The sequence below is a fragment of the Macaca fascicularis genome, chromosome 16 (genome assembly GCF_037993035.2).
Source record: "Macaca fascicularis isolate 582-1 chromosome 16, T2T-MFA8v1.1".
Taxonomy (NCBI): Eukaryota; Metazoa; Chordata; class Mammalia; order Primates; family Cercopithecidae; genus Macaca; species Macaca fascicularis.
The window spans coordinates 71,572,543-71,716,303 of NC_088390.1; the positions used below are offsets into that span (position 1 = coordinate 71,572,543).

At 46.8% G+C, this 143,761-nt stretch overlaps 1 protein-coding gene across 13 annotated transcripts; it reads left to right on the plus strand.

Moving 5' to 3' along the window:
* Positions 1-4,667: 4,667 nt before the first annotated feature.
* RGS9 (regulator of G protein signaling 9) lies at positions 4,668-105,527 on the plus strand. Of its 13 annotated transcripts, XM_065531864.2 has the most exons (21): positions 4,668-6,078; positions 7,898-8,010; positions 9,666-9,742; positions 29,477-29,573; positions 34,120-34,170; positions 35,587-35,693; positions 35,904-35,955; positions 36,219-36,277; positions 38,369-38,445; positions 43,587-43,668; positions 53,302-53,373; positions 65,798-65,827; positions 66,652-66,713; positions 70,409-70,522; positions 73,986-74,101; positions 78,845-78,932; positions 81,032-81,170; positions 85,826-85,911; positions 88,700-88,817; positions 102,789-103,273; positions 105,103-105,527. In XM_065531864.2, the coding sequence occupies exons 4-21, from the start codon at positions 29,498-29,500 to the stop codon at positions 105,233-105,235; spliced, it is 1,947 nt and encodes a 648-aa protein (XP_065387936.1). In that variant the 5' UTR covers positions 4,668-6,078; positions 7,898-8,010; positions 9,666-9,742; positions 29,477-29,497; the 3' UTR covers positions 105,236-105,527. The 13 variants fall into 13 exon arrangements, 11 of the variants coding, with proteins under 11 accessions (XP_065387936.1, XP_045230504.1, XP_073876243.1 ...); XM_045374569.3 differs by lacking the exon at positions 7,898-8,010 and having other exon boundaries at positions 5,704-6,078; XR_012426029.1 differs by lacking the exons at positions 4,668-6,078; positions 7,898-8,010; positions 9,666-9,742 and adding exons at positions 12,082-12,292; positions 92,280-92,607.
* The last annotated feature ends 38,234 nt before the right edge of the window (positions 105,528-143,761 follow it).

The window sequence follows — 143,761 nt, forward strand, 5'->3', positions numbered from 1 at the left end:
TGAGCCGAGATCGCGCCACTGCACTCCAGCCTGGGCGACAGAGCGAGACTCCGTCTCAAAAAAAAAAAAAAAAAAAAAAAAAAAAAAAAAAAAAAAGCAAAGTGTAGAGGAAGCTTAAGATACAGTCAACAAGGCCGGGCATGGTGGCTCACAACTGTAATCCCAGCATTTTGGAAGGCCAAGGCCGGAGGATCCTTTGAGCCCAGGAGTTTGACACCAGCCTGTGCGACATAGCAAGACCCCATCTCAACAAAGATACAGTAAGACACCAGGGAAGGGGCAGGCTTCATTAGGTGCCTGGAGCAGATGTGTCAGGCCGGCCTGGAAACCCTTGAAAACCCTTTCTTTCTTTCTTTCTTTTTTTTTTTTTGAGACGGAGTCTCACTCTGTCCCCCAGGCTGGAGTGCAGTGGCCGGATCTCAGCTCACTGCAAGCTCCGCCTCCCAGGTTCATGCCATTCTCCTGCCTCAGCCTCCCGAGTAGCTGGGACTACAGGCGCCTGCCACCTTGCCCGGCTAGTTTTTTGTATTTTTTAGTAGGGACAGGGTTTAACCGTGTTAGCCAGGATGGTCTCAATCTCCTGACCTCGTGATCCGCCCGTCTCGGCCTCCCAAAGTGCTGGGATTACAGGCTTGAGCCACGAAAACCCTTTCTAATGAGTGATTGCTCATCTTTTGATGGTGATACTGAATGAGTGATACCAGCATCAATTTCTCTGCCGTACAAGACTCTCCTGGAATCCATCTGAGACTCAGAAATTCTCAGAGTTGACAGAGATAGATAGGAGCATAGTTTACCATTGAGTATAGAGTAGATCTCATCTACAACTTTGGACCATGGCCACTGACGCTGGGAACACTCCAAAGACACCCAGTTCCCTGGTCTGTGAGATCATCTGCTTAAAGAACAAAATTAGTTGTTAGAAAGTTTTTCCATGAAGTCCTAATTGGTATTAATGTAATGGTGTCCTAATTCAGGTACTGGTAACCCTTAGCAGCCTTCGGTGAGGCAGCCGGAACCTAACAGATAGAGGACTTCTTGACTTAACTAGCTTCTCCTACCACCAGATTCTGCAATTTAGCAAACATTTTCACTTTTTTTTTTTTTTGAGATGGGGTCTCACTCTGTTGCCCAGGCTGGAGTGCATTGTCATGATCTCGGCTCACTGCAACCTCTGCCTCCCAGGTTCAAGTGATTCTCCTGCCTCAGCCTCCCAAGTAGCTGGGATTACAGGTGTGTGCCACCACACCCAGCTAATTTTTGTATTTTTAGTAAAGATGGAGTTTCATCATGTTGGCCAGGCTGGTCTCAAACTCCTTACCTCAGGTGATCCGCCTGCTTTGGCCTCCCAAAGTGCTGGGATTATAGGCGTGAGTCACCATGCCTGGCCTAAACATTTTCACTTACAATATTAATTATAATTTGTTAAGAATAATTTGATTTTCTCATAGCAAACAAATGAATTATTAGAAAGTGGAGGCTTTGCCCAGGGGCACGCATGTTGGTAAGCAGCCAAACCAAGACTCAGCCATGGTTTATTTTGTTCCAAATTCTGCTCTTTCCATGACTGCAGTGCTCAGCCTCCCTGAACTGGTAGATAACAGTGACCTAAATTCAGTGAAATAAATTCTGCTGTGTCGGCCAGGCACGGTGGCTCATGCCTGTAATCCCAGCACTTTGGGAGGCCAAGGCGGGCAGATCACTTGGGGTCACGAGTTTGAGGCCAGCCTGGCCAACTTGGTGAAAGCCCAACTCTACTAAACAAACAAATGAACAGAAAACAAAACAAAACAAAAAACCAAAAATCAGCCGGGCATGGTGGCATGAGCCTGTAGTCCCAGCTACTCAGGAGGCTGAGGCAGGAGAATTGCTTGAACTTGGGAGGTGGAGGCTGCAGTGAGCCAAGATTGCACCACTGCACTACAGCCTGGGCAACAGAACGAGACTCCGTCTCAAAATAAATAAATAAATAAATAATAAATTCTGGCTGTGTCTACCTGGGTATGGGATTGATTGATCCATGACTGGGAAATTTTGGACAAGTCTGTTAGAGAGAAGGTGAGGGGCTCTTCTTGAGAGGCTCTTAAGAAGGTAGTAGGCCAGGTGCAGTGGCTTGCGCCTGTAATCTCAGCACTTCGGGAGGTCGAGGTGGGTGGATCACTTGAGCTCAGGAGTTCAAACCTGGGTAACATGGCAAAACTCCATCTTCACCAAAACTACAAAAAAAATTTAGCCGGGCATGGTGGCACGCGCCTGTAGTCCCAGCTACTCAGGAGGCTGAGGGCAGAGGATCACTGGAGCCCGGGAGGTTGAGGCCGTGTGAGCCGAGATCACGCCATTGCACTCCAGCCTGGGTGGCAGTAAGACCCCTGGGCGTAGAGAAAAATAAAAAGAAATGAAGATAGCAAATGGGGCAGACTTAAGCTCAGAGGAGGGAAGACCTAACTCATGAGGGATGGGACACTTGGAGCAAACAGAAGGTCCTGGGACCTAGAGGTTTCACGATGATGAACAACAGGTAAGTGAACCCTGAGCAGGACTGAATGCTGGACTTAGAGGACAAATATGCAAGTTCAAGACTTTCCCAAGATGACTCAGCTCAAAGTTAAGATTGGGATATGGCCATGGAAGTGGTTAGCTGAAGTGAAGCAGAAGCAAAGATCGCTGGAACGGAGGAGGTTGAGGGTAAGAAAGTTGGGAGTTCATCCACTGGGACTCTGAAATCACCCGGGATGGACAAGAGGAGGATGTGGGTAAGGTGCTCAAGTTCTGTGGGGGAAAATCTGGAGAAAGACAAGAGTACTAGGAGGAGTAGGGTGGTGGAGATGGGTGTGTACGCCTCAGAGGAGGAAGGGTTTAGCACCAAAGTGGAAGAACGATGGTTCAGAAGTAGCAGTGGGAAGCTTGGGGAACTCCTAATACCAGCCTGGAAATAGGGTGATGACAGAGGAGCAAAGCAACCTCCCCTGTAATGGGTATGACACCCCGGGGGACAAGCCCAGTTGCCCTTAGGATGAAGATCTAGTAGAATATTCTAGGAGGACAGAATGCTCCTTCTATTATCATTATTTTTTTTAGAGACAGGGTCTTGCTCTGTCACCCAGGCTGAGGTGCAGTGGTGCAGTCATAGCTTACTGCAGCCTCACACTGCTGGGCTCAAGTGATCTTCCTCCCTTAGCCTCCTAAATAGCTGTGATTACAGGTACATGCCACTGTACCTGGCTTATGTATTTTTTAAAAATTGAGATATAATTCACATACCATAAAATTTACCCTATTAAAGTATACAACTCAGTAGTTTTGGCATATTCACAGGTTGAATCTCTACTACAAATTCCAGAACATTTTCATGAAGAAACACTATACTCATTAGCAGTCGTTTCTCATTCCCTCCACCCCTAAGGATTTGTATATATATATATTTTTTTGAGATGAAGTCTCACTCTGTTGCCCAAGCTGGGGTGCAGTGGCACAATCTTGGCTCACTGCAATCTCTGCATCCCAGGTCCAAGCGATTCTCCTACCTCAGCCTCCCAAGTAGCTGGGATTAATGGGCATGTGCCACCATGCTCGGCTAATTTTTGTATTTTTTAGTGGAGACTGGGTTTTGCCATACTGGCCAGGCTGGTCACAAACTCCTGACCTCAAGTGATCTGCCCACCATGGCCTCCCAAAGTGCTGAGATTACAGGTGTGAACCACTGTGCCCGGTCAGAATTTGTACTTTTTAATACCTCATTTGCTGTCAGCAGGGTGGTTTAAATTTTGAACCCAGAAGGGCTGTCTACTAAAGATAAAGAAAGATGAGAAAAAAAGCACAATTAGCTTTTCCAAGGTTCAGGTGATGTAACAAGACATAGAGATGAAGATGGATGGATGGATGGATGGATGGATGGATGGATGGATGGATGGATGGATGGTTAGATAGACAGACTGATTCACAGATAGAGAAAGCGATTATTAGGTTCACACATCAAAACAAAGAGAAATGAGCCTAGGGAAGGTGGATCTTTAGAAGCAACACCTGAACCGGATTAAAAATGCATTCTTGCAGGAGTTAATGTTTTTATTTTCTTTGTGTCTCCTGTATCAATCATCTTCCTGTGCCCTTCCAGACATTTCCATTTCTGGGAAAACCAAGGGTAAAACGGGCAGGAGTTTTGGAAAATCCCTTGCTTTGGAAAACCATAAGACAGATGCTTGTTCCCTACCACCATCTCAGCTCCTTACAAAGAGTGGTGGTGGCTGGTGGAAGCTGAAGGAGGAGGTGGGATCCCCCCCGATCCACACAGCTGTGGTACCGTAGCCATCCTGTCACAGTCAGGGCAAGGGGGGAACCTGGGCAGTTGGCAGAAACACTGAGGGAGGCACAAGCCTCTAGGTGGATCTTGGGGGCCAGTGTCAGTAGAGGACCCTCCGTTGGCGTGCATTCTGTGTAAGCATCCTTTGCAGGGTGGGAGTGTTTGGCCAAAGAAAGGGGCTTCAGTAAGATTAATACAAATGGAGTGCAGCGATTAGTAATTTTCCTGAGGTCTCTTTTCTAAAGTAGGTTCCTCTTGCCCCATCCCTGATCTCTGTGTGACAACTTGTGGGGAATGTTGTTGGTAGCCCTCAGCTCTTTTGAATGTCTGCCACATGGAGTCCCATTTTGGGGTGGTCGGTCTAAGTTCAGAAGGGCCTTGACTTAGGGGGAGCACTGTTCCCATTCTGCTACACCTCAGGGCTGATTGAGCTTTTTACTCTCCTCAGAATACTGACCTCATAGGATTTCCAAATTTGAGGGGAGTTTTGAATTCACGTCTGTTTCTTTTTGAAATTACATATTACTAGTGAGAAACCAGAGAATCAGAGAGGTTAGGTAACTTGATCAAAGTCACCCATCCTCACTGGGTGTGGTGGCACACATCTGTAATCCCAGTTACTTGGGAGGCTGAGGCTGGAGAATCGTTTAAGCCCAGGATTTGGAGTCCAGCATATGCAACACAGCGAGACCTTGTCTCTACAAAACATAAAAGAATTGGCCTGGCATGGTGGTGCATGCCTGTAGTCTCAGTTACTCAGGAGCCTGAGGCGGGAAGTTTGCCTGAGCCCAGGAGTTGGAGGTTGCAGTGAGCTATGATCGTGCCACTGCACTCCAGCCTGGGCAACAGAGCTAAAAAATAAAATAAATAAATAAATAAAAAAAATAAAACAAAGTCACCCATCCAACTAATCCATAGTGACAGAAAGCAGGTCAGTGGTTATGTGGGGACAGTGTAGGGGAGGAGGCGAAGGTCAGAGGTGGTGCAAAGAAATTTTGGGGGATGATGGATAATTTCCCTATCTTGATTGTGTGTACAGTTTCATGGGTATATATATATGCCAAAACGTATCAAATTGCACACTTTAAATATGTGCAGTTTATTGTATGCCAATTATACTCCATGAAGCTGTGAACAAAAGGCTCCTATCTGGTCAGAGGCAGCGGAGGGACAAGGGCACACATCTTGTGCTTCATGGTCTTCACACCCTGCTAATCCCAGCACTGTCTTAAAACCAAAGCTTATTATAAGTCATAAAAGTACCTTTTCCCATACTGTCATTTTTTAAAACTCTGTATTTCTAAATTTTCTATAATAAAACATAATAATACCCTTAAAACAAGTAGCAAATGCCCTTCAGCAGTTCCAATCTGACCTGGTCCTTAGATGGAAGTGTACCCTACAGAATTGGGAAGGGGTGGGGAACAGAGAAAGGTGTGATTTGTTCTTTTTTTGCTATGTTCATCTCGAGCAATGCATGTGAAAAATATCTTTTCTGGATGCATCCAGTGAATTTAATTTAGGATAAAAAAAATTGAGAGGAACCAGGTTTCTATGATAGGACTGTGGTTTGTGGTGGTAGCTGGTGGTCCCCACTAGGTTGAAATAGTTTCTGAACAACCCCCAGATGAGGAAGAGGCAGGAAGCCGTCTAGGAAGTACCAACTCTTCTTTTTCTCCTTCTTTCCCTGATCAAACACCCCGGGCCACCAGGTTTGGCCAGCTTCCAGAGGTCCAACATGGCTTCTTTGTGGAGAATATGAAAGTGCAGAGATAAAGGTGGGTGTGTCCAACCGTCACTTCCCTTTATTGTTGAACTTGGGCTGACCCATGAGGTGCATAGAGACTCTGCCCAGCTGGCTTGATATGCTCAGCGTGGAAAATAATGCCCTTTGGTTTCCTACCAGAGTATGTCTTCATGCTGTATTGGCTACAAGGACCTAAGAAGAAACATTCATGCATCTGAAGGTTTTTCTCTCTGTATGATTTTTTTTAGAATTGCAAATGTAGTATACACTTACAGTACTTTCACACAAGACAATTAGATGAAACGTAAGCAAGGGTAGAGGATGGGCAGTGACTCCGGGAGTCAGATGAACCCGACACCATTTCTGTCCAGGTCAGGGCAGGTGTGGGAGGTGCTGTACCTGAGTTGTCCAAAGTGCTTGGGGACAGAGGATGAACTCTGAGACTGAGATCTGGGCGTGCACACTACCACCGACATTTAACCCATGTGCTGCCTCTTCACAGTGTGACTCCCCTGTGTCCTTTCCAGCCCCCAGAATTTTTGCCCTTCTCTGCCTCTGCGCTGCAGGAGGCTAACTCTAAAAGACTGCAGACCCATTGCCCTCTGGATTTGGGTCAAGACTGAACACTGGGAGGAAACAGGAGATGGAGGGCAGGAGGAGAGAGAGCCGGGGTATGTATTCTCTCAGGCTTTCTCTCTCCAAGATGACAGCCCCCCCTCCCAGCAGGGCTCTGGTTTTCCATCCTTAAATGCCTAGATAATGGATAACAGCTTCCCATGGTCACTATTATATTACCTGGGATCTTTAACATCCCTTAGTGGCTCCTTTAACCCTGCCACACTTCTAAGAAGTCCCTTCATGGAAGTCTTGGCCTGGCAGCGATCTGAAACATCCATCATGTCCAAATGAACTGTTTAAATTTATGTTTCTTTTCCCAGACTCTGAGAGGGGCACAAAGGCAGGCAACATGTCCTTTTAAGCTTTAGTGCAGCGCTTGGACTGAACTAAATTGTTGGGTTGACTAGAGGTGTTGCGATATTTTATTGAGATGATCTTAGACCTGGACATTAAAGGGCACTGCTGCTTGCGTGTTCTGTCTGGATGAACACATGATTGTACTGGGATGAGGTTTTAGCCTACAGGGAACAAGGTCCAGGACAATGTAGATCACGTTGTACAATACCCAGGGCAGCATGACTCTGCTTAGGGTCTGAATCACACTCTTTTGTTGATAATGATGCAGAGGATGCTAGTCACAAAACTGATGATGATGTTGATGTTGATGATAATGGAACGTCCATTTACTGACTCAGTCAGAGTCACAGGAGGATTTAATTTTAGTACTGGTTTATTGCAAGGTACTATTTGCTTTTTTTGGTCAATTTTTTTTTTTTTTTTGAGATGGAGTCTCACTCTGTCACCCAGGCTGGAGTGCAGTGGCATGATTTCGGCTCACTGCAACCTCTGCCTCCCGGGTTCAAGTGATTCTCCTGCCTCAGCCTCCTAGGTAGCTGACATTATAGGCATCTGCCCCAATGCCCAGCTAATGTTTGTATTTTTAGTAGAGCTGGGGTTTTACCATGTTGGCCAGGCTGGTCTTGAACTCCTGACCTCAAGTGATCCACCTGCCTCAGCCTCCCAAAGTGCTGGGATTACAGGCGTCAGCCACTGTGCCTGGCCTGTTTTTTTTTGTTTTTGTTTTTTTTTGAGGCAGGGTCTCACTCTGTCACCCAGGCTGGAGTACAGTAGTGATCCTGAGCTCAAGTGATCCTCCTGCCTCAGCCTCCCCAGCAGCTGGGACTACAGGTACGCACCACCATGCCTGGCTAATTTTTAAAACTTTTTTGTAGAGACAGCATCTCACTATGTTATCCAGGTTGGGTCTCAAACTCCTGGCCTCAAGTGATCCACCCAACTCAACCTCCCAAAGCATTGAGATGACAAGGCCAACCTTTTACTTGAGGTAAAGTTTACATTCGAGGTACAGTTTACATATAATTACATGCCCTAATTTTAAGAATAGTTGATGAGTTTTGGCAAACTTATTTCCCTGTTTAACCAGCACTCCCATCAAGATATAAAACATTTTTTATGTCCCTTTCCATTTAATCCCTGACCCAAACCCTCTAAATTTTTCTTTTCTTTTTTTACTTTTTTTTTTTTTTTTTTTGAGATAGAGTCTCTCTCTGTCACCCAGGCTGGAGTGCAGTGGTGCGATCTTGGCTTACCTTGGCCTCCTGGGTTCAAGTGATTCTCCTGCCTCATTCAGCCTCCCAAGTAGCTGAGATTACAGGTGCCTGCCACCACACCCAGCTAATTTTTGTATTTTTGGTAGAGACAGGGGTTTCACCATGTTGGCCAGGCTGGTCTTGAACCCCTGACCTCAGGTGATTCTCCCGTCTCGGCCTCCCAAAGTGCTGGGATTACAAGCGTAAGTCACCATGCCTGACCCCTCCAAACTTCCTGACCTTGTGTCCAACAAACTCCTAGTCATCACCCTCAAATTATGTTAATCCTTGCCTCTGCACCTTTTGTTGTGCTGTTCTCTGTGAGGAAACTTTGTTTGCCCCTACACCTGGTTAACTTCCTATCTTCTTTAAGACTCCTCTTCCAGGAAGCCTTCCTGGTCTTCTCTTCCGTTCGGGCTGGGTGAGGTGCCTTTCCACAAAACCCTGTACTGCATTGGCTACATCTTCATTACACATAGATTTTATTTTATAACTTTTTTTTAAATATTCTTTTTCCACTTTAAACTCTGAGCTCCTTGAGACAGGAACTGGATCACATTCTTTTTTTCCTTTTTTATATTTGTATTTTTCTGGTCTTATTCTCATAGAAAGGACTGAGTCATATTCTGCTTTGAATTCCAGACTCTACCACAATGGCTGGCAAACAATATGTTTGTTGATTAAATAAATCGATGAATTAAATCAATTTTTTTCCCCCAGGACACGGGCATGAAACTTTGAATACCATGTTACATGACAGGCTCTTTCCGTTGCAAGAAACAAAGACTCAGATAATGTGGGAGGATTCCCGAAGACACCCTCGCCCTTGGGAAGGCACTGACCCAGCTTAATCTGAGGGGCTTGTCTGTGTCATGGCCCCTCCCGCTGCTCTCCGTTCAGCTTGTTTGCTTCCCTTTTTTTCTTTTCTTTTATATGTATATTTTTTTGAGACAGAGTCTCCCTCTGTTGCCCAAGCTGGAGTGCAAATCTCGGCTCACTGCAACCTCCACCTCCCAGGTTCAAGCGATTCTCCTGCCTCAGCCTCCCGAGGAGCTGGGATTACAGGCATGCACCACCATGCCCAGCTCATTTTTTTTGTATTTTTAGTAGAGATGGGGTTTTGCCATGTTGACCATGCTGGTCTCGAACTCCTGACCTCAGGTGATCCACCAGCTTCAGCCCCCCAAAGTGCTGGGATTACAGGCGTGAGCCTCTGCGCCCAGCCTGGTTGCCTCCCTTTTCTGATCGGCTGCTTCTGCTCACCTTTCATTTTGCCTTCCTCATAACTTCAGCTTGCGTTTGGTCTCAGCTTCCTGTGGCCCTGACTTTATCTGACTCTAGCTGACATTTGTGAAGGTAATAATCTAACAAGCTCCTCTCCGTTTTTCAGATCCACATCATGGTCCTGTCGTGTGGGGAACTGGCCTCTGGGTCCCATGCCCCGCAGCTCTGGTCCAGTGAGCAAAGGTGGGTCCCACAAAACGTAGTTGCTTGGAGAGCAGGGCCTGATAGAAGGGATGGGGAGGAGAGTGGCAGGCACTGAGGCCTCTCCTATCCTATTAGTGAGCAAAGCGCTTTGTATTCTTGCCTCTCTTTGCTCCTGAATAATTTTTCCCATCCTTCATTTTAGGAAAGCCACTTATCTTCTCGATGCTTAGGGTTTCTAGAGATAAGGGATGCTGAAGTTGGAAGGAACTTCATAGCTCATCTTCTTGGTCAGATCCCAGCATGTGCTCTGCATGACAATAGGCTCAAAAGATGCTTTAGGAGAAAAAAATCAAGATATTCCAGCATTTTCTTAGGATTTCAGCTCACACCAGGAGCATACTTCTCAGTGGTTCCATTTGCTTGGCAGAATCTCTGGTCTTCCGCATGGATGGATCGCTGCAGCGTCCGGGGTCCTCTAAATTGGAGGCTCTGAATCAGGGATTCCTAAAAAGGCACAGGAGGGCCCAGGCATGAACCTCTTGAAATTGTTTGCAAACTTCAGTCAGTGTTGTGTGAATGTGTGTGTATGTGTGTGTATGTGTGTGTGTGTTCCTGAGTGTCCATAGTTTTCATCAGATTCTTACAGGTAAATATCACCTGTGAGAATGGATAAGAACCACTGCTTTTTTTTTGAGACAGAGTCTGACTCTGTCACCCAGGCTGGAGTACAGTGGCTCAGTCTTGGCTCACTGCAGCCTCTGGGTTCAAGTGATTCTTGCGCCTCAGCCTCCTGAGTAGCTGGGATTACAGGTTGCGCCACTAGGCTGATTGATTTCTGTATTTTTAATAGAGATAGGGTTTTGCCATGTTGGCCAGCCTGGTCTCAAACTCCTGACCTCAAGTGATTCGCCCGCCTGGGCCTCCCAAAGTGCTGGAATTATAGGCGTGAGCCACCACAGCCAGCCAAGAACCACTGCTTTAAAGGGACATTGGTTGACTGTGCCTTTCTAAGGTAAACGCTTTCTTGTTTTCTTCCAACTTAAACATTTTATCTGCTACACTCAATAACCATCGAGTATGTTTAAGAGAAAGTGCTTTATGATAGTAACTTAGAGGCTTCATCCTTGCATTTTTCTCATGATGAAAATGCTGACATAATGTGGTGTCAGTGTAGGTTCATCAATTGTAACAAATGGGCCACTCCAGTGGAGGATGTTGATCATGGAGGAGGCTGTGCTTGTGTGGGGAGAGGGGATATATGACATGTCCCTATACCTTCTGCTCAGTTGTGCTGTGAACCTAAAACTGCTCTAAAAAATAAAGTCTATTAAAATAAGCAAACCAGCCAGCTGCAGTGGCTCACTCCTGTAATCCCAGCACTTTGGGAGGCCGAGGTGGGCAGATCGATTGAGCCCAGGAGTTTGAAACCAGCCTTGGCAACATAGTGAAACCCTCTCCACAAACGGTTTTTGTAAAAATTAGCTGGGGGTGGTGGCGCATGCCTGTAGCCCCAGCTACTGGGGAGGCTGAGGTGGCAGGATTGTTTGAGCCTGGGAGGTTGTGGCTGCAACGAACCGTGATCACACCACTGCACTCCAGCCTGGGTGACAGAGCAAGACCCTGTCTCAAAAAAAAGTTAAACAACAACAACAACAGCAAACCCCAATCAACCAACCAACTAACCGAAACACTAAGAACCAGAGAAGTAAAACATAATTCGCTCAATGCCAGACAGCTAGCCCGGTGAGCACTATAACCTTCCCCTCTTCCTTCTTCACTTCTTTGCTCTCTCTTTTTAAACCCACATCTTAGCAATTCCTGTGCTATTGGGTCAATAAATCGCCACCTCTAATTTTTTTTTTTTCTAAGCATTTATTGAGGGCCAAGCACTGTGTTACACATCTCCTCATTAAAATGGTATAGCAACCTTTTCTATATGATCCTCTTCTATATAGCAGCCTCATCTATTATGATCCCATTTTCCAATTTTTACTTTTGAGTGAAGGACATTGACACTTAGAGATTGTAAGGAACTTACCCAGGGCTGCCGGCTTGTTAATGGCAGAGCTGAAATAGGAAAGTCCATATTTTCCACCGCGCTGCATTAGTGAGGGCTCTTTGTGTCACTTCTCTGCATAACTCCGCCCCAAGTTAAATGTCTCGCTCATCCCACCAGGTCCCCCTCCTCCTCCTGCTCCTCCTCCCGGGGCCCTGCCCTGCGGGTCTCACCTACTGCTCCGCGGGGTCCCGGCGAGGGGCGGACAGCGCCCCCTGGCGGCAGGTGGGCGCCCGTGCAGCGCATGCTAATGAGCCCGCGGCACCGCTCGCGGATTGGCTGGCGCGGATTCCAGCTGCTTTCCAAGTCAGCGGCGCCTAGTGAGAGTCAGGGGGGCCCGGCCCGCGCCCTCCCCGCCCAGCCGCCTCCCCGTCGACGCCCAGGGCTGGGGCGAGCCAGGCTGCCTTTCGAACTTGGGGGGCTTCTCCTCTTGTCTCCCACTGGTGCTCTGGCTGTGAATCCCTCCAGGGGCCAAGATGACAATCCGACACCAAGGCCAGCAGTACAGGCCGAGGATGGCATTTCTCCAAAAGGTAACCCTGGCCCCTTACCTGGGCCCTGGGAGGCGGGCGGGGGACCGCGTCTGCGAGGCGTCCGAGGACACGTGGGGCAGGAGTGGAGGGCACCCCTTTGGGTCGATTTGTGCTGCTCGATTTTATTAAGTGACTTCTTTGCTGTGTGTGTCGATATTGATGACTATAATAATTAGGTTTTCGTGTGCCCTGCCTGTAGTGGAGAATCTGAAGCCAGCGCGGATGGTCTGCGGGAGGTGAAAACAACCTGTTACTCGGGAGAGGCAGGTTCAGTTCAGGCTGTGGCAGATTTGAGACAGCCTGCTGATATTGTTGTAAGACGACCAGATGTGACATTACCATTTTTGCCTTTTTTTTCTGATTCAAAACTGCACTATTTTAAAGTGTGTGTGTGTGTGTGTGTACACATAGCCCATGAAAACGGGGTGATTTGTAGGATAAAGGGCCACCTTAAAGAGCCCTCATTTGAGTGTGTCTATCTGTGCATCTCTCTGTCTGCGCTGGCGGCAGAAGTCCCAACCTTTTCGCTTCCCTTGTGAATGCTTTCCCAGACAAAGTGTCCGGGCACAGGGTGTGCACACAGGATGGACATGTGGGAGGTGGAATGCACCTGTGGGGTGATGTGTGTGGGGACAAAGTGGTTCATTTAGTTCTGAGCTTCTGAGATAATCACTGTCAGAAGAGATCTATGGAGGATTCGGTCCCGGGTCACGTCTTTGTCCTTCCTCCCACCCATAGCCACTTTTCACAGCGTAGTGTCCATCTTCTTAGGCTTATCTTGTTAAGTAGAATTAGTTGAATGTTTTGTGACGAGCTGGGCTCTCCCTGAGCCCCTGGAGCTCAGCAAATTGGTATAGTCGGTGACCACTGTCCTGATTTGCCCAGGACTTTCAGTGCTAAAACCGGGACAGTCCTGGGGACCCCGGGACAGTTGGTTGCATTTGGTCCACCTACTTCAAGATGCTCGTGCTCATCTCCTGGGTAGTAGAGGTGTGGGTATCATCCATAAAGCAGACAGGCTGGATGTTGTTTCCCTCAGAAAGAACCCTGAGAGCCTGTATTGCAGATACCAGTTACTAAAAGCAGAAGAAACTGCCTAAGTCGGCTATCTCAAAGCCACACATCATCTTCCAGGATTTACTCTAGGACTGCCTCCTCCCAGGCAGGACAGCTCTGGCTTGGGGGCTCAGAGAGTAATTGTCTGGAGATATTCAATTTGTTTATTGAATCTCTGGCATTCTTTTCCATCACGACTCTTCTCTAGTAGATTCTCCTCTCTTTACCTTGGTCTTCTAACTAGTGTCTTGGTCTCTAGTCTCTCCTCCACCCCAGGCTGCCCTCCTCCTCCCCAGCCACCCCTCCTCCACCCCAGCATCCTCTCTTCCACCCTAGCCTCCCCTCCTCCACCCAAACTCCCTCTCCTCCACCCTAGCCTCCCCTCCTCCACCCAAACTCCCCATCCTCCACCCCAGCATCCCCTCCTCCACCCCAACATCCCCTCCTCCACCCCAGCATCTCCTCCTCCACCCTGGCCTCCCCTCTTCCACCCAAACTCTTCCTCCTCCACCCCAGTCTCCCTTCCTCCACCCTAACCTCTCCCTCCTACATTTCAGCTCCCCCTCCTCCACCCCAGCTCTCCCCCCTCCACCCACCTTTCCCTTCTCCACCCCAGCTCCTCTTCCTCCACCCTGTCTTCCCCTTCCTCTACCCCATTGTCCTCCTCCTCCCCAGCCTTCTCCTCCTCCATCCTAACTTACCCCTCCTCTACCCTAACCTCCCCTCCTGCATCCCAGCTCCCCCTCTTCCACCCCGCCTCCCCTCCTCCATGACATCTTTCCTACACACAGTTTTTTTCCCCCAAATCAATGGTGACCTCCTTGACCTGAAACCCTCCACTGGCTTCCCACATTCCCAGGATAAAGTCCAACCTTCCCCTGAGCACCCTGGCTACCCAGGATCCCGCTCCCACCATCTTCCTGGCTTTGCCTCCTGCCTGCCTGCCTTCCACACCTGCCCTCTGGGAAACAACAAAGCAGCCACAGGCACCCCTGGGCTCCTGCCTCAAAGACTTCCTTCCTTTTTAGGAACCTGTGCCCTTTCATGCCTCAGGGTCCGTCTGCTGGGAAAGTCCTTTCTCCCCCTCTCGCTTGCCAAGCTCCACTTCTCTTCCCATGCCCAGCTCAGCTACCCCTCGTCCGTGAAGGCTGGTTCTCCTAATGCCCCTGGGCAGGACAGCTCCCTTCTCTGTGCCCTACAGACCCTGCCGCACCTCCAGCATTGCTCTTTCCCTAGACCTTGTGCTGGTAAGGGCCTGTCTATTATCCTGTATATCTGTGTATGTATTGGTCATGTCACAGAGCTCCTTGGAGCAGGGGACAGAATAAAGTTCTGCAGAACAGGCCTCAAGAGCCTGTGCCAGGCGATCCTTAATGAAGACCCAGCTGCATTCTATGTCCAGCTTTCTGGAGAAGGGCCTGGAACTAAAAAGTGTGGACCTGGGTGTAACTGTCACTCACCACTCATTCTGTGCATGTGATGAAGTACGCTGTCTGTGTCCATGATGGGGTGGGGAGGGGCGTTAATGTGCATTATCTCATCTATTTCATAAGCTGGAGGTTATGGTCACCATTTCACAAAGAAGAAAGCTGAGGTTCAGAGAGTCTAAGCGGCTTGCCAGTCACGCAGCACTAGATGGTGAAACCAGGAAGAAATACAGGAGTGGTCGTTGTCTGTCACAAGTGGTGATGCAATGCCAGGAGCTTTCCCATGATGTAAGGCAGAGTGTGGAGGCTGTGGGAAAGCCCGGCTCAATGTGCTTAGGGACACAGAGCGGAGACCTGAAGGATACACAGGGGTTTCCAGGCAGAAACGGAAAGATGTTTCAGGCAGAGGGACCAGTGCAGGCACAGAGGCGTGCGAAAGCTAGGGGGGTGGGGCCGTGTTCTGTAATGGATGGATTTTGAAGTGCAAGGGGAGTGGGAAGCTGGAAAGGAAGGCGGAGGTAGCAGGTGCATATGGGCCTTCAAGACCTGTGAAAGGTTTGGTTTTATCTCGTCCAGAGCCACTACAGAAATTGGAATGGGCAAGTGATATGGCAGATTTGCAAATTAAGAAGACCACTGGTGGGCCAGATGCAGTGGGTCATGTCTGTAATCCCAGCATTTTGGGAGGCTGAGGTCAGCCTGGCCAACATGGCAAAACTCTGTGACTACTAAAAATATAAAAATTAGCGGGGCGTGGTGGTGGGCACCTGTAATCCCAGCTACTTGGGAGGCTGAGGCAGGAGAATCGCTTGAACCCGGGAGGTGGAAGTTGCAGTGACTTGAGTTCACGAGTTCATGCCACTACCCTCCAGCCTGGGTGACACAGAGATTCTGTCAAAAAAAAAAAAAAAAAAAAAAAAAGGCCACTGGTGTGAGCCAGAGGAATGGGTGGGATGCCTTCTCCCTGAACTAAGAGAGTTCACTCAGTATCCTCTGTGCCCCTGCAGCTCCAGCCTTGAGAAATGACAGCTGTCATGGGGCCAGGGAGAGCCATGCTGGTCAGAAAGGTCCTTGTGCGATTCCTGAGGTTCTCACACCCATGCCTCCATCTCAATCTCAATGTAACCATGGGTCAGCATGCCCACCAGCCATGCTGCTGCCCACCTCTGATGCCTGGGCTCGTTTAAGATGTGGTAGAAAGAGGCAGAGGCTTTGCTGGGGAATTAGCTGATGGCACACAGTGGACAGATGAACGCAGGTAGGTGGCCTCCTGTGGTTCCGGCACCCATGGACTCTTGTTCTGGGGATGGCCCATTCCCCTTTGCAATTACCAGATCACCCTCCAAGCCAGTACCACCACCGCCCTTGGGATTCACCATAGGATGGACTTTCTTGGGGAAGCCTTCTGGTAGACAGCTTTGTTTTCCTGTGTGGCTTCTGGCAGCTCTTTTTGCCTGAGAAAGGAATGCAGAAGCAGAAATATTGAGGATATTCAGGCAGAGTTTGGTATCTCTTGCTTGTAATGTTCTTTCATTCAATACAGACACGTAATTGGGCACTTATGGGCTAGATGCCAGGTCCTGGGAGCACCAAGGAGCTTAGAGTCTAGTGGGGAAAGACAGATATGTAAACAAGGAGACAAGAATTGTTCCATAGGCTGTGACAGACATTGGTAGAGGATACATGTAACACCAAGCAGGGGGTGGTCAGTTCTATCTGGGGTCACGGGGGATCAGGACAGATTTCACAAGGGGGCTTGCAATGGAGTCGAATGATAAGAAGTCAGTAGTTTTTGGCCAGGAGGTTGGGGAAATGAGTGACATTTTAGGCAATACAAAACATGGACATGTAAAGTAGCAGGGTGGTTTGGGAGATTGCCTGGGGGTCGGGAGAGCTGGCTCCAAGTGTGCAGGAAGTGAGCTTGGCATTGATGGAGGGGAAGGCTGGTAGGTAAGAACTCCCCAGAACTGCCTGTGCGGTGGCTCACACCTGTAATCCCAGTACTTTGGGAGGCCGAGGCAGGCTGATCACTAGGTCAGGAGTTCAAGACCAGCCTGGCTAATGTGGTAAAACCCTGTCTCTACTAAAAATACAAAAATCAGCTGGGCGTGGTGGCATGTGCCTGTATTCCCAGCTACTCAGGAGGCTGAGGCAGGAGAATCGCTTGAACTCAGGAGTCAGAGGCTGCAGTGAGCTGAGATTGCGCCACTGCACTGCAGCCTGGGTGACAGAGCGAGACTCAGTCTCAAAACAAACAAACAAAACAAAACAAACACAAAAAACCAAACAAACTAAAAGAAAAGCCCAGAACTGGAGGGCTTCCTAGGTCATGCTACAGAGTTTAATGACTTCTGTGTTTAATGAGAAGCTGTTTGACGTTTGAAAATCAGGGATGAATAAGATGAGTTGGTTTATAAGCTAGAAAGATGATTCTGGTGAGAGGGAATGAGTAATTCTCAACCTGGACTGCACTTTAAAAAACGTTAATATCAACTCACCGTACTTTGAGTTTCTGATTACTTGGCCTGGAAGTGAGGCTTAAGCATTGGTCTTTTTATGCCACTGGTTTTCTTCCTTCCTTTTTTTTTTTTCTTTTTTTTTTTTGAGACTTGAGTCTGTCTCTGTTGCTTAGGCTAGAGAGCAGTGGTGAGATCTCGGCTCACTGTAACCTCTGCCTCCGGGGTTCAAGTGATTCTCCTGCCTCAGCCTCCGAAGTAGCTGGGATTACAGGGACCTGCCACCATGCCTGGCTAATTTTTGTGTTTTCAGTAGAGACCCGCGTCTCTACAACACATTCACCATGTTGGTCAGGCTGGTCTCAAACTCCTGACCTCAGGTGATCCACCTGCCCTGGCCTCCTAAAGTGCTGGGATTGCAGGTGTAAGCCACCATGCCCGGCCTGGTTTTCTTTTCTTTTTTTTTTTTTTTTTTGAGACGGAGTCTTGCTCTGTCACCCAGGCTGCAGTGCAGTGGCCGGATCTCAGCTCACTGCAAGCTCCGCCTCCCGGGTTCACGCCATTCTCCTGCCTCAGCCTCCCGAGTAGCTGGGACTACAGGCCCCCGCCACCTCGCCCGGCTAGTTTTTTGTATTTTTTAGTAGAGACGGGGTTTCACCGTGTTAGCCAGGATGGTCTCGATCTCCTGACGTCGTGATCCGCCCGTCTCGGCCTCCCAAAGTGCTGGGATTACAGGCTTGAGCCACCGCGCCCGGCCTGGTTTTCTTTTTTTTAAACAATTTCTTTTTTTAGAGGTGGGGTTTCACTATATTGCCCAGGCTGGACTCAAACTCCTGGGCTCAAGGGATCCTCTCACCTTGGCCTCCTGAGTAATTTCACTTACAGGTGCCTGCCGTCATGCCAGGCTTAACCATTGCCCTTTTTGAAAAGTTTTCCAGGGGGTTTGAATGTGCAGTCAGGATGAAAGCCCCCAGGGACATTTGGCAATGTCTAAATACATTTTAGGTTGTCATACCTGGGGGTGCTCCTGGCATCTAGTAGGTGGAGGACATGGATGCTGCTAAACATCCTACAACACTCAGGACAGCCGCCCCCACCAACCCCCAAAGAATGATCCAGCTCCAAGCGTCGATGGGGCCATGGTTGAGAGCCCTGAGCGAAGGAGCACCCCGGAGGCTGGAGACAGATGCCACAGCTGGAAGGCAGAACCTGATAGTTCGGGAGACGGGTTAGAAGAAGTTCCACGGAGGCAGGATTGAGTGGGCAGGTAAGAGATGTGTTGAAAACAAAAGCAGTCAGACTGGGCAACGTACCAAGACCCATCTCTACAAAAAAATTTAAAAAATAGCTGGGGGCCAGGAGCCATGGCTCACGCCTTTATCCCTGCACTTTGGGAGGCCAAGGTGGGTGGATCACTTGAGCCTAGGTATTTGAGACTAGCCTGGGCAACATGGTGAAACCCTGTGTCTACCAAAAATACAAACACACACGCACACACACACAAATGAGCTGGGCGTGCTGGCAAGCATCTCTAGTCCCAGCTCCTCGGGAGGTTGAGGTATGAGAATCACCTGAACCCAGGAGGCAGAGGTTGCAGTGAGCTGGGATTGTGCCACTGCACTCCAGCCTGGGTGACAGAGCCAGAACCTGTCTCAAAAAAAAAAAAAAAAAAAAAAAAAATTAGCTGGGCAGGGTGGCACTTGCCTGTAGTCTTAGCTATGGGACGCTAAAGTGGGAGGATCACTTGTGCCCAGGAGTTTGAGGCCACAGTGAGTTATGATCGTGCCACTGCACTCCAGCCTGAAAAAAAAAAGGGATAAAAAAGCCCATTCAACAGAAGTTGGCCACATCTTGGCTGGGGTCGCCTGGAACAATTCCCAGGCTTTTGACCAGGGTGGGAAGAGCAGATTTTGGTGAAAGACTACGAAGCACTGGTTAGGGCATAGTGCTTGTGTCTGAGCGTCTGGGAGACATTGGGCGAGACAGCGGGAGGGTGGCTGGACTCTGTGTGGCCAGGCTTATTAGCAGGAACACATCCTCCTCTGTTAGAAAAACAGCTCTGCAGTTCTGGGTCACTTTTCCCATCTCTGTATAGAAAAGTACCGATTGTTATTGTTCCCCCGGGTGCCTTCTCCAGCTTAAAGGAAAATTCCAGCCCCAGAGATCTTCCGCCATGAGTGACAGCTCCTTAATGTGAGGAGCAGCGTGGGCGTGGTGGGTGGGATGTCAGATCCATCAAAGCCCTCATTCCTGATCCCTCTGTGATGTCGGGGTTCCCTGGCACGCCCACTGTCATGCCTCAGCACGTTGGCATCTGAGAGGGGAAAGGTGCAGCTGACACCCTGACACCCTTCTCCCCAACACGGGGTCAGACAGGGTCCCGCGGTGGCCTGGTTGTGCAGCACTGACATGTTGCCTGGGAACGAAGCGGGGCTGATGCTTTGTCTTGGGAGGAGCTGGGAAGCAGAGTGCGTTTGGGAATGAGAGTGTTGGCCTTTGAGGGTGAGGATGCCCCCGAGGACACAAGGAGGAGAGTGCAAGGTCTGCTGAAGTTTGCAGCAGAATAGCAAGGGCATCTCACTCCCTGGAGAACTCAGGAAACAGTTCAGATTCTCCCCTCTTTGTGCAGGGGAAGGGATGTTTCTGATTGAATATAGGACACAGAGTCTGTATGAGTTTGTAGGACCGTTGTCACAAAGAACCATAGACTGAGTGGCTTAAGCAACAGATACTTCTTTGCTGACAGTTCTGGAGGCTGGAAGTCTGAGATCAAAGTGTGGCGCGGTTGGCTTCTCCTGAAGCTTCTCTCTTTGGCTCGCAGATGGCTGCTCTCTCTCTGTCCTCGCATCATCTTCCCTCTGTGTCTCTCTGTGTCCTAATCTGTTCTCATAAAGACACTGGTCATAGGGGATTAGGGTCCACTCTGTGACCTCATTTCACCGCTTTTATTTTTTTATTTTTATTGAGACTGAGTCTCACTCTGTCACCCAGGCTGGAGTACAATGGCGAGGTCTCGGCTCACCGCAACCTCCGCCTCCTGGGTTCAAGAGATTCTTCTGCCTCAGCCTCTCGAGTAGCTGGGACTACAGGTGCCCGCCACCATGCCTGGCTAATTTTTTTGTATTTTTAGTAGAGACGGGGTTTCACCATATCGGCCAGGCTGGTCCTGAACTCCTGACCTCTTGATCCGCCCGCCTCGGCCTCCCAAAGTACAGGGATTACAGGCATGAGCCATATGCCCAGCCTCATTTTTACTTTTTTGAGACTGAGTCTCGTTCCGTGACCAGGCTGGAGTGCAGTGGCTCGATCTCGGCTCACTGCAACCTCTGCCTGCCGGGTTCAAGCGATTCTTCTGCCTCAGCTCCTGAGTAGCTGGGATTGTAGGTGCCTGCCACCACTCCTGGCTTTTATTTATTTATTTATTTATTTATTTATTTATTTATTTATTTTTTGTATTTTTAATAGAGATGAGGTTTTGCCGTGTTGGCCAGGCTGGTCTCAAACTCCTGACCTCAAATGATCCACCCATCTCAGCCTCCCAAATTGCTGGGATTACAGGCGTGAGCCACTGCACCTGGCCTCATTTTACCTCTTTAAAGATTTTATCTCCAAAAGCAGTCACGTTCTGAGGTACTGGGGTTAGGACTTCAATGTACGAATTTATAGGGGGACGCAGTTCAGCCCATAGCTAGAGTTCTGTGGTTTCCTGGGGTGACTGAGGAGACGCCTCAGAGGAATTTGTACGGGGAAAGGTCTGAGGAGAAAGGATCGGGATCCCAATGGGCCGAACTCCCTCAAAATGTTCCTGAGGTTCACGTGACATTCCCTCCTCCCACCCAGCCCTTCTTTCTGTGAAGGGTGACACACCTGCTAGAAAGAAATCTGACTCCCCTCATTGTGTTTTAAAAATAACTCTCATTATTCCTCCTCTGAAGATTATTTTCAAAGTCTTTATAACTCGATTTTTTTTTTAAATGCAAAGACAAGGAATCAAATCTGCCAACTTTCTATCGGAGAAACTCAGGTTTCTAACTTTTTTTTTTTTTTTTTTTTTTTTTTTTGAGACGGAGTCTCGCTCTGTCACCCAGGCTGGAGTGCAGTGGCCGGATCTCAGCTCACTGCAAGCTCCGCCTCCCAGGTTTACGCCATGCTCCTGCCTCAGCCTCCCGAGTAGCTGGGACTACAGGCGCCCGCCACCTCGCCCGGCTAGTTTTTTGTATTTTTTTAGTAGAGACGGGGTTTCACGGTGTTTGCCAGGATGGTCTCGATCTCCTGACCTCATGATCCGCCCGTCTCGGCCTCCCAAAGTGCTGGGATTACAGGCTTGAGCCACCGCGCCCGGCCAGGTTTCTAACTTTTAAAGTGGAATTATATGTCTTCTCCAATATATGGACTCCCTGTTTTTATAACATGCTGTTGTTACATCTAATAAAAACCATTTTGAATGAAGGCAGCCTTTCATCCAGCAGCTGATGTGGGAAAAAGGAGTCTTGGGCCCTCATATTAGAAAACCTTGGCCGGGCATGGTGGCTCACACCTGTAATCCCAGCACTTTGGGAGACCAAGGCGGGCGGATCACGAGGTCAAGAGATTGAGACCATCCTGGCAAACATGGTGAAACCCCGTCTCTACTAAAAGGACAAAAATTAGCTGGGTTTGGTGGTGTGCACCTGTAGTCCCAGCTACTTGGGAGGCTGAGGCAGGAGAATCGCTTGAACCCGGGAGGCGGAGGTTGTAGTGAGCCAAGATCCGCCACTGCACTCCAGCTTGGCAACAGAACGAGACTCCGTCTCAAAAAAAAAAAAAAAGAAAAAAAAGAAAATCTTGGCCAGGCGTGGTGGCTCACACCTGTAATCTCAGCACTTTGGGAGGCTGAGGCGGGCAGATCACAGGAGTTTGAGACCAGCCTGGGCAACATGGTGAAACCTCGTCTCTACTAAAATACAAAAAATTAGCGTGGGGTGCGTGCCTGTAGTCCTGGCTACTTGGGAGGCTGAGGCATGAGAATCGCTTGAGCCTGGGAAGTGGAGGTTACAGTGAGCCAAGATCACGCCACTACACTCCAGCTTAGGCTATGGAGTGAGTATCCGTCTCAAAAACAAACAAACAAACAAAAGAAAATCAGGCACTTCTTGGGTACCATGGAGACCTGAGGTCACAGTTAGTGGAGAACTCCAGAAGGAGTCACTCCCGCAACCTGTCGGCTCCTTCGTTCCCTGGGCCACTCCCAGGAGCAGCAGCTCTACCTCCCAGCGCCCCGCAAACACCCTCCTGGGGTTGTCCCTTTGCTCCCCTCATTGCTGCTGGACCTACAGCTGACCCAGTGACCTCAGATGCCGCCAAGTCCTGACACTGCAGATGGCCGAGGACTATGGCTCTGAGTCCTTGTTCCAAAGACAATTCCGTGAGCCGAGAATGTATCCGTGCAGAGGAAGCTGACAGTCAGTTTTGCACTGGGAGTCCCTGGAGCTGCCTGGGTTCTGCACGCTGGCTGGCTCTGTGCTCAGAGTGGCCTCAGCTGTGTACCTGCCCTTGGCCCATTTCTCAAAATCATGGTTCAGCTGCAAATGCTGGTTTAGCAACAAAGATTGAAGTAGGGAATCTCACCCCTCAGCATCAAATTAGGACATGGTCCCACGCTCCTTGGGAAGGTGGGAGCCTTCCAGCTTCAGGCTGCCTGAGTGACAGGCGGCAGGTAGCGTTTTTCCACTTCAGGACTCCCTTGAATGACCCGTCACCTTGAATGCACCTGGATCATTCTCTCTCTCTTTTAAAAACTTTTTTTTTTTTTTTTGAGACAGAGTCTCACTGTGTTACTCAGGCTGGAGTGCGGTGGCGTGATCTCAGTTCACTGCAACCTCCACCTCCCGGGTTCAAGTGATTCTACTGCCTCAGCCTCCTGAGTAGCTGGGATTACAGGCATGTGCCATCACACCCGGCTAATTTTTGTGTTTTTTTGTAGAGATGGGGTTTCACCTTGTTGGCCAGGCTGGTGTCGAACTCCCGCCCTCAAATGATCTGTCTGCTTCACCCTCAAAGTGCAGGGATTACAGGCGTGAGCCACTGTGCCCGGCCTCTCTTTAAAAATTTTTTATTTTATTGCGGTAAGAACATTTAACATGAGATCTACCCTTTCAAAACTAAGTGCATAATACAATATTGTTGACTTGAGGTACAATGTTGTACAGTACATGTCTAGAATGTATTAATCTCATTTAACTGAAAGTTCTTTATGTCTGTTGAGTAGCAACTCCCCGTTTTCCATTCTCCCTGACCCCTGGCAACCACCATTCTGATATTTGATCTATGAATTCGTCTATTCTAGGTACTTCATGTAAGTGGAATCATGTGGTATTTGTCCTTCTGTGACTGACCTATTTCACTTAGCATAATTAACCCCAGGTTCATCCATTTGCTTGCATATTGCAGAATTTCCTTCTTTTCAAAAGCCAAACAATGTTCTTTTGTATGCATAGAACACATTTTCTTTGTTCATCTGATAGTGGACACTTAGGTTATTTCCACATTTTGGCTAACGTGAATAGTGCTGCAGTGAACATGGGGGTGCAGGTATCTTTTGCAGAGCCTGATTTCAATTCTTTTGGATACATACCCAGAAGTGGTATTGTTGGATGCTGTGGTAGTTCTATTTTTAATTTTTCTGATGAACCTCCATACTGTTTTCCACAGCAGCTGCACCATTTTGCATTTCTACCAACAGTGCTCAGGGTTCCCATTTCAATCTCTTTCCATTTCTGAATTAAGAAACCTAAGTCCTTCTTATACCACCCCTCCCTTGGAGTGCAGCCGGGTCCTCACCATCTATGGAGATTCTGTTGGCCCTCTCTGCACTCTTTTTATGATCATCTCAGCCACTCTGCAGTTGCTATTTTTTGGGGGGGTGGGCAGGGGGAGGAGGACAAGGGCTCCCTGTGTTTCCCGGGCTGGTTTTGAACTCCTGGGCTCAAGTGATCTTCCTGCCTCAGCCTTCCGGGTAGCTGGGATTATAGGCATGAGCCACCATGTCTGACTTGCAATTGCTGTTTCATAAATACTTTGTGCACAGAATGATATGAAATACTTTGTATGCTTAATCTCATTTAGTCTTCACAATATCCCTATGATGAATGGTTTTGGTGTTTTTTTGTTTTTGTTTTTGTTTTGAGACAAGGTCTCACTGTTGTGCAGACTGGAGTGCAGTGATGTGATCTCGGCTCACTGCAACCTCTGCCTCCTGGGTTCAAGGGATTCTCCCACCTCAGCCTCCCAAGTGGCTGGGACTATAGGCACCTGCCACCACACCTGGGTAATTTTTGTATTTTTGTCAGATATGGTGTTTCACCATGTTGACCAGGCTGGTCTTGGACTCCTGACCTCAAGTGATCCACCCACCTTGGCCTCCCAAAATGCTGAGATTACAGGCATGAGCCATCACACCGGGCCTGATACTATTGTAAGCTCTGTTTTACAGATAAATGAGTCCTAGTGAAATTTAGCAATTTACCTAAAGCCTCTAGCTTCTAAATTGGAGCAGAGATGTGAACTGAGCTTTCTCTGCATTCAGACTCCTAGCTTTCATATTAGTTAACTTTTTATTTTCATGTAACTGTCTGCTCAACTCTCTGAAGACTGGGTATATGTCTTTTACCTTGTATCCTTGCAGTACAGGGTTCTTAATACATGCTCCATAAATACCTATACTTATTTGCTTTGTTGACCTGGGTTTCTATTCCTGGGCACCTAAACACAACCCTGCATGCAAAGTTTCAAAATGTATTAGTATGAATGCTACTAATATTAGTAATTCGAACCATAGCAATGAACATACGTCTCTCCTGACACAGCATATACCATTATGCATACATAACATATATCTCTCCTTATAGAGCATTTTACATAATTCTAAGGGATTATAAAGCCACAAATTAATTAAATTCTAAGGTATTATAGAATCATTTAGTAGTCCACATACTATCATGGTGCCCATGTTATGGCAGAGAAAGGAGATTCAGAGAGGTTAAGTGAGTTGCCCAAGATCCTACAGTAAAGAGAGAAGGGAAATCCCACAGAGCCTGAGTGCTTTTTCTTTGGACCGCAAGCAAGTACCTTCAGATCACAAAAGGATTTTGTAAATTTTAATGAGCCAGTGTTGGGAGATGTTGTTTAATTCAATGCCAAGAGACTGATGATGGTGTAAGCAAGGTGGCTAAATGAAGGGGAGAGGGGAAACAGGTAAATGGATGAAATGTTTTACTTCGGGTAATGGTGGGAATGTGGACAGACTGGGTGTGAGAGCAGCCTTCCACGTGGATGTCCAGCTGCACGCAGCAGCCCAGACCTCAGGAGAGAGCCCTGGGCATGAAGGCAGGAAAGGGCTTTGTTCCCCGCTGCTGGTTCACGTTCTGTGCTTCTGCTCCTGTGGCCCTTCCGCCTGGAACACCCTCACCCATGCTCCTTTTCTCTTTCTGCTTCCTAATACTTGCTAAACTTTGTAAAATTCAACCTAGGAAGCTGGGCGCAGTGGCTCATGCCTGTACTCCCGGTACTTTGGGAGGCCGAAGTGGGTGGATCATTTGAGATCAGGAGTTTGAGACCAGCCTGGCCAACACGGTAAAACCCTGTTTCTACTAAAAATACAAAAATTAGCTGGGCGTGATGGTGGGCACCTGTAATCCCAGCTACTCGAGAGGCTGAGGCAAGAGAATCGCTTGAACTCAGGAGGTGGAGATTGCAGTGAGCTGAGATCGCGCCACTGTACTCCAGCCTGAGCAACAGAGCAAGACTCAGTCTAAAAAAAAAAGAAAGAAAAATCAATCTAGGAGGAGTCCTTCCCTCCTGCCCAGCCCTAGGCACTGCTGTGTTCACATGACACCATAGACTCACCCTTGTCATTGCACATTGTGCATTATCCTGGAATATGCTTGCACTGGTCAGTGAGATCTTTGGGCTCAGGGACCACAGCTGCTTCTCTCTGGTTTCCTAGAGTCCATCATGACTGTGCCTGGATGTCGAATGACCAACTGACCATTGGCAAGTACATCTGGGACATGGGGAGTAGACAGCTTTCCCGTTAGTGGGGGCTTTTCTAGGGGAACATGAAGTTTGAAACCTCTGCACATGAAGCTTTGTCAGGGTCAGTAGCAAACACCGAATAACAAGAGAAACACCTGGGTTTTCTCTAGTCATCTTTGTTGACTAGTGTCAAACATCCAGTTTGTTTTAAAAAAAAATCCTTCAGGCTGGATGAGGTGGCTCACGACTATAATCTCAGCGCTTTGGGAGGCTGAGGCGGGTGGATCACTTGAGGTCAGGAGTTCAAGACCAGCCTGGCCAACATGGCGAAGCCCCGTCTCTACTAAAAATACAAAAATTGGCCGGGCGTGGTGCCATGTGTCTGTAATCCCAGCCACTCGGGAGACTGAGGCAAGACAGTTGCTTGAGCCCAGGAAGTGACAGTTTCAGTGAGCCAAGTTCGTGCCACTGTGCTCCAGCCTGGGCGACAGAGGGACACCTGCCTCAAAAAATAAAATAAAAATAAATCCTTCAGTTGATATTATTTCCATTTGATTTTTTCTTTTCTTTTTTTTTTTTTTTTTTTGAGACGGAGTCTAGCTCTGTTGCCCAGGCTGGAGTGCAATGGCCGGATCTCAGCTCACTGCAAGCCCCGCCTCCCGGGTTCACGCCATTCTCCTGCCTCAGCCTCCCGAGTAGCTGGGACTACAGGCGCCCGCCACCTCGCCCGGCTAGTTTTTTTTGTATTTTTTTTTTAGTAGAGACGGGGTTTCACCGTGTTAGCCAGGATGGTCTCGATCTCCTGAACTCGTGATCCGCCCGTCTCGGCCTCCCAAAGTGCTGGGATTACAGGCTTGAGCCACCGCGCCCGGCCTGATTTTTTCAAGTGGGAAATAATTTTTAGTAATAAAAATGAATAAAAACAACTCTAAAGATAGTCAGGGCTGTCGTTGTGGCTGCCTTCCTGCAGTTCAGGCTTCCTCGGACAGTTTCTTGATTCTCTTTAGCTTCAACTCTCCCTGACATTCATGGCTCTAATTCATGCCTCTGACCCTGTCTCTTCTGAACCCGGGGCAGTCGTTTCCAATCACCTCCCAGACGTTGTGGGAATCTCAGCAGCCACTTGCAGTCGACCTGCCAAGGCAGATGCCTTTGCTTTCAGAAGTGGCTTCTTCTTTTGCATTTTCTAGTTTGGTCACTGGTAACTCTGGTCGCATAAGTTCCAAACCTTGGCATTATTCTGTGTCGCCCTCAGTGAACCACTCAGTCACTTGCAAATACAGTTTATTTTTGCTCTTCTAGGGCTCTGAAAGTCATGCCTCCTTACCATCTTCCTGGCCACTGCCTCATTTATTTATTAATTCACACATCACCTGCTTACTGGGTACTACCTCTGTGCCAGGCACGCTTCCTGACACTTGACATCCGGCCGCAAACAACAACAGACAAAGACCCCTAGGAAGAGCTTACTTTCCAGGAGCAAAGGGAGATGCACCATCAACAATGTAATAACTAGGTCAATTATTTTGTATGTTTGAAGAACACGCATGCTCTTGAGAAATGGAGCAGGGGGTCAGGAATGCCAAGGGTGGAGTTCAGGGTTGCAGCGTTAGGAATGGTCAGGGTGGGCCTCCTGAGACCGTCAGAAGGGGAAGGAGGTGAGGAGGGAGCCAAATTGGTCTCTTGGGAAGACTGGCCCAGGTAGAGGGAACAGCCAGAGCATGGGACCCACCCAAGGCTGGCCAGGAGTGTCCTTGGTATGACTGGGGGAAGGAAGGTGGCCAGTGTGGCTGGATCAGAGGGAGCTGGTGGGGAGTGGTAGGAAAGAAGTCAGAGAGGAAGGAGGTCCCGAACATGTAGACCAGTAGGGAAACTTTATCATTTACTCGGTGTCGAGTGGCCCTTGCAGTGGAACAGTCACGCAGAAGAGTGACATATTCTAAAATAATGGAAAGCCCATCTGCCTGCTCTGCTGAGAGTACGAAGAGTGGGAGTGCTAAGGGTTGAAGCGCTGTCATTTCTTTTCTTTTTGTAAAAAGAGACAGGGTCTGGCTCTGTCACCCAGGCTGAGTGCAGTGGTGCGATCATAGCTCACTGTAGCCTGGAATTCCTGGGCTCAAGTGATCCTCCTGCCTCAGTCTCCCAAGTAGCTGGGAACTACAGGCATGTGCCACCATGCCCAGATAATTTTTAAGTTTTTTGTAGAGGCAAGACCTCACTATGTTGCCCGGGCAGGTCAGAAACTCCTGGACTCAAGCGATCCTCCCACCTCTGCCTCCCAGAATTTGGGATTACAGGCGTGAGCCACTGTGCCTGGTCACTGTTGTTTCTTACCTGGGCTGTATGCAATAGCTTTGAAGAGGTCACTGCACTTTTCTCTACCTCTGCAAACTTCTTCGTACTTCTTACTTCATGTTCTTCTCTCTGTCATGGGCCACGTTTCCAAAATGCTCTCCAGGAACAGTCACTGGAACAAAATCCACACTGCAGGGGTGGCTTTGAGGTCCATGTGATCTGGCCTCTACTGGCTATTCCAGCCGCAACTCCTGCTGTTTTCTGTTCCACTAACCCTGGGAGCTGTCATCCTTCCACGCCTTTGCCCATGGTGTTCTATCACTTTCTGTCCAGCAAAATCCTTTCTTTTTTTTTTTTTTTTTTTGAGACAGAGTCTTGCTTTGTTGCCCAGGCTGGAGTGCAGTGGCACGATCTCGGCTCACTGCAAGCTCCGCCTCCTGGGTTCACGCCATTCTCCTGCCTCAGCCTCCAGAGTAGCTGGGACTACAGGTGCCCGCCACCACGTCTGGCTAATTTTTTTGTCTTTTTTGGTAGAGACAGGGTTTCACCATGTTAGCCAGGATGGTCTCGATCTCCTGACCTCGTGATCCGCCCGCCTTGGCCTCCCAAAGTGCTGGGATTACAGGCGTGAGCCACTGCGCCCGGCCCAGCAAAATCCTTTCTCGTTAAGCTCCATCTTTCCTTAAAGCCACCCCAGAATCTCCCAGTCAGGATGAATGTGCGAGTCTTCACACGCAGGGATGGGATCTGTGGCTGTGGAGCACACCTTAGTCCTGGCTGCATTAGAGTCACTCAGTGCCCACCTGGCTCCTGTACCAGATGGGGAACCCCGGTGTCTGCCTTTGCGTTTTGAGATCCCTCTCAGTGCAGTGGAAATGGCCCTGCACAACTTTCAAAATTGTTCTCATCAGTCGGCTTTTTCCCCTTCTGTCTTACAGATTGAAGCGCTCGTGAAGGACATGCAGAACCCAGAGACAGGGGTCCGAATGCAGAACCAGAGGGTCCTGGTCACCAGCGTTCCTCATGCCATGACAGGTGATGTAGCTTGCACTTTAGCCTTGGCCTGGAATAGACCCCAGAGGCCCAATACGGCCCACCTCCTGTATTTGTAAAAAACTTTATTTCTAAATAAAGTTTTATTGGAACATATCCATGTTCACTCATTTACATATTATCTATGGCTGCTCTTACACTACAATGGCAGAGTTAAAATATATAGTTGTGGACAGGCACAGTGGCTCACATCTATAATCCCAGCACTTTGGGAGGCCAAGGCAGGTGGATCACCTGAGGTCAGGAGTTCGAGACCAGCCTGACCAATATGGGGAAACCCCATCTCTACTAAAAATACAGAAATTAGCCAGGCGTGGTGGTGCATGCCTGTCATCCCAGCTACTTGGGAGGCTGAGGCATGAGAATCGCTTGAACCTGGGAGGCGGAGGTTGCAGTGAGCCAAGATCGCACCACTGCACTCCAGCCTGGATGACAGAACAAGACTCCCACAAAGCTGAAATGTTTATTTACTATCTAGCGCTCTGCAGAGTACATTTGCTGACTCCTGGACTAAAGTCTTCCTCTGAGGAAGGGGTCAGGAGGGAGAAAAGGACTCAACAGGTCATTTCCTGAAGCCATTCCTCCCAGAAGTTCATTTTAGAAACCTTCACTGTCATTTTTTGTTTGTTGTTTTGTTTGCTTTGTTTTAATGAAACCAAGTAGCAGAAAAAAAAAAAAAATACTATTTAGCAGAAAAAAGTTGGCCTTTGTTTTGCTCCACCTTCTACCTTCTAATTCATTTCAGGCCCTTCTCAACTGCCCTTTCGGGGTGATGCCACTGTCTCCTCTCTGTGTGTGTGTGGGGGGGGGGGGGGGAGGGTGACATGCCTGCAGAGCATCATTTGGGGATATTGGCAAGAGGGGCTGGACACCAAACGAGGAGAGCATTTTGGTTAATGTGTTACCTGTTTTCTGATCTTGATTTTGCAGTAAAGACAATGTTTCATACTTAGGTGTATTGCCTGCAGAAGCAGACGGCTTCTCATAGCCCAAGCCAGGGTCTCACCACTGCTGTGCCTCCCTCTATGCCACCCCTGACTTGACTATTTTTTTTTTCACTCAAGGTGCCCTAGTCTTTGCAGAGACAAGCTGGCTCACAGCCTCCCCTTTCCCTTTCTGACTGCTTAGAAGAAAGGATGCCCCCACCAGCAATGTGTCACTCAGGTTTCCTTGCGTGCAAGCAACAGAAGACCCATTCTTTTGTTGGAGCAAAAGGGGAATTAATTGAAACGCTATAGAGCAGCTCATGGAGGGAAAGGAAACATTGACAAGCCAGACTTTGGAAAGGCTAAGAACCAGAGTAGCTCTGGGCACCCACAGAGTGGAAACAGTGGGCAGACTTTTCAGGGTGCCTTTGCATCCCCCATCACCTCACATGCAGCTGGGACAATTCTTCCTGAAGGCATCCCTGACCCTGTCCCCCTCCCTGCCTCTGATTGTCATTAATTTTGGCCTGAATTCTCCACTGGACTGGGGCCCTTCGAGGGAAAGTATCTTGTCTTGCTCATCTGGGTAACCCCAATGCTTAGCAGAGCTGTGTTTGTAACAGATGGTTAGTAAAAGTTTATCGAATGCGTGAGTCACTTCTTGTCTGTCATTGTGTGGAGAGTGCAGGATTAAATCCTTCAGGTGTCTTTTCTAGCTATAGCCCTGGTCTCAGTTTACTCTCTCCATTGTTTTGTTTGTTTGTTTGTTTGTTTTGAGACAGGGTCTCATGCTGCCTTCCAGGCTGGAGTGCAGTAATGCAATTGTGGCTCACTGCAGGCTTGACCTGCTGGGCTCAAGTGATCCTCCTGCCTCGGTTTTCCAAAGTGCTGGGATTGCCAGCTCAAGTCTCCACAGCTGGCCAGTTTTCTCATTTTTAATGCAAGAATAGCAATCCCTCCCTAAGGGAACGAGTGCAGGAAGGAAGTGAGAGACTGATGTGCAGGTGCTGGGTGTGCAGTGGGTGCTGGATGGTGGTGGTAGCTAGTGCTTGCCCATGCGTTGTCTGTTAACACCCACAATAAAGTTAAGGGTAGATATGACTGCCCACTTTTTGCACATGGGGCTGTGGAGACCAAAGAGTTTCAGCAACTTGCCTTCATGTCCTTAAGCTCATTTCATGAGTGAGCTTGAATTTCAGCCCAGCAATGTGACTCCAGAGTCCATATATATGTATATATTTGTTTATTTATTTTTAATTTTTACTTTTATTTATTTATTTTGTTTGAGACAGGCTCTTGCTCTGTTGCTCAGGCTGGAGTGCAGTGGTGCTATCTTGGCTCATTGCAGCTTCTGCCTCCTGGGTTCTAGTGATTCTCGTGCCCCAGCTCTGAAGTAGCTAGGATTATAGGCGCCCACCACACACCCAGCTAATTTTTGTATTTTTAGTAGAGATGGGGTTTCACCATGTTGGTCAGGCTGATCTCGAACTCCTGACCTCAGGTGATCTGCCCGCTTTGACCTCCCAAAGCGCTGGGATTACAGGCATGAGCCACCACGCCCAGCCCAGAGTCCATATTCTTATCCACTGTCAGTGTGCACCAGCTGCTTTCCTTCCTTGTGCACGGGGCACACTTGGTTCCTGGATTTGGGCAAGGTTGCCCATCCTGCCATGTTTTTCCTTGTTCCTCCTGCACAGGTGAATTCCAGCTGCTGTAGAAACAACACAGGGAGAAGCCCTGGTCCTGCAACATCAGCACCGATAAAAAATTATTTAACTTCTTGGACGGCAGGCGTCCCAGGGCTTCCTCGGGACAAAGGTGACTGATGGGGGAGCCTGAGCAGTCTGCCATGCTGTCAGCACAGACTGTGTGGTACAGAGGCTGGTGGCACCATAATCTCATTTGATCTATTTCGGGAGGCAGTCAAGTGGATGAGAAAGCCCTCAGCTCCTCAGTGGAGAGAGCTAATCAGTCTGATGTCTGCCTGGGTCTGTCTCTCTGCCTGCGCAACACTGTGTAGCATTTAAAGAGAGAGACTTGGTGTGGAAAGTCTAAACACCTAGTCCTAGTATTTTAAGTAGGAGTTTAGATGAAGGATTTTGCTTTTGAACAGCCAACCAGGAGTGAATGATGCTAAGAACAACAGAAGTAGAACCATGGAAAGCCACGATGGTGTGCATGCGGACACTGACAGAGATCATGGCTGGACATTTGTGTCCTAGTGTGTGGGCATGAAGGGAAGAACTGCAGGTTGTCTATACCCACTCATGATCATAGGCAGGCAATTATGCCCAGAGAGTGTGTATGTGGGTCATAAGAAGAAATGTCCCTGCACCACCTCCGAGGAGGGAAGTATCACTGGCAATTATCCAGACATAAAAACACAGGCAGTGGGGTCTCAATCCTGGCCCTCTTCTTTGGTGTGTTTTGTGGGCCTGTTCCCATGCAGACAGGTTTCCAGCTTAGCCTTTGGAAAGCAGGCTAAGATTGCTGGAAATGTGACCACTGGCGTCTGCATGACGGCCTCTGTGATGGGGTGCTTCGTTCCAGGGCACCTTGTCTATCTTCTGAGATGCTCTTACCTTGTGCCTAGAAGGCGTACCTTCTGCTTGTGAGGCCAGAGGGCCCAGGCTGAGGAAAGGGGCTCAGAGCTTCTGTGGGGGTGTATGGCACCTCTAGGCTTGTTGATGGAACTTGGCTTGCCTTGACCCTTAGACAGATCTGAATCCTTGAGGGGAGTGGGTGGGTGGGACAGGTGCATGGGTGCACATTCTCTCCTGCCTCCAAGCCTGTATCTCCTGCTGACATTCTCTCCTGGCCTCCAAGCCTGCATCTCCTGCTGTTTTTCATGCCAGTTTTTCACGTTCTTTTTTTTTTGGCGTGTGTGTGTTGTTCCCAAGCCAGCCCCTAAGATATGCCAGGCCTGGGGCGAGGGTACACATGGAGCCTTCATTCCGTCATCTAAAGTTATAAATCAACTAGGATAGGTCCCATCTTCCTACCCTGACAAAAGTACCTTCACAACGTCATGGAAGGCCAGGTTCAAGTTTAGAATTTTCTGACTCGTCGGAGTTCTGCCTGGGAACTTGGGGAGATGGAGAGCCAGCCCCAGCCCCCAGCCTGTCCTCTTCCCATCCCTGGGTCTGTTTTACTCCCATGAGTCCTAGCTTGGTCCAGAGCCCTGCAAACGACTTGCCTCGGGTCTGCTTTGTGTGTGTATGTGTGTGTATGTGTGTGTGTGTGTGTATTTAGACTTAGTCTATTTACTATCTAGTTAGTGAATAATAGTCCATGCACAAGTTACTGTCAAGTAAAAGGTCAATACGATAAGAGACGATAAAGATGAAGTGTGTGTGGGTGGGGGCCGGGCCAGGCGGTGCGGTGTTAAGTTGCACATCTGCTGGAGTGAGATCATGGATAGCCTTGAATTACAGGCTGCAGAGTTGGGACTGAACATGATGGGGTGGGGGTTTCTGAAGGTTCTGAGCAAAGAGGAATGAAATTGCAGCTGAACAGGAAGGAGACCGGTCAGGCAACAGCGTGGAGGAGCAGGGATATGTCAGGAGGCTATGACGATAACCGCAAACGTCTCTGTTTTGCAGGAAGTGATGTTCTGCAATGGATCGTCCAGCGGCTTTGGATCTCCAATCTGGGTGAGAGCTCATCTGGCAGTCAGTTATCCAGGACAGCTGTGTGTACAGCACCATGGGAGAAACTAAATAGAGACTTAGCCTGTGTTTCTGAGAAATTTGCATTTTAATTGGAGGGTCATGACCTTTGAGTGTAAAACTGCCAGAATCAAAAGCAAAGGCAGGATAATTTGGGGACAAAAGAGTTATTTTATACCAAATATTTAGAGCATAAATAACAGGGATAAGTGGGGAGGACTCAGTCAAGAAAGTCCTGGAGGGGGTGCTGTGTGTAGCTGGTCTTGAAAGAAGTGATGCTTGTGAAGTGGTGAAGAGGAGCTCTGAGGGTCTTCCTATAAAGGGACACTAGCAAGAACAATGGTGTAGAAATGGAACGAGCGGAAAGTGGAGGCGCGACAAGAGAGATTGAGAGTCATGGCTCCAGATGGCTATGGAGGGTGGCAGAGGGGTGGAAGAGCACCTGAAGATCTGGGAGATAGGCAATAGGTAGCCACAGACAATTTTCCAGCATGGCAGTGTGCATGATACTCGTATTTCAACTAGGGTGCCTGGCAGCAATTTAGAAGATGGATTGGAGCAGAAAGAAACCGGAGGGGATTTCACACTAGAAAATAGGCTGTTGGTACAATGAGGCATACAACTTTAGGACTCGGTCTTTGACGGAGGGAGCGAGACCTGGAGAGGGAGGGTTGGGGAGGAGGTCTTCCCACACCTTGGAGGCTGGGCTATGGGATGGGGAGATGGGTTGAGTCCTTGGCTGGGGGTTCCTGCAGGAATGGAGGGATGGAATCCCCTCCAGAGGATGGAAAGACATCTGCTTTCATTGGTGCTTTGGAGAAAGAACCAAAGAAGTTTGTCCTTTAATTGATATAATTGATAAACAAGGCTGTGCTTCCAAATAAACTGGAGCAGGGTAGGAATTAAAGTGAAATGGGAAGGAGAGGACCTGGGATCAGGTAGAGGTGAGCTTGGGATAGAAGTTGGCAATAAACATGGTGCTCCTCGCTCATTCTTTGAGTGACAAAGTGTCCGTTGGTCCAACAGAGACATTTTCTTCCCAGTCCTGTGACCTTTCCCAGACCCAATGGGCCTACAGAGGCTTTTCTAGGCCTTCCTTAACCATCACCCGCTGCAGCAGACCACCTGTGGGTTCTGTTAACATCCAGGTTTCCTAGTTCCCGTCCAGACTTACTGAGTTGTCATTCCTTAGGATAGGACCTGGGAGGTCCTCCTTTTAGCGTGCAACCCAGCTGATGCTTGTCCACAGCCAAGTTCAGGAACCAGTGTCCTCACTGCTCATGAGATGCAGTGCTGCTAGGAGGGGGTACCTGTCCTGGAGTTTGGGGTGCCGTGGAGGCCGGCAATGAGCTCCTGTCTCAGCCCTGCTCTTAACATCCGTGTCTGAACTGCTTTTCCCAGAGGCACAGAACTTGGGCAACTTTATTGTCAGGTATGGCTACATTTACCCCCTGCAAGACCCCAAGAATCTCGTTCTCAAGCCTGATGGCAGCCTCTACCGATTTCAGGTGAGTCTTGGCCTTGACCTTGGCTGTTCATATAGGGTTGATCTCATTTGAAAAGATCTCATTTGTAAAGGTCGGGTTCATAGTTTCACAGATCAGGACTTCAGAAACGGTGGAGGGGGCTAAGGTGGTTCGATTTCTTTAGTCACAGGGTTGGGGTCCATTGAGTCACAATCCAGTTTTAAAGTGTGGTTTCCCTGGTTTCTTTTGCAGACACCGTATTTCTGGCCCACCCAGCAGTGGCCAGCTGAAGATACCGATTACGGTAAATACTTCAGTCCCAGCTATGCCTTTGGTAGTGCTTAACATGCTGCTTATTTACTTGCAGCATTTTGGTGACATTTGTCTTGCTGTCATCATGACCTTTATGTCAGTCCGCATCTGCACTGGGCATGTCCCCAGGGGCAAGGGACTGGGTGTGCTGAGCGTTCTCTCCCCCACTCTGAGCACAGCAGCCTCAGGCTTAGGGAGGCTGCAGATGGGGTTCTGAAAGATGATGATGGAAAATGTCATTGCTTTCTTTTCCAGCCATCTATCTGGCCAAGCGAAATATCAAGAAGAAAGGAATTTTGGAAGAATATGAAAAGGTATGGAGGTGCTTTTAAGTAGAGGTTATTATAATTGAGTGGAATATAGTTTTGAGCTGTACTTTCCTCATTCTCACATCACTACATTCATATGCGCCCTCATGATCCATCCAGCCAGCCAGCTAGCCATCCTTTTACTAATTAGAAGCAGCTAACTGAAGTAAATTCTTTCCCATGTCTAACTTTAGTTTCTCTTGCTGTAATTTAAACCCTTGCCTCAGTGGCTACTGGGCACACGGTGGCTCCCCCCTTCCTTTTGCCATCCCAAAACAATGTGACATAATTAATATGTACTCTAATGGACAACCCTGGGTTAACAGATTTGAACTTGAATTTTTTTTTTTTTTTTTTTTTTTAAGACAAAGTCTTGCTCTGTTGCCCAGGCTAAAGTACAGTGGCATGATCTCAGCTCACTGCAACCTCCACCTCCCGGGTTCAAGCGATTCTCCTGCCTTAGCCTCCCGAGTAGCTAGGATTACAGGCATGTGCCACCATGCCTGGCTAATTTTTGTATTTTTAATAGAGATGTGGTTTCACCATGTTGGCCAGGCTAGTCTCGAACTTCTGACCTCAAGTGATCTGCCTGCCTCAGCCTCTCAAAGTGCTGGGATTACAGGCGTGAGCCATCGTGCCTGGCCCGAACTTCAATTTATGATGGGAAAACAATCTGTATAGACTGTTGTACTGTATAGACTTTTGTTTTAGGCTGGGTGAGTCCAATTTCCCAAAGAACATATGCTAGCCCTCAAAAGGCTAGAATTTCTGGGCAGAGGGTGAAAATCTTGCTGTGTTCTTTTACTTATTTGTTTATTTATTTATTTTTGTGACAACATCTTGCTCCATAACCCAGGCTGTAGTGCAGTGGTGCAGTCTCGGCTCACTGCAACTTCTGTCTCCTGGGCTCAAGCCTCAGCCTCCGTAGCAGCTGGGACTACAGGGGCACACCGCCACACCCAGCTAATTTTCGTATTTTTTTGTAGAGACAGGGGGCCCAGGCTAGTCTCAAATTCCTGGGCTCAAGTGATCCGCCTACCTCAGCCTCCCAAAGTGCTGGGATTACAGGAGTGAGCCACCATGTTAGGCCATGTGTTTTTATTCTTACAGGCATGTTTTCAGAAAGGCTGGCTTATCTTTGGTTTATCTTAGGGTTTATTTTTGTGAATTTGTGATGCTCTGTTGCTGAATAGTGAGTTTCCAGGTTAGGTGCGGTGGCTCACGCCTGTAATCCCAGCATTTTGGGAGGCCAAGATGGGAGGATCACTTGAGGCCAGGAGTTCAAGACCAGCCTGGCAACATAGTGAGACCCTATCTCTACGAAAGGTTAAAAAATTAGCCAGGTGTGGTTGCATGTACAGGTAGTCCTAGCTACTGAGGCAGGAGAATGGCTTGAGCCCAGCACTTTGAGGTTGCAGTGAGCTATGATTGTGTCACTGTACTCCAGCCTGGGCAACAGAGTGAGACCCTGTCTCAGAAAAAAAAAAAAAAAGATTTTCAAATTCTTTTTCTTCTTTGATTCTTTCTTCCTAATCAGATTTGGGATATATTTATTTATTTATTTATTTGAGACAGAGTCTCGCTCTGTCCCCCAGGCTGGAGTCCAGTGGCGCGATCTCGGCTCACTGCAAGCTCTGCCTCCCTGGTTCACGCCATTCTCCTGCCTCAGCCTCCCGAGTAGCTGGGACTACAGGTGCCCGCCACTACGCCCGGATAATTTTTTGTATTCTTTTTAGTAGAGACCGGGTTTCACCATGTTAGCCAGGTTGGTCTCAATCTCCTGACCTTGTGATCTGCCTACCTTGGCCTCCCAAAGTGCTGGGATTACAGGCGTGAGCCACCGCGCCCGGCCGGGATACATTTATTTTTACAAAAGCAAAAAAGAGCAATAAAAGTGAGGCTTCTTATGAAAGCGTTTTGAGAATTCAGCTGCTCTTTGAGTGAACACCGGGGTAAAACCAGCTCAGACACCATCAGGCTGGGTCCATGGTTGCCATGAGCCAGGGGTGTGCCCTTGGTTAACTTAGAGTTTGTTGCCCTGTGGCACATGGCATATGTCTTGGGGCTTACTGTTCTCATTTTGTTTTTCTTCTCCAGGAAAATTACAATTTCTTGAACCAAAAAATGAACTATAAGTGGGACTTTGTCATTATGCAGGCCAAAGAGCAGTACAGGTGAGTGAAAGGAGACCATGCTTGTCCTCTTGGTGTCTTTCCTCCCTCTCTTCCTTCTTTGTTTCTTTTTATTTATTTTATTTTATTTTTTATTTATTTATTTTTTGAGACAGAATCTTGCTCTGTTGCCCAGCCTAGAGTGCAGTGGCGTGATCTTGGCTCACTGCAACCTCCACCTCCTGGGTTCAAGTGGTTCTTCTCCCTTGCCTCCCAAGTAGCTGAGATTACAGGCGCCCACCACCATGCCCAGCTAATTTTTGTTTATTATTATTATTATTATTATTATTATTATTATTATTTGTATTTTTAGTAGAGATGGGGTTTCACCACGTTGGCTAGGCTGGTCTCGAAGTCCTGACCTCATGATCGGCCTGCCTCAGACTCCCGAAGTGCTGGGATTACAGGCGTGAACCGCTGCACCTGGACTCTTTCCTTTTATTAAAATAAACTTGTTTTTGAGCATTTGTGTGCCTAACACTGGGCTGGGCAGGGGGAATAAAAAGACACAGTCTCTCAGGTCAGGCAGATGAAGGAATAGGCTATGGTGCTGCTGCGAGATGAGGACCACCTGGCTGGGGTTTTCAGAAGGAGTCGTAGAAATGACATTGAACCCGGGGAATGCATAGGAGGGGTCCAGGTGAAGGGTGGCAGTTGTAGAGGAAGAGGAGAGGTGTGGTGGCAGGAAGGGGCTCCCAGCAGGCAGAACCAGAGCCTGGAGGCAGGAGTGTGCCCACTGCAAGCAGTTCCTTGCAGGTGCATCTGAGAGTGCAAAGTGTGAAACTGGCAGAAGTTAGCAGGATGTGAACTAGAGATGTTAGCAAGAGCGGATCGTGAGAGGGCTTTGTGCTGAGGGCCACAGGGAGCCATAGAATGATGTTTAAGCAGGGGAGGGATACACAGTGATCAGATTCGCGTGTCAGAACCACGCCTTGCTCACTTGCATTTGCCTGTTGCCATATCAGAACTGGAACTGGAAGTCCCCTCCAGGGCTCTGCCTTAACGAGAGCCGGATGCAGATATTGGGGACAGGGAGTGGTAGGGAGAGGGTGTCTGTCATGACAAGGTTAGACTATCATAACAAACAGCCCCCGACTCTCAGGGGCTGGAAACCATAAGGTCCATTTCTTGCTGGTGCTCCCCATCCACTGTGGGGCAGCTGGGACCCTGACATGCTTTCCCCACCTCCAGGTCCCATGCAGAAGAAGCAGCACCATCTGGGCTTTGTGCGTTGCTTAGCAGGGACAGGGATTTCCTGTGTGTATCAGAGCAGCACTGTCATCCTGCTCATGAGTCACAAGGCAAAGCAGGTCAACTTCAAAGGTTGGTGGGTGGGGACATAGAATCCTACCAGGTGCCTGAGAAGAGGGACAGCTGGGAACATCTGGTGACCCGCACCGGTGATTACCAAAAGCGATGATCCCCCGGTCCGACCTCACTCACTGTGACAGTCCTGGATCCAGGAAGGTCTAGACTTGCTGGTGCTTAGCTGGGCTGGATGGGGAAGACCTGATTCTCACCCAGCAGCCTAGGTATTGGAATAGTGATGAACACTATTTACGGGACAGCTGGTCCGGGAAAAATAGATTCTTATGGCAGAATAGCTTTATTGCCCTGCATGGTGGAAATTATGTTCTTAGGGTTTAGAACCAGGTAGAACATCAGTGAGAGAGCCGCCACTACTTGTTAGCCACAAACATGTTTTTACCTGGGCACGTTTGAGGCGAAACAACATGGCTTATCTTTAATCACTTACATTTGTTCATAAAGCTTCATGTGGTGAGTTTTTGGGTACTGTCTCACTTTATGTTGGTGTGGGGAAATACCATAGTAATTATTGTCACCCTGCATTTCTACAAATGGGGAAACTGAGGCTTAGGGAGGTGAAAATTACTTAGCTGAGGTCACTTGCTGAGATAATGGTAGAACTTGGGCTGATATTACTTAATTCCATTTGTTGCACCAGTTTTGAGTTTCTGATGGGTTCCAGCACTAGGCTGGGCTCCAGGGACACAGAGATGGGTAAGATGTGCCCCTCTCCCTCAGCCCGTCCATCCCCTCCTCCTCCTGTCTGCTCTGAGCAGGACGATCCCAGCAACCCACAGGACTGTGAACCCTGATATCTGCTTTCCTGGGCACTCTGGGTGCTCTTGCAGCTCAGAGCTGTTCTCAGTGATCCCTGCAGGTCCACCACCAAGGCCTTGGCCTCAGCTGGGATAAAGCTCTGTGCTGCCCAGATCCTGGGACATTCCCCTCTTCCATTCTTCCAGGTGCCTTGGAATGAGCGATTCCTGAAAGGCTTGCTCCACTTGAGATGGCTTTTTCCTGCTAATTTTATGGCTTAAAGGCTCCTCTGATTTCAGATTTAGGGTCTCAGCACAAAACGAGGTTGACCGTGTAGCTTGGCCCATGAAGTAGTCATTTTGTTATGCTGAGTCCCATCTTCCAAGTTCCACACTCAGCATCCAGCTACTTACTCAAGATCTCACATTGCTATCAAACCTCAGACTTACCTTGTCCATATTCGAATATGTCTTTCCCTCACTCTCCAAACCTCTTCCTCCAGTATCACCCATATCAGGACCTCTACTGCCCCTACCCTGGTTGAACCAACCTCACCATCACCTGAACCATGGCAACATCCTCCCGACTGGCCTCTCTGCTCCCAATTTGCCCCCGTGTTTGAAACACAAATAAGATCACCTCACTCCATCTTCTCTAGCTATCAGGGAGAACACTCACTTCCAATGTAACTTCCACAAAGAGGCTTTTCTGATTAGCTGCATTCAGATCATCCTAAAGTCAGTGGCTCAAAACAACAATTATTTTATTATGTGTCCTGATTTCTATAGGTTAGGGATTTGGGAATGTCTTGGCTGATCAATTCTGACTCAGAGTCTCTTGAGTGGTTGCTGGCAGATGGCTGGAGCTGGCGTCCTGGAGCAACTGGGGGCTGGCTGGCATTTCCTGCTCTCTTCTTGTAGCATCTCTTTGTAATCTAGCTTGAGCTCCCTCACAACATGGCTGCATCAGGGAGGGTTGTTAGATAGCTTACAGGTGTTTGGGGACTTCAAGACCACATATTCTAGTAAGGAGGGTGACAGCTGTCCCACCTTTTATGTCCCAGCCTCAGAAATTACAGTGCCATGCCTGACATCCCATGTTGGCAGAAACCACCACAAAATCCCACCTGGCTTCAAGGGGAGGAGACATAGACCCACATCTGTCAATGGAAAGAGTGTCAAAGAATTATAGACATATTTAAAAATCACCACAGAGGCCATCCCTGATGTTCCATGATGGTACCCTGAATGTTTCCTTATGGCACATAATGCAATTTGCAATTCTGTATTGATTCTTTGACTGTGTATGTGATGTTTAGTTCAAAAGCTACTCAAGGGCAGGGACTATGTTTGGTTCACCAGTAGACGCCCCATGCTTGGAACTTAGGGGAAGATCAATGAATACGTGAATGAACGAACGAACGAATGAATGAATAATTAAGCAGATGCTGTTGCTGAAAAAAATCACAATATGACAAACGAAAGTAATTCCTAGGTTACTAACTCTCTTGCATTCTGTTTATCACAACTCTCCTCTAATAACATCTGTCACAGAAAAGCAGAAGAGCAAAGTCGGAAAGGACCCATGGGGTAAATCAGAGAGTGACTCTATTTGCCAAGCTTTCCAGCATTGTGGAAACTCTGTAATGCCTCAGGCCAGTTGTGGCCCATGCTCCTGAGGTCAGGGGCTAGTTAACCTGGTAGAAAATCCAGTTAGGCTGTCAAGGGGAAGTTTGAAGACAGTGTTTATATTTAATTTCCAGAGGAGCCTGACAGAACGCCCAAATGAAATGGCGCTGTTCACCCATCTGGCTCCCTAAGTGTTATGATGTTTTTCACAGTATGTTAATGGGGAGATGAATCCGCCGACTCTGTCTAGCAGAGGGCATGTGCGTCATCCCACGTTGCCTGGGAAAACAAGCATTAACAAGTGTGAGCACGGGTCGCCGTGGAAATGGTACAGAAGGGGGCCCACGGCAGGATCATTAGTGTTACTTTGCCCCTGGAGGAAGAAGGCCCTGCATCATTTCCCATCCAGAGTGGGAAAGGGAGAGAGACTGAGAGATAAAAAGGAAAATAAACAGCTTTTTTTTTTTTTTTTTTTTTTTTTTTTGAGACAGAGTTTTGCTCTTGTCGCCGAGGCTGGAGTGCAGTGGTACAATCTTGGCTCATTGCAACCTCTGCCTCCCAGGTTCAAATGATTCTCCTGCCTCAGCCTCCTGAGTAGCTGGGATTACAGGTGCATGCCACCATGCCTGGCACGTTTTTGTATTTTCAGTAGAGACAGGGTTTCACCATGTTGGTCAGGCTGGTCTCGAACTCCTGACCTCAAGTGATCTGCCCGCCTCGGCCTCCGAAAGTGCTGTGATTACAGGCATGAGCCACAGCTCTGGGCCATAAATAGCCTTTTATAGCAATAAGGTGTGCTCAGAAAAATCCCTGATATGGCATGAACTCTTTGCAGCGGCAGAGTAGAAGTCACAGGCAGGGAGGAGAGAGGACTCCCCAGGCCAGCATCTTCCTTGTCACCATCCCACAGGTGGGATGTCCAGATGCTGACTATGTTGTTCGCCCAAACAGGGAAAAGTTAAGAAGCCAGGAGGTCAAATGCCAGAGGGTCACACGTGTGCACTGTGCTCCAATGTTGACGTTGGTAGAGTTGGTTTGATTTAGGGCTCGTGGCGGCAGTGTGATCTCAGTGCAGCACTGTGCTGTCCAGGGGAGTTAGACCCTGGCCATACTCCCACGTGCAAGTGCCACTTCTGCCAGTTGTGGCAGTGTGACCCTGGTGGGCTGGTGGGGCATTCACCCCCTCTTTGTTTCAGTGCCCTGAACTTTGAAGTGAGAAAAGGCCACTGGGAGGATTAAGTGGGATTAAAAGAGTTAATATGTGTCAAAGTGGTTAGAAGAGTGCTAGTACTTAAGTGTGATGTCAGTGCTTGCTGTGTTCATTACTATTACAGTATACATGAATTACTTGGGCAGGTTGGGAGAGGGGTCTAGGTCATCAGGAATCGGCGGCATCACTAAGCAAAAGATACAAAGTCTTCCTGGCCTTAAACGTGGCTTTTGGCTTTTCAGGGCTGGAAAGGAGAGGAACAAAGCAGACAGATATGCCCTGGACTGCCAGGAGAAGGCATACTGGCTGGTGCACCGATGCCCGGTGAGTATCCTCCTGCCTGGTGTCCTCTGTCTCCTCCTGTGCCACCCACCTCCATCCTGTGCTCTCCATGCCTGTTTCCAAGTCCTCTTTCTCCAGGGTGAGAATTGGATCAGCAGGAGGAGCTGCTCAGTGTCGGGTTAGCATCCCAGGGCCTCTTGACCAGAAAAGGAAGTTCTCTGTCTGGATGGGGTCTGCTTATGGCCCATGTGTTGGTGTTAGGTAGGGAGGGACCTGAATGAATTTGTCTTTTATGGGGGCTGGGACTTTTTTTTTTTTTTTTTTTTTTTTTTGCTAGGATATCATACCTTGGGAAAGGAATATAAGGAGAAAAAATTAGAATGTAGGCCCCAATGGAGGCTCCAATGCAGAAAAATAGAGTCCCGTGAGAATGGAAACTGCATGGCCAAAGTTCTCCTTGGTGTCTCCTGCTCCCTCGCCTTTTGCTCTCCTAGATCCAGTTCCCAGCAGCTGAGATGGGAGGAGGAGAAAGAATACGTCTGTGTCGAGCTGCTTCTTGCTTGCAGCACACTGAATCTCTGGCTTTGGGACTTTCAGTGGCCTAGAGAGACAAGCTGTACAGAGCTGGTGTAACTTGCCCCAGATCATCACTGGGAAATGGTAGCCTCATCCTGCAGCACACGGAAGTGGGCTCTGACTGCCACATACTGGGATGAACTCTGCTGCCTCAGTTTCCTCCTGTCTCAGCCCCCTGTGCTGCCTGTGGGTCAGGGGAGGTAGGAGATGTGAATGAGATTCCGGAAACCAAAGAGTTAAAAAGAAATGTTCTTCCTCCTCTTCCTTTAGCTTCCTTGCCTGCCAGGTATCAGACATTCTCAGAACCAGAAAGAGAACTGAGTGAGGCCTGGTGTCAGAGTTTATGGATTTTTGAACTTCAAGCCCATCTGATTTTGGTTGTTTTGCTTATTTTATTTATATACTCAAAACAGATTCTCCTAAGGTGTTCCACCCTATAGGGGCATGGCTTTGGATGCTGTGTTGCTGAGGTTGAGGTTCTGAGGTTGATCCCCAAGCAGCTTGTTTGATTTTTTCTTGGCTTCAGGGTTTCTCCTCTAGGGAAACCAGTTTACAGATGTCTGACACAAGTATCTGGGGGCTGGGTGACAGAGAACAGGGTCCTGGAGACAAGCACCCCTTCTGGTTGGTAGCATAGAAGCTCTTTGTATGAGAAGGAGCCTCACATTGCTCGTGTGTTCCAGAAGCACTCTGTGGTGAGGATAAGGAGACATGGTGGATATGCCACATTTGGCAAGACACCTTGGTGCCCAGTGGCACCATGCCTGAGGGAACTCTGGTTCTTTCAAGGTAAAGAATGGCTTCTATATTATATGCAGAGACTCGTCACTGTGGGATTGCCAATGTGACTACATTCCTTGCAAAGTGACATGGACTATGACATAGCTATGCAGTAAAATGAAAAACTGATCAGCCAGGTTCTTCTCAGTTCTCCTGGGGTAAGCTCTCACCCCTCACCAGGCTAGTGGCTGAGTGGCTCTTCACAGCATGATGCAGAATCACATAAATATGACAACATGTCTCTATGACCACCACCTCCCCACCGCCCATCTCCGCCACCATGACCGTCATCCCACCTCCCACTCCCTCACCTCCCTTATCTCCTTGACCTCTACCACATCTCTTATTTCCCCCACTTCCCACTTTCACCACCACCTCCACCACCCTTATTGTCATCGTCATTGTGGTCATTGTCACCATCACCATCACAGTAGGTGTGAACTGAGAACTCCCAGTGTGCTGAGCACTGTGCTAAGCCTTCTGCATTCTTTTTTTTTTTTTTTGAGATGGAGCCTTGCTCTGTCGCCAAGACTGGAGTGCAGTGGCATGATCTCGGCTTGCTGCAACTTCCACCTCCTGGGTTCAAGCGATTCTACTGCCTCAGCCTCCTGAGTAGCTAGGATTACAGGCGCGCACCACCATGCCCAGCTAATTTTGGTATTTTTAGTAGAGATGGGGTTTCACCATGTTGGTCAGGCTGGTCTCGAACTCCTCACCTCGTGATCCGCCCGCCTCGGCCTCCTAAAGTGCTGGGATTGCAGGCGTGAGCCACCGCGCCCGGCTGCCTTTTGCATTCTTATTGAACCTTTGCAGCGCTGTATGGAAGGGCTTATCATTATTCTCATTTTACTGATAAGCAAGTGAAAGCTCAAGGATGTTACTAATTTGCCGGAAGTTACACAGCTAGTAAGTGCCAGAGGGTCTGAACCTACATACCGCTGACTGTGGAACCCCTGCACTGACTTAGCCCTATGCACTTCTGCCTCTCAGGCAATGTCATGGGATGTCTTGGTGCAGTTCAGTCCTTTGGTAACCTCCTGGGTCATTAGAACGTTGCCTGGGTCACTGCTGCTCTAAGAAGCTGAATGCCTGGGTCCACACGTGCCTGGGCCCTCTTTGACAGCACTGGGGACCCAAGTTCAGCTTGAGGCTTTGATGGACTCAGAGTGGTCCTAGAACTTCCAGGACATAAAACTGCTCCACACATCTAACCTCTTTCATGACTGCTCCCTAAGCGAAAACCAGACCAGTAGTCAAAGATGAGGCAGGAGAGTGCAGTGGCCCCACTCTCTGCGATTTTCTTAAAATTCTCCCCATCTCTTGTTGGCCTGTTGGCCTGAGGGGGTGGAAGGTAGCGTTTTTGAAGAGCATCTCAGTCTAGAAATTGAGCGATCTGACTGACAGGCTCAGGAAGCCCCGGAGCTCACAGACTGCCAGACTGTTTCCAGGAGACCCAAACAAACCGTCAGTTCAATGGGAAAAAAAGCCAGCCAAGGCAAACAAAGTACTTGGCGTTGTGGAGTGTCATGGCCACTCCGTGTCAGACTGTAACCAACAGTTGTAGAGTGAGACGCGGCCTGCCATTACTGAACCTACTCATTCACTTGTTCATTTGTCTGTTCACTGATCCATGAAACCTTCATTGAGCCTTGACTTTGTCCCAGGGAAGGGGTTAGGTGCTGGGTGTGAAATAACAGTCAAGAGTCATTGAGTGCTCTTCTGTGCCTGTATTAAGCTCTTGGCACAGATGACCTCATTGACGTCCAATGCTATGATGTAGGGAATATCACCATCCCCATTATTCAGATGGAGAAATTGAGGTTCATTGAAGTTCAGTTGCCTGCTCAGTTCTGGGAGAGGAAGCCACACCTTTCTGATGGCAAAGCCTGATGTGCTACTTCTGTGCAAGGAGGCCCCACCCGTGGTCCCTCTCTCAGCTCAAGGAGCTCAAAATCCAAATTGCTGGAGCACAGGTGAGTAACACTCTCCCAGAGATAAGACCTAAATGCAGAAGGGGCACAGCGAGAGGGTGGTTGATTTAGAAAGGCAGGGAGAAATGTCTGATAGATGCTGTATCAAGGAGATCATCACTGGCAAAGGCCAAGACCCCACGTGGGTGGTGGTAGTTGAGGGCTCTGACCTGAATTCCTACCCAGAGCCCAAATGACACCTGTGATTCAGCATCCTGTAATGAAGGAAAATGATGTTCCTTACCCGTTTTTTACCCAAATGGTACCAAGTACAGATCTGAGCACGATGCAAACAACAGTAAGTTTTGTAAATGAACAAAGGGAGAAAGTGCTCCCTTAGACAGTCATGTGGAGGCCTTCCCTGCATCTTTGCTGTGCCATCTGTGACTTCCTGCCTCCCAAGGATGTAGTCTGAGGCTGCTTCCTGGCGGTGGGTGTGCTAAATCAAGTGATCCCTTATCTGCATATCAAGCTAAATGACCCTTGTTTCAACCACATATGCAGACACTTGCCAGAGATGTCTGCCCTCCATTTCCCATTGAGGTTGGGCTAAATGTCCAACCATGGAAAATGGCAAAATAAATTGAGGTACATTAACATGATGGAACATTGTGAAGCTTCAAATAATATTTTCAAAGGCCATTCATTGACCTAGGAAAATGATCTGACATATAATGTGTTTTTTGTTTGTTTGTTGTTTTTTGCTTGTTTTTGAGACAGAGTCTCACTCTGGGGTGCAGTGGCATGGTCTCGGCTCACTGCAACCTCTGCCTCTTGGGTTCAAGAAATTCTCCTGAATCAGCCTCCTGAGTAGCTGGAATTATAGGTGCCTGCCACCACACCTGGCTAATTTTTGTATTTTTAGTAGAGACGGGGTTTCACCATGTTGGCCAGGCTGGGCTCGAACTCCTGACTCCATCTTGGCCTCCCAAAGTACTAGGATTCCAGGCGTGAGGCACTGTGGCGGCCTGACACATAATATATTATAAAACCAGGGTGGGTGGAATGCTCCATGTGCTGTGGTCCAGAAAAAAAAAAAAAAAGTTAACATATATTTTGTGAATATCTGCTCTATGCCGGGCGCTTACTAGGCAATGGGGATATTTGGATTATGAGCCAAGACAGACAGACAATGCCCGTGACCTCAAGGAGTTTCCTGTAGTCTGGTAGAGAGACAAAGACTAAAATAATTAAACCAATGAATGAGTAACCTGCAGAATACCACAGCAGCTGGTAGGAGGCAGGGACCCTGTGTCCAGTTGGTGGTCAGGGAACATGGAACACAGGATGTGGAGAGTGACATTCAAGCCAAGATCCTCTAGGAGCTGACTTTCCTAACGCTGCAATGTAAAATTGTCTCCCTGTTTCACCTCAACTCTCTTTCTTTCTTTCTTTCTTTCTTTCTTTTTTTTTTTTGAGACAGAGTCTCGCCCTGTTGCCCAGGCTGGAGTGCAATGGTGTGATCTCAGTTCACTGCAACCTCTGCCTCCCAGGTTCAAGCGATTCTCCTGCCTCAGCCTCCCAAGTAGCTGGAATTACAGGTGTCTGCCACCTTGCCTGGCTAAGTTTTTGTAACTTTAGTAGAGATCAGTTTTTCACTATGTTGGCCAGGTTGGTCTCGAACTCCTGACCTCATGATCTATCTGCCTCAGCCTTTCAAAGTGCTGGGATTACAGGCATGAGCTACCACGCCTGGCCTCATCTCTATTTCTTTCCCCTGTCTTATTTTGTTTAGAAAACGAGTTAGTGTTTTATTTATTATTTGTTTTCTATTCCATGCATCAGAAGAGTCTGATACTTTTGGGAAGAGAGTGAAGCTGAGAGAAGGAGGGGCAGGGGGACACGGTGGAGTGCCACCGAGAAGTGACCATCAGCTCCCACGCTGGCCCTCCTCTGTATGTGGGTTCCTGGGAACGTCGCCTCCTCACCAGCAGTTGTCACGAGTACAGGAGCTCCTTTCCTGACCTGAACGATGAGGCATTGAGCAAATTGCCTCTTCGGCTTACACCCAAGGGATGTTGTTGGCGGTGGCAGGGTCACACCCTGGTGTTCACAGTTCCTCAGGATGAAGGAGGGGAGCTTGCAGGTCTCTGAAGGCTTCCTGTGTGAGGCACCAGGGCAGAAAGCGCCTGCTGCCTCCTTATCTGCGGGCGGCACACCGCAGGATGCATTGGCTGCCCTTACTTCCTGGGTGCTAACAGTCAGTCCTGGTTATCTTCATCTGAACACCCTGTTATGTGCCAGAAACTGCGTCAGCAGTGCTCTGGTGATGATCACAGTGGATCAAAGACTTTACACTACCTGATGAATGAAGAAATGGATGAATGAAAGGAGCCTGGGGGTCTCTGAAACCAGCAGAGGCAGAAAGGCAGCGCCCTCATGAGTTTCAAGGGCAGGGAACTGGAAAAGGACCACGGCTTGATTGGGAACGACTGAGACTCAAGGGCTGCTGCCCACAGAGGCTCAAGAGCCAAGGCAGCAGCGGCCAGAGGACTGTGCCTGGCTGTTCTGTAGGGGAGGCGTGGAGAGCCAGGTTGGGGCTAGAACTGGACAGACTGGCAGAATCATGAAGCTCAGTGGGTGGCTGCGGATCTGAGAGTCTAAGGCCATCTGGTCTGGGCAGCTGAGGGCACAGAGGAGTCTATCTCAGTTATGCAGTGCACTGTTGAGCACTGGGGCAACCAAATTTATGTCAGAGCCTGGGGCACGTTGGAAGGAAAGAACTAGATAACGAATTCAAGACTTGAGCAGGTGACCACATTGAAGTCACTGAGGCAGTGAGCACCTGTGGAAGAGCAGCCAGACAGTGGTTGTAGGGCGTCATGGGCACAGGCTGTGTGTGTGTGTGTGTGTGTGTGAGTGCATGTCAGTGTGTCTGGGTCGGCATGTATGTGAGTGAGAGTGTGCGAATGTATGCGTGTGAGTGTGTGTACATGTGTGCATGTATGTGAGGATGTATGTGTGTCTGTGTGTTGGCGTGTCAAGGTGTGAATGTATGTGAGCATGTGTATGTATGTGTGAGAGTGTGTGTAGATGTGTGCATGTAAGTGAGCATGTATGTGAGTGTGAGTGTGCATATGTATGTGTGAGAGTGTGCCTAGGTGTGTGCATGCATGTAAACATGTATGTATGTGTCAGTGTGCACATATGTGTGAGTGTGTGTGAATGTGTGCATGTGTGAGCATGCATACGTGTGTGCATGTATTTGAGCATGTTTTTGTGTATTCATTCTCATAGTGCTATAAAGAAATACTCAAGACTGGGTAATTTATAAAGGAAAAAGGTTTAATTGACTCAGTTCTGCATGACTGGGGAAGTCTTAGGAAACTTACAATCACGGTGGAAGGGGGAAAGGCACGTCTGACATGGTGGCAGGCGAGAGAGAGCGAGTATGTGAAAGAGGGACTGTCAGACACTTATAAAACCATCAGATCTCATGAGAACTCACTATCATGAGAACAGCATGGGGGATACCACGCCTATAATCCAATCACCTCCCACCAGGTCTCTCCCTCAATCCCTGGGGATTATGGAGATTACAATTCAAGATGATATTTGGGTGGGGACACAGAGTCAAACCATATTAATGTGTGTATATGTGTGTCAGGTCATGCATATATGTCAGCATATGTGGGTGTGCATATGTACATGTGGGAATATGCGTAGGTGTGTGCATGTATGTGAGCATGCGTGTGTGTAAGTGTGCCGGTGTGTCAGGGCATGTATGTATGTGAGCATGTGTGAGTATGAGTATGTATGTATGAGAGTGTGTGGGTGTGTGTGAGTGTGAGAGTGTGTGAACGTGCCAAAGTGGGTGTATGAAGTCTGTCTTCAGTTATGCAGGGGGATTTCTCCATAACAGATTCAGGGGGCAACTCCTAGAACCCTTTTTGGCAAAGACACTGACTTTGCTGAGCCCCTGCCATGTGAGGTTAGATCCCATGGTGTTATGCCTTCAAGACACCTGTCTCTACTGTAATTTATCCTTTGTGTGATTAATTGCTGAGTGGCTACCTCCCCCTTGAGACTGGGAGTGCCTCAATATGCCTGCTGGGGAGCAGTGGTCTCGGGGCACACTCACCATGGGCTCCACAGGGCTCAGCACAATGTCCGGCACATAGGAAGTACCCCATAGATATTGGCTGATCAAGATCCACTTGTAACAACTAGGGTAAGGATGGCTGTTCCCTTTCCCTGTCCTCCTCCCCACCCACTTTCTATTGCCTTCTCCTTTCTCTTCCTTGTGTCATCTTGTCTGCACATATTTGCCTCCATGGTAGCCTAATGAGCTAGGTTGCTAGCAAATAAAATACAGGAAATTTGATTGAATTTGAATTTCAGATAAACAACAAATAATTTTTATGTAAATGTATTTTGTATATTTAGTATAAACATATAATAAGCATCAAAATATTGGGGCAGAAATTATTTGCCATTTATCTTAAATTAACTGGACTTCCTACATTTTATCTGGAAGTCTTACGTCTGAGCTAAAACCCAGTCTGATCCCATGGATGAGGCTGAATCTGATGGCAAGAAAGCCCAGTTGCTTCTAAACTCTCTGCTTCAGTGTAGCCAACCTGGTTGGTCACGTGGGCTGAGCAATGGGTGGATGCCTGGCATCACACCTGCATCAAGGGAAGTGAAAGACCCAAATTATTGGCCTCAAAGAGTCAAGGAGTTGAGAGAGATCAAGTAAGATTTTCTGGAGAGTTGGGTTACCTGCTGGAAAAGGGAGCTAACAGAGATTATAGTCCCAGTTTTGGGCCGTTCTTTTACATACATAATCTTAAAATGACTACAACCCCTTCTTCAGCAATAGCTACCTTCTGTTGAGAGCTTCACACCCTATCTTGTTAAATCTTCACAAGAACCTACCACGTAGGAGGCTTCTTCTCTGTTTCTTAGAGAGGTTAGTGAGTGCTGAGACAAGGAGTGTTTTCCAAGCTCTTCTGCATAGCTGGGAAGTGGCAGAACCAGGAGTGGCACCCAGAGGTGCCTGACAAGCCTGGACTCTCCCAAAGCACTGCTCTGTCACTTCTCTTTTCCCACCTAGCCCAAGACGAAACCACAGAGTGTGGGGAAGCACTGTGGGAAGAGTCAGGAGGCCCATGTATTAGTCTCAGTGAACTCTTCTGGAGCCTGCATGTTACCCATCCATATGTCCACTCACTCATCCATCCATCTACTCATTCAACCATCCATCCATCCATCCATCCATCCATCCATCCATCCATCCATCTCTCCCTCCCTTCATCCATTCATCCCTCCATGTATCCATCCCACTATGGTGCTGAGTTTGACATCCATCCACCCATCCATCCATCCATCCATCCATCCATCCATCTATCCATCCATCTCTTCACTCATCCATTCACCATCCATCTACCACCGATTTACCCATTCATCCATGCATCTGTCCCTCTGTCTATCCATCCCATTATGGTGCTGAGTTTGCCATTCATCTGTCTGTCTATGCATCCATCCATCCATCCATCTGTCCATCCATTCATCTCTTCACCCATCCACTCACCATCCACCTACCACCCATTTATCCATCCATCCATCCATCCATCCCTTCTTCCCTCCCTCCATCCATTCATACACCATTCCATCCCTCCATCCATCCATCTCACTATGGTGCTGGGGATGCCATTCATTTGTTTGTCCATCCACCCATCCATCCATCCATCCTCCATCCATCCTTCCATCCCTCCATTCATCCATCTCACTATGGTGCTGGGGATGCCATTCATCTGTCTGTCCATCCATCCGTACATCCACCCATCCATCCATCCATCCATTTATTTACCCACCCACCATCTACCTACCACCCATTTACCTATTAATCCATCCATCCATCCACCCATCCCTCTCTCCTTCCCTCCTTCTTGCCACCCATCCCACTCTGGTGCTGAGAATGCCATTCATCTGTCTGGCCATCCATCCATCCATCCATTCATCCATTTACTCATCCACCCATCCACCATCTACCTGCCACCCATTTACCTGTTCATCCATCCACTCATCCATGCATCCCTCTATGGTGCTGGGGATGCCAACCACCTGTCCATTTTTCCATCCACCTACCCACCCATCTACCCATTCTTCTCTCCATCCATCCTTCCGTCTCACTATGTTAGGTGCTGGGGACATTGGGAGACAGAACAGCCCTCATGAAGCTCAACAGCTCACCTGGAGGGTTTACACCCACTCAGAACTTCCTGTGGGCTAGGCCACAAGTTCTTCTCAGCTGGATCTCACAATTGGCAGATTAACTGAGACCCACAGTTAACCAGAAACCAGAGACTCCCTGTAATGATCCTTATGTTGTTTTTATTCCATTTAGCCTGGAATGGACAATGTGCTGGACTACGGCCTGGACCGAGTAACCAATCCGAATGAAGTCAAGGTAAACCAGGTATGTCTCTGCCGCATAGTTTGGGTAGGGCCTAGGTCGGATTCTGGGGCTGGGAAGGTGTCCACACGTCTATTCATGTCTGTTAGGGCAACGATATCGCCCCTTTGAGACTGCCAAAGAGAGGAGGACTGTGGGCTCTGTGGACTCAGGGCTGGAGGAGAAGTGGGACCATGGCAGGGTGCTGGGTAAGGAGAAATTATGATTGAAGAGAGACAGAGGCTGTACAGTGCAGGGAAGAGCTAATGGGATCTAGATGGCTGGTTTTCAAACTTTTCTGAGTCACTTCCCCCCTTGAAAATCTGACGAAAGTTATGAGCTCATTCCACTCAAAGATGCACAGACAGACGTTCTGTACACACTTTCAGCCAGTTCCTTGATCCTGAGGAGAGTGTAGACCCCAGCCTCAAAACTCTTGAATCAGCTTTGGATTTAACCTTAATCCGTGACAGGACCTGGAATCTAACACTTGCTTTCACATGCCAGTGGAGGGGGATCTTTGTAAAGATTCTCCAAGCAGGTTTCATTAAAAAAAAAAATACCCTTTCCTCAAATAGGCCATCTTTCATGATGGATAACCAATGTCCTATGAGTATTTATTTATTTGTAGAAATACAGTTCATAGGCCGGGCATGGTGGCTCACGCCTGTAATCCCAGCACTTTGGGAGGCCGAGGCGGGCGGATCACGAGGTCAGGAGATCAAGACCAGCCTGGCTAACATGGTGAAACCCCGTCTCTACTAACAATACAAAAAATTAGCCGGGCGTGGTGGCGGGCGCCTGTAGTCCCAGCTACTCGGGAGGCTGAGGCAGGAGAATGGTGTGACCCCGGGAGGCGGAGCTCGCAGTGAGCCAAGACTGTGCCACTGCACTCCAGCCTGGGGGACAGAGCGAGACTCTGTCTCAAAAAAAAAAAAGAGAAATACAGTTCATAAGCTGTTGAACCCATGGCCCTATTGACATTTTGGGCCAGATAATTCTTTTTTTTTTCTATTTATTTATTTAATTAATTTATCATTTGAGACAGGGTCTCACTCTGTTGCCCAGGCTGCAGTTCTGTGGCACGCTCACAGCTCACTGCACCCTTGACCTCCTGGGCTCAGGCGATCCTCCTGCCTCAGCCGCCCAAGTAGCTAGGACCATGGGCACATGTCACCATGCTTGGCTAATTTTTAAAATTATCTGTAGAGACAGTGCCTTTTAATGTTGCCCAGCCTGGTCTTGAACTCCTGGGCTCAAGCAATCCTCTTGCCTTGGCCTCCCAAAGCACTGAGATTACAGGTGTGAGCCACTGTGCCTGGCTCAGATAGATAATTCTTTGGTGAAGTTGTCCTGTGCATTTTAGAATGTTTAGCAGCATCCCTGGCCTCTGCCCATGAGATATCAGTACCTCCATTCCTCTCCCTGCCCACCTAAGCCCCAGTCCTAACAGTCAAAAACGTCTCCAGACATTGCCCAGTGTACCCTGGGGAGGGAGTCAACATTGCTCTGGCTGAGAACCACTGATTCCAATGAACCGGCCTAGATCCATTTAAACAGGTCTTAGATGGTTTCATTGCTTTCTGTCAAACATTGTCTTTAGGTAGCAAGGGTCGTCATCTCTTTAGCCTAGGGTGTATGTATAGGGCTCTGCAGAGCCTTAAGGCATGAGTGGGGGCCTGTAGGGGTGTGCAGGGGAAGGAGGAGGGTGGAAGTGGAGGGGAAAGAAAAAGGAGCCAGAAATGTTGGCAAGGCAGCTCTGGGACAGTGTTTGCTTTTGCTCCCTGGAGAGTGTCACCGGGGGAATCATTAGGTCTCTTGTCCACAAGCCGTAGAGACCCTTCCTTTGATACACACGGGGCGCAGTCAGCCTTAACTCCGCTGTTCCCGGGGCAGCCTTTCCTGTGTTCCCCTTGTCAGATAACAGATCACTGCTGAGGCCTTGTAGGCTTGGTTGCCATGGAAACAGAATCCTCGAGTAAAAGACTGAACCTGGGTGGAAGGTTTGCTTTTTTTTTTTTTTTTATGGCTAACTAGCAGCTCTGGAAACCTCTTTCCTGGGGAGGAGAGAGAGGGTGGAGGCAGAAAGCACATCACTCATTCTGACATAGGGGGTGGGAACCAAGGGGCACCCCTCCGTGACCCAAGCCAGGATACTGCTCTGCTGTGTGTCTGTGTGTGTGTGTGTGTGTGTGTGTTGGGGGTGTTAGGCAGGACCTTAACTTCATCCATGTGAGAGGGAAGCTAAGGAGCTGAGCTGCTCCATCCTGGATGTGACTTCCGAGGAGGGTGACCAGATTACTGTCTTTACTGGGGAGGCATCTTTGTGCCCCTTGGCCCTCAGAGCCCATTTCTTGCGGATGTGGATACTGGCAACACTCTCAGCCCAGAGCCCAGTGGGCAGGCTGGGTGTGCGACAGAGGGTGCCTTTGCCATGGTGGGGTGTGATAGCGGCCATGTCTCCGCTGTTGCTTACCATTATCTTCTCCGTCTTTCTCTCTCTCTCTTCCCAGCTATCTTTTTCCCGTGCACTCTGGCTGCTGTGGAATAAAGTATTAAGAAGAATAAAGAACTGCAATTCTCATGCATGCAGAGCCCCTTCCAGCCCTCCCCTCAGCCAGCCCCAGCATGCTGTGGTTTATCTGTCTGCAGCATTTCCCGCTGTCTGCGAGTCCCCTGTGTTCCTGGGTTAATCTGCCCTGAGAGGAGAGGGTCGCCAGGAGCACGAAGCATCTCCATGAAGACCTGGGAGGGCAGAGGCTTTGGATTTTTGTCTCACTTCAGAGAACTCACGGTGCCTGAACTGGTTTGAAGAGAGGTCATTTTGAAAAGGAATCAATCCTTCTTCCTTTTTAAATTTTCTATTTTTTTTTTTTTTTTTTTTTGAGACAGAGTTTTGCCTTGTCGCCCAGCCAGGAGTGCAGTGGCGCAGTCTCTGCTCACTGTAAGCTCTGCCTCCCGGGTTCACGCCATTCTTCTGCTTCAGCCTCCCAAGTAGCTGGGACTACAGGCGCTCACCACCACGCCTGGCTAATTGTTTTGTATTTTTAGTAGAGACGGGGTTTCACTGTGTTAGCCAGGATGGTCTTAATCTCCTGACCTCGTGATCCACCCGCTTTGGCCTCCCAAAATGTTGGGATTACAGGCTTGAGCCACCGCACCCAGCCTCTTTTCTATTCTTTTTTTTTTGAGACGGAGTCCCACTCTGTCACCCAGGCAGGATTGCAGTGGCGCGATCTCGGCTCACTGCAGCCTCCGCCTTCTGGGTTTAAGTAATTCCTTGCCTCAGCCTCCAGAGTAGCTGTGATTACAGGTGTGTTCCACCACGCCCAGCTCATTTTTTCATATTTTTAGTAGAGACAGGGTTTCTCCATGTTGGCCAGGCTGGTCTCGAACTCCTGACCTCAGGTGATCCACCCACCTTGGCCTCCCAAAGTGCTGGGATTACAGGCGTGAGCCACTGCGCCCAGCCATCAATCCTTCTTTTTAAACTTTTATTTTAGGTTCGGGGGTTACATTTCAGGTAAATTGCATGTCACAGGGGTTTGGTGTACAGATTATTTTGTCACTCAGGCAAGAAGCATAGTACTCATAGGTAGTTTTTCCATCCTCTCCCTCCTCCCACCCTCCACCCAGCCTGGATGTCTGTTGTTCCCTTCTTTGTGTCCTTGTGTACTCAATGTTTAGCTCCCACTTGTAAGTGAGACCATGTGGAATTTGGTTTGCTGTTCCTGCGTTAGGTTGCTTAGGATAATGGTTTCTAGCTCCATCCATGTTGCTACAAAGAACAAGATCTCATTTTTTTTTATGGCTGCATGGTATTCCACAGTGTATATGTACCACATTTTCTTTATCCAGTCTACCAATGATGGGCATTTAGGTTGGTTCCATGTCTTTGCTATTGTGAATAGTGCTGCAGTGAACATAGGCATGCATGTGTCTTTATGATGGAATGAATTATATTCCTTTGGGTGTATACCTAGTAATGGGATTGCTGGGTCAAATGGTAATTCTGTCTTAAGTTCTTTGAGAAATCATCACACTGCTTTCTACAATGGCTGAACTAATTTCATTCCCACCAGCAGCATATAAGCTTCCCTTTTCTCCTTGCCAGCATCTGTTATTTTTTGACTTTTTAATAATAGCCATTCTGAGTGGTGTGAGATGGTATCTCATTGTGGTTTTGATTTGCATTTCGAGAATGAGTAAATTCTTGAGAAGATGTATCTGTTTTCCCCAAATAGAGGGAAGTAACCGTCAACCATAAGGAGGAAGCTCATTAGGTTGGCAGGTGTCTCGGGCCCTGGGTGGCCCACTCCCGCTGGCTGATGGCCGCTGGGAGGGACTGGCCAGGGGCCGGGACCACACTCTAGAAGTGAGTCCTCTTTCAGCTCCAATACCTTGAGGCATATGGAGCCTCCAACTCCTCCCCCCAGGAGGTGATGGGGGCAGGGGCTGCTCATGGCATGGTCACTGCTATCATTTAGGGATGAGGGCAGTGCCGGGTGCTGAAGAGACCCTTGACATAGGCCTGAGCCCCAACTCTGCCACTTCCGGTCCACGTGATCTTGGGTGAGCTCTTTCTTGAGGCACAGTTTCAGTTTCCTCATCTCTAATAGGGGAAGCATGCTAGTTCCTTCCTCAGAGGATTAAGTGGGATCACTTATGTGTAGTGTCCAGAATGCTAATCAACACATAGAGACTCTCCACACACAGCTGGTATTATTCTAAATGTTGTCATGCTGTGAGAGAGAATTTGTGGAACTTGTAGACCTCAGACTCCATGTTAGGGTGCTGTACCTAGCCAGTTTCCTCTTCTACCTCTTCACCTTCTCATACTTCTCCTCTGGTTGGAGGTGGAAGGAGGGGTTACATGCCACTTTCAATCTCTCTGCTTACTCCAATAAGCAGCTGCTCAGAACCTCAGTCTACACTGGCGAGTATACAGATCTTTCGGTAAAAGGCAGAAATACGGCCCAGCAGTATAAACTACTGTGCTCTGCAGAGGTGCTCAGCCTGCAGCCCTCAGTGAGCAACACCCCCTCCCCACACCATATGCTCCCACCAATAGGGGACAAACTGCTTTCTTCTTGTGGCTTCTGTGTGACCATGGCTGGCTGAGGGAAGGGAAGGGGCTAATGTTTTCTGACAGCTCCCTGCGTGCCAGGCACGGAGCTGAGTGCGTCACCCCTTGTCACGGCTCAGCTAAGACTCACTACTGCGTTATGAGGTAGATGGCCACGTTGGCCTCTGTTTCACATTTGAGAAAGCAGGCCGAGAGAGAGGCTGGCTCCCCCAAGGACGCACAGCTGAGAAGTTGTGAAGCCAGGATCTGAACCTCAGCTGATGGCCGCCAGAGCCCACTCCACATCCTGCCTGACGTTTTCTAATGTCTTTATTGTGGCTTTTAGAAGTTTTTCTGGATTTCCTGAAATCCATTAACAGAGGTAATGTCAGTTTCCTTTTTCACGTGGAGAAAATAAAGTAGAGAGACACAGCCTTTTGCCCAAGGTGACCCAGCCAGGATTCAGTTACGTGTTTCCAATTCTGTAGCTCATGCACCTCCCTGATACCACCACTGCTCCCCTCTCCATCCGGCAAGGCCTACGTCCTGCACCTAGGGCCGGCTTCATGGGCAGGGGGCTTGTACAGCCGCCCAAGACCCCACCCTCAGAAGAACCCTTGTTTGGTTTAATGTTCTGTTACCATCTCAGAATTCTTTACGCTTTTTTTTTCTGAACAGTAAACCTGCATTTTTGTTTTGCATTGAGCCTTGTAAATTGTAAGCAGTTCTACCTCTACCGGATGAGGTTGTACCTGGCTGGATGGCTATTTACTTCGCATGATCACAATCTTGAATCCAAGACTCCTTAGACAGCTGCACCCCCTTAATTTTTTAAAAAATCTATCTATCTATCTATCTATCTATCTATCTATCTATCTATCTATCTATCTATCTACCTATCTACCTACCTACCTACCTACCTACCTACCTACCTACCTACCTATCTATCTATTTTGAGACAGTCTTACTCTGTTGCCCAGGCTGGAGTGTAGAGGCACAATTTCGGATCACCACAACCTCCACCTCCTGAAATGATTTTTGTGCCTTAGCCTACTGAGTAGCTGGGATTACAAACGTGTGCCACCATGCACGGCTAATTTTTATATTTTTAGTAGAGAAAAGGTTTTGCCTTTTTGGCCAAGCTGGTCTCAAAATCCTGGCCTTGGGTGATTCGCCTGCCTTGGCCTCTCAGAGTGCTAGGATTACAGACGTGAGCCACCATGCCTGGCTTTTATTTATTTATTTTGAGACTAGATTATAAGACTGGCTAATTTTTGTATTTTTAGTAGAGATGGGGTTTTACCATGTTGCCCAGGCTGGTCTTGAACTCCTGGGCTCAAGTGATCCACCTGCCTTGGCCTCCCATAGTGCTGGGATTACAACAGGTATGAACCACTGCGCCCAGCCCCATCTCTTTTCTTGCCTGATTTGCCTTAACCCCTTGTGTTTCTGGATCTCCCGGTTTCTGACTTTAGATCCTCTCTCTGCTCTCAATGCCAGTGCTGCCTGATTCCTCACGGTTCTCCCCATCTCGCCTTTGGCTCCGTGGCTTTCTCGGCCCCGCACCTGTGTTTCTCTGCAGTTACCTGCCCAGCTACCCATTCCCAAGGTCCTTCCTTATTTCTCTCCTGCACTCCTGCCGGTGGCCTGACCCCTCCTGCCCTGTGATAATTGTCTGCAGCCTCCATCCCGGGTTCACCTGTCAGCCGGCCCAAAGCTATGTAAACAACAAGTCTAGATGTGTCCCTATTTGGGCAACTCTGCAAGGGAAAAATAAGAAGTTGTTAGAATGCTAAGAATCCAGAGATTCCTTAGGTGGAATCTTCCTCCTGTAGCAAAGTGTGTCGCTGAGATGAGGCATAAAGATGTGGCTTGGCTCCAGGAGGGCTGGCAGCTGAGAAAGGAGGGAAGTTGTGTGTAAATGCCAGGCTGGAAAAAAACCCCTTATTTCTTATTTTATCATGAGGTGGTTTTCTTTGAGTTGCTTAGAATTGTGTGTACTCTTTTTTTTTTGTAACAACTTCACTTTAACATAATGTTTCTTATTGCCTTCGACTAAGATATAATAATATTGATAGTAGTTTTGCAAGACTTAGCAAATAAAAATACAGGATTCCCAGTTATGTTTGAATTTCAGATAAGTAATGAATATCTTTTTCACATAAGTAGGTCCCAAATATTGCCTGTGAATCCTGCGTTGTATCTTACGATGAGGGCTAAAATTGTGGCGTGCACGTGCTCAGTGGTGGTGTAGTAGCCCTAATGAGTAGGCTCTGTGTGTGGGTCTCTGTTATGTGCCAGGCACCTTATGTCTATTATCTCATTTAGTCCCTCTTTTTTTCTATTCTCCTTTTACAAATGAGAAATTAGAGGCTCTGAGATGCTGAGCAACTCATCCAAGGTCATAGCCAGGAAGTGGTAGGACTAGGATTTTAACCTTTGTCTGACCCCCCAAAGCCCATATACTTCTATTTCTTTCCTTCCTTCCTTCTTTCCTTCCTTCCTTCCTTTTTCTCTCTTTCCTTCCCTCCTTCATTCCCTCCCTCCTCTCTCTCTCTTTCCTTTCTTTTCTTTTCCTTCTTTCTTTCTTTCTCTTTCTTTTTCTTTCTTTCTTTCTCTCTCTCTCTTTCTTTCTTTCTTTCCTTCCTTCCTTCCTTCCTTCTTTCCTTCCTTCTTTCTTTCTCTCTCTCTCTTTCTTTCTTTCTCCTTCCTTCCTTCCTTCCTTCCTCCCTTCCTCCCTTCCTCCCTTCTTCCCTTCTTCCCTTCCTCCCTTCCTCCCTTTCTCCCTTCCTTCTATCTGTCTCTCTCTCTCTCTCTTTCTTTCTTTTTTGAGACAAGGTCTTGTTCAGTCACCCATGCTCCAGTGCAGTGGTGCCATCCTAGCTCACTGCCGCCTCAAACTCCTGGGCTCAAGCAATCCTCTGGCCTCAGCCTCCAGCAGTTGCTGGGACCACAGGCATGTATCACCATCCATACTCTTTCCTGAATCTCTTCTCCACCACTCCCTCCAAATCAAATTGTCTCTTCACCTTTTAGAGAAGTTCAGGACTATTTTCCCTCCCTGCACGCACTCCTAGAAGAGCAGAGATCCCTGTATGTCAACCTAGAGGAAGCAGATCCCATGGACGGCTAATATTTCCAGGTTCATAATTTATTGTACAAATTGAATTATCACATGACAAGTTGACATGAGCTTCTCCAGGCATGAGTACTTAATGGAGGAGGCACAGACAGTTTAGAATCCATTATGTCGCTTTCACAGCTGGAGTTTTTTTAGATCTTGACTTGGAGTGAAAGGTCATCAAAACAATGCCTCCATATGTGGCCAGTACACAACTCATTCTACTGGTGACCATCTAAAAGTTGAAATGTATTTTAGTGCCTGGGATTGGGCATCATTTTCTGGACCTGCCATGATTTCAATCTAGCCAAAGCCACACATTCCGCAGCCACTGTCCTTCAACGTACGCAACCTGGACAGCTATTTTTAAAGCTAGAAATACAAGCTAAAATTCATGTGGACAATCCAAGGTAGAGGTGGGAAAGTCTCACCTTCAACCAAATCCTATTAATGGAGAGCAGGCTGCAGTTCCATTCCCAGAAGGTAACTGGTAATTCTGGGAATCAGAAAACAAAATAGCAAACTACAGCGCAGAGGCAGAGCCCTAGGGAGAGAATAAAATCAAATGAAGCGAACAGGAGTATACAAATTGTAAACCCCTGAAGACTGAGGTAATGGCCCTAGAAGCAAGTATATTAGGCCAAAGGAAGACCCCCTAGAGGCAGAATGGAAATGAGCATGGCAGAAAGTCCTGCAAATACGGCTCCCTGCAGGGCCCAGAGAACACCAGGCAGCCAGGGTGCGTCCACTCAGGAGCCCTGTGCCCCCAGGTTCTGGCTGCAGAACAGTGGCCGACAGGCAGACAGCTTGATGCTGGGGTCTGGACTCCTTGGAGGTGCTTAAGACACTGGCTGCTGAGTATGGGCCTAGCATGATTCTGGTCTTCACCATCATGAGTGTTAAGGACAGAGTGTTTCTGGTACTTGTGTTTGTCTTGTGTTAGGGCTCTAATTCACTTTTGCTTTACATTTTATTTATTTATTTATTATGAGATGGAGTTTCGCTCTATCACCCAGGCTGGAGTGCAGTAGCATGATCTCGGCTCACTGCAGCCTCCACCTCCTGGGTTCAAGCAATTCTCCTGCGTCATTCCCGCCTCCACCACCACGCTCCCCACCCCCACCCCACCCCGCCCACTGCCAAGTAACTAGGATTACAGGTGTGCACCACCATGCCCGGTTAATTTTTGTATTTTCAGTAGAGATGGGGGAGCTCACTATGTTGGCCAGGCTGACCTTAGGTGATCTGCCTGCCTCAGCTTCCCAAAGTGCTGGGGTTACAGGCCTGAACCACTGTACCCGGCCATGTTTACATTTTAAATTAAGTCACTGGACAGAGTCATTCCATCCTGTAGCACTCTCAGCTTCAGGGCAAGGAAGGAATGGGAAGAGAGCAGGCTAGGAGGAGAAAGTGAACAGGATCAGCTAGTTTGTGTCTCTCAACAATCACTCTTCAGATTTGCAAAGGGGGGAGCTGGATATGAATCCTGGCCCATCCAATTACTGACCAGGAGGTGTTGAGAAGGTTACTTACTACCTCTCAGGAGCTTTGTTTCCTCAGCTAAAAATGAGTATAATAAAATCTCCTTACCTTAAGCTTTGTAAAGGCTCAAAGAAGTGTAAATTGCTTCACAGTAGTTGCTAGGCAGTTATCATTATGTAAAAGTACAGCTCCCCCTTTGAGCAGAGGGCATAGACCAGTAGATGCTATTCTGAATAACCCACTCCAGCAAGGCTCCAACAGAAGGAAGTAATTATACAGTATTAGATTTAAATGTAAGTCCACTCTGGCCCCACGGTCCTTTTCTACCTGAAATGTGCATCTTCTAAAACAGTGTCTTATGTTGGAGGAGAATGGGATCAAATAAGTATGGTTGCCAATGCATTTGGATCATTTGGGGAGTGCTTTCCATTTTTTAGTGGAAAAAAATGCTATTAAGCTTAGAAAATGTCCCCATTATTCTAGGCCCCCAAGCACAATGAAGTCATCATTTATTACATATTTACAGAGCATCTACTCTGCGTTGGCCATTGTGCTAGGGAAGATAGACATGGCCCCCTGCCCTTAATGGTGCCTTCATATTGGTTCATACATTGAACAAAGAGTCACACAAATAAGGATAAAATTCAAATGGTGATCAGTGCTATGAAGGAGCAAGTCAGGATGTATAAGAGCCTAAAACATAAAGAACTACATGAGCCTTACCTTTCTGAGATAACTCTTCCTAATCCCTTATGCAGGAAAAAAGATTTCTTGTGAAAAGCAATGATAGAAAAGCAATCCAGGGAAGCAAAATGAAACCCAGCCTGAGTTAGAAAGGAGAGACGAGTATATCACAGTCTGGATTGGACTCTCCTTTACTCCTTTTCAATGAGCTCATGAACCAGTGTTTATTTTGCTGACTGGCTCAAAGGAAGTAGTGGCCTCCTCAGACTTACAACTCTTTTCCAAGTGAAGACTTGGGGGTGTTAAGCAGCATGGATATTAGCAAGGCAGGAATTAAGAGGCTCTGCGTGAGGCCAGGCAAGGTGGCTCACGCCTGTAATCCCAACACTTTGGGAGGCCAAGGCAGGCAGATCACGAGGTCAAGAGATTGAAACGATGCTGGCCAACATGGTAAAACCCCATCTCTACTAAAAATACAAAAATTAGCTGGGCGTGGTGGTGCGTGCCTGTAGGCCCAGCTACTTGGGAGGCTGAGGCAGGAGAATCACTTGAACCCGGAAGGTGGAGGTTGCAGTGAGCTGAGATCATACCACTGCACTCCAGCCTGGCAACAGAGCGAGACTCTGTCTCAACAACAACAACAAACAAACAAACAACAACAAAAAAGAGGCTCCTCTTGAAGTGTAAAAGTCAGTACCAACCAGCCCCTGGACACAACCAAACCCAGGAGAACTGAGGCTGGGATCACCACCTTGCCCAACCTCCAAGAGTTCCGTGGAGCAGAAAAGCAGCACAGACGAAGCACAACCCACTGCAACTGCAGATCTATGTATTTTAGCCAGAGATAGATCTGAATGGCTTCCAGGAGCTTCTAAGAGCCTGAACATGAAGCCCCTCTTGGAGCTGTGCACGCAGTGCATGCTGGCCTCAAGCCTTTCCATTATGTGCTTTATTTTGGGTAACAATGGTTTCTTTTTCTTTTTTTCTTTTTTTTTTTTTTTGAGACGGAGTCTCGCTCTGTCACCCAGGCTGGAGTGCAGTGGCCGGATCTCAGCTCACTGCAAGCTCTGCCTCCCGGGTTTACGCCATTCTCCTGCCTCAGCCTCCGGAGTAGCTGGGACTACAGGCTCCCGCCACCTCGCCCGGCTAGTTTTTTGTATTTTTTTTAGTAGAGACGGGGTTTCACTGTGTTAGCCAGGATGGTCTCCATCTCCTGACCTCGTGATCCGCCCGTCTCAGCCTCCCAAAGTGCTGGGATTACAGGCTTGAGCCACCGCGCCCGGCCTTATTTTTCAACTTATATTATTGGTCAAATTGTTATGACTCTTTGAGGAATGCATCTCACCATTGCTTCAGAGCTCTCCCCGTTACAAAAGAAACCAACACCCAAGCTCTGTGCTAGTTTTTCTATCTCCTCTCTCTCTCTCTTTTTTTTCTTTTTTGAGACAAGATCTTGCACTGTTACTCAGGCTAGAATGCAGTGGCATGATCATGGCTCACTGCAGTCTCAACCTCCCAGGATCAGGCGACCCTTTCACCTCAGCCTCCCAAGTAGCTGAGACTGCAGTTGCATGCTACCGTGCCTGGCTAATTTTTTGTACTTTTAGTAAAGACGGGGTTTTGTCATGTTGCTCGGGCTAGTCTCAAACTCCTGGGCTCAAGCGATCCTCCCTCCTCGGCCTCCCAAAGTGCTGGGATTACAGGCTTGAGCCACCACACCTGGCCTTCCTCATTTTCTCTTAATCCATATCTCAGATGGGAATCTTTATCTCTCACTCTACAGATCGTTCTGTAGGCACTATGCTAAATTGGCACCAATCCCAAACTTAGTCCTTAATTCATCTTGGCCTTTAGGCAAGCAAAGTTACAGTGCCAAATTCTGCTCCTTCGCTTGCCAGATCTCTTAGTTGGTATTTATTCCACAGGGGTTACATAGAATAGAGTGGAGGCAGTAGAAACAGGGAAATCCTACCTTTTAAGAAAGACAAAAAATGGGCATTTTTCTCATGGGGAAGGATTTTTATTTTTCAAATGGGTGTTTGAGCTGTAATGATTTCATGACATCTGTTTAATGGTTTTGTTTCTTTGTTTTACAGAAACAAACAGTCATTGCTGTCAAAAAAGAGGTAATTAGTCTTCCACTTCCAGGGAAGAATGGTTTTAAATCTTCAGACAGATTATATGTACTTTGCTTTACCCTCTGCGCTTGGTAATGAAATGAAAACCATGTGCTGTGTTCAAACAATTATTTCCAAATTCATGGATGGCACAGAGTGATGAAGCATCTTTTGTAAGCTCTGGCTGGGTCTGAAAAACCCCTCAAAGGCACAGAGCTGAGGGGTGGCCAGAGAGGACTGTGGAACCAATGCTGCAGGCTGCAGAGACTCTACATCCCCAGCGTGGCCCCTGTGCCTATCATTACAGGGCCAGAATGTACCCAAGGTGACAAACTGCCTATTCTGGCAAATCTTATGTCTGGGGCCCAAGACAGAGTCCTGGGAAGCATTGAGCATTGAGGTGGGATGTACGGTTAGCTATCTGAACGTGGAAGAAGGTGGTGGAGGAGGGGATAACTTGCTTTGGCCAATGCTGCAGAATCAGGAAGTTTAAGGATGTCACCTGTGGTGGGGACCACTCTCTGCTTCTGTCAGCCAGAGGCACGTGAGGGAAAAGTCAGGTATTTGTCCCCGTGTCTCAGTTGAATGCTCCTTACAACTTTTTTTTTTCTGCTGATGCTTTTTCCCAGACTAATACATAATGGCTGAAGGAGGCCACTGATTTGAAGTCTGTGGTCATCTGTCCACCGTGGGCCTGACCCACTGGTACTGAGGGGACTGGCTTTGGGCATGGGGTGCGGCTGTGGGTAAATGGCTTCTGGGTTTGGAGGCTGTGTGTAGTGACACTGAAGGGTGAGGGGTTGAACACCTTCTGACAACTGTGTCTCTTCCAGATCATGTATTACCAACAGGCCTTGATGAGGTCCACAGTGAAGTCTTCCGTGTCCCTGGGAGGGTATGTCTCTGATTTGTTGATCTTGCTAAAGTCTGAGCAATAGGTAAGACAAGAGGAGAACTTATGTTTTAAGGCAAACTCAACAGTTCCTGGGCTGATGGACTGAAGATTCAGCAGAACTGCGAGGGACAAAACCAGTCTCTTGGGGGCTTAGTTCCTAGTTCATCTCTCAGAATAAGCCTCCGGGTCTCAGCCGGGTGCGGTGGCTCAAACCTTTAATCCCAGCACTTTGGGAGGCCGAGACGGGCGGATCACGAGGTCAGGAGATCGAGACCATCCTGGCTAACACGGTGAAACCCTGTCTCTACTAAAAAATACAAAAAAAAAAAACTAGCCGGGCGAGGTGGCGGGAGCCTGTAGTTCCAGCTACCCGGGAGGCTGAGGCAGGAGAATGGCGTAAACCCGGGAGGCGGAGCTTGCAGTGAGCTGAGATCCGGCCACTGCACTCCAGCCTGGGTGACAGAGCGAGACTCTGTCTCAAAAAAAAAAAAAAAAAAAACCTCCGGGTCTCATCTTGGGTTAGACAAAATCAAGGGTAGGTGAGATTCTAGAAAAGACTGTTATGTCTCTTGGAATCCACTAATGTGTGGATGGGGAAGTTGGAAAGAGTTGGAAGTCCGTGGACTGAAGACCCTGTGAGGATCCAAGACAGCCTGGGTTCCTATAGTTACCCGTTCCAATTCATTAGGGGTGTGTGAGTCATGTTTACTGGTTCCATGTGCTACTAAATGTCTGTCGTTCATCTTTGATTTAAAATCCCCTTAAGATAAATTGGACATTTATGTTTGATTTGTTGAACTTTCTGGCTACCTTGACCCAGCCCCGCATAGGACATCATCTAGGAGACAAGAAAGAGCTGAGTGCCGCCTCCCACATGCAAGCAGTTATTCCTTTAAAATGCGGAATTTATTTTAGGAGCACATTGCTAACTCTGGGATTTTCCTGCACACATGAAAATAAACTTGGCTTATTCCTGGGAGGCACGATGTGACTAATCATGTATTCTAACTGTGTAAGACTCAAGTCATGGTACTAATCGGGACTGAAGATGCTATGTTTTGTTTAGTGCCTTCCTTCAATATGGTTAAGGGTTGGGCTCTTGTAAAAATCTTTTACGTCTTCCTATGTCCCCAGTTTGCAAAAATGCCACCTGCCTGAGAAAATATGCCCTGACCCCACCCACATTTCAGTGACTCTGCTGCTACTGAGCCCTGATCCTAGCTGAGGAGGGCACCTGTGTACTCAGGGGCACTCACTTTGGGTTATAATAATCCTCATTATTCTATGATAAACTCAAAACCATGTACTTCTGTGTTCCATAAACCCAGTTTCATGAAACCAAACAGAAAGAAAATGAAAGGAGACCCAAGGATATTTCTTAGACATACTTTCCAATTTTATTTGTCTCCGGACCTTATTACCATAATTTTGACATCATTAGTGTTTTGACCTGTGAACCAGTTTTTTTTTGTTTGTTTGTTTTTGTTATTTTCCTCCAGCTTCTCCGCTGGCAAAAGTCTGGGCCAGGTGAGGTGGTGTGTGCCTGGTAAAGGTCTGGGCCTGGTGTGCACTGGTAAAGGATTGGGCCGGGTGAGGTGGTGTACGCCTGTAATCCCAGCACTTTGGGAAGCCGAGGCAGGCAGATCACGTGAGGCCAGGAGTTCAAGACCAGCCTAGTCAAAATGGTGAAACCCCGTCCCTACTAAAAAGATAAAAATTAGCCGGGCATGGTGGTGTGCGCCTGTAATCCCAGCTACTTAGGAGGCTGAGGCACAAGAATTACTTGAACCCAGGAGGAGGAGGCTGCAGTGAGCTGAGAGAGCACCACTGCGCTCCAGCCTGGGAGACAGCGCAAACTCCGTCTCAAAAAAAAAAAAAAAACATAAAAAAAAGGTCTGATTGTGGCCTAAGAGAGTCTCGGGAGAGAAGAAGCCAGGGGGCTTGAGTTCTGCATAGAATTGCAAACCCAGTGCTTGTCGCTAAGGCACCAGTGGTTTATCTCTAAGGCGTGGATCCGGTTCTGTCCAAATCTCATGGCTGAGGGAAGACTTCAGGGCAGGTGCATTTCACATTCACTGTGGACACAATTTTCCAACTACGGGGAGGAGGCACAGCAGGTTTTCGATACCCAGACAGCAGGAGATGTACTAACTCAGAAGGTCTGACTCAACTCAAGGGAATTAGCTCTTTTTTAGAAAAGTTTTTTAAAATTGACACATAATTGTACATGTTTAGGGGTACATAGTAATGTTTCAGTACGTACAGTGTATACTGATTGGATCAGGGTAATTAGCATATCCATCATCTCAAAGGTTTATCATTTGTTTGTGTTGGGAGCATTCAATATCTTCTTTTCTGGCTATTTGAAAGTACATAAAGTAGAACAGAGGTTACTACAGACTGGGAAGGGCAGGGGGGAGGGGAGATAGGAAACTATTTGTTAAAGGATAAAAAATTAGGCTGGGAGTGGTGGCTCATGCCTATAATCCCAGCGCTTTGGGAGGCCGAGGTGGGAGGATTGCTTGAGTCCAGGAGTTGAAGACCAGCCTGGGCAACATAGTGAGACTCCATCTCTACAAAGAATTAAAAAAAAAAAAATTGCCAGGTGTGGTGGCGCATGCCTATGGTCCCATCTCATCATCAGGCTGAGGTGGGAGGATGGCTTGAGCCTGAGAGGTCAAGGCTGCAGTGAGCCATGATTGCATCACCACACTCCAGCCTCAGTGACAGAGCAAGACGCTGTCTCAAAAAAAAAACAAAAAAAAAAACCAAAAAACCCCAAAAAACAGTTACAAAATTACAGCTAGACAGTGTTCTGTAGCACTGTAGGATGACTATAGTTAATAATAATATAGTATGTATTTCCAAATAGCTGGAAGAGAAGGAATTAGCCCTTCCTCCAAATAGTGTGTTTGGGCCAATTAAGCCCCAGGTTTAAATAATGGGGCCTAAGTTTCCAAACCCAGGCATTATCCTGACAAAGGGTAGAACCCAACATGGCAAGAGTCTTGGAGTCTATGGCAACTTTGGGCTTCTAAGATGGGTGCAGAGACACAAGTTTGAACACTCCAAGTTGGCTTTGAATCTAAAAACCTATTGATAAAATAGAAACAGGCCATATTTTAATGAAATAGGTACAGAAAGGCCGGGCGTGGGGGCTCACACCTGTAATCCCAGCACTTTGGGAGACTGAGGGGAATCGCTTGAGCCCAGGAGTTTGAGACCAACCTGAGCAACTTGGCGAAACCCCGTGTCTACCAAAAATACAAAAAAAAATTAGCCTGGCATGGTGGTGCTTGTCTGTGGCCCCAGCTACTCACAAGGCTGAGGTGTGAGGATTGCTTGAACCTGGGAGGCGGAGGCTGCAGTGAGCCAAGATTGTGCCACTGCACTCCAGCTTGACTGTCTCAAAAAAAGGAAGGAAGAAAGAAAAACAAAAGAAAGAAATAGGTACAGAAGAATGACAGAGGGACTGGATGGAAGACAATGTTTCATTTCACAAGTAAGATTGGGACTGATTTTGTCAAATACCTGCCAATCCCTAGGGTTATTCTATTTGAGGAAGTTTCAAAGAAGACAGTAATAAGTGTGTCACCAAATCAATACAGGAAAAGAGACTGGTCAGTTGACCTGTGTATTGATGTCATATCTTGGGTGTCGAGCTTCTTGGAAATTGTTTTCTGTTTGCTTTTCAGGATTGTGAAATACAGTGAGCAGTTCTCATCCAACGATGCCATCATGTCAGGCTGCCTTCCCAGCAACCCCTGGATCACCGATGACACCCAGTTCTGGGACTTAAACGCCAAATTGTATGTATTTTATATATTGGTGTTTTCAAAAAACCGTTTTTGAGTGACAATTCACATGCCATAAAATTCACCCATTCAAAGCACACAGTTCAATGGTTTTTATTATATTCATAGAGCTACAATCAATGTTAAAACAGTTCATTACACAAAAAAGAAACCTTGGACCCCTCCAGCCTTAGGCAACTGTGAATCTGCTTTCTATCTTTACGGATTTGTCTATCCGGACATTTCCTATCAATGGCATCAATTGGAATTGGAGGAATGACAGAGGGACTGGATGGCAGACAATGTTTCATTTCACAAGTAGAAGAGGAACTGATTTTGTCAAATACTTGCCAATCCCAAGGGCTACTAGATTCGAGCAAGTTTATAAGAAGACAGTAATAAATATGTCACCAAATCGATATAGGAAAAGAGGACAGGCTGGTCAGTTGACCTGTGTATTGATTTCATCTCTTGGGTGTTGTGCTTCTAGGAAATCTAGGAAAGACTATGGGGTCTTTTGTGATGAGCTTTTTTCACTTAGCATAATGTTTTCAAGGTTTATGAATCTTGTAGCATGGATCAAAACTTCATTCCCATTTATGGTCGAATCATCTTCGTGGTATGGATGCACTAGAGTTTGTTTATCCATTCATCCGCTGATGTGGGTGGTTTCTGCCTTTTAGCTATTATGAAGAATGCTGCTATCAACATTCGTGGGCAGGTTTTTGTATGGGCGTGTTTTCATTTCTCTCGGGTGTATATCTAGGAGTGGAATTGCTGAGTCAAATGGTGACTCTATGTTTAACAACAGATTGGTTTTGAAAATTAAAAAATCATAGGTATGGCTTTGCAAGTTTGCTATCTAATTAGAGTAAACTTAAGTTCTGGGCGGGCAGAGCCCTAAACCTGCCCTTTCCCTCGCCCTTTGGCTCTGTCTGTCAGTTTTGAACAGTCTTTGCTCACTGGACCTGCACGCATGTGTTATTTGGAAGAGGGGGCAGAGGCAGAAACGCAGGAGAGTTCCAGCACACAGAGGGAGGAAGAAGAGAAGGGTGTAATGGTCAAGTTAGAGGGAGAGAGAGAGGAGGACAGGGGAGAAAGGACAGGCCTGAGTGTGTGAGGGAGGTGGGGTGATGGGAAAGGAGGGAGTGCCAGGTATAGGTCACCGCTTGGGTCAACACTGCCAAGGCCATGAGGAACACACAGGTGACACTGACCCAGCTGGGTAAGCAGGCCTGGCCTGGGAGGGTCCCGCTTCTCATCTCCAGCAACACTGGTACCTATTCCACGTGGCCCGCTCTGGGCAGCCAACGGGTTAAGGAGGCCACTCCTCTGGAGTTGGGGGTGCCCTGTCTACTAAGGTCAACTGCAGAGCCAAAGACTCTAGAGCTGTCTTCTGGGGTGGCTTCCCTTATCCTCTGTGGCCTCTGGTTGTTGGGGTGCTTCTCTGCAGCCCGTGTCTGCCTCCCAGGGTACTGAATGAGAGAGGCGACCTGTGTCTGCCTGTGGGCAAGCGTGTGCAGACGCCGGCTCTCCCTGGAGGAGAAGGCAGGGCACCTGGCCAGGAAGAGGGTTGTCCTAGGAGGGCTTGGGGAGGAGAGATGGATGGCAGCTGAATTTTAAGTAAAATGAGGAGCATGGTATCGAAGACAGGTAGAGGTTGCTGGAGACAAGAAAAGGGTGTGTTCTGTGTAAGAACCGTTGATCAGAGGGCACTGGGTGGGTGACAACTGGAACTCCCCGTTAAAGTGGGAAGCCCTGTTCTTTATTGTGGATCCTATATGTTTATTGAACCTATTTTATATATGTGTGTGTGTGTGTATATATATATATATATTTTTTTTTTTTTTTGGTGCACCTGTCACCTGAGCAGTATACACTGAACCCAATTTGTAGTCTTTTATCTCTCACTCCCTTTTCACCCTTTTCCCCTGAGTCCCTGAAGTCCATTGTGTAATTCTTTATGCCTTTGCATCCTCATAGCTTAGCTCCCATGAAAGCGGGAAGTCTTGTTCTTAATGGTTTAGATTTTAGAACATTATTACGATTATTGGGGAAGCGTAACAAAAACATCAATGTTCAGGCCTTATCCTCCCAAACCTCTTATTTAATTGGCCTGGGTTGCTCTCTCACCCCTATCGGTGTTTTTTGAAAGCTCTGCTGATTTTCACAAGCAGCCAGGATTCTGAGGCTGGTTTAGAGCATTGATTCCCAGTGTGGTCCCTGGACCAGCGGCATCCACAGCACCAGGGAACCTGTCAGACGTGCGTATTCTTGGGCCCCACCCACTCCTACTGAATCAGAACCTGTGAGGTTGGGACCCAGCAATCTGTTTCAATGCGTCTTCCAGGTGATTCTGATGCATGTGGAAGTTTGCAGACCCCTGTCGTCATCACAACTCAGCTTCTTACTAATTATGTGAGACTTGGCAAATATTTAACCTCTTTGAGCCTCAGTTTTCTTGACAATAAAATGGGATAGTAATACTCAACTCATAGTGTTTTTTTAAGGATTCAATGGTATGTGTGTAACACACAGTACTTCATATAGGACAATGCTCTGTGAATGGCAGCTGTTAGTGTTATCGGATTTCTTATTGTTTCTACACTTGTTCTTAAGGAAAGTGTAAAACTTGCTTGGCAGGCTTTATCTTGGATCCCATAGACATGAATTGTGCCTGGTTCTGGTCCTAGCTGCTACATCAGTGGGAAACATGGTGTGATGGACTTGAAACCTTGGTTTCAAAGGTCTGTGTTAGGTTTAGGAGAATTCCATAAGGGATAGGGGAGAAATCTGAGTCTTTTTCTGATTCTCTGGAATGTTAGATCTCTGCTAGCTGGGCTCGAATGTCCTACCTGGGATCAGGGAAATCTTTCCAAACAAGGAACGCAGTGGGACCTGCATCTTAGAGGAAGCCCTGAAAGGGAGTGCAGAGACAGCAAATGGGTCTACTCTGAGGCACGTGGCCTGAGGCAGGTACAGGAGGAGCCACCGGCTTCCACCAGAAGCCAGGGCGTGCCATGGTGGAGGGGCAGCTGTGGTGGGTGATAGGCACCCAGCAGGTGGCAGTGATTGTAGCACCCATCACCAATGCTGCTCCAGAATTCTCTCCTGATCCAGGTGGCGGCCTGACCCTCTGCTGGCCAGGCTCCAGGCTGTTACCAGGCCTTGGAGGAGGCATTTGAATTTGTTTGTCCTTAAGGCTAAGCGAGCAGGACCTGAGTGTGGGATCCCCACACTGGGCATGCTCCTCACCTCTGGGATGGTCATGTCTTTGATGTGAGCCCCAGGGGACTTGTCTGTGGCTGAATCTTCCTAGCAAGTAATTACTTGGCTTGTGTGTTATGCAGGGATTGGGAGGAGGAGGAGGATTGGACTGAGCCCTAAGGGCCATTCGACTAAAGCCCCTTACCCCAACCCAGGCCACCGCCTGGCACAACCCCTACCTATCTGGTGCATTTACAAATCATCCTTGCAGGGTGGAAATCCCAACCAAGATGCGAGTGGAACGATGGGCCTTCAACTTCAGCGAATTGATCCGAGACCCTAAAGGTCGACAGAGCTTCCAGTACTTCCTCAAGAAAGAATTCAGTGGTGGGTCTTTGTTTAAGAAAAAAAAAATTAAAATAACTTACTTTTAGAAAGAGTCCTTTAATGTCTGGCCTAGGGTTTGGGGAATTTCTCAGCAGATGTTTTCAGAGCTTTGCTTATGCCCTCAAACAGTCGCTTCCTTTCACAGCTTTAAGAATGGGACCTGAGCCCAAGACTCGTTCTTTCCATAGACTCAAAGAGGCTGCACTGTCTGGGGGAAAATTGCACCTGCTCACAGAATCCACATTTGGATCCCTCACATTTCTGAGGGCTCCATCCATCCTGGATGCCCCCACTGTCACCCGAGGAGCCCCTGCTCCTTCCAGCCTAAGTATAATGAACCTGGAGGAAGGGAAGGGAGATAGGCAGGCTTTTCCTTTCTTTCTCTTTTTGTCCCCCAGCCTGATTTTCTTTTTTCTTTTTCTTTTTTTTTGTTTTGGAGACAGAGTCTTGATGTGTCGCCCAGGCTGGAGTGCAGTGGGATGAGCTCAGCTCACTGCAACCTCCGCCTCCCAGGTTCAAGTGATTCTCCTGCCTCAGCCTCCCAAGTAGCTGGGATTACAGGCACCCGCCACCACACCTGGCTATTGTGTTGTATTTTTAGTAGCGATGAGGTTTCACCATGTTGGCCAGGCTGGTCTCAAACTCCTGACCTCCGGTGATCCGCCCTCCCCAACCTCCCAAAGTGTTAGGATTACAGGCGTCAGCCACTGCGCCTGGCTTCCTGATTTTCTTTAGCTCAGTGGTTCTACACATTCAGTCTGCCTGGGGATATTTAAAAACATGTTTTCCTGGATCTCATCCCTAAAGTTGCTTTTAAATTGGTGGGGGTTGGAATCCCTGAAATTTTGGAAACTCCTCAGATGATTCCAATGTGTGGTGATCGACAGCCATCACCTTAGCTCCTGGCCTGATTTCTTCAGGGCCTTAAGAGGGTGTGGATTTTAGTGGAATGGGCAGGGCCACATTTTATATCCCATCTCTGGATGTCACCTCATAAGGGGCACTGTGACTTTTTTTTTTTTTTTGATATGGAGTCTCGCTCTGTTGCCCAGGCTGAAGTGCAGTGGCACAATCTTGGCTCACTACAACCAACGCCTCTGAGGTTTAAGTGATTCTTCTGCCTCAGCCTCCCAAGTAGCTGGGACTACAGGCACGTGCCACGACACCTGGCTAATTTTTGTATTTTTAGTAGAGACGGGGTTTCGCCATGTTGGCCAGGCTGGTCTCGAACTCCTGACCTGAAGTGATCCATCTGCCTTGGCCTCCCAAAGTGTTGGGATTACAGGCATGAGCCACCGCACCAGGCCTTTGGCTTTTTAAATATACTGCACTTCCCGGAGAAGCATCCGCGAAAACCATGAGGCCAGATCAGAACCAGGCTGTGCATTCACCACCTTCATTGAAATATTTACCCTTATGGGATTCTTTTACTTCCTTGCTCAGTCCCCAGCCCTGGGGGCATCACGCTTGAGCCTTGGCACTCAGTGGCTTACTACCCGAGATCCACTTGTTTGTGGCACTGCTCCAGAAACGAATCCTACTGGACATGCCTTTAGCCTGGCTGACTGCCGGATGCAGAACATTACATGATAATATGGATTGTTGATAATCCGCCTCCCTAATCAAGTCTAATTGCCACTCTAGAACAAAACCCAGAAAAGATGGATGGACTGGTGAATAAGTGGTTATAGTGCCATCTAGTGGCAAAGTGACAACATACACCCTGAGTTTATTATCTCCACCCCCCCACCCGCCCGCACTCATTCCTTAATGAGAATCCAGCGAAAAGATTTCCCTGCGTTATTTAAACTGTATTGTTAGCAATCTCCTCATGAGATTCCCGAGGCTTTAGGTATGAACAGGGCAGATAAATCATCCATTTGCTCATTTACGTTTTAAAAAGATTTTTAAATTGAAATATTATTTGCATATCATGAAATTAACTTTTTAAAAGTGTACAATTCAGGGGTTTTAGTGTATTCACTAAATTGTGCAACCATCATCACTAATTCCAGAACATTTTTGCCACACTAAAAAGAAACTCTTTACCCATTAGAATCATCTTCTATTCCTCCCTCTCCTGCACCCTAGCCCTAGGCAACCACAGATCTACTTTCTACCCCTATTCGCCTCTTCAAGACATTTCATATAAATGAAATCATGCACTATGTGACCTTTCGTCTTCTTTCACTTAGCATAATGTTTTCAAGGCTTGTCCATGTTTCAGCATATAACAGTACCTCCGTTCTTTTTTTTTTTTTTTTGACAAAATCTCACTCTGTCAACCAGGCTGGAATGCAATGGCGTGATCTCATCTCACTGCAACCTGTGCCTCCTGGGCTCAAGCGATTCTCATACCTCAGCCTCCCGAGTTGCTAGGATTACAGGTGCCCACCACCATGCCCGGCTAATTTTTGTATTTTTGGTAGAGACGGGGTTTCACCATGTTGGTCAGGCTGGTCTCAAACTCCTGACCTCAGGTGATTCACCCACCTTGGCCTCCCAAAGTGCTGGGAATACAGGAGTGAGCCACTGTGTCTGGCTGCTTGGTTCCTTTTTAAAGACTACATGATATTTCCTTCCTTCCTTTTTAATGACCCCGTACTATTTCCTTGTTTGTATGTACCACATTTTGCTTATCCATTCGTAAGTTAATGGACATTTGGGTTGCTTTGGCTTTTTAGCCATTATGAATAATGCTGCTATGAACTTTTGTGTGCTTATTTAATATTTTTGGTGGGAAAATATATGTAATATAAATTTTACCATTTTAACCTTTTTTTTTTTTTTTTCTTGAGATGGAGTCTTGCTGTGATGCCCAGGCTGGAGTGCAGTGGTATGATCTCGGCTCACTGCAACCTCCACCTCCTGGGTTCAAGTGATTCTCCTGCCTCAGCCTCCTGAGTAGCTGGGATTACAGGCGTGTGCCACCATGCCCAGCTAATTTTTGTATTTTTAGTAGAGACAGGGTTTCACCATGTTGGTCAGGCTGGTCTTGAACTCCTGACCTCATGATCCACCCACCTTGGCCTCCCAAAGTGCTGGGATTACAGGCATGAGCCACTGCACCCGGCGGAAATCTCCTTCCTTTTTAAGGCCAAATGATATTCCCTTGTAGTCTGCACCATATTTTGTTCATCCATTCTTTTATTGATGGACATTTGAGTGCTTTCCACTTTTTGGCTATCATGAATAATTGCTTGCTTAATTTTACTAAGCAATCAACTGTCTTTTGCTGTGGGCAAGACAGTTTACATGGCATTTGTTGTCAGGTCAATTACATTTTAGTGAAGAGCATCACTGGTCTGTGATCTCGGTCCAAAGAACGCCCTAAAGTTCATGCTGAAGAGGAAGGACCTCCACAGAGCTGTGGGACAAATGCCAACTAGTTTAGAATTGTGCAGCCTTTTCTAATATGAAACACCCAGGAGCTTTAAAACAATACAGTTGAGCCTTGACCAACACTGGTTTGAACTGCACGAGACCACTTGTAGGTGGATTTTTTTTTCAGTAGATATATTTAAAAACTTGGGGGGATTTACAGCAATCTGAAAAAACTTGCAGATGAACTGCACAACCTAGAAACAGACAAAAGTTATGAAAATGGTATCATGAATCCATATAATAGATAGGTAGATACATATGTACTTATGTGTCCATTGACTGTTTATGTTATTAGTAAGGCCTCTGGTAAACAGCAGGCTATCTGTAGTTAAGTTTTTGGATTTTCTGCTGCATGGGGGTCTGCGCCCTAACCCCTTAGTTGTTCAAGGTCAACTGTACTGAGAAAGGAGAGGAGAGGATTTTGTTGTTCATTTCCCCACACTGTGACACACTCCACGATTTACACACACACACACACACACACACACACACACACACACACACGCTCTCTCGTGATCATCTTTATTTTCCCAGGCAAAAATTGCCACCTGGGGCCACCGTGTGAACATATGCATGGTGCCTCTGGGCGCTGCAGGTTAGAGAACTTTGAGTTGGAGGGAGATGAAGGATTTGGGGGAACCTGGCTTTTCCTCCTGGGCCAATTCCCTCTGGCTCAGGTGATGCTCAGTTCAGTCCTGCTCCTGGCCAGACCTTCCCTGAGGGTCAGTCCCTCAGCACTGCTGCTTGAGCAGCCTCTCCGTAGGAACCACAGCCTGGAATATGCCCGGTGAGGGACCGGAAATGACAGGTTCTCTAAGCACAGCCAAACAAAGGAGGAAGAACTCACGCACAGTCATTCAACAAGAGCAAAGGACGGAGGTCTTTATGAAGAAAACCGTAGTGTAGCAACGCATGCATATAAGCCTATTCATGTGCGAACTCATTCAAGCAATATTTGCTACAGCCAAATTCTAGAATAAAAAAGCGTATGACAACCTCTAGGGGGTGATATGAACACTGGCCTATATATTGTTGGAGGAAAGGAAGCCGCCACAGTGTGAATGCATTGCTGCAAGCATGGTAGGTGCCCATCTAGTTTTTTTCGAAGACCACATATTGAGCAATTACTAAGTTCCCAATGTTCTTCCAGGCCGTAGAAGTGAAGATGTGGCTCCTTTCCTCAAGGAGTAGTTTTGTCTAGCATCGCAATATACAACAGCTTGTTCTGCGGCAGGAAAGCTGTTCACCGAGCTGGGAAATGGAATCCATCCCGGCCGACTCATTTCTTTTATTTCCTCTTTTCTTCTCCCAACTTATTTCCTGCCCGGCCCTCATCCACGTGGACTTCTCACCACGCAGGAGAGAATCTGGGGTTCTGGGAAGCCTGCGAGGATCTGAAGTACGGAGACCAGTCCAAGGTCAAGGAGAAAGCAGAGGAGATTTACAAGTGAGCATCAGCCAGGGCGTTGGAACCACCCCATTGCGCTTGAGGTGGAGATAGGACGAGAGGACCACAGCCTGGTGACTGGCTGGGGCCTGGTCAGCATCAGTTCACTGTACTTGCCATGCTAGAAATACTTCCCCACTGCTTTGGGAGGTTTGGGGGTTCCCTGAAGAAAGCCTGGTGAGACACGCAGTGTGAGTCTCCTGTTCCTATGGGAATGTGTCTAGGGGTTAAAAAAGCAAGCTGTCCCGAATTACAGTGCAGAGTGCTCTGTCTTTGACTAAAGCCTTCTTAGGTGTCCTGAGAGCTGTGTGTGTGTGTGTGTGTGTGTGTGTGTGTGTGTGTGTGTGTGTGTGTGTGTGAGAGAGAGAGAGAGAGAGAGAGAGAGAGAGCAAGAGGGGGGGTGGGGGGGGAGAGAGAGAGAGAGAGAGAGAAAGAGAAGCAACAACATGGGAAAACCTATTCCTTAGAGATGTGAGGATCACAGGGGAAGGGAGCTCCTCCCACGTGTCTGGGACAGTGAGCGCAGCTTGGGGTACAAACATGGGTGGGCACATCTCATTCCTGACATCACGGCTCTAGCCCCCACTTGTTCCAAGCAGCAATAAGTCTGTCCCTCTCCAGGCCCGTCTCTTCTCCAAATTATACAAGAGCCAAGGGTTCCAGGTTAAAAGGGTCAGTCCTGTTTTCAATGGCCAAGTGGAGAAGAGGGGGAAGGTGTGATGAGGCCCCCAAGGTTGCTGAAAGCCACACTCCCCCTCCCCGACGCTCCTCCCCCTACAGGCCTGGCGGGTGCTCCTGTCCTGCTGTGGTCCCATCTCTGTGGGTTCTTTCATCTGCACTGGCTGCAGTGGACATGAGTCCTGGACACCAAGGGCCCAGCATTTTTAGTTCATACTCACATGCTTCGCTGTGTTTCCCAAAGCCCAAGCACCACGCTGGGCTGGAACCAGCCCTTTTGCGGCCACGAGACTGTGGTGCTGAACTTCGGGCAGCAGGCCAAACAGCCCCTTCCTCTGAGGACTTAGCCTCTGGACCCTGGATGTCCTTCCTGCAAATGAACTCAGGTTGCAACACCCCGGTTTCCAGAGAAGCACCCGCAGCATTGAAGAGAAAAGCTTGAGGTCTCACTTCTTATACTTAGAGGTTCATGCACTCTCTTGCAAATTTGCCCATCTCCTCCCACAGGGAGGGGATCCATGCATTGAGAGAAATGGGGGTGCGGGTGTGGTGCAGTGGGGAGGGCTGACGGTCCATGACATCCTTCGCAGTACAATGGGTGCCTGACTGCCTTACACACAGTGACACACACACAACTCCCGATTCCGAAAATCTGCTACAGGAAGCCTGCTGCCTCTGCCATTAGTTTGATTCTCCGTCTTCCCCAGGCTCCCTAGTTATGTAAATCTCAGTTTGAATTCCAAAATTTTAAGGTACATCTTAGAAAGGTGGGAAAATATTCATGGGAGTATTTCTAATCCAGCAACAGCTCAGAATTGGAAAGACTGAGGGAGTTCTGCATCCCGGCATCCCAGGTAGAGCCACAGGCTCAGGAAGTGTGGCCAAGTTTGGTCTAACTGGGAGCCTTGGCCTGTCTGCCCAGGGGGTCAGACCTCTGGGTTCTGGGACCATGGGCTGCCTCTCACCGCAGTGTGTGAGATTCATTACAAAGCACATCTGGATTGGGAGAGGGAGAGCAGAGACCCCCAGAACACCTGTGTGAAGGTGTCTTAGCCTGGTCCCAGGTCGGCCCTGGAATCCTGGTGTAGAAGGTGTGAAGTTGGAGGCTGAGTTTTTCACCCTCATGGCCAGGGCCTAATCTGACCTGGGCTTACCCCAGCCCCTTCTTGCTCTCTCTTCTGGAGGCTGGAAACATCAAAGTTAAATATTCGCATTCCCAATACTGGATGTTTCTTGCTTCGAGGAAAAATTGCTTGACAGCCTCTTCAAAAGTTCACGCTCTTTAGTGTCTCCTAAAAAAACCTGCCACCCTCACCTCGGGGAACCTGAGTCATGTCGGTCCTTCCCTTCCGAGCAGCTGTGAGCTTTTCATGAACTGACTTGGTTTTGTTACTTTTACTAACATCTCCCTCCCACTCCAGGCTGTTCCTGGCCCCAGGGGCGAGGCGCTGGATCAACATAGACGGCAAGACCATGGACATCACAGTGAAAGGGCTGAAGCACCCCCACCGTTATGTGCTGGACGCCGCACAAACCCACATTTACATGCTCATGAAGAAGGTAGGTGGATCCGTGCTGAGGATACGGGGTCCAGATAGGCCTTCCATCCCTAGGTACCTGGAAGATTCTTTTTTTTTTTTTTTTTTGAGACGGAGTCTTGCTCTGTCGCCTGGGCTGGAGTGCAGTGGCCTGATCTCAGCTCACTGCAAGCTTCGCCTCCCAGGTTTTAGCCAGGATGGTCTCGATCTCCTGACCTCGTGATCCACCCGTCTCAGCCTCCCAAAGTGCTGGGATTACAGGCTTGAGCCACTGCGCCCGGCCTTGGAAAATTCTTTAGATATAGGAAAAAGGGAGATGATACGTGGACAGCGCTTTGCCAGTTGTAGGATGCAGCTCAGCTTGGGGGCTCATGTCTGTAATCCCAGCACTGTGGGAAGCTGAGGTGGGAGGACTGCTTGAGCCCAGAAGTTTGAGACTAGCCTGGGCAACACAGTGAGATCCTGTCTCTATATATATTAAAAAAAAAAAAAAAAAAAGAGAGAGAGAGAAAAAAAAAAAAACCCAGAATTGTCAGCCATCTCTTCCCCCTGTCTATTGGAGTGGACTTGCCTTGAGCCCCTCACTCACGGGCCTAGAGGGACTCCTGTAGAAGCTGTGTGCATCTTTACGGGCCCCACTCTGCAGTAGTAGGCCAGTAGGAGTGATGGCATTAGTAATGCTAGCATTATGGTAACAGCCTTCATTCATTGAGAGCTTACAAGGTGCAGTCACTGTGCAAAACACAGAACTTTATGCTCAAAGACAACCCACAAGTTAGGCTTTGCTGCTCCAGAATCTAGCGGCTTGGTCAAGGTCTCACCAGAGATGGGGCTGGGATTTGTAGCCAGGTCTGCCTGGGTTTCAAGGCCGAGCTCTTAGTTTCTGCTGTAGAGTGATGGCAATTCTCACCACTCTGGCCCTAAGCAAATATTACATATAGAGGCATAGTGTCTAGAAGAGACAGATTTGTGTGTGTATGGTTGTAGTAAGACCCTGTGAGAATCCAGCTAGCCCACTGGATTATTAACAAAGTGTGAATGTGGTGGGAATTAAAAAAAAAAAAATACGTGAAGGGGACCTGAGAGAAAAATCAATCATTTTCTTAAGAAACTAGAATCGGAGGCTCAGAGTTAGCCTTAGAGAAGTTGATTAGTTTGATTCTTCTTTGGTGCCATCCTTGACAAGACTTTCTTTGGGTGCTTCAACTTCTTATTATGGCAATGATTTCTTTAATGGCAAAGTATTTTTATAGGATATAGATTATGTGATATAGGCTATTTGATATAGGTTATGTGATATAGGTTATATGAAATAGATTATGTGATATAGGTTATGGATATTGGTTATGTGATATAGGTTATATGATACAGGCTATGTGATATAGACCATCTGATATAGGTTATATGAGATAGATTATATGATGTAGGTTATATGATATAGGTTATATGATACAGCTTATATGAGATAGATTATGTCATACAGATTATATGATATAGGTTATGTGATATAGGCTGTTTGATATAGGTTATGTGATATAGGTTATATGAGATAGATTATATGATGTAGGTTACATGATGTAGGTTATATGATAATAGGTTATAATGTGATGTAGGCTATCTGATATAGGTTATGTGATATAGGCTATATGAGATAGATTATATGATATAGGTTATATGATGTGGGTTATATGCTATAGATTATAATGTGATGTAGGCTATCTGATATAGGTTATGTGATATAGGTTATATGAGATATATGATACAGGTTATGTGATATAGATTGAGAGAGATTATATGATATAGGTTATATGATATAGATTATGTAATATAGGTTATATGAGAGAGATTATATGATATAGGTTATATGATATAGATTATGTAATGTAGGTTATATGAGATAGATTATATGATATAGGTCACATGATGTAGGTTATAGTGTGATATAGGCTATCTGATATAGGTTATGTGATATAGGTTATATGAGATATATTATATGATATAAGTTATGTGATATAGATTATATGAGAAAGATTATATGATATAGGTTATATGATATAGATTATGTAATGTAGGTTATATGAGATAGATATGATATAGGCTATATAATATAGATTATGTAATATAGGTTATATGAGATAGATTATATGATATAGGTCACATGATGTAGGCTATAATGTGATAAAGGCTCTCTGATATAGGTTATGTGATATCGATTATATGAGATAGATTATATGATATAGGTTATATGATATAGATTATGTATATAGATTATATGAGATAGATTATATGATATAGGCTATATGATATAGATTATGTAATATAGGTTTTATGAGATAGATTATCTGATATAGGTTACATGATGTAGGTTATATGCTATAGATTGTAATGTGATAGAGGCTATCTGATATAGGTTATATGATATAGGTTATATGAGATACATTATATGATATAGGTTATGTGATATGTTATATGAAATAGATTATGTGATATAGGTTATATGATGTAGATTATGTAATATAGGTTATATGAGATAGATTATATGATATAGGTTATGTGATATAGATTATGTGATATCAGCTATGTGATATAGGTTATATAATATAGGTTGTGTGATATAGGCTATCTGATATAGATTATGTGATATAGGTTATATGATATAGATTATATGATGTAGATTACATGATGTGGGTTATATGAGATCGGTTATATGATGTGGTTTATATGATGCAGGCTATGTGACATAGGCTATTCGATATAGGTTATATGAGATAGATTATATGATATAGGTTATGTGATATAGATTATATGAGATAGAGTATGTGATATGGGTTATGTGAGATAAAGTATATGATATGGTTATGTGATATAGGTTATATGATATAGGTTATATACATAGGTTTGTGTGAATGGTAAATGCTGATTAGCTTTCCTGATTTTTATTTCTTCTAATTTACATTTCTTCTACTTAGTCTTTTATTGTATCATTTTAAAATATTTTTACTTTGTTTTTAAAGCATGTAATAATTTAGAATTGCCACCAAGCCAGATTAGCCATTTTCATCCTTTTTTGAATCAGTGGGGTGTCTCTGTGTTTTTGTTACTAGAAGATTCACAGCAGGGTTTCTTTATTAATAATCCTCTTTAATGTATTTTAAAACGTTTTGGTTCCTAAAAATGTAGCTTTCGGCCGGGCGCGGTGGCTCACGCCTGTAATCCCAGCACTTTGGGAGGCTGAGGCGGGCAGATCACGAGGTCAGGAGTTCGAGACCAGCCTGGCCAACATGGTGAAACCCTGTCTGTACTAAAAATACAAAAATTATCTGGGCATGGTGGTGGGCGCCTATAATCCTGCTATGTGGGAGACTGGGGCAGGAGAATCGCTTGAACCCGGGAGGTGGAGGTTGCAGTGAGTTGAGATCTTGCCACTGCACTGCAGCCTGGGTGAAAGAGCGAAACTCTGTCTCAAAAAAAAAAACATGTAGTTTTCATACAGCCTTTTAGGGGCTGCCCAGGGAGGCCAGCTACTAGCCAGAATGGAGCAGTCAGGTAACTTCAGGAAAGAATGGCATATATGCCCACTGGACTCTCTATATGCCATTACAGCCATGTCCTATGGCGATACACTCAACGTATCCCGGTGGCTCCATGATCCCTATTCCTAGACTCTATGCTAGTTTTACTGCTCCCACTTAGTCTTTAGAATAGTGCCATTTCATTAACTTTTAAAAATATCTCAATCCCTGGTTTGTTGCAGTGGGCTTTGTCCCGTATTGGGTATGACTAGAGTTTTCTGCTGGCTTAAAAGTGACAAGCATTCATGAAGCTTCTCTGAAATTGCCCAGGGTCCCAGTAAACATCCCCATAATTGGACTCTAAGTGTTGGTTGTTTTTGGTTTTGCTTTGGTATTCTCTTGCCTTTACACCCAAAACACAGGGCAGATAGGGATGTCAGTGGCTTAGAAGTGGGCTCCATACTCCTGGCTGCTCATCTTCCTTGGAAGAAAGTCTTGGAGAGGAGAGGTCGGGTGTCCTCTTGTCTCATGCTGGCTTCACTGAACCACGCCAAGGTGGATCTTCGTGGGTAGAGTTACAGACTGTAGTTCTCAAACTTAAAGGTACAGCAGGATTACCTGGAGACTGTTCAGGTAGTTGTTAATTGTTAATTGTTTAGGTATCCTCATGTGAGCAAATGATGACAGACTATGTCTCAGTACGTGACCAGCTGTCTCACTTGTTTGGCATGTAGCATGCAGCATATGAGAATCAGTGAAACAAATTAAGCAGTTCTGGGTCTAGTGTACTTTTAACTGTAGCAGCTTTTATGCAACTGGGTACATTTACAACATAGGCTGAATCACAGACAACCTATGATAGGATCTGAAGCTGTGAGCTATAAAACATGAGACTGTTCAGGCTCAGGGTGACTCTCCCAGAGTTTCTCATCAGGAGGGCTGGGGCAGGCCTGAGAAGTTCCCAGGTGAAATTGATGCTTCTAGGGGGGACTACACTTGAGAACCACTGCTCTCAACACCTCCCCGAACACCTTTCACCCAAGGAGACAAATTCTCATAACTTCTCCGTTCTACTGCCAAGGGAGGCTTGAAAATGGCAAGGGTATTGGTTTGATTTGACCCTTTTTTCCTCTCATAATTACTGTTGTTTTCTTGTTCCCACTAGGATTCTTATGCTCGCTATTTAAAATCTCCGATCTATAAGGAAATGCTGGCCAAAGCTATTGAACCTCAGGAAACCACCAAGAAAAGGCAAGTGGAATTATCTGTAATTGCTGGCTGCCTGCTGTTTAGTTTGCAGAGAAGTGAGGGTCTCTTTCAGCCAAATAGCTATTATGGAGATATTTGCTTGATGAAAATATTGGGGATTGGGAAGTATTGCTCAGGGAATGAGTGCCTCATTTGCTTCATAATGCCCTGAAATCACTCTAGCAAGATTTCCTTAGTAATTACCACCAGCGAGTTTTGTTTCCTGAATGCTGGCTTGAAAGAGTTTGGATGATCAGACCAATAATTACCCTTATCACAAATGGAAGCATCTCCTTGGTTTTTAAACTGCTCCATGTTACCTTCAGACTGATGCATGGGAATTAATTAAGCTGCATCCTGGTATTTAAATTGTTCTAAGACCTCAGAGAGAATACCAGACTGCCCCCCAAGAGAAAATGCTCAACGGAGGGGAATCGGACAGTAACGGGCCAGGTATTCCTGCTGCCTCCGGGGACCGTGTTTTAGAAGTCCATTAACTCGTTCATTCTCACTTTTCTTATTGGAGATGTGAATCCTCTCATCTGGTAGAGCCACTGGGACAATGGACGAAATAATGTTCTGAGGGGCAGATTGAACTCTTTTTGGGGGTAGTTCAATCTGCAAGGATTGAAGATTCAAAATAGTAATTGAATGGCAGCTTGAACAAAACTGTAAGGCTTTGGAAGAGGTTTTTCCACTGGCAATCATGTGTCCTGTCCCCACCCCCCATAGTGACTGTTCCTCTGTTTGCCAGGTCAACCCTCACTGGGCTCCTTTCCAGCATCTTCCATCAATTCAAACGGGGGATGACTGGACCAGAGCCTTTATCAAAGGAGAGAAAACAAAACAAAACAAAACAACCCAACTTGGTTTCATTCTTGAGGATAATGGCCCTGTTAGGAAAAGGAGAGAAAGAAAGTCTTTGTGGTGCTATTCTTCTGGGTTTACCAAGTAAGGAAGGGAGTTCAGTGTCCCTGGGGACTTAAAAGCTTCTACTTGAAGCCAGAAGAAAGGCCCGTAATAGCTCCAGAAGTTCTGCCAGAAAGTAATGAGGGGAAAGAAGAGGAGTCTCATACCTCTCTCTCCAGATATTTTAGAAGTTGGGGCAGATGTGAGAATTCTCACTATTGTGAGTGAGAATTACATGTGGATGCATTCGTAAAGTGTGAAGCCTGGTCTGTGTCCATGCCAGGACTGCAGTGGGTATGAATTTTGTTCCATGATCCCAGGTATAAGACAATGTATTCAAACTTAATTTTTCCATGACAAGTTGCACCTAGTTCCAAGCCTTCCCCTTGGCAGGGCTGGTGAGAGATCCAATGTCAGCATCAGGCTTTATTTCCTGGTAGGGGAGCCCTTCTTCTCCCTAAGATAGATGTAAGAGTTCAAGGGGCTTATGTAGTCTAGAAATCTGGAGTAGGTTGCAGGTCTTTGTCTATCATTGCCGCTGAAGTGCTGGGCTCCAAGCTTGTGTGGGCCCTCAAAGACAGGTAGCTCCGCTGCTCACTGTCCGTTATATCACTTGGATACCTTGAGCTTTGTCCTGGCTCCTAAGGCCATGGCAGGGAGAGTTTGGTTCCAGGAATCCATGCTTGGCTTTGAAGAAGATTCTGGCACATGTCAAAATATTGTACCTGAGCAGGGTACCAACAGCCCACCAGCCCTCTTTAGGCCTCTTCCCTCTTTCTGTGTTCATTGGGGCCTAGCTATCTTGGATAGTCCAGCTCTTTCCTTCCTTCCCAGAACCATAGCTTTTGAAAACAAATGCTCCAGCCAGGCACAGTGACTCACTCTTGTAATCCCAGCACTTTGGGAAGCTGAGGCGGATGGATCAGTTGAGGTCAGCAGTTTGAGACCAGCCTGGCCAATGTGGTGAAACCCTGCCTCTACTAAAAATACAAAAATTAGTCGGGTGTGGTGGCACATGCCTGTAGTCCCAGCTACTTGGGAGTCTGAAGCATGAGAATGGCTTGAACCTGGGAGATGGAGGTTGCAGTGAGCCGAAGTCATGCCACTGTACTCCAGCCTGGGTGATAGAGCAAGACTGTGTCCCCTGTGCCCACCCCCTTACCCCGCCCCCCCAAAAAGAAAAGAAAACAAATAAATGCTCCAACTATCTCCAGTACCCAAACCTTCATTACTCACTTCTTTCATGAAGATGTTACAAGAAGTTAAGAAAACAAATTGGTTTCTTTTTTTTTTTTTTTTTTTTTTTTGAGACGGAGTCTCGCTCTGTCGCCCAGGCTGGAGTGCAGTGGCCAGATCTCGGCTCACTGCAAGCTCAGCCTCCCGGGTTCACACCATTCTCCTGCCTCAGCCTCCCGAGTAGCTGGGACTACAGGCGCCCGCCACCTCACCCGGCTAGTTTTTTGTATTTTTTAGTAGAGACGGGGTTTCACTGTGTTAGCCAGGATGGTCTCGATCTCCTGACCTCGTGATCCGCCCGTCTCGGCCTCCCAAAGTGCTGCGATTACAGGCTTGAGCCACCGCGCCCGGCCCAAAAACAAATTGGTTTCTAAATCTTGTAGAAGTTCAATGCAACTTCGCCAACCAAAGGGTCTTCCTTGTGCCTGACCTAAAATCTAATGGCAGTTGGTACTCCCTCTGGTCTTATCCTCCAAGTGGGGTGAATGGAGGCAAGGTTGGACCCCACCGGAGGTTCACTGGGAAAAGGAGAGAACAAAATCTAGATTTTGGACCTTCCAGTCCCAGCTCCCACCAAGTGTGAGAGTGTCAGTGTTGGGCAAGCTGTGTCATTTTCCTCCAACCACCAATCTGTCCTTCCTTCCAGCTCCACCCTCCCTTTTATGCGGCGTCACCTGCGATCCAGCCCAAGCCCTGTCATCCTGAGGCAGCTGGAAGAGGAAGCCAAGGCCCGAGAAGCAGCCAACACTGTGGACATCACCCAGGTCATGAGCAAGCTGGACCGGAGGAGCCAACTCCAAAAAGAGGGGCCTCCTAAATAAATCTGTGATTCCTGGGGGTGGGGGCATGCACGTGGGAGAGGCAAATGAAGAAGGGTAGGGTCAGAGTCTAGAAGGTTCCATTCCCCATTTATGGAGGTCATCAGGTTCATCCCATACTCCTCTAACTTTCTTCATGGGGGACTTCCTAATACCACAGCAACCAGAGCTTGTTCTCCCAAGCCCACTCATCAGGGGACAGGGTCGGCGAAGATGGTGGGTGGGAGAGGGGATCACCTGACTCAATTGCTGTGTGGCTGCCTAGTATACCTTAGGGAGTTCTTAGGGGAACCGAGAACTCTCACAGTGAGAGCCAGGGGGAAAAAGCTCTCTCAGTGAGAGCCACAGGGAAACGTGGTACACAAAGCTCTCTCTCAGTGACAGCTTTGCTTTGGAAAATTAAAGAGAAGGCCTCTCTCCACCCCCAAGGCCTAGTGTTTTTCAGGGAGATTTGTTTAAAATAGCTTTATGAAGCTTCTCATCCTATCTCTCTAATTTAGACTACTGTTTCTAAATGAGTCTGAGATCCCGCCAAGGGGCTAGTTGCAGGGAAGTACTTTCTCTGAACTCCCCTGCTTTGCCTGCTTGGAAAGGCCCTGCTGAGACATTTCTCCTGTGGAGTTTGTTCTTAGTCATAATTACTGGAGGGTTGACCAGCTCTCTTCTTCCCATCTCCCCATCCACTTGTCCATGCTGGAGAAACAAGTGGCTTTTGGGAATGAAGGACTCGAATGGCCCTCTGAGGAGCATCTTTTTGGCTAAAGAACAAAGGCATTGATGTCTTCATTCATGGGAAGAGGATGGTAGACATCAAGATGAGTGAGGATCAAAGATGATACTATCTGGGACATTTTCTAGATGTCGATGCTTCCCTCTTCTGTAGGTGTAGACGAGGTCAGCCCTGTAGTCAGGACTGTGGGAGAGAGAGGATAGTTCTAACTGACCTTGGGAGGTTTAGAAGGCCATTCTCGAAGTTAAGCTCACTCCTTACACTTGTGCAAGAATGCAACAGACATAGAACACAGAGGTGAGCAACAGACCAGCCTGACCAAGTAGGAATACTCGCTCATTCAGCACATCTATTGAGCACCTACTATGTGCAAACATCGGTGAATGAAACAGACATGGTTCTCTCTCATGGAGCTTCTGGTCTAGGACTGAGACAAAATAATTAAACAAACTATTAGGTAGCTATTGCTGTGTGACCATCAACCAGAAAAATAGAGCAACATACAACAAGTGTTTATTGTTCATACATGTGGGGTCATCTGTGTGGCTCTGTGGATCTTGGCTGGGTTCACTCATCTGTCTGGGGGTGTTGCAGTGGCCTAGGCTGAGCTGAGTGTGATTAGTTTTCTCTGCTTCATGTATCTCTCATCTCCCAGCAGTCTCAGCTAGGCAGAATCCCATGCTGAGGACTGAATTGCAAGGGAGCAAGTAGAAACACACAAGGCTTCACATAGTCTCTTCTACTTTATTTTATTGGCCAAAGCAAGTCATAAAGCCAGCCTAGATTCAAGGGACAAGGGAATAGACTATATCTCTTTAGTGAGAAAAATTTCAAAGTCTCATGGCGAAAGATGGATGAAATTTCAAAGTCTCATCGCAAAAGACAGGGAAAGGTGAAGAATGAGGGCCATTGTTGTAATTAACAACACAAATGCCTGCCCAAGGGATTATAAAGGAAATTAATGTGGTACTGGGATAGGGAAGATGGGATGTGTGTAGACTATGCCCCTGCCAGGTGGTGACAGAGAAGCAGGGAATGAGAAAGAGTTGGCCGTAAGAGCACGTGGGCCAGGCAAGCAGAACGTTCTGGGGAGAGGGGGCTGTGTGGGCAAAGGCTCAGAGCAGGGAAGTGGCTCCGAGTGAACCGAAAGGCCAGGTGAGTGAAGCCTGCTGGGTGAGGTGGAAACGGTGCAAGATGAGTTTACAGAGTGGGCAGGGGCCAGATCGTTGATGACCTTCAAGGCTGTTCTAAGGAGTCTGTGGTCACCGGTTTCACGTTAGCAAAATGGTTCTAGCCCAGAAGAGGGGTGCTTATGCTTTCCATTTGCACTGGTTGCAGACCAGTTTCCATGCTAAAAGCGCACAGAGGGATATGCTTTGCTTATCTCTCTTCTGGAGAATCTTGGAGTCTTCCCACTCTGGAAGGTACCCCAAGTAGAAATCTAAACCATTGTAAACTAGGTGACACGAGCGGAGGGACTGTATTTATCTCATTCATTAATTGGAGCCTGATTCCTGACACCCAGCGGGTTCTGCACCAACATGAATGACACGAGTGGATGAATGAATGAATGAATGAACGAATGAATGAATGAATGAAAAGAGCTCTGGATTTGGAGAAAGCCTCCTGGTTCCCGCTCCTGGCTCTCGCACTAGTCATATAGCCTTAGACAAGTCACTTAACCTCTCTACATCCTTATTTGTGAAATGAGGTATCGGGACAGCTCTAAACTTCTCAAAGCAGACTTTGTGAATTCTGACTGGGAACCCGGGCTGGGGCATCCAGTTTACTTGAAGATTTGGAATGGGAGGAAAATTAGGTAATTTCAAAAAGTTTCGCGTTAAAATAATCGTGAATATATTATGAAGTAGAATGCAAAATGTACATGAATTTTTAAAGATACGATTTGAGACATCAAAGGCATTTTGTGCTTGGCTGTGGCAGGCTCAGGCTCTGCCCTCCAACTTCTGGGGGAACGTGTTTTTGGGTCTCCTGCTGTGTGGCCTACTTTTATGGGAATGTTTGAGAAGCATGAAACCAGAGAATATTTGCTGGTCCTTTTGGTCACTCCATATGAGCTAAGATGACATACCCAGCAGCGTGGTAGTGAGGGTGGTGGTGAGGGCATCACAGCCATTGTGGCTTCTACAGGGCACAGACTGTGTCTTGTTCATCTTTGACTCAGGTATCCCCTGTCTCACTCACCACAGGTTTGTGCTCCAGTCTCTCTCATTCTCCCACAGGCTACTGTGTGCTCTGTGTCAGGCTCCTATGGGGACTCCTTGTGTATTGATGGAAGCCTGCTCAAGTTGAGACACACAGGATCTCACAATCTAATGAGAGACACAGCATGTAAACAAAGCAGATGAGCATTCTTTATTAAATGAATGAGGACGTGAGCGTCTCAACACTGTCTGTCTAGAGGAAGGAATAGGAATGGCTTCATGGCTAAATGGCAGCATTTATGCTTCATAGATGTATTCTATTCATTTATTTTTTTGTTTGTTTGAGACAGGGTCTTGCTCTGTTGCCCAGGCTGGAGTGCAGTGGTGCAATCATGGCTCACTGCAGCCTTGACCTCCCAGGCTCTAGCAGTTCTCCCATCTCAGCTTCCCAGGTAGCTGGGACTACAGGTATGCGTCACTAGGCTTGGCTAATTTTTTGTATTTTTTGTACAGATGGGGTTTTGCCATGTTGACCAGGCTGGTCTTGATTTCCTGGGCTCAAGTGATGCACCCACCTCAGCCTCCCAAAGTGCTGGGATTACAGTCATGAACCACTGCACCTGCCCCATAGATACATTTTAAGGACCTTTTTTGTGTAAGGATCTGTGGTGGGTGCTATGGTGGATACAAAAGTGAACAAAATGGTCTCTGCCCTCAAGGGGCTGACAAGATGCATGGATGCAAACGGCTGTAGCCAGAAGCAGGACGCAGTCGAGACCCGATGATGATCAAGGATGATGATTGTTGATTGAGAGAGACCACACGCCGGAGGAACCCAGAGGTGGGAGAGAATTGTTTGGCTGCAGGATGATGATAAGGTTTTTGGAGGAGGCATGCTTGAGGTGGGTCTCGAAGGAGAGTAGGGTGTCATCAGATAGAGACTGGGGAGTGGGCACTGCAGGGCGTGTGGGCAGAGGCCAGGCAGGGCTACTGCTGGCCTCTAGGGAGCTTACCGGGTCAGGCAAAGGTGCTCCCTCCAAGCAGGTGTCCTTATAACACCTGGCTGAATTTCAGTCCCACCTTGCCCCTCAGCCAGGTGCCCCTGAGCAGCACACAGCTTGCACAACCATTTGGTGGCCCTGAGCACAGGGTCCAGGAAGCAAAGCTGGGAGGGTGCTGGGTTGAAGATGTGTCATGGAAGGCTGGCACGTGGACTCTTTACTGCAGTCTCATAAGTGTCATTCCCCACCCACCCCTGGCTGGTTGAGATGCCCCTTCTCTGGCTCTCCTTCCTTTCTGCTCATGCCTCTGTCTGTGAATGCTGCACCGTATCGAAACAATTGTTTGTGTGTCTTTTTCTCTCACTGGATTGTAAAACTCCTTAAAAAGGAGAGACAGTGTCTTGTGGGGTTTTGTGTCCTCAGGGCTAGACATAGCATGGGCCTGCAGTTGGTATGCCGGGTGTTTGAAGAACTTCAGCACACTGGAAATCAGGAGCTGAGGAGTGAAGATGAATTAAGAAGTGGTTGCTCTGGTCTCCGTCAAGAGGAAGGTGTGGATTAGGAGGGTGGTGATGGGTTCAGAGGAAAGAGGAGAGATGCTGGAGGCAGGTGGATAGGACCCGATTGAAATGGGGTGATGTGGGGGAAGAAATTAAAGAAGACCCAGAGATTTTGATCCTCCTAAGATAAGGGTGATGTTAAGAAAGGTATTGATTATGAAAGAGGACTGGATTTTGTGTTAGCAGTTGGGGAGGGACCGGGGAAGTTTGGAGTCCCAGATGAAAATATATACACTATTCATGTAATAAACATTTACAGAGTTTTTTCTTTCTTTCTTCCTTTTCTTTGAGACAGAGTCTCAGGCTGGAGTGCAGTGGCACCATCCTGGCTCACTACAACCTCAGCCTCCCAAGTTCAAGTCATTCCCCTGCCTCAGCCTCCCCAGTAGCTGGGATTATAGGTGCCCACCACCACGCCCGGCTAATTTTTGTATTTTCAGTAGAGACAGGGCTTCACCATGTTGGCCAGCTGGTCTTGAACACCTGACCTCAAGTGATCCGCTGGCCTCGGCCTCCCAAAGTGCTGGGATTACAGGTGTGAGCCACTGCGCCTGGCCGTGGAGCTCTTATGTACCAGACACTGGGAGCCTGCAAAGCCCCTCAAGGCGTTCCAGACTAGGAAAGAGATAGACAACACTGTACAACTCACTGACACAGAGGATATCAGGACTCCTAGCGGAGCAAGCAGAACAGGAAGGGGATGTCAAGGAGGAAGTGATTGATCCTATCTGGAGGCATCGGGGAAACTGGACCTCAAAGATTGCGTAGAATTTTCCAAGTGGAAGGCAGAGAGCTGTGGTTAATTATAGTTCCCCCTTCTTCCAGAAGGGATTTGAGGCAGCTTAGAATACTATAATACCATATGATAGCATGTCTAAAATGATAGATTGAAAACCAATTTTAAAAAGTAGTTTGTACACAGTGAACCTTGGATGACTGGGTTATCAAAACTGAATGTTACTTTTTTTTTTGGCTTGAAATTTTGCTCTGAAATTCCTGACAACAACCAAGCAAACAGAGAGACAGATTGGTTTTAGAATTTTGTGTCGGGCCAGGCGCGGTGGCTCACGCCTGTAATCCCAGCACTTTGGGAGGCCGAGGTGGGTGGGTCACGAGGTCAGGAGATCGAGGCCATCCTGGCTAACACAGTGGAACCCTGTCTCTACTAAAAATACAAAAATTAGCCAGGCGTGATGGCGGGCACCTGTAATCCCAGCTACTCAGGCGGCTGAGACAGGAGAATTGCTTGAACCTGGGAGGCGGAAGTTGCAGTGAGCCAAGATCGCACCACTGCACTCCAGCCTGGGCGACAATTTTACTGTGTCATGAAATCAAGCATTCAAGTCCTTCTTTACCTGGATCCTCCCCTTACTCCTAAGTCCCAACACGAAGTTGAAAATATGTGCTTCTGGAGAGAGAGATTTCTAATCCGTTCCTGTTCTAGGCATAACAGATGCAGAACTGAGTAAGATCATCAAGTCTTATTTCATGAAGTTTGCATTTTAGCTGGGGGTGCGGGGACAGGCAGTAGATCATACATAAGTGCTCTAAAGGAAAGCAAAGTAGGTTCGAGTAACTCTGAATTAAGGAAGGGGAGTAATTTTAGATGGGTTTCTTGACCCAGAAGTGACTGTTGAAGATGTGATAGCGGGTGGAACCTGAGGGCCAGAGAGTGGATGGAGAGAGAAAAGAAGGCTAAGAGGGAAGCTTGGATGAGGCCACATTTTAAAGGTGTAAGAGGAGAGAGAAGAGTTAAGAACGGAGTGGCAGAGCTGTTAGGATGCCTCCCTGAGAAGATGTGTGGGGGATATGGGTGGGTGGCCAGCAACGTTGAGCAGAGACAGTTAGTGCCCACTGGATAGTCCCTGGGCACACTTTCACTTCCCAGCACCCTGCAGTTAGCTGGGGCCATGTGTCTAGTTGTGGCCAATAGACATGGGCTCTGCTGAGGTGGATCAGAGCCTGGGGCTCCACCTCCATCTCATCCCCTGCTGTGGACCTGGGATTCTACATCATCTTCTGCACAGCACAGATGCAGGAGTCCCTCTTGGGCCACGCAGGACTTGATGTGAACAAAAAACCAGACTTTTATTACAAGAAGTCACGGAGAGATTGGAGTTGCTGTAGCATAGCCCATCCTGTCCTGCCGAATCAAGAAGTTGAGCATGTCGAGGACCAGCAGAGCCTACTGGATTTAGCAGTTAGGAAATCATTGGGGATTTCGAGTGGGTGATTTCAGCAGAATAGTGAGGGAAGAAGTCACTTTTATGGGAATAAAGGAGAAGATGTTGGAAGTAAGGAGAGTGGGCTGTGTGTGTAGATTACCATTTCAAGAAGTCTGGGAGGAAGGCGAGAGGTATGGTGGTAACTTAGATGATGGAGGGTTGAGAGGAGGCATTTTCAAAGGACAGCGTGAGGTGGGGGTGTTTACACAATGAGGGGATGATCCTGGGGAGGTGGGGAGGTAAAATAAAGAATAATTGATAAGAGAAAGTCTGGAAAAAACTGGAGGGAAAAAAAAAGTCCAGATTGGTCTTGGAGAGGAATAGTTTACTCTCTGATGTTGCAACTCAGAGAGATTTGGAAGTGGAAGGGAAGGAAGCTGAAGGCTAAGTTAAGGTAAGATCAATTTTAATGATTAAGGACCATTTGAGGCACTTGCTGAGAGCATTGCAGAAGGAGGGCAGTGTGGCCACAGAAGCAAGGCCATGTGACTGCAGGAGAAGTGCTTGACAATCACTGCAAGGCAGTGATGATGGATGTTGAACCAAACAGTTGAGTAGAAAGTTGTCAAGCTATGAGAGGGAAGAAGTGTCTCATCTCCTTATATGGAACTTTCTGTATGTTTGAAGGTGGCAGAGAGAAAGATGTACATTCCGTGATACTCCTTGGTCAGCCAAGCAGCCATTCAGGAAACCTTTGGAATTTCCAGCAGCTTTGTCAATGGGCAATGCTGTGGGATGGCCATGGGAAGGAGGGAGGGGTTGTCTTCCAGTAATCACTGACTGCTTTCCACGCAGAACTTTAAGAAAACCGCTTGCTATCAGCTTCCAGTCAGAACAGCACTTGTAAAGGGTTGATCCTTAAACATCACTGAGTGAACACATCTCTGTCTTGTTCCAGGAATTTTAATCCTTGAAGCTAGATGGTATGAAAACAGCTTTTTTTCTGAAGCCAGGCTTGAATGGGTAGGAGAAGGAATGTGGACTTTGGGGTTAGGCAGACATCGTTTTGATATTTTAGCTGGGTGACTTTGACCTTCAGTCTGCCCTCTTCTTTCACTCTCTTTCTTGCTCACTGTCTTGCTTCTTGTAATCTGCCAAGGCTGGGATCCAGAGTTCTAGCTTCTGTGAATATAGGGGTCAGGCTCTGATACCAGTTTTCCTCTATCTGTTATGAACACTCAACATTCAACAGAGACATTCAGCACCTGTTACGTTCCCAGCATCCTGCTAGGTGCTGGGGATCACCAGTGAGCAAGAGAGACACCCTTGGGGCATCTGCTGTTCAACAGGAAAGACAATTAAACCAAATGGTGTGATATTATAAGGAAGCCACATAATGTTTTGGGAGTGGTTGGCAAGGACTGCTAGCCTGATGAGGGCGGTGGAGACTTGGAGAGATCAGCAGAAGCTAAAGCAGAGGGGCTGTGGGCAGGGCAATTCACTGGTGATCAGGACCAACGGCCAACCGGGACCGTCCATCCTGGAAAGCTCTATGCGGCTCCTAGGGACTCAGGGCTGTGTGCATTTGTGTGACTTCGCCATGATCTCAACTCTAAGTATCAGCTCTTTTCCACTCTTACAGCTGCCTCTCCCCAATTTCAGTGTATGCCAGTGCTCTGCTCTCCAACCCCGGAGTCCACCAGGCAATTCTCATGTTTGGTAATGAAGGGACTGAAGGTTTTGAGGGCTTGCAAGAGCATCTGTGGCTGCTGCTATTTTTCCAGCAGGTGGCAGCTTCTCTTGCTAACATTTAAACTATGTGTCCCACAGGGCCCATTGAAATTCCAAATAGCATTAAAAAAACATTTATTTGGACAATATTAATAATATATTTAAATCATTATGAAAATCTCTATTATGCCATGACCTTAGACATATTTTAATTTCTTAATGTTATATTTTAAACAACTTAACAAACCCCTATATCCACGGGGTGTATAGCTTGTGCTAGGATATAAGTTATTCTGTAAGTACAAGGATTTCCTTTATAGAATTCCATTTTCTAACTTGACTTTTAGTGAAAAGACTGATTTCATTGTGAATATTAAGTAAAAATGTAAGGGCCAGGGACAAAATATGAGTAAAGACCTAGGACCATGCCTGGCCTATTATAAGCACTCAGTGAACACTAGCTGCTATCATCATCATCACCACCATCATCATCATCACCACCATCATCATTGTCACCACCTTCATCACCATTACTATCACCATTACCACCATCACCATCACTATCACCATCATCATTCATCATCACCATTGTACCATCATCATCATCATGATCATCACCATCAACACGACCCCCACTACCATCATCACCATCACTGCCATATCATTATTATTATCATCACTGCCATCCTCACCATCACCATCACCATTAATACACCATCATCATCACCATCACCTAGTCTTAGAGTAAGCTTGTGCTTTCTTCCAGCTGTTGGTGTTGTCCAATATAGTAACTCATTATTCTTTATTTAAGGCATTTCCTGAGAGATATTTAAAACGTTATCATCTCAAACCATCTATCTTCTCTGTTCTTTGAGAATTTTGCAGTGCAGTCCCCGAGCTCTCCAGGAAACGTTAGGATATATTTGAGGGGAGAAAGGCGAGAAGTTGATGTCAGGTCCTCTGTCTGCAGCTTCTAGGAGAGGACTGACCAGCAACAGTGTAGTGACTGGTCAGTCCTGTAGTCTGGAGTTTCATGGCTGAAGTAAGGGTGATTGCTAACTGAGAAGGTCTTGTGCTAGACAGTGTCAAATGGGATGACCAGTATGGGGTCATGCCATGTGTTCACCCATGGCAGACTTTTCCCCATGGGGCTAACTTTGCACATTTGCTTGGGGATGGTGGGGAAGGGGAGAGTGGGAAGGCACTGGAAGAGGGGACTTTGCACACTGCATGCTGCACCTAAATGTGGCCCTCTGCTCACCTTCCTGCTCCCAGGAAGTGGGAGTTCAGGTGGCCCCAAGGTCTCCTTCAAATTCTCAACCACTTTCTAAGGATAGAAAATGAATTGCATCTCTGTGCACTACCTGCTTTGCCATTCATTAAAATGCCTATTATTGTGTTATCCTGTTTCATTTCATGCTCCTTTACTCCCTTCTCTTGGTTCTCTTGCACAATAAAACAGCAGCATGAAACAAAAGAATGCCAAGCTGTCCTTCACTGCGTCTCTGTGGTGTCACATTTCTTTGCCATGTGTCATGCATGCCACTGCTTTGCTGCCTCACACCAATGGTAGGTGGGGCATGGGCTGGAGGGGCTGGGTCTCCAAGCAGAGCCCCCGGTCTCCACAGGAGGGACCAAGGTAGGGAATTGTGGGAGCGGATGGAAAAGACATCTGCTTAGATTGTCCAGGACCAATAAGGCTAATGGTCATTTGCCCAGAAGAAAGGACCATCTCAGGCCAGGTAAGTGGCCATCTTCCTCACCTGTCCGTCATTCATCCCAGCAAAGAGAAGGTGCTAGGGGAGGAGTGGAGCCAGAGAAGGACAGAGAGAGGTAGGAGGGTGGGAGGAAGGCACAGAGTTGGGGGAGGGCATATGGAGAGGCTGGTCTGTTCACAAATTACGATTTTTGTCAAGTTGCATCATATCCATGAGCCTCAGTTGTCTTATCTGTATAGCGGGATGATAGAAGTTTATCACAAATTCTGAGGAAGTGGAATGGAGGTTAATTCTGTATCTCTCTTGACAAAGCCGAGTTCCTAGATTTGGTATTTTTCTATGGCAATACGAATCAGTAAGGAAGGCAAGACCCTTTGAGTCACACAGACCTGACCTCAGGTTCTCATTTAGTCACTGCTTCGGTTTTCTATTGCTGCATAGCAATGACCGCAAGCACCAGCCAGGTATGAGCTCAGTTTTCCAGGAGACATTTGGCTGATGTCTTGTTCAAGGGGCTGTAAGGAAATTCCATAAACTGGGGAACTTACCAGCAACAAACACTTCCCGCGGTTCTGAAGGCTGGGGTGTCCACGAAGGAGGCCCTCAGAGGTTCGGGGTCTGGTGGAGTCGCACTTTGTGGTTCATAGATGGTCTCTTTGCCGTGTCCTCCCATGGTGGAAGGGTCAAGCTAGTGCCCTGGGGCCTATTTCGTAAGGGTACTGATCCTCTTCACAAGGGCTCTGCCCTCATGATGAATCATTTCCCAGAGACCCCGCTTCCTAACACCATCACCTGCAAGGGGAAGGACTTCAACATATACATTTTGTGGAGGACACAAATCTTAGACAGCACAGCTGGGCTCTCGGCTCAGGGTCTCACACTCAAGGTGTCAGCCAGGCTGACGGGGTTCTCATCTGGATGCTCCTGAGAAGAATCTGCCTCCAAGCTCACTTGGGTTGCTGGCAGGATTCAGTGCCTCGTTTAAGACTCAGGTCCCTGTCTTCTTGCTGGCTGTCAGCTGGGAGCTGCTCTCAGCAGCTGGGGGCCACCTGCCTTCCTTAACCAGCTCCCCCTCCATCTTCAACGCCAACCGTGGAGACCTTCTTCACAACTGAATCCTTGCCAAGCTTCCAATCTCTCCGCCTTCTGCCTCTGGCCTCTAGACTCAGATGGAAAGGGCTCCTGTGACAGCTGGAGCTCACCCAGACACTCCCCTTTTTTAAAAGTCAGCTATGCCTTATCACACAGCCTGACTGGGAGTGACTGCCCCATCACATCTATGGTTCACGTGCACAATCAAGGACAGGGGTGGGAATCCTACATGCCACAGTCACTGTGATTCTACATGCCACAGTCACTGATTAGTCATGAGAGCTGGGAAATGGTAATGAACCCCTGTGGGCCTCAATGTTCTGTTCTCTAAAATGGGGTGGTTACAGATAAGCCAAGTACCTAGCAGGTAGTAGATACTTGACAGATCTAAGAGCCACACTTTTCCACCTAAGAATTGTCTCCCAAGCCCCTAATCAAGGCCCAGCTTTCCCTGCTGTGTATTCTCTGCAGAATGTGTCCTAAGTACAGTTGCACCTCCCTATAAAAGGGAAGGGGTTAGAAGCTTAGTGCAGAGTCCCTTAAGCTTACAGGGCAGAATAATCTCAGATGTCAGCTAGAAATGCTTTCCCTCAGTCGTTCCCCCCGATATTCTCCTTCAGTGGGGCTGTGGTGGGGCCAGGTTCCGCCTTTGTACCAAGCACCCTGAGTGATTTTGATGTGGCTGATCTGCAGACCACACGGAGGCATCCCGCCAGCGGTGACTGCGCCGACTCCAAGTCAGCCAGTTGGGTTTCAAAGTCTGACCCTGCTGTTCCCAGCGGGGTGTCCCTGCAGGGATGGTTGGACTTCTCTTAGTGCCCTCATCTGTAAAATGGGGACAATAACAGTTGCCTCACTGGGTGGCCCTGTGGAGTATGCAATAATCCACAATAGTGGATTTGCAATTGCAATTGCAGTAACTATTGCAAACGCAATAATTCATGATTATTGAGTAAAGTGCTCAGCTCGGGGCCTCACATTTGCTGTGTTCTCACTGTGAATTAATGTGATTGTTATTACTATAATAACGCCATGGCCCTGGGCCTGAGCCTGCCTCTACTCTGCCGCCCTGTGGGATTCTGGGCAGTGAGGCAGAATGATGGGCTCTGAGCTGCTGTTTGGGAACAGAATCTTGTTTGAACTTCAGGGAGCTGGTGGGAGGGAATGAGACAAGCTGTCCATGCCCTCCCGGCCCTGCCCTCGGTGACCCTTGGCCTTTCTTTTCCCCTGAAAGCTGTTCTTGGGTGTGCCTGCCCTTCCCTGTTCAGGCTGGGACCTGCCCAGCAGGTGATCTGAAAGCCAGGCCACCCTCTGCAGCAGCCGCCTGCTCAAGGACAGGGGCTGCCTCCTTCAGCCCAGGGCAGTGCCCAGACCCCAGGGTCAGGCAGCTCTCACTGAGCAGGGCAACTATGTGGCTGTGCTGTGTGTTAGGCCATCTTTGCTCTGACTGTCCTGGAGCCCCTCACCTCCTTCTCCCAGGGCCAGAGCATCCCCAGCTTGTTCATGCCGGATTTTTTTTTTTCTTTTCCAGACTGAGTCTTGTTCTGTCAACCAGGCTGGAGTGCAGTGACGTGATCTCGGCTTACTGCAACCTATGCCTCCCGGGCTCCAAGTGATCCTCCTGCCTCAGCCTCCTGAGTAGCTGGGATTACAGGCACCCACCACCACATCCAGCTAATTTTTTTTTTTTTTGTATTTTTGGTAGAGACAGGTTTTCTTCATGATGGCCAGGCTGGTCTTGAACTCCTGACCTCAGGTGATCCACCCGCCTCGGCCTCCCAAAGTGCTGCGATTACATGGGCGAGCCACCATACCGGGCCTCATGCCAGGCTTTGATGTGACTTGGGCCACAGCAGGCCTTTAGAAGGGAATCCAGCAAACCCAGGCCCATGGGCCAGTCTGTTCTGCCACGGGAAGAGGGGTGATAGCAGAGAGGCTCACTGAAAATTCTGATTTTAATTTCCTTTTGTCTGCTTTCAGGCAATTTTGGGCTGTAAATGCCAGATTTACTCCTCTTGCCCTATGCTCTAGGGGCTGGGGCCATGGCGGCCCAGGAAGGTTGAGATCCTTCCCCTTTCTCCACTGAACACCTCCTTGCCATGTATTCCTATTTCCTTCTCCCTGGCCTGGTTCCACATTCAACCTTTCTTCCTGGCCACCCTGGCTCTACCTGAGGGGAGGTCTGGGAAGGTGCTGGGCCTAGACCACCCCAAAAGGGTTGTCACTGTGGACACTGGGCAGGGCTCAGTGCATGGAGTGGCCTCAGGCCTGGAGCAGTCAGGAAGGCATGAGCTGGGACTTCTTCTGTCACCTCCACTTATCCGCTAAAAGTGTTTTAAATGCCTCCAGACCTAAGGTTGGGGCCCGAGGATGGAGAAGGCAGGGCATGGGCTGTGGCAGGTACTACGCATTGCTCATTTGGGGACTGGAGTTGAGGGGTGATTGGGAGTGCAGCCTGGCCACACTCCAGCATCCTTGGCCTGGAAGAAGGTCAGTTTGTGTCCCGGGATGCAACTGCTTAGCCCTGGGACTGTGACCAGGGCTGGGCGACAGGCAGATCCCTGGACAGGAGGCCTCTGTGTGGCTGTGCCACTGTCATAGGTAGCTTTGGGCACCATTCCCAGCTCTCCAGAAGGCAGCCATATCAGGCCTGCACTCTCATCTCCGGAAGGGGACTAAGTTAGCAGAGGACAGCGCAGTTGCTGGCCAGGGCCATGCAACTCATCACTGACCTCTCTCCTTTCCTTCTCTACAGCCGGGCCAGCACTTGGCTCCCAGCCCCCATCTGACTGTGTACACCGGGACCTGTGTGCCCCCGTCTCCTTCTAGCCCCTTCTCCTCCTCCTGCCGCTCCCCCAGGAAGCCTTTCGCCTCACCCAGCCGCTTCATTCGGCGACCCAGCACCACCATCTGCCCCTCACCCATCAGAGTGGCCTTGGAGACCTCATCAGGCTTGGAGCAGAAAGGGGAGTGCAGCGGGTCCATGGCCCCCCGTGGGCCCTCCGTCACTGAGAGCAGCGAGGCCTCCCTTGACACCTCCTGGCCTCGAAGCCGGCCCAGGGCGCCTCCTAAGGCCCGCATGGCTCTGTCCTTCAGCAGGTTTCTGAGACGAGGCTGTCTGGCTTCACCTGTCTTTGCCAGGCTCTCACCCAAGTGCCCTGCTGTGTCCCACGGGAGGGTGCAGCCCCTGGGGGACGTGGGCCAGCAGCTGCCACGACTGAAATCCAAGAGAGTAGCAAAGTAAGAACCAGAAGGGGATGTGCCATATGCATGGGTGGCTGTGGGTGTGCAGGCCTCTGCATGTGAACGTGCATGCTTTGGGCCGGGGACTGGGGTGGGGGAGAACAGGTACCCCAGGCAATCCACTCAGATCCCTTGGCCACTAGAAGGTCTTCAGAAACTCAGTTTTGTCCTCCATTCGCTTCCTGAGGAGGAGAAGGAACAGGTGTCCTTCTTTTTCATCTTCCAAATCTTTTCCACTTTTCCAAATCTTTTTTCTCCTTATATATTCTTCCACTCACCTTGTCCCATCCCAAGACCGTCATTAGTCTAAGGAATCCACTGCATCTGTAGAGAGCAGGAAAGACTGATGGCAGCAGTGGGAGCTGCAGGTGATGGGACGCCCTGGGCATGCTTCTGGGTGCTCCAGCTCCCTCCCTCACCATAAGTGCCATTGCCGTCCTTCCCCCCACCCTTTAGGAAACCTTCCCACCTTCCTCTCCATCCATTGGCACAGCCTCTTAGAGGGACTTTCAGGGAGCCTTGTCTGGCAGTCATTTCTGTGAAAATGAAAGTTCCTAGCCTTTGCCTGAGGGGTGGCCCCTCTAAACTTCATTTTGGGTGGTCTTGCAAGTCTGATCTCTGAGAATCCCAAGTTCCCTGAGACGGCCCAGGGGGTGCAGAACTAAGGCTCTGAGGAGTGCTCCATAATGCCTGGATCAGAGCAGAAAGAAAACTTGCAAGCGATGAAACACAGAGAATCAGCTCCTACTCTTACTGAGTTTTGGGGGAGACAGGGGCACCCCTGCACCAATCAACATGTGTTTGGCCCTGCCTGGGCTTGGAGAAGAAAGCGCCATGCAGAGGTCTTAGGTTGCCATGGATACCCAAGGAACGTGGCCTCTGTTGTGCGGTGTGCATGGGGACAGCCAGGCAGAGGTTGCTATCCCTCCTGCCTGTGTCGCTCAGGGGGAGAGGGAGGAGCAGGAGACTCTGGCTGCCTTAGGAGGGGAGTCAGAATCCGGTGTGAGTGTGTCTATTGATTTTTCCCACCTGGCCCTGCAGAGGGAATATTCCAGCTTTGGGGCCGCTGCTTTGCCTCATACATGGGCTTGGGACTTTTAAAAGGCTCTCTTCTCAAGGGCCACTACTACTACCTCAGAAGGCAGTTTTGTGTTTGGTTGTGTTTTTTTTTTTTTTTTTTTTGAGTTGGAGTTTTGCTCTGTTGCCCAAGCTGGAGTGCAGTGGTGCAATCTCGGCTCACTGTAGCCCTTCCGTCTCCCAGGTTCCAGCAATTCTCCTGCCTCAGCCTCCCAGGTAGCTGGAATCACAGGCACATGCCACCATGCCCAGCTAATTTTTTTGTATTTTTAGTAGAGACGGGGTTTCACCATTTTGGCTAGGCTGCTCTCAAACTCCTGACCTCAGGGGATCCGCCTGCCTTGGCCTCTCTAAGTGCTGGGATTACAGGCATGAGCCACAGTCCCCAGCACACATGAAGGCAGTTTAAAGGGGTTGATGACTGAAGTCCTGGTATGCCCTACAGGGACCTCCTGAATCCTTCAAAACCATAAAGATTCAAGCACCTCAGAAATGAAAATAAAGCACCTTCAGAATTATCTTTCATTCGACATGAAAATATGACTCCCCAATAAAAAGATTCCACTGAGCCAATCACTACACACACAACCTTTGTAGTCAAATGCTCTACCCCTGAGCTATACCTGCCCCATCAGTGTTTGGCAAATGCACCTGGTATGTTCATCTTCAAAGACGTCAGGATAATTTGGGGATGTGCTGTCCCTCCTGCACCTGCCCCTACATTACTGACTTTCCTCTTGCACCTGAAGCTTTTTCCAGATCAAAATGGATGTGCCCACGGGGAGCGGGACCTGCTTGATGGACTCAGAGGACGCTGGAACAGGAGAGTCGGGTGACCGGGCCACAGAAAAGGAGGTCATCTGCCCCTGGGAGAGCCTGTGAGGGAAAGGCAGGCAGAGCTGGGGGCTCTGGACCAGGAAGATGCTCTGACAGATGCCATGGGATGGGCCACAGGACACACTCACTCGAGAACCAAAGTGCATTTGAGTGACATTTGAGGGTTGGGGAGACAAGATGGGGTAGATTGTGGCAAAGAATGCTCTGGCTGGTTACCAGGGGCCAACTCCTTCTCCTCCTGACCCTCCCTCCCTTGGGCAGAAGAAAGGCATGTAGACCAGGAGACTTTCCCTGCTGCCTTAAAAACAATAAAAGGTTAACTTTAAGTTTCTTGGAATGTTAGTGTGTGCCTGGTTTTGTTAGTAACTTATGAGCTATTATTTATGAGTTAAACTCACGTCTCTTCTTCAATCTTCTGGACAAAGGGACATTGAGTCGCTTCCAAGAGCTCTCTCCTTGTCTAAATGGGTTTGTGCACAACGCTTTTCTCATTAGCAGAGCTCCCCAGGGGGTGCCCCAGGGCATGGCATCTCACAGGAATGGAGAGAGGGCTGGGAGCAGGTACACTCCTAAAACGCCAGGTGTGTTGTCTCAGGTCCTCCAAGAAGCAGACACCAAGGTGAGATTCTGTGGACAAGAGATTTGTTGGGGAAAACACCTGTGGTAGATAGAGGAGGGGCCACATCTGGAGAAAGTTCAAGTTGGGTGTTGCGGGGGGTCAGGGCAGGGGGCAGTCCAGACTGTGCTGCAAGTCTGCCCTCTGGGCAGGCAGAATCTTAGATGGCAGTGCATTCCAAGAAAGTTTTCACCAGGCTGCTGGAGTGTCCTTGAGCCAAAGTCATTGCTGGAGAGGGCCTGCATCTCTGGCAATGGCCCTGCATTCATACCCCCACACTGCATGGTCATGGGTTGGGAGATCCCGTGGGAAGCCTGGCCTTGGCATGGACATGCTGGTGGATCTTGAGCGGCAGCAGCTCACCCATCAGCCCACATGCTCCCTGCAGTAGGAGCTCTGAGTGCTCATTTTCACTTCTGCTGCACTAGGCCAGTGGGAAATTCTAGAGCTTTGGGCTTTAGTGTGCTCCTCCCACCTCCTCTCCTAGTTACTCACTCAACAAGTGTTTATTGAGTCCCTACTATGTGCCAGACACTATAATAGGTGCTGGGGATGTTGCTGTGAGTAGGACTCCTTGTCTCATGGAATTAATCTGGGACAATGTTTCTCAACCAGGTCAATTTTGCCTGCCAGGGAACACTGGGCAGTGTTTGGAGACATTTTTGGTTGTCAAGACTGTGCCAGTGGGTGGGGGTTGCTACTGGCGTCTAGTAGGTAAAGGCCAGAGATGCTGCTCACTTTCCTACAATGCACAGAAGTCCCCACAACAAAAGATTATCAGTTCAAAACATCAGTGGTGCCACTGTTGAGAAACCCTGCACTAGAGATTAGTCTATATACTTGTCCCTGGTTTCTGCCCATGCTCTGAAGTATTGCCCCAAAGGGCACTGCTGGGATCATGATTAGATTGGACAGCGGATTGAGATTAAGGGCTACGTGGTGAGTAAAACAGCTCGTAAAAGTTGCATGGGAAGTCCTCACAGGAGAAAAAAATCAAGTTGTTTGCCAAACCACTCATTATATCCCTCCCCTTTAGCCCTCAACTTCCTCAGAATTCAATTAGTAGATAAGAGCCCCTGACTTGCTTTTAACCTCTGACAACTTATTTAGCCCATAAATACTGGGGTTGCTGACTCGTCTCTGCACATTTCTACAAATGAATGTTGGGTGGGTGCGTGGCTGAAACCTAGATTTGCTAATTCCTACAGGGAAAACACAGATGCTTCAATATTTAAAGACCATTGCTCATTTTAGATTTTACTGAATCTATTCCATTGGGCTCACAAGAGTCACTCACAAAGGGCTAATAAAAATTTTCTCCCAGAATGTAAGTGAAAGAGTCTGGTCCTTTCTTGGAAGGGTGGGTGAGCTGTTAATCTGATGCCTTTATTTGCAATACTGCTCTAAAATGAGATAAAAGGTGAAGCAATCCATACCCTTAGTTTACTACCAGCCAATGTCAAGAAATAAGGAGAATCTCAACCCCAGGTTTGGATATCAGTGTTTAAGGGTTCCTCTCCTAAGCCCTCAGGGTCCTAAAGAGAAACTAAGCCCACATGGAAACTAAGATCCACATGGATGCAGCATCAATGACAGAAGACTCCAGAATCCAATGGTTGGATTAAACAAAGTCAGTAATAAATAGACCTCAGAATGGAGGAAGAGGGTTCTAACATGAAAGAGTTTCTGTCTGTAACACAGAGTTACCTAAAGGCAGTAGGGCCATCCAGGTCATGGGCTGTGAGTGAATGGAGACCAGGGAGGAGAAAAAAAATCCAAGGACCAATATATTTTTTTATCTTGTTACTCCACCCATCCCCTGGTCACAAGTATGATGATTCTTCATCTTGTCTGGACATTAGAATCCCCTGGGAAAACTTGAAAGATCCTGCTGTCCAGGCCACATGCACAGAGCTGTGGCACTGGGATTTTTTAAAGAGCCTTTCCCAGGTGGTTTCTATATCCAGGTGAGCTTGAGAACCACTGCCTTGAGGTAGTGGTTGAAGCTGGTTCACCACCCCTACACCCACGCCAACACGCAGGGGGATAACTGAAAAAGAGGCAATGGTGGGAAGGTGGCTTCATCTTAAGTTCACAACCACGAAGTAGCGTGTGAATTTCCATTCACAACCCATTGATTGGCCTTTGGCCACATGACCACTGCCTAGCTGCAAGGGAGTCTGGGAAATGTAGTCTTCAGTTAGAACAGTTTGTGAGTAGCTAAACTTCTAGAGGTTCAAATACTAGGAAGAAAGATGGGGAGAGTGGATATTGGTGGACACTTGGTCTCTCCCACAGTGGAATTATTACACAGTCTTGGGGGGAATGGGTTACACTAACATAACATAACATAACATAACATAACATAACATAACAACATAACATAACAAACACATAACATAACATAATGCAAGGGGTGGGGCAAGAGGAGACAGGAGTGACCAGTTCGTTTCTGTTTGGCCAATATTTGGTAAATGCCTATAAAATGTAGCAATGCTCTATTCCACGGTTGGGTGCTTTTCACTTGTTCAGGCTGAACACCGGGTAGGTTTCAAACACCAAGTGAGGTCCTGGGAGTAAAGCTGACTCCCTCGTGGAGGTGCTGTCATTGCTTGGGGAACAAGTTGGGGGCATTGGATCTAGTCCCTGCTGGGGGATTGCAGGGCTGTGGGCTGTGGGAGTCCCGCCCCACCCCTTTCCAACTTGGAATAGCTCCTTGATTTCCTCATCTGCGAACTGGGAGTAACAATTTGATCTTCTTCACAGGGATGCTTGGGAACCTACAGAATGAGATGATATGGATATAACTGTGTTGCCTGCTCAGAACCTAATATGGCATAAGAAAAAAAAAAAAAAAACAGCTTTGTTTTTTCCCCACAATGCTTCCTTTAAACCTATGCTGCAAGTTATTTCTTTTCCTCACCCTGGATGAAAACTCTGAGAAGGTCCCACAACTTTTCTGGTCACTTTTGGATAATACAGATCCTCCAGGTACTATCAGTGACAAGAACAGTCTCCATTTAGCTCTGTATGCAGTTCAAATGTTAGTAAAATAAGCAAAATTTGGAACTTCATTCAAAGGCAAGGTTCCTTCCTTCCTTGGGCTTGCGCTGTTGCAGCTGGAACGTCTGCAGGGAGGTGGAGGTGGGGACCCTGGGAAAGCGGAGGTGGAGAGGGGAGAACAAGAAGGTTCTTAGTTGACTAACACATAAACCATTCATCATGGTGCTCCTGGGATCCCCCTGCCAACTCTCAGTTAGGTAGAGGGTTTCCTAGATTTTTGAGGCCTTCTAGCCTGATATGGTTTGGCTCTGTGTCCCCACCCAAATCTCATCTGGAAGTGTAATCCCCACATGTTGAGGGAGGGATCCGGTGGGAAGTGACTGGCTCATGGGGGCGGTTTCCCCCATGCTGTTCTCACGATAGTGAGTGAGTCTCGCGAGGTCTGATTGTTTTATAAGTGTTTGGCGTTTCCTTGGGCTCTCTCTCTTTCCTGCTGCCTTGTAAAGAAGATACTTGCTTCTCTTCTGCCTTCTGTCATGATTGCAAGTTTCCTGAGGCCTCTCCAGCCGTGTAGAATTGTGAGTCAATTAAACCTCTTTTTAAATAAATTAGCCAGCTGCAGTTAGTTCTTTATAGCAGTGTGAGAATGGATGAATACAGTGGCCCACTAACAGGGCGAAGTCATTGAGTCTCAGAGGAGGCAGTGCTGCTTCCTGATTATTTGCTCAGGAAGAAAAGAAGAAGGATCACTAAGGAGTCTGTACAGGCCAAGGACTCAGAAGCTGAGGAGGCTGAAGGAAGCCAGGGACCTGGGGACACTTCATGCCTCACACATCCCAGCTTCAGAGGCCAGCCCTCCCCTCTGGGCAGCTGTCACCTACTCACACTTCACCAGAAGAGGGAGTCCTAGGCTCACAGATCCCTAAAGAGAGGCGGCTGGGAGTTTCTTGTTAGCATTCAGAGACCTGTGTCGGAGAACGGAGAGGGGCTTGAAGAACGGTGCCTTCCTTTTTGGAAAGGAAGATTGGGGTGTGGGGGTAAGCAGGATAAGCTGGCCAAGGTGGGGACCCATGAAAGAGAAGCGTCTTGCCTGCCTGTGCGACCCTGGGTGACTGTGGGGCCCCTGTGCAGCTCTCCTGGCTACTGTGAGCTTATGCGGACCAGGGATGAGGAGGCTGGGAGGAGGGAGGCGAGGATCTGCCCCGGTGGCTTTGAGTGAGGGTTGGAACCCTTTGCGGAAAATCTCCAGCAGAAAGAAAGAAAACCCCCTCCCTCTTCTGCAGACTGCGGCCAGAAGAATCCCACTCTCAAGGGGCATTTGTGTCAAGCTCTGACTCCTAGGACTGGAGGCCCACGAAGCCTCATTCATTTTTCTTTTTTACAGACAGGGTCTCGCTGGCGGGCAATGGTGATCATAGTTCACTACAGCCTTGAACTCCTGGTAATCCTCCCACTTCAGCCTCCCAAGTAGCTGGGATTACAGGCACTTGCCACCATGCCCGGCAAAATTTTTAAGGTTTTTTGTAGAGATGGGGGTCTCCCTGTGTTGCCCAGGCTGGTCCTGAACTCCTGGGCTCAAGTAATCCTTCTGCCTCGGCCTCCCAAAGTGCTGGGATTACAGACATGAGCCACTGTGCCTGGTCCCTCATTCATCTTTGAAGACAATCTGAGGGATTATCAGCTCCTCTGCTGAGGGGGTGAGGCTGGAGCTGGGGCACCCAGAGGGACCAGAATGGGTGGCATGTAGGGGGGATAAACGGGATCAGAAAACAATCTTTTGAACTACTCAGTTGATGGGAGGGACCTGTGTATGGCCTCATGACAAGCGACTGAGGGAGGGGCAGTCTCCTTTTCTTCTGGGAAGAACAGAAGGAGAGTATTCAAGGTCTCCTGGGAGTGGGGGGGGCATATTTATGAGGGACAGCTGGCTTGGGATATGGCACTGGTTAGAGCAGCACCAACCATGTCTAAGGAGGGGCGGGAGCCTGCGTGCATAGAGGTGCGCATGTGCACTGCAAGCGCCCAGGGCCACACTGGTCCATGCACACTGGTCCATGCAGGCATGGGGCGTCTGCGTGGCGCGTGCATGGAGCGCTGTGGCTATGCGCCTGGTACTGGCACAGGTGTCAGGGGAACACGATGCAACCCCCAACACAGCGGTTACTCCGTGGGAGCATGGGCAGGCTTGTGGAAAGCATCACCAGGATGTTTGGGAGAAGCTCTCTGCTTTACGAAGCGCACTTCTGTCTCCCTGACCCACCATGTTTAGGGAGAGGGGAGCACAGTGTGTTAGACGAGGCAGCTGGGGTGCGGAGGGGCTAAACGAATGTGACCAAGGTCATACTCTGGGCTGGTCCTGGGCACGTTACAGCAGGTCTCCCTACAGAACCTTTAGAAAACTTTTTCATAGTCCATCTTCTAACTTTGGAACCCTTTATTCCCTCACGTTAACCCATAGGTAGCTACCAAGTTGTTTTGTCGTGAAGGACTCCATCTTGGGGAGTTAGGGATTCAGACAACCACAGCTTACAGGCTTACGTTTAAAGAGCCCCTTGTGAATTCCTGCTCACATTTAATCCTCACTACAATGTTGGGAGGCGGGAGACCGCTTTCAGTTTGCAGATGTGATTTCCCTACTTACAAGTGGTAGAAACACTCCAATTGAAGCCTAAGGGCCTTTATTCTCTCTTTCTCTGCATATACATACGTTATATGTTATGTATACTCTATATTTAAATTTTAGAATTTTGGTCAACCACAGTGGCTTACACCTATAATCCCAGCACTTTGAGAGGCCGAGGTGGACAGATCACCTGAGGTCAGGAGTTTGAGACCAGCCTGGCCAACATGGCGAAACCCCATCTCTACTAAAAATACAAAAATTAGCTGGCCATGGTGACAGGCGCCTGTAATCCCAGCTACTAATCCCAGGAGGCTGAGGCAGGAGAATCTCTTGAATCTGGGAAGCAGAGGTTACAGTGAGCCGAGATCTCACCACTGCACTCCAGCCTGGGTGACAGAGCAAGACGTTGTCTCAAAAAATAAAACAAAGTAAAAAAATTTTTGGAATTTTGAAAATACAGAAAATACAATAAATTATATAGTAAACATCTGTATATATATTACTTAGAATTGCCTAAAGTTAACATTTTGCCCTAATTATTTCTAATGCTTAAAAAAGGTAAAATAATATCTTTATTCTCCTTTTCTCATCTACTGTCCTTCTCATCTTCTATGTCAACAATTTCTTTTTCAGTAAATGGTCAGTTAACAAACATTTTAGACCTTGCAGACCACATTTGGTCCCTCCTCCTCCTCCTTCTTCTTCCCCTTCCTCCAACTACTAAAAAATGTAATATTGATCACCCTTTCCTGATAAAGGTTTAATACCCAGAATATATAAAGAATTCCTCCAACTCAACAATAACAACAAAAACAAACAACTTGATTAGAAAATGGGCAGAGGAGCAGGTATGGTGGCTCATGCCTATAATCCCAGCACTTTGGAAGACCAAGATGGGCGGATCACTTGAGCTCAGGAGTTTGAGATCAGCCTGGGCAACATGGTGAAACCCCATCTCTGTCAAAAATATAAAAATTAGCCAGGCATGGTGGTGCATGCCTGTAGTCCCAGCTACTCAGGAGGCTGAGGTGGAGGATCACTAAAGCCCAGGAGGCGGAGGTTGCAGTGAGCGAAGATCGTGCCACTGCACTGCAGCCTGGGTGACAGAGAGGGACTCTGTCTCAAAAAGAAAGGGGTGGGGGAGGGGCAGTGGGCAAAGGACTTGAATAGACATTTCTCCAAAGAAGATATACAAATGGCCAATAAGCACGTGAAAAGATGCTCAACATCACTAATCATTAGGGAAATGCAAATCAAAACCGCGATGAGATACCACTTTACACCAACCAGAATGGCTGTTATAAACACCAAACAAAATAAAAGGGAAAAATGGTGCAGCCACTATGAAAAACAGTACGGTGTTTCCTTTAAAAACTGAAAACAGAGTTGCCATGTGATGTGGTAATTCCACTTCTGGTTAGATATCCAAAAGAATTGAAAGCAGGGACTCAAACAGGTATTTGTATACCTATGGTCATAGCAGCATTAATCATAATAGCTAAACTATGGAAACAATTCAAATGTTCATCAGCGGAGGAATGGATAAACAAAACGTTGTTTATACATATAATGGAATATTGTTCAACCTAAAAAGGAAAGAGATTCTGACACATGCTACAACATGGAGGAACCTTGAAGATGTTATGCTAAGTGAAATAAGCCAGTAACAAAAGGACAAACACTGTATGATTCTGTCGGAGGTGTTCGATCTAGAGCAGCTCCATCTTGAATAGGTGCTGGGTAAAATATGGCTGAGACATACTGGGCTGCACCCAGGAGGTGAAGGCATTCTTAGTCACAGGAAGAGATAGGGAGATAGGAAATCAGCACAATATACAGGTCATAAAGACCTTGCTGTGAAAACAGGTTGTGATGAAGAAGCTGGCCAAAATCCACCAAAACCAAGATGGTGATTAAAGTGACCTCTGGTCACCTTCACTGCTCATTATGCAGTAATTATAATGCATTAGCATGCTAAAAGACACTCCCACCAGTGCCATGACAGTTTACAAATGCCATGGCAATGTCAGGAAGTTACCCTATGTGGACTAAAAGGGGGAAGAACCCTCAGTCCCAGGAATAGCCCGTGCCTTTCCCGAAAAACTCATAAATAATTCATCCCCTGTTTAGCACATAAATCGAGAAATAGCTATAAGTATCTTATTCCAGCAGCCCAAGCTCCTGCTCTGCCTATGGAGTAGCCGTTCTTTATCCCTTTACTTTCTTAATAAACTTGCTTTCACTTTCCTCTGTGGACTTGCCCTGAATTCTTTCTTGCTGAAGATCCAAGAACCCTCTTTTGGGGTCTGGATCAGGACCCCTTTCTGGTAACAATTCTACTTATATGAGGTGCCTAGAGTAGTCAAGTTCACAGAGACAGAAAGTAGAATGGTAGTTGCCAGGGGCTGGGATAGTGATGGTGGGAATGGAGAGTCAGTGTTTAATGGGCACAGAGTTTCAGTTCAGGAAGACAAAAACAATTTTGGAAATGGATGGTGGTGATGGTTACACGACAATGTACTTAATACCACTGAGCCATACACTTAAAGATGGTTAAAATGATAAATTTTATGGTATGAATACCTTAAAACAATAAACAAAACTAAAGCCATTCTTATCAGAAGACTACAAAAATAAGCTGCTGGCTGGATTTAGCTCAAGGTCAAAGTCTGTTAAACTTTGTGCCATATTATTATTAATTCATTATGTTTTTAAGCAAAATAACTCATTAGGGTTGTTATAATTGTGTATTATAGTCAATTCTTTTTTAGCGTCAGCTACAAGTTTACCCAAATTTGTGCTCATCACTCTTCTTTGGATACCACTTCTTTTTCCTGGTCCAGTTTTCTTTATACTAAAGTGCATCCTTTAGTGACTCTCTCATTGATGGCCTTGAGAGCAAACTCTATTTTTTTGTTTTAAAAATGTCTTTATCCTCATCATTATTTTACCCTATTATTATTTTAATCATTTACTATTAAACAATCATTTAGGTGAATTGAAAAAGATAGGTTGAGAGTAATTTCTTCTTAGGAATTCAGATGTATTTCATCATCTTTTGCCCTGTCTTGTTGCTGATGAGAAGTTCAATTACTGTTGCTTAATAGATTTTCTTCTCTATTTTGCCTCTAAGTACTAGTCTTTGTCTTGATTGTTTTGCAGTTTCCCTGTAGCATGTCTAGGTACAGAGGTGTTTGTGTTTATTCTTCTCGGGGTGATGCTTCTTCAATCTGAGGGCTCATATCTTGTTTCCACTCTGAAAATTCTCATTTATTGTCTCTGGATAATGCTTCCTCCTCCTCTCCATTTTCTTTGCTCTCTCTTTTGGCAGCTCCCATTGCATGTTTATTACACCTTAGGGAGAAGTACCTCTTTTCTCTTGAGTCCCCTTTTCCTGCCCTGGGCAGTCCTTCAGGAATTTCACCTGATGGAGGGGACTTAGATTTGGTCTTCCAAGCCTTTAGACCACAGGCCATTTCCTGTCACTCTTTCCTGGGGCCAAGGTAATTGTTCTCTTCATTCAGTATTAATTCCATGTTTTCTGATAGAAGGGAGTTCATGTTAGCTCAGTTGTCCTATTGTTAGAGCTGGGTGTCCACCAAGGACTTTTTTTTCCACAACAACATAGCTGCCTGCATATGTGTCATATATTGTTATACACATGTATTTCTTATGCTTAAATGAATATACTTCATATAAATTCATATGTATATTTTATTTGTATATACACACACTGCTCTAAGTTATCAAATTATAGTATTTCCTTCTCCATTGTAGCTCCATTTTAACAGGGACCTCTGGCGTAAGAAAATGCATCTCCAAACTTGGAATTGTAAGCACCATAAGCTGTAACTTGGGGACAGGGAGATTCACACTTCTTTGTGGATGCTTTATGAGACTGGCTCTGGCTTTGGCCCTGCTGTGAAGTGACTCTGATTTCCATCCTAAACATACAAATGTGTCCACACCATCCACCCTCATCATTCCATTTACCTGTCAATCTATCCATCCATCCATCCATCCATCCATCCATCCATCCATCTGTCCATCCGTCCATCAGTCCATGTATTCATCCATGTATCCATCCATCCATCCATCCATCCATCCATCCATCCATCCATCCATCCATTTACCCATCCATCCATCCATCCATCCATCCATCCATCCATCCAACCACCCACCCACCTACCCATCCATCCATTCATCCATCCATCCATCCATCCATCTATCTGTCCATCTATCTCACAGGATCCACTTGGACACACCAATGTCATATGAAGGTTATGTAAAGTCGAAAACATCTGAACAAACAGCAGCCACAGCAGGGAAAAAAAGACCCAAAATACATTATCTAAGCTTTTTTCTTTTTTTGATGACTTAATAAAAGTCTCCTGAAAATATAGCTACCATGAATACTCTCTCCAGGAGGTTTACAGTCAGAAAGGAGATGGACCACTCACACCTGGATAAGGAATTATCTAAAAAAAATCTTATCAAAACTTCCCATGCTTTCTGCTTGTTTCTCATTAGCTCCCCATCATTTGCTCTCCTGGAAAGTCTTAAAACCCCTTCTCATTAAGATGATGTATAAACCCTTACCTCTCACTATTCAGAGAGACAGATTTTTGGGAACTCTGAGGTATACAAATAAATTTTGTCTTTTCACAACTTTATGTCAGTTAATTTGCAGGCCCCCAACCACTGAACCTAAATTGGTAGAGGAAACATTTTTCTTCCCCTTACACTATAGCCATCCATCTATGCACCCCTCTAAGTTTCATGGAGGGCCCACTAGGCATTTGGTATGCTGTCATGAATAAAGTTAGGCCTTGATCTCAATAATGCATAGGTTAGATGGGGAACATACTTTTAAACTAAGAATTACAATGCACTGTGTTAGGAGTGGGTGCACAACTTGACAGCTAAGGGTACACACTCTGATGTCACACTGCTTCAGGTCAGATCCAGATTCTACCCTTTCCTAGCCTAGTGGCCTTGAGCATTTCACTAAAGCTCTCCAAACCTCAGTTCTCTCCTCCATAAACTTGAGATCAGAATAACACAGCCTGTTTGGGGGTGGGGTGTGAGGATCACCAGCTAACTTATGTAAACAATTCAGATCAGTGGCTGGAACCTGGTGAATGCTTGATGAATATTTGCTCCAAGGTAGTGTTGAAGCAAAGAGGAGACTGGAGAGAGTCTTGCTGGCCTCAGAATGTGGCTCTGTGTGTGTGTATTAGGCTAGTGTGTAGAAAGCATTCGTTCCTTTGATGAACACGTAGCAGAAAAGGTCAGAAAGATAAGAAAATAATCACAGAACACTTACATTTGAAAAATGAAAAATAACATGTTAAAATATGATCCCATATAAAATGAGAAGGCACCGAATGAAGGAGACAGCTACTTCAGTAAGGAGCTGAAATAAAGTATTTTCTGGGATCCAGTCCTTGGAAGACCAGGAGTCAGTGTTCAGGGACAAAGAAAGAGCAGTGCCTATTTCAGGCAGCAGGGAAACCTGGACACCTATTCAGGAACTGATATGGTTTGGCTCTGTGTCCCCACCCAAATCTCATGTAGGATTGTAATTTCCAACGTCAGGGGAGGGATCTGACGTGAGGTGATTGGATCATGGTGGTGGATTTTTCCTTTGCTGTTCTCAGATAGTGAGTGAGTTCTCATGAGATCTGGTTATTTAAAAGTGTGTAGCACCTCCCACTTCACTTTCTTTCTCCTGCTCCCACCATGTAGGATGTGCTGGCTACCCCTTTGCCTTCCACCATGATTGTAAGTTTCCTGAGGCCTCCAGTACAGCCGGCAGAACCGTGAGTCCATTAAACTTCTTTTCTTTATAAATTATCCAGTCTCGGGTAGTTCTTTATAGCAGTGTAAGAATGGACTAATACAAAAACACAACAAGCTTTACACCCAGCAGCATCCACATACTTGACCCAAGTCACTGGCTTCCATTGCGTATGTGATTAGTTAGACATTAGAAAGAGCTAGATGGCAGAGGTCTTTACTTTCTTTGTAGAGTGCCCAGTCCTGGTCCTTCGCTCTGCTAAACCTCAGTCTTTTCTCCCTATTCTTGGGCTTCTAGGCATAGGGAATTTGAAGCATTGTAGTAACACAGTACTCTTGGGACTTCAGGCCAGTCCTCTGGGTAGGCCTTTGTCCCTGTGTCATGGTTCTTGAATTTTGTATGTGTGACTCATTACCTTCATCTCAATATATTTCAACAACAGGAACTTCTATGGGGCACGACTCATGTCCACAGTCTCGGCTATGTACAGAGCCCAAAGCAGCACCACCATCAGTTTGGGGTTTAGGGTGTTGAAGATGTTGGGTTGTCAGTTATTAAGTTAAAAATCTCCTGATTATATAGAAAATGTCCAGATATATCACTTTATCAATGGAGGCCAATATTGTGAATGAGTGGCCTTCTTGTTATTTCACATTTATATCACCCATTTAATCTCTAGCATTCTTGTTAAAACAGATAAAGTCCATGACTTCACAGTAGTCAGTGGCCTGGATTTTTGTCTTTTTAAACGAATTTCTAAAGGTGATTTTACTGAAACACTAGTCATCTGGATTAGGGTGGGCCATAAGCCCGGTGACCAGAGTCTTCACATGAAGTGGGAGGACACACAGAAGCACAGAGAGGGAAGGAGTTCACGTGAAGATGGAGGCAGAGATTGGAGTGAGGCAGCTGCAAGACGAGGAACCCCAGAGATTGCCTGAAGCCACTAGAGGCTGGAAGAGGCAACAAAAGACCCTCCCCTAGCCTCAGAGAGAGCCCAGCCCTGCCAAAACCTTGACTTTGGACTTGTAGCCTCCAGAACTGTGAGAGAATTAATTTCTGTTGTTTCAAGCCACCTTGGTTGCTGTCCTCTGTTACAGCAGCTCTGGGGAATTCATAAGATAGGTTGTATTATAGTTTGATTATTCTCCTACAGATGAACATTGTCTCCAACTTTTTATCAAAACAAATGTGGTGTAATGAACATCCTTGTACATTCCTCTGTGCATATCTGTAAGTATCTCCCTGGGACAGAAACTAAACCCAGGCATGGTGGCTTATGCCTGTAATCCCAGCACTTTGGGAGGCCAAAGTGGGAGGATTGCTTGAGCCCAGGTGTTGAAGATAAGCTTGGACAACATAGGGAACCCTGTGTCTACACAAAATTTTTCAAAAATTAGCTGGGCGTGGTGGTGCACGCCTATAGCCCCAGCTACTTGGGAACCTGAGATGGGAGGATTGCTTGAGCCTGGGAGTTAGAGGCTGCAGTAAGCTTTGATTGCATCGTTGTGTGCTCTAGCTCCAGCCTGAATGACAGAGTGAGACCTTGTCTAAATAAAAAAAAAAAAAAAGAAGAAGAAGAAAAGAAACTAAAAAGGGGAATTGAGGAATTGCTGGGTTAGAGTATGCATATTTTAAGACCAAACTTCCATGCCAAGTAGTCTTTTTAAAAAATTTATTTTATTATATTTGTTTGTAGAGATGGGGATCTCCCTATGTTGGCCAGGCTAATCTCAAACTACTGAACTCAAGCAATCCTCCTACGTTGGCCTCCCAAAGTGCTAGGATTACAGGTGTGAGCCACCATGGCTGGCCACCAAATTGCCTTTTAAAAGTCTGTACTAATTTAGATTGCTACCAATAATGCATGTATGAGGATAATCATGCCCTAACATCCTAGCCGGAACTGTTAGGAATACTTTCACATTGTTGGTGCTAGCATTTACTGCAGCAGTGAGACCACGTGGGGCTGAGCACCACATTCTTCTAGAGGCCAAGAATGTTAGGGGCTCTGGTCCTCCTGCAAACTCCCAACCCTGGGAGGACAGAGATGATAAGGATGACCAGAGAGACTGCGGGGCATGAGCCTCCCTGCCTGTCCTCTGGTGTGTCCTAGCCTGCACGAGGTGATTCAGCCTCAGTGGGGCTTTTGGTGCTTGTCTTGTGCCACCATCATCAGTGGTCCCAGTGTAAAGCTTAACAGGAAATCAGAAAATCTGTTACATTTCACTTTGTATCTTTTTTTTTTTTAAAAAAAAACAGGATCTCATTGGTTGCCCAGGCTGGAGTGCAGCGGTGTGATCAGGGTTCACTGCACTCAAACTCCCGGGCTCAGGTGATACTTCCACCTCGGTCTCCAGAGTAGCTGAGAATACAGGCAGGCACTCCTATGCCAGGCTAGTTTTTTTTTCTTTTTTGGTAGAGACAGGATTTTGCCATGTTGCCCAGGTTGGTCTCAAACTCCTGGGCTCAAGTGATCTGCCTGCCCTGGCCTCTCAAAAGTACTAGGATTACAGGCGTGAGCCACTGCACCTGGCCTGTATTATTTTATTTGTTTGTTTGTTTGTTTGTTTCTTGAGATGACGTCTCACTCTGTTGCCCAGGCTGGAGTGCAGTGGCCCAATCTTGGCTCACTGCAACCTCCACCTCCCAGGTTCAAGCGATTCTCCTGCCTCAGCCTCCTGAGTACTTGGGATTACAAGTGTCCGCCACCACGCCTGGCTAATTTTTGTATTTTTAGCAGAGACAGGGTTTCACCATGTTGGCCAGGCTGGTCTCGAACTCCTGACCTCAGTGATCCACCTGCCTTGGCCTCCCAAAATGCTGGGATTACAGGTGTTAGCCACCACACCCGGCCTGTATTATTTTAATATGTGATTTATCTTTCTGAGAGTTTGTGAAGTCATTGGGATTGGGGACTATGTATTCCTCTTTGCATCCCTGGACATAGAAGAGCCTGTTCCTGGAAGGGACGGAAGCAGGAAGCTGTTTTAACCTCCTTTTTGGGGTTCTGCCCTTGAGGCTGCTGGTGCCCTCATGTCTTCTCCAGTAACACATTCGGTCTCTGGAAACATGAGTGTGACATCCCACGCCCCTATGGAGTCAGGCCTCAGGATGTCAGTTACTGGGGCAGGTTGGCCTGACCCCAGAAAATGACTCAGATGCCCCAGGCACACCCTTGTCTCTTGTTGTGGGAAGTCTCATGCCGGAGAGGCCGACTCCAGGGTTGTTGAAATAGAGGAGGCAGGTTCTGCTGATGACTGCTTAAAATTCATGTTGCCATGGCAGCGTGGCATTAGGCCACCGGTGATCCTGCTGCACAAAGCTTTGATCTCGGAGAAGGCAGAGTTTCTTTTGCTCTTTAGCTGGTTCTAAGGGGACTGCCTTGGGACCAAGCTTTGGCTTTGCTCCTGGGCCTGGGGATTGTCCTAGAAGCAGAAAGCCGGGGACAGCAAGACAGAGAACAAGGTCTCAGAAGTCAACTAAGCCCCGAGACTGCGATTCTAGTCGGAGGGAGTTGGCTGGAAACCCTAAGGGCAAGATATCTGGGTCTGAAGAGAGAGCAGTCAGATAGATCTGTAATGAGAGGATGTGTATGCGCTGCTTGACTTGAGAGAAAAGTGCAAATGACACGGTCTGTGTTTTTAGTAGCAGAGCTAAGAAGAGGGTGGCTTATAAGTGGGCTGACTCAGCATGTCTCAGCACTGTTAGTAACTTACACATTCATTCAACACCCATTTATTGAGGATATACTATGTGGGTGGTACTGAAGGATGCGAATGGCTTCAGTCCTTGAGGACTTTCCCAGCTGTCAGGGCACAAAAATGCATTAAAATAATACAAGGCAGCCCAGACGTGGTGGCTCACACCTATAATCCCAGCACTTTGGGAGGCCAAGGAGGGAGGATCACTTGAAGTCAGGAGTTTGAGACCAGCCTGGCCAACACGGTGAAACCCCGTTTCTACTAAAAATACAAAAACTAGTCTGGCGTGGTGGCATGTGCCTGTAGTCCCAGCTACTTGGGAGGCTGAGGCAGGAGAATCACTCGAACTTGAGAGGTGGAGGTTGCAGTGAGCCGAGATCACAGCACTGCACTCCAGCCTGGGTAACACAGAGAGACTCCATCTCAAAAAAATAAAAAAATAAAAAAAAATAAATAAAATAATGCAAAGCAGAATGTGATCAGTTGTCTAGAGATGACGACATTTCAGAGGGAGAGAATCACCCCACTGGTGCAATCAGGGTGTCCCTAGATGAATTTGGGTTGGACCTCAAATGACAGGGAGAGAAATAGGAAGCATCTAGTTGGAGGGTAGGACAAGAATAACAGTGTGGCGAGGGGGTGGGGGCGGATGTGAGAACCATAAGGAGTCTGGTTCATTAAAGGGATGGAAGGAGACAATATTGTAAAGGTAGGTAGATCCTAGAGCTGAACTGAGTTTAGACTTAATTTGTCAGGCCATGGGAAGCCACAGGAGGCTTTTGGGACTGGCAGTGGCTGATTGAAGCTGCGCTTTGGAAAAATGAATCTGGGTGCAGCTGTGGGATGGACTGAGAAGTGAAGTGGCTATAAGTTTTTGAAATCTCCATGGGACTGAAGAGGTAAGGAGACTGTGTTAGGGTGACATGACGGCTCTGGGATGGAAAAGGAAAGAACAGCCTGATGGGGATGAACAGGACCTGGAATGCGACCTGGGGGAGGTGGGAAGGAGAGGTGGAGTCAATGGAGGCTGAGATGCAAAACCAAGTTGTATTCTGGCACTGCTATAAAGAAATACTGGAGACTGGGCAAATTATAAGAAAAGAGGTTTAATTGGCTCATGGTTCTGCAGGCTGTACAGGAAGCATAACAACATTTGCTTCTGGGGAGGCCTCAGGAAGCTCCCAATCATGGCAGAAGGCAAAGGGGGAGCAGGCACATCACATGGCGAGATAGTGAGAATGAGAGCAAGCAAGAAAGACAGAGAAAGAGAGAGAGAGAGGTCACATCCTTTTTTTTTTTTTTTGAGATGGAGTCTCACTCTGTTGCCCAGGCTGGAGTGCAATGGTGTGATCTTGGCTCACTGTAACCTCTGCCTCCAGGTTCAAGCGATTCTCCTGCTTCAGCCTCCCAAGTAGCTGGAATTACAGGTGCCCACCACCATGCCCGGCTAATCTTTATATTTTTAGTAGAGATGGGGTTTCGCCATGTTGACCTGGTCTCAAACTCCTGACTTAAAGTGATCCGCCCGCCTCGACCTCCCAAAGTGCTGGGATTACAGGTGTAAGCCACCGCATCTGGCCATGTCACATACTTGTAACAACCAGATCTCATATGAACTCAGAGCAAGAGCTCACATATCACCAAGGGTTTGGCTGAAGCCATTCATAAGGGACTCACCCCTTCATGATCCAAACACCTCCCACCAGACCACACCTCCAAGACTGTGGATTACATTTCAACATTAGATTTGGGCTGGGGTGGCGGGGGGACAGATATCCAAACTACATCACCAGTGCAATAGAGGAAGGCACTGCCAGTCCATGGGGCCAGGAAATCAGGAGGAGGAAGCAGTTTGGGGGAGACAAGATCATGATGGTGAGTTTGAAAATGACTAACTTGTACCTGGGAGAGGAAATAGGACTGGAGATGTCGTCTTTGATGACATCATCCTCTTTGACATAATGAAAATATTGGGGTCCTGGAAGGGAGGAGGCATTGAGGGACAGAGTTGGGGGTGTGGGAAAGGAAGTATTAGGACAGAACCTGGAGGAAAGTTGGCCTTAGGGAGAGAAGCCAGGGAGGCAGGCCAGAGAAGACGAAGGAGGGCCTGGCGGTGGAAGTGCATGGAGAAGGTTCAGGAAGCATCTGGCACATGCTAAGTACTTGCTGCATACACCGTCATTTCCAGTGGAGCGTTCCAGGGAACTGAGACTGAGAAAAAGCCACTGCCTTCTGGAAACCAAATTCAAGAGTTAAAGAATGGGCAAGAGTGGTGGCTCATGTCTACAATCCCAACTCTTTAGGAAGCTGAGGCTGGTGGATCACTTGAGCCCAGGAATTTGAGACCAACTTGGGCAATATGGTGCAACCTCATCTCTACAAAAAATACAAAAAAAAAACAAAAACAAAAACAAACAAACAAAAAAACCTGGGTGTGGTGGCATGTGCCTGTAGCCTCCAGCTACTATGGAGGCTGAGGTAGGAGGATCACTTGTGTCTGGGAGGTTGAGCCTGCATTGAGATGTGATTGTGCCACTGTACTTGAATGAGACCTTGTCTCAAAAAAAAAAAAAAAAAAAAAAAAAAAAAAAAAAAAAAAAGAAAAGAAAGAAAAGGAAAAGAGAAAAAAGCATTAAGGAATGAATGCTATAGGCCTGAGAAATTTGGCAGTGAAGAGAATGAGAGATGATGCTAACAGGGTCAAGGGAAGATTTATTTTATGGTTTTATTCTCTTGCATACTGAAATTTCTTTTTAGAATAGGTAGACCATCTAGAGTTGTTTTATGACCCAGCCACTCCACTCCTAGGTGTATATCCAAAAGAATTGAAAACGTACGTCTACAAAAAACTTATACACACATGCTCATAGCAGCATGATTCATTCATAATAGCTGAAAAGCAGAAACAACCCAAATGTCCATCAGCAGACGAATGGATAAACAAAATGTGGTCTATCCATATAATGGAATATTATTATTCTGCCATTAAAAGAAATGAAGTTCCAATACACGCTCCAACACTGATGAACCTTGGAAACATTATGCTGAGTGAAATAACCCAGACACGGAAGACTACCCGTTATGAGTCCATTTATACAAAATGCCCAGAAGAGGCAACCCATAGAGACAGAAATTAGATGGATGGTTGCCAGGGACTGGGAGATGGGAGAAGGAGGAGCGGCTGCTAATGGGATTTCCTTTTGGGGTGATGAGAATGTGCTGGAATTACACAGTGGTGATGGTTGCACCACTCTCTGAGTATACTAAAAAACAATTTAATGGTCTGCAATAGAAAAAAAAGAAGGTGTAGATCAAATACTCTCTTTAGATGAAAAGTTCATGGGTTGAATGTGGGAGAGGATAAGTGGCAAAACGGGAAAGATGGGGGAAGTGATCATGACCAAAAGTAAAACAATGCAGTCTAGGAGGGGGATGTTCCTTCCTTCCCAGGGATTAGAGCAAAGAAACAGACGCAGCAGCCGACTGCTCCTCTAGCACAGCAGGCACTGTGGCCAGGGCCCGTGCTACACTTAGGGGTCCACAGAAATGTTTTATTTTCTTTTAAACTTAAGAAAAAAAGGATGAATGCAATTCAACTTGGATTATATCTATCTTTATACCAACATGGTTGTAACGTACATAATTTTTTATTTTTTTAAATTCTGTGAATGAAAACATTTACATCAAGGGCCGGGCGTGGTGACTCACCCCTCCAATCCTAGCACTTTGGGAGCTGTGGATCGCTTGAGTCCAGGAGTTCAAGACCAGCCTGAGCAACATGGCGAGACCCTGTCTCTACAAAAAATATAAAAAATTAGCTGGATATGGTAGGGTGCACCTGTAGTCCCAGCTACTTGGGACGCTGAGGTGGGAGGATCACCTGATCCCAGGAGGTGAGGGTTGCAATGAGCTGAGATCATATCACTGCACTCCAGCCTGGGCGACAGAATGAGACCTTGTCTCTTAAAAAAAAAAATCACATAAGTGCCCAAAGCCCATAAAAGTCATAGTAAGGTCCTGGATGCGGTCTGAGAAGGAAGAGTGAGATATGGAGGGGACACATTGTCTTTTAAGAAAGGCACAAGGAAGGCCAGCAGTGGGAACTGGAAGGAGAAACACCTGATTTCAATGAGGTTTTGGCTTTTCTGAGCATGTTCACGGACTTTCTCTCAGGCAATCCTCAAACATCGCTTGCTATTCACAGCCCCGTTGACCTTTGAACAACACAGGCTTGAACTGCGTGAGTCCACTGATACACGGATTTTTTTCAATAAATGTACTGAAAAATTAGGGAGAGGGGATTTGTGACAATTAGAAAAAAATCACAGGCAAACCTCATAGCCTAGAAATATGGAAAATAATTAAGAAAAAGGTACATCATGAATTCACAAAATATATGTAGACAGTGGTCTATTTATATGTCAGTTGACAGTTTATGTTATAGGTAAGGCGTCTGGTCACTGATGGCTATTGGTAGTTAAGTTTTGGGGGGAGTTAAAAATTATATGTGAATTTTCGACTGGGTGTGGGTGGGTGCCCCAACCCCTGTGCTGTTCAAGGGTCAACTGTATTCACATACTATGCATTATTATAGACGATTGTAACCTTTTTCCTCCAGTACCTAAACTGCAAGCACAATGTTGATGACGTGTAGGCAATTTGCACTCTTTCATAAGACTTCAGGTTTGTTGTGTTTTCTTATGAGCTGGTCCCTAGATCCCAAGACTACTAGGGATTGTATGGATAATGTCAGCTCACTCTCCTTGTCACTTAATTTCCTATTTCCTCTCCCTGTGCCCCTGCTGGTCCTTTCAATGCCTTTGTGCAAATTAGAATAATGGTATCTTCTCCAGATAATCCTAATCCTTCAGGCATGTGGCTTGGCAAGCACACTACCCCTTTGTGCAAATTCCAAAAGGCACCCTTTCTTCTACCATTCAGCTTGTGAAGACGAGCAAAGGCTGGATTTCGGTCTTTGCTGACCCCCACGGCTGGGGACCCAACCTGTCGACTGTGGCAGGGACCCGTCTCCTCTTCACCTCCGAGCTTAGGATGCGGCATCCTTGCTCTCCTCTGTAGTCATTGGCTTACCCGGCACATCCAGACTTTGCAAATTCTTGAAGAAAAACATCATGGCTTGTCCTTTGCAAAGCTCTGCATCTCTTGACTGCAACATAAGTTTCTTGTTTTTTTTTTTTTTTGAGATGAAGTCTCGCTATGTCACCCAGGCTGGGGTGCAGTGGCACCATCTCGGCTCACTGCAACTTCCGCCTCCTGGGTTCAAGCGATACTCCTGCCTCAGCCTTCTGAGTAGCTGGGACTACAGGCATGCACCACCATGCCTGGTTAATTTTTTTTTTTTTTTTTTTAGTGGAGACAAGATTTTTTAGCATGTTGGCCAGGCTGGTCTCAAACTCCTGACCTCAAGTGATCTGCCTGCCTTGGCCTCCCAAAGTGCTGGGATTACAGGTGTGAGCCCCTGTGCCTAGCCTTGGAATGTAAGTTTCTTATTTGCTTTTATTTTCCCCATAGGAGATGCCTTATGAATTTTTACTGTTACTGCTAACTTCCAGTTGCTGGGTTCTGTTTTAAAGGCTGACTGTGTGTGCCAAGCATTCCATTTCTCTCTCTCTCTCTCTCTCCCCCACCCCCCCAAACACACACACACACACACACACACACACACACACACACACACCCTCACACATGCACTCTCATTGAGTCTTCACAATCGTATGAAGCAAATACATCCCCGTATTCTTTCAACAGGCTGCCATGACAAAGTACCACAGGCTGGGTGGCTCAAACAACAGAAATTTATTTTCTCAAATTTCTGGAGTCTGGAATTCTGAGATCAAGGTGTTGGCAGGTTTGCTTTCTCCTGAGGCCTCTCTCCTTAGCTTGCAGACGGCCACCTTCTCGCTATGTGTTCACATGGTCATCTCTGTGTGTGTGTGTGTGCTCGGTGTCTCTGGGCTGAGGACAGATGGTGGAGGCGAGGGTGAAAGCAGGAGGACTGTGTAAGAGGCTCTCAGATACCAGGGCGAGAAAGGATGGTGTGTTAGAACATAGTGGTGACAGTGGAAGTGTGAGAAGGAGATGGGCTCTGCTTATATTTTGACATGAAAGCTGAGGGGTTTCCTGATGGCTTGGACAAGGAATATGAGCAGGGAAAGGGTCAAGAGTGACTCCACATTTTATTTAGCCACGGAAATAGAGAAGATGACTGGACTTTATTGACTTGGGGGAGAGCAGTTATTGGGAAGAGTTTCCTTATGGACAGGTTAAGTGTGGCTGTTTACTGGATACTGAAGCAGGAAGTTAATATGTAAGTCCAGAGCTCAGAGGATTGTCTGGGACTGAAGTTATAAATATGGGAGTCTCCAACTTATATATGAGATCACCTAAGGAGTGAGTGTTAATAGAAAAATGTAAAGGCCCAAGGGTGGTCCTGAGGTAGTCTACAACTGGAGGTCATGTAAGTGAGGAAAAGCCAGCAAGGATATGGCAAAGTAGCAACAGATGAAGGAAGAGAACTAGACAAGTATGTTCTGGAGGAAGGGAAGAACGTGCTTCAAGAAGGAGAGAGTGATCAGTGGTGTCAGATGCTGCTGACAGGTCTAATAAAGTGTGGGCTTATTCACCATGGCTTTAATGATGTGGAGAGCGTTGATGGCCTTGATATTATAATAGTAGTTTCAGTGGGGTGGGGGCTGACAGTGGTCCGATGGACTTTTGGGTTCAAGAGAGTAGGTACAGAGAGAAATAGGAGACAGTATGGAATGAAAACTTTCTTTCAAGAAGTTTTCTTACAAAGGGAGGATGAAAATGGGGCAGTAGCTAGCATGAGGAGTAGGGGCCAAAGAGTTTTAAATTTAAGACGGGAGAAATAACAGCATGCTTTGCAGTTGATGAGAAAGATTCAACAGTGAGGGGGAAAATGAAGATCCAGGAGGGAGTGGGAGGGGTTCTGGAGGGATGTTTCTGCTGGGGTGAAAGCAGATGAGGAGAATGTGCAAAGGGGGCGATGAGCTTCTGCTGGGAGCACAGAAGATCAGAGGAGAGGCTGGGTCCACAGGCACAGATGCAGGGGGGTGGACAGATGTGGCAGTGGGAGCAGGGGAGAACTCTCTTCCAGTGGCTTCAGTTTCTCAGACAGAGAGAGCAAAGGGACATGGAAGAGGAGTTATGGCAGTGTGTGGAGAGTGGGGATTCCAGATAGTCGTGGAGGAGAGTGGGAGTGAGAATGGGTGAGGTGAGTGCAGAGGGTTGCCTGGTAGCATTAAGAACCCATTTGTGGGCCGGGAGCGGTGGCTCAAGCCTGTAATCCCCGCACTTTGGGAGGCCGAGACGGGCGGATCACGAGGTCAGGAGATCGAGGCCATCCTGGCTAGCACGGTGAAACCCCGTTTCTACTAAAAAATACAAAAAACTAGCCGGGCGACGTGGCGGGCACCTGTATTCACAGCTACGCAGGAGGCTGACGCAGGAGAATGGCATAAACCCAGGAGGTGGAGCTTGCAGTGAGCTGAGATCCGGCCACTGCACTCCAGCCTGGGCGACAGAGCCAGACTCCGTCTCAAAAAAAAAAAAAAAAAAAAAAAGAACCCATTTGTGGTGAGAGAGCATGAGCTGGCATTCTGCATTATAGAATGCAGAATTGCACAAGCTTGCATTTTGCTTTATGCTACAAGTTTTCATAGGCAAATGCCTCAGCCCCACTGCTAACTTACAGGTCCAAATATATGTCCTTTACTCCACTCTTTGTGCAGGCTGACTCTAAATATTTGACCACATAAGTAATGTTTCTGGTAACTTTCAACTTCTCCTTTCCCCAAGGCATAGTTAAAATTCCCTCCTAACATTCCCTACTCACCTTTACGTAGTAGGTAGGAAAAAAATGCTTTATCCTTAAACAACTTTTTCTTTCACATTTCTCCATACCTCTTTGACCCACCATGGGTGAGGATACGATTTGGCTCTGTGTCCCCCACCCAAATCTCATCTCGAATTGTAATCCCCACAATCCCCACATGTCGAGGGAGGGACCCAGTGGGAGGTGATTGGATCGTGGGGCGGTTTCCCCCATGCTGTTCTTGTGATAGTGAGTGAGTTCTCATGAGAGCTAATGGTTTAAAAGGGCCTCTTTCTTCTTCGCTCCTCACTCTTTTCCCTCCTGCCGCCTTGTGAAGAAGACGCCTGCTTCCCCTTCACCTTCCATCATGATTGAAAGTTTCCTGAGGCCTTCCCCGCCATGCAGAACTGTAAGTCAATTAAACCTCCTTTTGTTTAGAAATTATCCAGTCTTGGGTATTTCTTTATAGCAGTGCAAAAATGGACTAATACAATGAGCATAAAAGTAACAGTATCATTTTTCCTTTTCTCATACATGTTAATGGTCATTTATATCCCATCTCAGTGATTTCTAAAACTTTGCAGCTATTTTTTTTTTTTTTTTGAGACAGAGTTTTGCTCTCGTCACTCAGGCTGGAGTGCAATGGTATGATCTCGGCTTATTGCAACCTCCACTTCCTGGGTTCAAGCAATTCTCCTGCCTCAGCCTCCTGAGTAGCTGGGATTACAGGCACCTGCTACCACATCTGGCTAATTATCATAGTTTTAGTAAAGATGGGGTTTCACCATGTTGACCAGGCTGGTCCCGGACTCCTGACCTCAGGTAATCCACCCACTTCAGCCTCCCAAAGTGCTGGGATTATAGGAGTGAGCCACTGTGCCTGGCCTGCAGCTTTTTAAAAAATTATTATTCTATTCCACTCACTTATACCAAGTTTAAAAGGAATTAAGAAATGGAATTTATTTAGCATTTATATGTTTTCCCATTATATTAATTAAAAATTACGTAGCTCTCAATCAGCTCTTCTGATCTGTAGCTTTTCTGATAGTTTCAGGATGTTGTAAGTCATTCATATGGCCAGAAACAAGTGTGAGGAATGGAGGGACCAGGGACAAAGCTAGAGGAGTGAGCCAGGTTATAAGCACTTTCTAAATAGGGAATTAGTCTGTAAGACACTGGAAAGTCATCAAAAGATTTTAAATCAGGAAAGACACAATGAGATTTCTATGATTGAAGCTCTGTCTAGGAGCAATGTAAAAAATACATTGGCTGAACCAAGAAAGTGGCAATGAGGATGGAAAGAAACAGATTTGAAAGATATGTACATCATAGATTGAATAGAACTTGGGGAATCATTTGAGTGAGAGAATGAGGGTTGAGGACAAGAGAACAGTGTTTGGTGGCATCAGATTTAGGGCTGGAACATAGCAAAGTAAGGTCATAATGGATTCCAAAGAAGCAGTCTATCACAGAGAAGAGGCTAGCACCATGGGACACAGGACATATACACCTGCAGGGAAATGTATAAGCCAGGATGTAAATTTATTTGTTCAAATATCAATGCCACTAACATTGATCAGATGCTAGCTATAAGACAAACCATCCCTTCTTTTGAGAAACTGACTCCTTAGGGAACCAGATGTAAAGAAACAAACATCAATACAGTCTATTATAATAAAAGTATAGACAAAGTTTATTTTAATATAGTTCCTTCAGGTTGTTTTTATTGCACATACAATATTTTCTTAAATAGTTTACTTTGTTGGCTTCTCTGAAGAGCATGCATTCTTTTTCCCCTTTAGGACTGTGACTGCAAATTGTCAGTCATGCTTTGGATTTGGCTCATGGTCATATTTTTTTGGCTCAGTGTTTTGAAAATAAGAAGAATTTATTTTCAATATATTTTTAATATACTAAAACTGAGCTATTTTTTATATAAATTCAGGTTCTCAGGTCCTCTTGAAAGCTGAAAGATCTGGCAATAATATTCCCATATGGCAATTCCTGATTGAAGCTGAATAGTGACTCCCTTAGACTGCACAGTTTCCATGGGTGCTATGAATCATGTGGCCCATAAGGACTCTCTCTAAGCACCAGCTCCAGGGAGATCAGAGCTAAATCTTCCATGAGTACTGTGTGTCAGAGCTGTGCATGTGTTAAATGGATAGAAAAAAGAATGAAACACGTATTTAATGTATAGGAAAGAGAATGGAAAGAAATGTGTTAACATTTTATCAACAACATCTTAGGTGGGTTTCCCAAAAGTAGACCCTGAGATGAGAATTCACATGCAAGGGATTAACCAGAGAAGCGGTTCCTGGAAAAATTTGTCAGGGATTGGGGAAGCAGGGCAGGCAAGGGGAGAAGCCAAGAAAGGGTGGAATGTCAGTACCATGGAGAGTAGCTTCAGTCTCCTCTCACAGGACAACCCTGGAGTGGGAGGTGCATCTGCCAGGGTTTTGTACTCCTTTGAGCATAATCTGCCCAGTTACTTCCACCTCTCTGCATATTTGCACAAAGCAGCTCTGATAACTTGTGGGCAGTCTTTCAGAATCCCACGTGCTGGGGGTTAGAAGCAAAACCACACTGAAGTCGATAGAGGAGCTCCAGAAATGGAAAAAGAGATCCGGGACTCTGAATAGAGCACCAGTGTCCACTACCCAATGATTATTTCTGAGCAGCAAGATTACATGCGATTATTATACTTTTTGACACATTTTTGTAATGTTCATATTTTCTCTATACACTTGAGATATGATTTTATAGCTAGAATAAAGACTAAAATGTTAAACCATCCCTTGACCCTGTATCTTCCTCTAGGCACAACTCTTTCTTCTGTTGTTATTTGCTAAGCTTCCCTTAAAAGAACATTCAATATAAATTTAATTTACTTTGTCATTCTAAAAGCAATACAAAGAGAAAATACAGATGAGTAAAAAGTGAAAAATAAAACCCTCGAATCCCACCACACAGAGATAACCACTGTAATCACCTTCAAGTATACAGTTCTAGATGTGTGCGTCAAATAAAAATGAGATAGTACTATAAATACCTGCTTTTAACAGTATTTAAATAAGGCTGTGCACGGCCACTTATGCCTGTAATGCCTGCACTTTGGAAGGCTGAGGCAGGCAGATTACTTGAGGTCAGAAGTTTGAGACCTGTCTAGCATGTGGTGAAACCCCATCTCTATTAAAAATACAAAAATTAGCCGAGTGTGGTGGCACATGGCTGTCATCCCAACTACTCGGGAGGCTGAGGCATGAGAATCACCTGAACTCAGGAGGTAAATGTTGCAGTGAACCAAGATCGCGCCACTGCACTACAGCCTTGGGCAACAGGGTGAGACTCTATCTCAAATAAACAACAACAAAAAATTAAATTAACTTTTAAATTTTAGAATAGTTTTAGATTTACAGAAAAGTTGGAAAGATAATACAGAGAGTTCCTGTATGCCTCTCATCCAGTTTAAAAATTGATTTTTTTCATTTCATTCATTTATTCATTCATTATTCATTTATGCAATTCATTCATTTCATTTCATTTAACTTGTCATGCACACTTTCCCATACCAATAAATATTCATCTCCACATCATTTTTAATAATGAGTATTCAATTGTAGAGATACAGTGTAATCCCATTTTGTTGGAGATTTGGAATATTTCTAATTTTGTACTATTAAAATTTTTTAATTTTAATAGTGCAAAATGAATGAATTCTCCTGAGAAAATTTTTTACTTTTATAGGTGTTTCTTACCAAAAGTTTCTAGGGGTAGAATTGCTTGGTCAAATGCAAAAAAAATTCTTAAGGCCCGTAATACCAGTTGATCATTGCCTTCCAGGAGAACATGCTCGGTAGAATATGAGAGTTTTCATTTCACCCACTTAAATTTTACTATTCTTTTAATCCCATGGATGGCATGAATCGTGTGGTCAATCAGGACTTTCTCTAAGCACCAGCTGGTATACCAGCTGATATAGTTTGGCTGTGTCCCCACCCAAATCTCATCCTGAATTATAGCTCCAATAATTCCCATGAGTTATGGGAGGGACCTGGTGGGAGATAATTGAATCAGTGGGGTGGTTTCCCCTATACTGTTCTCGTGGTATTGAATGAGTCTCACAAGATCTGATGGTTTTTTAAAGGGGTTTCCCCTTTTGCTTGGCTCTCATTCTTTCTTGCCTGCCACCATGTAAGATGTGCCTTTCATCATCCACCATGATGGTGAGGCCTCCCAGTCACGTGTAACTGTGAATTTATGAAACCTCTTTTTCCTTATAAATTACCCAATCTTGGGTATGTTTTTATCAGCAGCATGAGAACAGACTAATACACCAGCACTCTGGGTATTATAATTTAAGAAGTACCTTCCCTTTCATCTCACTGCTATGATCTTTGTCTAAATCATGGCCATCTCTGGCAGAGCCCATCTCCTCCTCTCTGGGTTCCCTATCTCTAATCCTTGCTACCCATTCTGCACACTGCCTCCAGCGTGAGTTTTTAAAAACAGACGAGCATGCAAGCACCCTGCTTAAGATCCTTCTGTGGTCCCACACTGACTTCAGAATGGGGACCAAACTTCCTGGAATGACATCTAAGGTTGTCCCCAAGTGGGTTCCTGCCCATCCCTTCAGGCTTTGCTCTTCCTGTATCCCTCCTACAGCTTTCCTGCTATTTAGGGGACACACAGCTGCTTGCATTCCCTAAACTCATCATGCTGCTTTCTTTTTCCAGAAGTTTCTCATGCTCTTCTTCCATCCTGCCTGCCTGCCATATATATATAATATATTATATAAAATATATTTTTTTATATATATATATACTTTATTTTTTTTTTGAGACAGAGTCTTACTCTGTCACTCAGGCTTGAGTGCAGTGGTACAATCTCGGCTCACTGCAACCTCTGCCTCCCAGGTTCAAGCGATTCTCCTGCCTCAGTCTCCCAGGTAGCTGGGATTGCAGGTGCATGCCACCACACCCGGATAATTTTAGTATTTTTAGTAGACATGGGTTTTTGCTATGTTGACCAGGCTGGTCTTGAACTCCTGACCTCAGATGACCCACCTGCCTTGGAGTCTCAAAGTGCTGGGCTTATAGGCGTGAACCACCACACCTGGCCCTGCCTGACATTATTAAGTGTCTTACCCAGTTTTTTAAGACTCACTTCAAGCATTACCTTCTCTAGGAAGCCTTTATGTACTTCTTTTCCCTCCTTCCCCAGCCTCCTACCTGGCCTAATGGCTTTCCCTTTTGTGCCCAACTTTTGAGGTCAACTTAGTCAAGGTCGAGTCTCATTCTCCAGTTAACTGATATTTTAAAAATGTGCCATAGGTCCCTAAGGTGGTAACTAAGGGGAGGACAGATGTCCAGTTATGTGTCTACTCCAGTGATCTAGGCAACAGGCTGTTGTGGATGGGATGAGAGAAGAAGGATTGATTCTGGACATATGAATGAGATGAAATCACAGGGCTTGAGTGACCCAGGTGAGAGGAGTGAGAGTGAGTGAAAGGAAGGCTGTAGGAAGAGTCCTGGTTCCTGCTGGTGATTGACAATGCACAGTGGTTTCCCAGCACTTTCTACTTTGTCTTCCCATCAGATCATCAACATCCCAAGGCCTTAATTCCCCAAAGCACTAAGCACAGTGTTAAATATTCAATAAGTCCTCAGTGATCCCCTGTGGCTCATACACCGTGGCTTCAAATTCAACTCAGAAGTAGCACCAGGGCAGTGCAGTGGCTCGTGCCTATAATCCCGGCACTTTGAGAGGCTGGGGTGGGCCAACTGCTTAAGCTCAGGAGTTTGAGACCTGCTTGGGCAACATAGTGAAACCCCATCTCTACAAAAATTACAAAAATTAGCCGGGTGTGGTGGCACACACCTGTAGTCCCAGCTACTTGGGGGGTGAGAGTGGGGATGGGGGCTGAGGTAGGAGAATTGCTTGAACCTGGGAGGTCGAGGGAGCCGTGAGCCATGATTTTGCCACTGCACTCCAGCCTGGGTGACAGAGTAAGACCTTATCTCAATTAAAAAAGAAAGAAAGAAAGAAAGAAAGAAAGAAAGAAAGAAAGAAAGAAAGAAAGAAAGAAAAAAAGAAAAGAAGTAGCACTAAACACCATGCTAGGCTCCTCATTGACCTACAGAATTTTATGTTGTGCCAATGTTATTGATTTGTAAGGTACACCTAGTAAGTATTAACATGGAATTAATATAGAGTTGTTAAAAAGCCTAGAAGGCTATAGGATATTTTAGTGGTGTGGATGGTGCCTCTCCTACTTTTATCTGCCAGGGCATGGGTGTTTGAACTTTTCTGACTGCCGTGCATGGTAAGGAATACATTTTACAGGGCAGAGCCCATGCTGTTGGTGCTCCATCTGTATCCCCTGGGTCTACCCGGAGGTCACCGTAGACAGCTCTTTTGCACTCCTGTGGATGACCTAGCCCTCTCAAGGACATTCTCTGGCCATGGGGGCACACTTGGTCCCTATGAGATGCATCCTAGGAACTAATGCCCAGGCGAGACTCCAACCAACAGAGGACGGGTATGGTGGCTGACACTCCACTTCCTCACCGTAGGTAGGGACAGCTCTGAGGCACCTTCCACAGGGTCCCTCCAAGGGTCTCCATGAGATTGAGCTCCAGGGTCCCAAAGCAGGGGCCCGGTCATAAACAAATGCTTCACTGACTTTTCTTTTTCGTTGCCTCCTTTCCTCCATTCCCTCGCAGTACATTCTAGAATGACCTCCTCCACAATAACCCATTTGCCCTCAAACCTTTATCTCAAACAATAGGATAACTACAGTCAATGATAACTTAATTGTATATTTAAAAATAACTTAAAGAATGTAACTGGAGGCCAGGCGCAGTGGCTCATACCTGTAACCCCAGCACTTTGGGAGGCCGAGGGGGGCAGATCATGAGGTCAGGAGTTCAAGATCATCTGGCCAACATGGTGAAACCCTGTCTCTACAAAAAATACAAAAATTAGCTGGGCATGGTGGCACGCACCTGTAATCCCAGCTACTCAGGAGGCTAAGGCAGGAGAATTGTTTGAATCGGGACCTGGCGGGGTGGAGGTTGCAGTGAGCTGAGATTGCACCACTGGATGCCAATCTGGGTTACAGAGTGAGACTCCATCTCCAAAAAAAAAAAAAAAAAAAAAAAAAAAAAAGAATGTAATTGGATTGTTTGTAACTCAATAGATAAATGCTTGAGAGGATGGATACCCCATTCTCCATGATGTGCTCATTTCACATTACAGGCCTGTATCAAAACATCTCATGTACCCCATAAATATATACACCTACTATGCACCCATGCAAATTTTAAAAAATAAACTCTTTTTCTCAGAGTCTCTTTGTGGGTAAAGGGGCAGTGAAGACATTTGGTGATCCAATGTACTCATATCTGTTTTTTGTTTTTTGTTTTTCTTTTTGGAGATGAGGTCTCTCTGTGCTGCCCAGGCTGGTCTCAACTCCTGGCCTCAAGCGATCCTCCCCCATCCCCCTCCAGAGTAGCTGGGATTATAAACGTGAGCCACTGTGCTTGACTGCATACTCATATGTGAAACAAAAGTTTTGAGAATGCTTACCCTAATATATCAAATGCAGCTGATCTTTTCCCTTCCCTTCCCTTCCCTTCCCTTCCCTTCCCTTCCCTTCCCTCCCCTCCCCTCCCCTCCCCTTCCCCTCCCCTCCCCTCCCTTCCCCTCCCCTCCCCTCCCCCCCTCCCCTCCCCTCCCCTCCCCTCCCCTCCCCTTCCCTTCCCTTCCCTTCCCTTCCCTTCCCTTTTCTGCTGTACAAGACCTACTGAGCTAATTTGGTGACCCCCTCATGAGTCTCAGCCTGTAGTTTGGAAATCACCATTCCAGAGGGTGGGTGTATTAAGGAGAATTGGGTCTTGATCATAAGCATAATTTAATAGTCAAACTGCTCCTTAGGAGGCACTGCGAGCCCTGAGGTCAGCTGGGAGGGTTTCTAGTGGTCTGTGGATGCCTCCATTTCATTGAATTTCAAACTAATGCTTCTTGTCAAGGGGCTACTTTATTGGCTTTGCTGACCATTTTGGCACGAAGCCCAGTAGAAACAATGTCCCCCTTTTCTCTGAATAGTTCTTCAGGTCACCTCAGAGAAGACCAGGGCTTGGAATTGAGGGTGGAGAGAGCAATTAGGAAGGAGGAGGAGAAGTGGATGTGGATTTTCAAAGGTCAGGCAGAGTACAATTAGTGAACTCTTAGACTTATTCCAAGTGCCTTTCCTGACTGGAAAAACAACAATAAAAGAAAGAAAGAAAGAAAAAAAAATCCAAACCCACAAGTGGGGTAAAAGTTGAAGAACACTTTAATTCATAAGGAAAAGGACTTGAATAATTGATGCTGCCGCCATGCCAAAGATAATTTCAGTGCTCTCTCTATCTCACAAAGACATTTAGCATTGATTGAGATCAAAGTATCAGGGACCCCTGCTGCTAGGCTGAAAGGCAAAACTCACAGCGGCCTTTCTCTGCTCTGATAATGTCGTCTTTATGTAGTTAATAAACTGCACACTTCAGTCAAACTATATCATTACAGAAGACTTAGGGAGCTAATAATTTAAAAGCAAAGAATTGCCTCTGTTCTTCACTTTGAACTAAACAACATTCTGTTGAAGGAGGAGGACATCAAAGTCTTGTCACTATTACCAGTGTGGATTGAGCAGAAGGCCGCACAGAGAGGGTACTTCAGTCATCAAGGAAAAAAAAAGAGAGAAAGAAAGAGAAAGATTAAAGATATTGGCTTATCAACCCAAAGGCAGTAGCAGGTGTTTTATTATTATTTTTTTCAAGGATGTAATAAGCATCAGGTGGCTAGTCGTCAGTGAGTGTCCTTGTTAAATGGATGTACATGAACCAGGTCACAGACTGTTCCCTTCCCACCTTGGCCCCATTCTGAACTTTGTCCTTAACTACCTTTATGTTCACTTTCAGCCTGACCACCCCTCTTGCCACCCCACCCCTGGCCTCCCTTAGCCTCCTGGGGCTCTGTTTTGGTGCCTTCCGCGACCTCTCTTTGTGAAGAGCAGTAGAACTCCGTATCTCCAGCCCCTCAGGATTGGCTTGTCTGTAGTTTGCCTCTGAGACTCCACTGGCTTGCTGGAAGAGGTGGAGATGGAACCATTTGAACAGCAGTTTTCTGAGCTCGAAACCCCATTCCACTAGTTTTCAAGAGCGACACTACATAAAGCACATGAGGCTTCTCCCTGGCCATCCTCACACACTGCTCTTGGAAGCGTTCTTAGAATGGATTTGCTAGATGGGGATTCTCATACAAGCGATTTATGAAGGAAGGCTCTTGGAAGAAAATCCTTTAAGGAAGTGATGGAAACAGGGTAGGGAAGAGGAAGAAGCCAAGATGTGACTCAGCTGAGGTCTCGTCTTAGCCTGATCCCAGCGGGAGCTGGAAAGTGTGAAAGGCAACACAAGGTGGTCCCCACTTCTGGCCTTTGTACCTTGTATCGGTCACCCATTAGCTGCAGCTGCCTCTGGGTAGTAAGCTGACATTCCAGACACTTCCCGCCTCAGTGGCTCCTGCAACAGGCGAAGGGCAGTTCTCCTGGTAGCAGCCAGGAGCCTTTTGCATCAACACTCACAGCAGCTGGGAGACGGAGGCGTTGTCCTGGCATAGGGGCTCTGGGCAGGGTACTATGGAGGGTCAATCCAATGATTTACCAGAAGACTGTAGAAAACGTTCTTGTCGTTTAATCTAGCCGTTTTGTGTTTGGGTCTTTATCCTGAGGATTATATCACGAATTTGTGAGAAGTTGTGTTGTTGTCATCATCAATACAACCACCGTCATCATCCTCTGTTGAGCGTGTATTTGCAGCGTACTTTACAGATACTGTCTCACTTAATCCTTTCAAGCATTCTCTGAAGTTTAGAGAGGTAATTACTCTTGCCTTTGAATGCAGGGCTTGAGAGTGGCATGTTCAGGGGATATTCATTGCAACATAATTTACGGTAATAAAGATTTGGAAAGAATCCATTTCTCCAACACTGGGTACAGAGAGGTAAATTACTTACCTCTGTAGAATGGCATAATGTGTAGACCATAAAAATGCTATAATAATACAGGGGTGAGTCTACAATACACTGCTAAGTGGAAAAATTAGGCCACAAAGCTGCATTACACCAGTGCGTGCATGCATGTGTGTGTATGTGTGTGTGTATGTGTGTAGACAATATTTTTTAAATATTAAGGGATATTTTTGTGTCCACATTTCCTTTTACCCTTTGTGGAACCTCCTCCCTACCCCCATCATCTGTATTAAAGTTCAGCTCTTTGGTGCTGCTCACCTCAGGGAAGGGAAATAAAATAGAAGGCAGTGGAAAAGTTGGAGGAGTAAGAAGAGCTGGAGGCAAGGTGAGGCCACCTGGTCCTGGGTTCTAACATCCATCCGTGGACTACATGCCCTTGCCCCTCATCTTCTCCCCCTCCTATTCCAAGAAGGGAGATTGAACTGGAGATTTGGAATTCCTGCCTGCAGGAATCAAGAATCACAACAGAAATCAAGCTGAGCTAGAGGAAATAAAGATCTATTTCTTGCCTACCTAAAGCTGTGAATGGGGGATTTACGCCCACTGCTTGTGCACAGGAAAAGAGTAAAAGGAAATCCCACAAAATGATGATTCAGTGGTTATCACTGAGTGATTTGTATTTCCTTCTTGTGCTTTCCTGTGTGTTTCGTGGTTTTTTTTTTAAATAAAACATTAATTTTGAAGTCAGAAAAAAATTTTTCAAAAAATTCAGAGAGTACTTTATTAGTTTCTGTGGTCAGACTCATACAGAGAAAACTTTACATATTTAATACAGTGTGTTACCTTTGTACAAAAGAAAAAAATTAAGTTTAACTTTTCTAGAGCAATATGGCTGTTAATTTCTGTACAATGCCACCTCAACATGGTAAACTGGAATATTTTTCCAAAGTGGATAGCACAGCTAAAGTTTCCGAAAATTCAAATTATATGTAGACCAATAATAGCAGTGTGTTAATCATTAATAGCAGCAACAGCTTAGAAAAAAAGTTACATTTAAAATCTTTCTCTTAAAGGGAATACTTACACACTGTTGAGAATGTAAATTCATTCAGCTACTGTGGAAAACAGTTCGGAGATTTCTCAGAGAACTTAAAACAGAACAACCATTCAACCCAGCAATCCCATTACTGGATACATACCCAAAGGAAAATAAAGCGTTTTACCAGTCATACGTTCATCACAGCACTATTCACCGTAGCAAAGACAGGGAATCAACCTAGATGCCCATCAGCAGTGGACTGGGTAAAGAAAATGTGGCACATCCACACCACAGAATACTATGTAGCCATAAAAAGAATGAAATGATGTCTTTTGCAGCAACATGGATGCAGCTGGAGGCTGTTTTCCTAAGTGAATTAATGAAGGAACAGAAAACCAAATACCACATGTTCTCACTTGTAAGTGAGAGTTAAGCATTGGGTACATATGGACATAAAATAGGAACAATAGACACTGGGAACCACTAGACGGGGGAGAGAGGGAGGAAAAAAAGAGCTGAAAAACTGCCTATTGTGGACGATGCTCCCTACCTGGGTGATGGCGTCATTTGTACCCCAAACCTCCGCATCACACAATATAACCAAGTGACAAATTTGCACATGCTCTGAATCTAAAACAAATATTGAAATTATTTTTTAAAAAATCTTTCTCTTCCTCCTTCTCCTCCAACAAGAACAACAACAGCTACAACACCAGCTTACATTTATTAAGGGAGCTTCATATGTCAAGCATGGGGCTGGCCACTTCATATTATCCCATTCACTTCTCACAACTCCCCTGTAGGGTAGGTACTATCATTCTTGCATTTTACAGATGGGAAATTTGAAGCTCAGAGAAATCAAGCAACTTACCCAAAGTGGCAGAAATGTGGTGATAGTCCAGGTCCATCTGAATTCAAATCCTGTGTCCTTTCTAGCTCACTCCATTGTCCATCTGGGGAATTTTTTCTGCTAAACACAAAATTAGCCAAGGCATCTGGGGATGGGGTTAAAGACTGCAAGAAAGCCCAGGTGCGGAGCAGTGCTAGCCTTGCCGATAAACAGAAGAGCCCATAAAAAGGGCTGGCCAGTGTGGGACCTGGGACACAACTCTCTGTATAGTGAAAAAGAAAAATTTGCCATGATGAATGATGTTGATGCAACAATGAAAGGATCATTTTTGAAAGAACTGAATTAAGAGACAAAGGTACATGAATCACATCAATATTGATCTACTTAGTATTACTTCTGAACTAGGCAGTTTTTTTTTTTTTTTTTTAAAGACATGGTCTCGCTTTGTCACCCAGGCTAGAGTGCAATGATGCAATCACAGCTCACTGCAGCCTCAACCTCTGGTGCTCAAGCGATCCTCCCACCTCAACCTCCCGAGTAGTTGTGACTACAGGTGTGTGCCACCACACTGGGATGGTTTTTTGATTTTTTTGTAGGGAAAGGATCTCACTATGTTGCCCAGGCTGGTTTTGAACTTGTGAGCGTAAGTGATCCTCCTGCCTTGGTCTCCCAAAGTGCTGGGATTATAGGCCTGGGCCATGATGTCTGGCAGCATTTTTTCAAGGTACGTTTCCGTTGAAGTTTGACAAAGAAGAGCACACAGAAAACCAGGATACAGCTTAATGAATTTTCACACATTGGGAGCTGGTTACACACACTCGTGTAACCAGCTCCCAATCAAGAAACTGGCATTCCAAGAAACCCAGAAGTTCTCTCATGCCCTCAGCCAGTTACTTTCCCCTCAATAAAGGTAAAAACTATGGTATGTTAATGAGATTTATCCCTGATGTTTATGTAAAGTTTGTTCATGCTCATTGACATAGAGCTTTTCACATGTTTATCATATGTGAGTATTTACAGTAGAATTTACCCATTCTTCAACCCATTCGTTATTTACCTATTCATCATTTACCCAGTCATCAACAGTCAATGCTGATTGGCATTCATTTTTTATTTATTTATTTTTTGTGTGTGTTGTTTGGTGAACATACATATGCATTTCTTTTGGGCATATATCTAGGTGCAGAATTGCTCTGTCACAGGGTATATGTATGTTCTACTTTGGTAGATGCCACAAAAACAGATTTCCAAAATGATTGTATCAAGTTACATCCAGCTACAAGCGTGTAAGAGTTTCCAATTTCTTTACATCTTTGGCAACACGTGGTTTTCTATTTTGGTGGGTGTACTGTGGCACATCATTGCCTTAGTAAAGTTAAGTACCTGAATACTTTTTCATGGGTTTATTTGCCAATTAGATATTCATTTTCTGAAGTCCTGTTCACATCTTCTGTATAGAGTAATTAAAGAATAATTACTATAGTCCTTTGTAAATGGTAGAATTCTGATCCTTACTGTTGGTCTTGTTGGACATTGTGATTCATGTGGTATAGTTTTTGATGTTTTCTTGCTCAAAAGTACATGTGTCCATTAGACTTTTCACTGATGCATAAAATGTCTATGTCACAGTTTCTATTGATTAAGACATTAGTTGCCTACCCAAAAAGTGTAGATGTCAGAGAGAACAGAGTGTAGTGTATGATAGGTTCTTTTAAGTTGTATGGAACAAGGGCATATTATGATATGGGTATACAGGAAACCTAGAGAGACGCGAAATGTCTCAGCAGCCTCATAGTCAAGCTCCACAAAGAACTGGAACATCTCATAACATGAGTACTGTTATTTTAACAGCAACTTCAGTCACCCAACAGAGTGACCTGACCATATGCTTTCCTTCTGAGAAGAAGGTGTCATTTATCAGCTGCATGGCCAGTGGGCTCCTGCTGTTATTGACAAAGCAGTACTAGATTTTCTTTCTTCCCACTTCCCAGATTCTGCCACATTCAGGCTTCCACAGTCTCAGAGTTTCTATAGCATCTGCATAATATCTTCTCTCCATGTGTCTTTCCATGGCTTCTCCTACTCCACTAATATCTCTCTTTCTCTGCAGGCCTCATTTTTGAGTGAGGAATCTGACCGGACAGCCATTGTAGGGCACTCTATGAACAGAGCTCTGGCACCAAACCACTTAGTGGGCCACTGGCCAGCCAAGATGGTTGCTTCATGTCAGCCAGCTGTGTCAGCTTCACATGTGCTGTGGATTAGATGTCTGTCCCCTCCAGACCTCATGTTGAAATTCGATTCCTAGTGTTAAAAGTAGGGCTGAGTAGGAGGTATTTGGGTCATGGATGCAGATCCCTCATACATAGATTAATACCCTCCCTGCGGGAGGGGGAGTGAGTTCTCGCTCTGTTAGTTCCCATGAGAGCTGGTTGTTGAAAAGCTGGCACCTCTCCCCTCTCTCTTGCTACCTCTCTCACCATATGATCTGTGCATACACCAGCTCCCATTTGCCTTTTGTCATTAGTAGAAGCAGCCTGAGGCTTTCACTAGAGGCAGATGCCCACCTTTGAACTTTACAGCCATCAGAATCATAAGCCAAATAAACTGCTTTTCTTTATAAATTACTCGATCTCGGGTACTCTTTTATAGCACACAAAATGGACTAATATTTTGTTCATTTCATTTTAGAGAGGAGAATACTGAATGCCAGAACATTTCAGTGGCTTCTGTAATTTACATTCTATAAATGGTAGAGCTGGGATTTGAACTCATCCCTATTTTATTCATTTATTCATCTATGCCATAAATTATTTTATCTTTAGCTGACAAATAAAACTATACATATTTTTGGTGTACAAAATTATATTTTGAAATACATATACATTGTAGAATGGCTGAATTGAGTTAATTAACGTATTACCTCATGCATTTTTTTATGGTAAGGACACCTAAAACCTACAGTACATTTTTATTAACTATCATCACCATGTTATACAATAGATCTCCTGAAATTATTCCTCCTATCCAACTGAAATTTTGTACCCTTTGACCATTATCTCCCAAATTC

Excerpts from the sequence above, each read along its gene's own strand:
- RGS9 (XM_045374567.3), top strand. The coding sequence starts at position 12,236 with ATGACAATCCGACACCAAGGCCAGCAGTACAGGCCGAGGATGGCATTT. Across the intron at positions 34,171-35,586 it reads GCTTTGGATCTCCAATCTGG|AGGCACAGAACTTGGGCAAC; the intron begins GTGAGAGCTCAT and ends TGCTTTTCCCAG. Across the intron at positions 38,446-43,586 it reads CAGGCCAAAGAGCAGTACAG|GGCTGGAAAGGAGAGGAACA; the intron begins GTGAGTGAAAGG and ends TTGGCTTTTCAG.